Source organism: Lampris incognitus, chromosome 14 (genome assembly GCF_029633865.1).
Source record: "Lampris incognitus isolate fLamInc1 chromosome 14, fLamInc1.hap2, whole genome shotgun sequence".
NCBI classification, from domain to species: Eukaryota; Metazoa; Chordata; class Actinopteri; order Lampriformes; family Lampridae; genus Lampris; species Lampris incognitus.
Genome location: NC_079224.1, coordinates 10,791,038 through 10,892,106, shown reverse-complemented (window position 1 = coordinate 10,892,106; position 101,069 = coordinate 10,791,038). Strand labels below are relative to the sequence as shown.

General features: G+C 46.6%; 4 protein-coding genes and 2 long non-coding RNA genes across 7 annotated transcripts; all 6 read right to left on the bottom strand.

Annotated features, from left to right (window-relative positions):
- Nucleotides 1-13,671: 13,671 nt before the first annotated feature.
- On the bottom strand, nt 13,672-31,451 carry apold1a (apolipoprotein L domain containing 1a). Its single transcript, XM_056293780.1, has 10 exons — nt 31,416-31,451; nt 30,507-30,581; nt 29,984-30,040; nt 29,736-29,798; nt 27,853-27,927; nt 27,706-27,742; nt 26,957-27,008; nt 25,355-25,769; nt 20,326-21,454; nt 13,672-13,817 (listed from the first exon to the last, which is right to left on the bottom strand). The coding sequence occupies exons 1-10, from the start codon at nt 31,449-31,451 to the stop codon at nt 13,672-13,674; spliced, it is 2,085 nt and encodes a 694-aa protein (XP_056149755.1).
- A 134-nt stretch (nt 31,452-31,585) lies between these two features.
- LOC130123515 (uncharacterized) lies at nt 31,586-37,428 on the bottom strand. The gene is made up of 4 exons (XR_008811330.1): nt 37,380-37,428; nt 37,227-37,298; nt 35,660-35,728; nt 31,586-31,658 (listed from the first exon to the last, which is right to left on the bottom strand). It is a non-coding gene; the product is annotated as an uncharacterized LOC130123515 (long non-coding RNA).
- A 15,131-nt stretch (nt 37,429-52,559) lies between these two features.
- Nucleotides 52,560-67,254, bottom strand: LOC130124320 (uncharacterized). The gene is made up of 14 exons (XM_056293779.1): nt 67,031-67,254; nt 63,225-63,280; nt 62,393-62,422; nt 62,139-62,207; nt 61,621-61,677; nt 60,828-60,908; nt 57,346-57,405; nt 55,457-55,531; nt 54,066-54,170; nt 53,661-53,726; nt 53,488-53,544; nt 53,040-53,108; nt 52,789-52,860; nt 52,560-52,706 (listed from the first exon to the last, which is right to left on the bottom strand). The coding sequence occupies exons 2-14, from the start codon at nt 63,273-63,275 to the stop codon at nt 52,560-52,562; spliced, it is 939 nt and encodes a 312-aa protein (XP_056149754.1). The 5' UTR covers nt 63,276-63,280; nt 67,031-67,254.
- A 1,551-nt stretch (nt 67,255-68,805) lies between these two features.
- Nucleotides 68,806-77,750, bottom strand: apol1 (apolipoprotein L, 1). 2 transcript variants are annotated; one of them, XM_056293493.1, is made up of 9 exons: nt 77,663-77,750; nt 76,314-76,370; nt 75,079-75,171; nt 73,722-73,772; nt 73,449-73,502; nt 71,985-72,062; nt 71,838-71,877; nt 71,275-71,326; nt 68,806-70,892 (listed from the first exon to the last, which is right to left on the bottom strand). In XM_056293493.1, the coding sequence occupies exons 2-9, from the start codon at nt 76,332-76,334 to the stop codon at nt 69,944-69,946; spliced, it is 1,338 nt and encodes a 445-aa protein (XP_056149468.1). In that variant the 5' UTR covers nt 76,335-76,370; nt 77,663-77,750; the 3' UTR covers nt 68,806-69,943. The 2 variants fall into 2 exon arrangements, with proteins under 2 accessions (XP_056149468.1, XP_056149469.1); XM_056293494.1 differs by lacking the exon at nt 76,314-76,370 and having other exon boundaries at nt 77,663-77,678.
- LOC130124319 (hepatoma-derived growth factor-related protein 2-like) lies at nt 77,648-86,324 on the bottom strand. Its single transcript, XM_056293778.1, has 16 exons — nt 86,319-86,324; nt 86,036-86,107; nt 85,842-85,910; nt 84,707-84,775; nt 83,217-83,282; nt 81,719-81,790; nt 80,991-81,059; nt 80,811-80,864; nt 80,597-80,668; nt 79,319-79,372; nt 78,900-78,965; nt 78,531-78,608; nt 78,371-78,430; nt 78,083-78,163; nt 77,902-77,955; nt 77,648-77,752 (listed from the first exon to the last, which is right to left on the bottom strand). The coding sequence occupies exons 1-16, from the start codon at nt 86,322-86,324 to the stop codon at nt 77,648-77,650; spliced, it is 1,047 nt and encodes a 348-aa protein (XP_056149753.1).
- Nucleotides 86,325-86,581: 257 nt separating this feature from the next.
- Nucleotides 86,582-87,692, bottom strand: LOC130123418 (uncharacterized). Its single transcript, XR_008811321.1, has 3 exons — nt 87,634-87,692; nt 87,454-87,525; nt 86,582-86,645 (listed from the first exon to the last, which is right to left on the bottom strand). It is a non-coding gene; the product is annotated as an uncharacterized LOC130123418 (long non-coding RNA).
- Between the last annotated feature and the right edge of the window lie 13,377 nt (nt 87,693-101,069).

Here is a 101,069-nt window from a genome sequence, read left to right as displayed (position 1 = left end):
GCAGGCCATCAGACAGGGCCAACACATTCACACCTATGGGGCAATTTAGTACGGCCGATTCACCTGACCTACATGTCTTTGGACTGTGGGAGGAAACCGGAGCCCCCGGAGGAAACCCACGCAGACACGGGGAGAACATGCAAACTCCACACAGAGGACGACCCAAGATGATCCCCAAGGTTGGACTACCCCGGGACTCGAACCCAGGACACTTCTTGCTGTGAGGCGACTGCAATAACCACTCCGCTATCGCACCACCGTGCCGCCCCTAAAGACATATATGAACATTAATTCAACAGTAATCTCCACGTGGACGCCCTACGTACGCAGACCCTCTGCCGCGGCTTGGTGGTTGTCAAAACTTGATTTTTCCGTCCTTCTCAAAATACGATGTGTTTTTCCTAAATCCGCCATTTGTTTTGAGTTCGATTGTGAATAAGTGTGCGAAATCCCTCCCAACATCAGTGCTTCAGCGACCATCGCTAAGACGGGAGATCTATACTTGATTTTTACCCACCGCATTCGCGTACACAGCCATCTGCGTTATGAACGGAACTGTTCACATACTCGACTATGTGCTTTGTGTGTTACTGGAGGATTCCACTAGAGAGGACTAAGGCTATAGATCAGGGGTCTCAAACTCCTGAGGGCCACCTGACAGGTGGTCTTATGGAGGAGGTCCGGTGCAACAGGGACGAAGAACAAACTGTTCCGACTATATAACCTTCACATCGTCTTTTATTATTATTTCACTTTTCACATGAATAGGTCACTATGCACAGAGTGTAGCCTGGCCTACGCCTACATGTTTAGCCTACTTCTTTCCAGAAACCTGGTACTTCTACTGACACAGGTGAGGCAAATTTGCTTTCAGGGACAGGGCAGTGAGCCCGGTCTCACCACATTGCGTGCAATGCACACGCCAAAATCCAATTTTGCGTGCAGATGATACGCCAATCCTTTCCATTAACTTCTGTGGAGAGCTGATGCGTCCAAATACCACGCATCACCTTGAACGGTCATGACGTCACCAGCGAGGCCCAGTTCACCCGTGAGGCTCATTTCACCCAGTTCACCTGATGCGCGGACATCCACAAACAGGTAAGCAGGGGAAACAACCTTTTTTTTAATCACATCATGGTATTAGCGGTAGTATTTGTTATCTTATTAACCCTAACCCTGACCCTCACCCTGACCCTAACCCTGGTTGTGGATGCCCGCGCTTCTGGTTGAACTGGGCGAACTGAGCCTTGCTGGTGACGTCATGACTGTTGAAGGTGATGCGTGGTATTTGGACGCACCAGCTCTCCACAGATGTTAATGGAAAGGATTGGCGTATCGTCTGCACACAAAATTGGATTTTGGCGTATGCATTGCGCGCAAAGTGTAATATCGTGTTATTTGTATGCAGATTGGTGAGACCGTGTTGGCAGTGGACACTCTTGAGGACAGCCTAGAGATGTTCATTGGTCAGTCTGGACCTATGCTTTGACTTATTAAAGTTCATAGCTGAGAACAGCTTTTCACGCAGATAAGTGCTGCCGAAAAGATACATGACCTGCCTGAAGAGTTTGGACAACTGTGGGAATGTTTTGGAAAGCATCTCCTGCTCTCCTTGTCTCTCTCTCTGAACTTTGCCATGAGCTCAGTGTTGCACTGCAGGTCTATGAGCTCCATTTGAAATGTGCTTGGAGCACTGTCCACAAAGGAGAAGGGGTCTGCAAATAGTTGTTAAGTGGTGCTGTGAGTCTTAAAATCAGAAAAGCAATGCCCCAACTCCTGCTGCAGATTGTCAATGGCAGTCACATACTCATCACCATGACTGAAATTTGACCATAATACACAAATTCTTGCCTCCCTTCATTGGCTTCCTACCCATGTTAGATCAGAATACAAGGTGCTTCTGCTGACTTATAAAATCCTAAATGGGCTTCCCCCATCTTACTTGTCTGATCTCCTTAAACCTTACATGCCATCTCGAGCTCTTCACTCTCAAGATACAGGGCTCCTGTGTGTACCCAAAGTTAAAAAGAAGTCAGCTGGTGGCAGCAGGGCCTTTTCCTATCAGGCCCCGTTCTTGTGGAATAACCTGCCTGCTGCCGTCAGACAATCAGAGTCTGTTGAGTCTTTTAAATCCAAACTTAAAACTCATCTTTTTGCCTTAGCTGACATTTAGTTACCTTTAAGTTGAGTGCTTCACAACCTGTACCACATGGCGGGGCGGTTTCTGTCTCAATGAATTTACCAACCACTGTTCTGCCGACGAGATTAGAGAGTATAGATTATTGACTATTGCAAACTGTTCTCTTCTCTCTCTGAATGTCTTCTCCTTTCTCTTCTTGTATGTGTGTAAATGTTGTGATGTGAGTCTCCCTTGTGGGCACGTGCAGTCTGTCCTCCACCCAGGTCTCCATGGTAATGGTGGTCACCACCTGGACGCTGCTTGCCATCCTCCTCATCACATTTTCTTTTCATATATCTTATAAATCCATGTGGGGCAGTATGATGGCGCAGTGGTTAGCGCAGCTGCCTCACAACAAGAAGGTTCTGGGTTCGAGCCCCGGTGCAGCCCAGCCTTGGGGGTTGTCCCGGGTCGTCCTCTGTGTGGAGTTTGTATGTTCTCCCCGTGTCTGTGTGGGTTTCCTCCGGGTGCTCCGGTTTCCTCCCACAGTCCAAAGACATGTAGGTCAGGTGAATCGGCCGTACTAAGTTGCCCCTAGGTGTGTGTGTGTGTGTGTGTGTGTGTGTGTGTGTGAGTGAGTGGGTGGGCAGGCTCTGTGACGGTCTGGCGGCCTGTCCAGGGTGTCTCCCCACCTGCCGCCCAATGACTGCTGGGATAGGCTCCAGCATCCCCACAACCCTGAGTAAGGATAAGCGGATTGGATAATGAATGAATGACTAAATAGAACAAGGTAGGTAGTGCAACTGGCACAGTTATAACAGCGACACAGCACACATTTTAATAAAGAAACAATTTCTTTCCAAGCATTCAAATAAAATTAAATGAATACAAACTCATCACTTGTAATTTGGTATGGCGAAGGCGTACGCCTACATACTCAGCGAGGTCCAAACGTCCATTGTGAAACTTAAGGCAGTTGAGTTTTCAACAAGAGTTAAAATTTGGTCTCGCACATTACTGTACTTCAGATGGCGCGTCAAACACTGCAGCGTTTGGGTACAGTGTCGTCGGGCTCCATCGTCTTCATTAACTTTCTGAAGCCATCGCCTTCGACTACATTAATGGGTTTCACATCCATAGCGATGAACTCTACTATGGCATATGTTATGTCTCTCTTCCTTTTCTGCGTTATTGGTTTTTGGAACTGTAGGGGGTCTGCTGTGTAGTTTTGGGTGTGGTTGAGGATGTTGATGGCTGCAATGCCTGGGGATGCACCTACGAACAAATTCTTGTTGGGCCTTTTTTATGCCAATAATTGCCTTAGCCCCAGATGCTCCCACATTACTCCTTATGTTTTATTTTAACTATTCGGATCAGTTGCAACTATTTTCCAAGCAAAGTAAGTGCACGTTTTTATCACGTGTAACGTTCCTGTTTAAATGGCGGATAAACGCAGCTTTATAATGGCGACGGGAAAACAGACACGAGCTAAGCCAGGGGTTCCCAAACTTTTCCATGCCAAGGACCCCTTAATAGCCGTAGCCTCTGGCTGCCCCCCCCCCCCTATTACGACACGGCTTAAAAATTAAATTACACTGGCAAATATAAAAACATCAAATATACAGCTTCTTAATATATCCTTGTTTTTATGAATGTAATATTAATTTAATTTACATTTCAAATAATTTCTCAGTTGTATTATATATTCAATATTCTTTCTTTTATTAACCAAACATTCATTGTCATTTGTGCTTTACAATATTCATCAACAGTTCTTTCTTTTAGTATTTTTTCTTATTATTCTTATTATTTCTTGATATATTTAATTTTTATTATTAGTTTTTTTTAAACTGCATTTTTCATTTCCACTCCCGGACCCCCTAGCGCCCCCTAGCGGGGGCCGCGGCCCCCACTTTGACAACCCGGGAGCTGGGCCGTGTTTGCTAGTGTAGCCGCGCACAGAATGACGTCACACAGGCTCAATCTGGCGCTACGCATTTAATTAAAGTCTGCAAAACGCAAGAATATGCATTTAGATTCCCCATCGCCACTCAACGTTTTCTGCTTCCACCTCGGGACACACACACACACACACACACACAGACAATCTCGTTTTCTAAACAATAACAAAATATCACAAAAATAAAATAAGTGCGCCACCTCTCACACTCCGAGAGACCTGAGTCAGTTCTTTCGAGGGTAAGATGTCTCACATCTCTCTGCACATAGTATAACACCATATTTCCCAATAAGCACACTCCTACAAAATACTAATATGAGCAACGGGGGGGGGGAGCCGAGGGGGGGGCTCTCGGGGGGGGGGCTCCCTCACACGAAGGCTCATTGTTCGGACTCCCGCCCCGCCTCGAGCCTCTGCTACCGCAGTGGCAGCCACGAGCCTCGCATTAGCCGCTACCAGAGCGGTTGAAAAACAACGGCTCTAGCTAAGCACACACGGGCAAAACGGTCGCAAATAAACACATGCGGAAGCTAACACAGTGCCACTGAACATTTCCCTAACCCACAACACCTAAATAACTTCGCCGGCTTACCTGCAAAACGCAAGAATACGTGTTTTTATTTTCCCGATCGCCACACAGCGTTTCGCGCCTCCGTCTTGGACAAAGAGAATCTCGTTTTCTGGCGAACTCACGCGAGACTTCCCTCTGACTCGCCCGTTACACACTCAGAGCGGTTCACACGCAGTATGGCAGGGTGTGGACCGCTGTACTGCAACCTACTGGATAGTTACTGGTGTTCCTGCCCATCTGTGTCACTATATAACCCCTTTCACACCGGCCGAACCCCTCCCCCCTCGCTAACCCCTGCTAACATCCACCTTTGGTGGTCAGTGTACTACAGTCGGCATTCACTCGTGGGCCAAATGACTCTGCAATGGTCACGGGTATTTATCGGCTCCGCCTCCGATCGGCATTGACGTAAACGCGACATCCGGGTGGACACGCTAAATTGCGCGATGACGTAGCGTCATTGTCCGCGCGTCATAAAATCGCGCCGGCAACTGAGTCAAGTCAATGGAAAAACGTTTATTGTTTGTGGGTGTCTTCCTTCAAGCAGCGCTCGAACATCGTTCAGTCTGCGTCGAGTTTGTATAGTTTGAAAGAGACACTGACCGGCTCTCTGGCGTCCATGCTGCTTTCTACTGTTTACTTCTGTTTTCCGGCGCGTTCGTGACATCACGAACGTCATGACGTCAAAGATGACGCTACAGAGGGGGGGGGAGGCAAAGTCGTCTGCTTCTAATACCTAAACCGAAAAAAGATTTGCTTATAATTGACAACTGGAGGCCCATTAGATTACTCAATAACGGTTATAAACTGTTTTCTATTGTGTTTGCCACGAGATTTTAAAAGTGTTCTGGACTCAATTACAGATCGGATGATCCGCTGTGGCGACCCCTAACGGGAGCAGCCGAAAATAGCAGTAGTAGTCTGAACTCAATTACAGATGAAAATCAATCTGGATTTATGAGTAACAGACATGTTTCCAATAACACAAGACTGGTTTTTGATCTTATTGATTATTATGAACTGATTACTGATGACAGTTTTTTTCTTGACTTTCAAGCCTTTGACACAGCTGAACACACCTTCATATTTTTTTTTTGTCTTGAAAAATTTGGATTTGGATCACACTTTTGCAATGCAATGAAAACCTTCTATGCAAATGGGAACAGCTCTGTGAAATTAAGTGATGGTACTACTCAAAGAGTTTGTTTAGAAAGAGGCATACGCCAAGGCTGTCCAGTCTCTGTTTACCTCTTCCTTATTGTTGCAGAAGCCTTTTGTCACTATATAAAATCAGATATCTTAGAAGGTGTCTTCTCTATTGCAGGTAGAAATATTGTATTAAGCCAACTGGCAGATAATACAGCTTTGTTCTTGAAAAATGGTAAGGTAAAGCCTGCAATCAAAATTGTTGATGTATTTTCAAAAGCTTCAGGTCTGTGTCTGAATTTAAACAAATGTTGAGTTATTTGCTTTTAAAAGCTGTGACGTAACCTCCATTGATGATATACCTGTCAAGGAAAAGGTTAGTTATTTAGGCATTCTTGTAACCAAGGATCAACAAGACAGATGCACGCTTAATTTTAGTCCAAATTATCAAAAATGCAGAAAATAATTTTAATTGCTGGTTACAAAGAGATCTGTTCTTGAAGGGACGTGTCCTCCTATCAAAAGCTGGAGGTATTTCCAGGCTTGTTTACGTTGCATCCTCTCTTTTCCTTGATAATAAAACTGCCAAAAAATTGACCATTTATTTTTTTGTGGAAAAATTGTATACATTACATCAGAAAATCTGTAGTTATAAATTCTTGCAAAAATGGCGGTCTTGACATTTTGGACTTCTCTACCTTGAACAACGTGTTTAAGATTAACTGGTTAAAGCATTTTTAAAAGGACTCCTTCATGTAAAACTTCATTCCCAAATTGGTTTTTAACCAAATTGGAGGGCACCCCTTTCTATTGGTATTATAGCGAATTCGGGGGGGGGGGGGCAACCACAGAAACTGCCGCGGCCGGGACGCGAACCCGTATTTACAAGCACAGTTTTTCACCACAACATTGTTATATCTGGAATAATGGGGATATCTTATATAAAATAGGAGTATATTTCTGAAGAATTGGTTTGACAGAAACATCTTTTTGGTGAGTCGACTGATTACCCCGGAAGGACATCTTAGGAACTACAATGAATTCATCCCTCATTTCAATTTTCCTATCACAATTAAGGAATTTTATCTGGTAATGGGGGAATTCTGGAGTGAGTTGGATGACGTGGTGGAGAGTGTACCCAAGGAGGAGAGAGTGGTGATTGGAACAGACTTCAATGGGCATGTTGGTGAAGGGAACAGAGGTGATGAGGAGGTGATGGGTAGGTATGGTGTCAAGGAGAGAAATGTGGAAGGATAGATGGTAGTAGATTTTGCGAAAAGGATGGAAATGGCTGTGGCGAATACATATTTCAAGAAGAGGGAGGCACACAGGGTGACATACAAGAGTGGAGGAAAGTGCACACAAGTGGACTATATCTTATGTAGAAGGCGCCATCTAAAAGGGATTGGAGACTGCAAGGTGGTGACAGGGGAGAACGTAGCTAGGCAGCATCGGATGGTGGTCTGTAGGATGACCTTGGAAACGAGGAAGGAAGTGAAGGCAGAGCCGCAGATCAAATGGTGGAAGTTGAAGAAGGAAGACTGTTGTGTGGAGTTCAGGGAGGAGTTAAGGCAGGCGCTGGGTGGTAGTGAAGTGTTGCTGTATGGCTGGGCAGGCACTGCAAAAATAGTGAGGGAGACAGCTAGGAAGGTACTTGATGTGTCATCACCACACACACATCAACAGAAAAGTGGTTCACTCCAAATATCTATTTGCAGAAACGAACATCAATTGTAGTTTTTTTCCACCTTTATCTTCAATAGATGTCTCGTTTCCGTCCTCAGAGCACCTGTGTTTAAATGTCTCTTGTCTTGTATAAGCGTCACATTTTTTTTTTTGCTTTTACTTTTAACAACCCAACAGAGGTGGTCTGTTGTGATCTGACCCGGGCTCATTGAAACAACAACATATTAGTGCTGTTGTAACCTGGCGTCCACGTGCACATCATGTAACGCTGTGGCCTCTGTTTTTGGGCAGACGCTAGGCCTTTTTTACTGACTCTGTGCCATCCTGTTCATTCAGAAACTAGTGGCCACCTTGGGCTTGCATGCCCGTGACCAGGGATGGGATGTCGGGTGCCGTGCGTGTGGCAGCCAGCCTAGAGTCCTGGTGTACATGAAGTCTGGTGCGGGCTTTTACAGGGGCACTGAAGGCCGTCTCAACAGACATGTCGTGCTGAATGGCAGAATGACCCGTGTAACTGCGTGTTAGGCCGGCCTGGGGTCAACAGCGTGTCCTTGGACTATCCAACCCTTTTTGTGTCCGTTCCCCTGGAAATAGTTCTTTGACCCCCGAGTCGGCTTGAAGGTCAGCAAGCTCATCACAGCGGCAGCCCCACCCGCGCAGCACGCGGCAAGGGTCTCGTAGGGCAGATTGCTGGATGAGATACAGGACAGGAATCCACCGCCATAAAAACACCTGCTGTAGCCGTGGTTAGACTGGCAGACGGAAGAATGTCTCGTTTCATCATCCCAAACATAAGCGAAGAGCACGGACTCGTCTGGCACTTGTCGTTTATCCAGCCGAATGGCAAAGGGAACATTCCTCAGCTTGTCGTGCAGCTGGTTCTGACAGTCACCAGCCGTCTTATCAGTTGTGTGTTTGACGTCGTCGTCCGAGCGTGAGACGGCTTTCACTTTATCAGCTGCGTGCTGATAAAGTGAAAGCACAGCCTGTCCGCGGTATTCCGACGGGCGGGTTTGATAAGCTGCTCTCCGACACTGTGTGGCTTGTTCGCCCTGGCAGTTGATAGCCAAGACTCGCATGACGCCTCCGTGGCTCTGCGCAAATCACTGTGCAAATGCTTTTCCCGAGGTCGGCGGATCTTCCTGATAGCGCCACCTGCCGTTTCCCCCCAAAACATTCCCGACTTTCACCAATAGCCCTCCGGATGTTTCGTCTCTTGGTGTGGTTTCATTTTGCCTGGCCTCGTGCTAGTGTAAACTACTAATAAGACACGTTAGCCCCTAGCTAACGAGTCTGACCCTTTAGCCGAGCGGTTAGTGATGTCGCCTTGTGGTGCAGTACACCCCGTATCGAATCCCGCACCGGGCAAGAAAATAATCGGTTACATTAGTTTCTCACCACACATGGCGCATTCTGGCCGAGACTCGTCCCGCCCTTCCGCAAAACCAAAGTTAGGGTGGCTCTGGAAACAAAGCTTTACGTTCTTTCTGGACACTGAGTCATCCGCACTTGTACGTATCTCAGCCGTAGGCGGAAATCCCGGGGGTGGAAGGGACACGACCCCATCCCCCATCCCGGGAAATCCCCCCCCCCAACATTTCGCCCCTGGTTTACAGCACTACTTTTGGTGTCCCCCTCGGGAATTGTGCTTGAGAAAATGTCACGTAACTGTCCCCTCCAAAGTTGATATCCGATTTTCGCCCCTGTTCTCAGCCATGCGGTTTCATTCACAAAGTGCTGCTGCTGCTGACTGCAGGAGCAAGCCGAGACGGGCTAACATGAGCCCACGTGTCGACGCTCACGAGGGGCAGAAGCGAGAGGACCGGCTGCGGAGAAAGTGTGGGGGAGGGTTATGAACCAGAGGGATGTAGGGAGGATATGGAGGAGTGAAGTGGAACAGGGTTGAACGCGAGCATTTGAACTTCTTATTAAGGCACAATAGGGTGTTCAATGTGAAGAGAGGATGAGACGTGGGAGGCGTGGCTGTAGCATTCTTGACCGTAGTGACTCCAGCAGGTCGCTCAGAGCCACGAGAAAGACAAATGACGTTACCCCAGGGTGACATCAGCAGGTGGGGAACAAGACTCTTGCAAAAAACAAAAGTCAATTCTAAGTCGTATAACAAGTACAAACAAGGCTTTATGTTTACAATTCTGTCTTGATTGTTGTGGAGATGTGCAGCACTTCCTGTTTTGACTGCAACTTGGAGGAAGCTGTTCCTGTACAGACCTTATTCGCAAACCCCGGAGGTAGCTGCCCGCGGCCATATTGTTGACGATTCTCTGATCAGAGCAGCCGCGGCTAGCGTGCTAGCTAGCTGCTCACAGTATGGCTTCAAGATACGAACAACAAATAAGTTTGCGTATGTTTGGAGTCAGTGGCGTTTTCAGTCCTCTCTGTAGTAACGTAACATATTTGTTGGGTGCTCTTTGGTCCAAGGTTAGTAGTTTCAGATGAGAAAAAGAGAACAAATCTCTCTGACCAAGGCGCTCCGTGTAATTAAAAATATTGTAACCGGTTATTTTCTTGCCCGGTGCGGGATTCGATACTGGGTGTACTGCACCACAAGGCGACGTCACTAACCGCTCGGCTAAAGGGTCAGACCTGTTAGCTAGGGGGCTAACATGTCTTATCAGTAGTTTACAATGTCTTTATTGGAACTTGGACATATCCAAAAAGGACCTAAAAATGCACACGCGTAGTGGCTCGGGCCTTCTTCAGGGCATAGTGAGCCAAAACAGGAGTGAATGGTTTTTGTGCAGGCACAGAGCACAGGTGTTAGTTGCTTGATTGGATCTGAAGCAACCAATTACTAAGACAGATCCTAGACAGCAATCACATGCCAAACACAGTTCATTGTAAAAAGAAAACAAAAACACAGATTAAGTGTACACACACCTACAACTATATCACAATAAAGGTACATGTTCACAGTGACTCAGAAAAACAGTAGACTATAAATTAGACATTTTTATAAAAAAGGCCTATAGTCTATCTCCTCGTTCAAACCGGGATATTCCATTGCCTTAAAATTCCAGATCCAAAAAGTTTCCTGCTGCAGCAACTTTTTCAATCTATACCCCCTACGTACAGATTTCTTTATCATCTCAATACCCTGGACTCTTAAGGATGAAGGGTCGCTATGGTGCATTTCTCTATAGTGTTTGGCCATTGGATAATCTTCATTGTTGATCCTTATTGCATATTTGTGTTCAGAAAAACGTTCTTTTAATTTCCTCTTTGTCCTACCTACTTAAAAGCACCCACATGGGCACTGTAGGCGATATACAACAAACTCAGAATTACAATTGATAAAGCCATTGGTTTTGTATTCTTTTTAGGATTTCAGGTCAAGGAATGTCTTGCACTGAATGACACCCTCACAGTGTTTACATGACCCGCACTTATAAGTTCCCCAAAGGTCTTTATGCAACCATGTTTTTTCCTTTGAGCCTGGCAGGTAACTCCTGACAAGTTTGTCTTTTATAGAAGGTGTTTTTCTGGACACTGTCATAGGTGGATTTGGGGAAATTTCCTTTAGAAGTGGATCACTATTAATCATTTTCCAATTGGACCTGCTTATTTGTTTCATGAACATATACACGGAGTAATACGGCGGTGAGCCTATACTATAGGTAATACGACGAGAGGCCACTAGGCGCGCTCTCAGGCGGATGTACATATGTAGAACTAAAGTCGGTTAGGACACGCATGCACGAGTGGTGTTTTTTGTTTCTGAGTAAAGTTCATAAAAAGGACTACCTGCCAGTCCCCTCATCAGTATAAACCACAATATAGTAGGTGAAAGTATATGCCGGGCACAAGCCTCAATATCATAGGGGGCGCTATTGAGTCCCTGGGGTGTGATTAGATGTCACAAGCACTGATGTGGGAAATATCATGAGCTCTTGCCCATGGGAACCACCTCAAAAGTTGAAGAAGAAGAAATAACAGAAACAATAGGGCCCTTGCCCTCCAGGGCCTGGGCCCTAATTACAAAGTTTGGCTTTGTTCCATGACTAAGTTAGGCTTTGTCCCATGACTAAGTTGGGCTTTGTCCCATGACTAAGTTGGGCTTTGTTCCATGACTAAGTTAGGCTTTGTTCCAAGTTGGGCCTTGTTCCATGACTAAGTTGGGCTTTGTTCCATGACTAAACACTCACTGCATAAAAATATGAAATGCAGGTGATCAAAATGGAATGACCTGAATTAGGAAGGTAAACTGTTTGACGCTTCAAAGGCTTATGAATTCACAGAGTTTATGCCTTAGATATCAACACGGTTGGTATCATCACTGAGCGTCGATCCTACAGATTGGGACCAGTCTGATAAAAGTGACTCATAAAGGTTGAACTTATAGAATTTGATTGAACTGAGGCCCATTGTTTATCATGAACCCTTATCTCACACTGACACATCATATGGCCTGTATTCAGTCACTGACTGCAGACAGTCTTTCCCACTCAACATGTAATTATTAATGTTACTAGCATAAAAGCCTGCCATAACCAAACTGTAAAGTGATGTTTATGCCCGTTACCTCGAAGAAACACTTCTCACCTCTGATTTAATAAAAGTAGTCGACGTTTCGGCCACAAGGACCCTTCTCAAGACATGTCAGTGACATAGTGATAGAGTATTGAAACACAGCCCATAACGGCACGGCAGTCCATAGCTGTGTTGGAGGTGTGCCCATCATCACATACAGCACCTTATTATTCATTTATGATTTACGATGCCTTCATTTGTTAAAACACACCATATCTATAGTCGTACCCATTCAAAATCCTTTCGATATCAATATAAAGATAAATGTTTTTTTCCAGGTTAGTGGTGTGTATATTTAAATATATATTCTCAGGGTCGTGGGGGTATCCCAGCGGTCATTGGGTGGCAGGTGGGGAGACACCCTGGACAGGCCACCAGACCATCATAGGGGCCCCCCACACACACACACACATACATCTGCCTTGGGACAATTAAGTACGGCTGGTTCACCTGACCTACATGTGTTTGGACTGCGGGAGGAAGCCGGAGCCCCTGGAGGAATACTACAACTATAAGGCACATTAAGACAACTTGGAACAGAAATGATCAATCAATAGGCAACTTTATTAATGAAATGCCATGACACCAAATGCCAGACAGTTACTTCACTTTTATTGGTTACATGTTATCTTGCCCCTATGACCAAGTTAACGGATTACAGAAATGCTGTCGTTTGCTTCAGCGCTGTTGGGTCGGGGTCACCATTTGCTTCAGCGCTGTTGGGTCGGGGTCACCATTTGCTTCAGCGCTGTTGGGTCGGGGTCACCATTTGCTTCAGCGCTGTTGGGTCGGGGTCATCATTTGCTTCAGCGCTGTTGGGTTGGGGTCATCATTTGCTTCAGCGCTGTTGGGTCGGGGTCACCATTTGCTTCAGCGCTGTTGGGTCGGGGTCACCATTTGCTTCAGCGCTGTTGGGTCGGGGTCATCATTTGCTTCAGCGCTGTTGGGTCGGGGTCATCATTTGCTTCAGCGCTGTTGGGTCGGGGTCATCATTTGCTTCAGCGCTGTTGGGTCGGGGTCATCATTTGCTTCAGTGCTGTTGGGTCGGGGTCACCATTTGCTTCAGTGCTGTTGGGTCGGGGTCATCATTTGCTTCAGCGCTGTTGGGTCGGGGTCATCATTTGCTTCAGCGCTGTTGGGTCGGGGTCATCATTTGCTTCAGCGCTGTTGGGTTGGGGTCATCATTTGCTTCAGCGCTGTTGGGTCGGGGTCATCATTTGCTTCAGCGCTGTTGGGTCGGGGTCACCATTTGCTTCAGCGCTGTTGGGTCGGGGTCATCATTTGCTTCAGCGCTGTTGGGTCGGGGTCATCATTTGCTTCAGCGCTGTTGGGTCGGGGTCATCATTTGCTTCAGCGCTGTTGGGTCGGGGTCACCATTTGCTTCAGCGCTGTTGGGTCGGGGTCATCATTTGCTTCAGTGCTGTTGGGTCGGGGTCATCATTTGCTTCAGCGCTGTTGGGTTGGGGTCATCATTTGCTTCAGCGCTGTTGGGTTGGGGTCATCATTTGCTTCAGCGCTGTTGGGTCGGGGTCATAATTTGCTTCAGCGCTGTTGGGTCGGGGTCACCATTTGCTTCAGCGCTGTTGGGTCGGGGTCATCATTTGCTTCAGTGCTGTTGGGTCGGGGTCATCATTTGCTTCAGCGCTGTTGGGTCGGGGTCATCATTTGCTTCAGCGCTGTTGGGTCGGGGTCATTTTCCACACGGATATGCAGCTGAGTTGCCTGGGCGTGGACACGTAATGACGTCATACTTTCCAGAGAAGCTTTGGGTAATCTGTTGCTCACTGTTTTGTGAGCAAGCAAACCGTGCTTAAAGCACAAAGAGACGCTTTGTGGTATCTGAAGAAAGGAACAATTCCTCAGGTGAAATTCCCCCTCGGGGATGAGTGAAGCATTCTGATTCCTGTTCCGATAACAGACGAGACGCTCACGCGTCGACACGGGCAGTCACACACGCGCTTTCACTTCCGACTGGCTGCGCGGGACATAGTATTCATTTTGAAGATGACGTCACACCGCCTCAGGGGAACGTGAATGCGGGTTGTCCGTCATGTGTTGAATTGAAATAGTATGCTAACATCTCATCAGCAGTTTGCCTTTTTTCAAAAAAATATTTAAATAACTTCGTTAAATGAAACACTCAACAGCAGAGAAAGTGCTATATATATATATATATATATATATATATATATATATATATACACATTGCTCACAACACCATTGACGGTTTCAGAAAAAAACACTATATACATATATATATACACACACACACACACACACACACACATAGTATTATTGTAGTATATTATATATTTATTTTATTGTTGTATTATATTAAAATATTTATTATGATACAATATTATATATTACTAGTAAGTGACCCGCAACCAAGTTGCGGTGATCATGACGTTTATTAGCTATCCACCCGTCTAAATCTCCCTCCTCTTCATCCTGCCAGCTAACCGCCTTCCCCCTGCCCCTGCCCCTGCCCCCCCCCCACTCCAACTCCCCCCCCCCCAAATGCTCAGAATCACTTGAAATGCCGAGAAAAGTGGTTTTTAGCCATTATTAGAAAATGCATATTTTGCATAATTATGCATAATTATTATAATTATATTGTAATTTTCTGCTATTTTTTCTGGTCCTCTCTGGAACAACACCTACCACCTCCAAACGAAATTAGGATCATAAATGCTTGAGTTTTCGGTCCCGCTATCAGGTTAGAGCAACAGCCCCTCAAAATGTCTGCGCATGCGCGGCCCTGGCGTGCGGTGTTTAAGGTTTCAGGTTTGGGGTTTCGCGTTGACTCAGATTCGGGGCCGTGGCGCGAGAGAGAGAGAAAGTGAGAGACTCATTCTGACTCATCAAACCTGAACAAATTAGCAGTTTACTCATCAACTGTCATTCAAACCTTATGTAAGTAGCACGTTTGTACATCAGAATGCCAAGCGGTGTGGTCACATTTACCTACACATTACATAAGTGTGTGTGTGAGTTTTGTGCTGCTAAAAGATGCTGGTCTAATCAAAAGGATCTAGTTTGATGATTCGATAGTGGAAGTGGCCCCTAGGAAGTCCGGGTCGTCCTCTGTGTGGAGTCTGCATGTGCTCCCCGTGTCTGCATGGGTTTCCTGTGTGTGTGTGTGTGTGTGTGTGTGTGTGTGTGTGTGTTTTGGCCCTGTGATGGACTGGCGGCCTGTCCAGGGTGTCTCCCTGCCTGCCGCCTGGGGTAGGCTGCTGGGGTAGGCTGCTGGGGTAGGCTCCAGCGTCCCCGCGACTCTGAGAGCAGGATAAGCGGTTTTATATATATATATATATATATATATATATATAGGATCACCCTGAAACAGCCGTGTCCCCTCTCAGAGGCTGTGTCATAACAACCAGGAAGTTCAAATCCAGTTTTGTTACATTCGGTGCGTGTGTGGCTCATCTTGGAATCACAAGAATGATGCTTGGGTCTCACTGCCCTCCCATATCATTTTTCCAAGTGCCGCTTCCTTTTCCTTCCCATAAAAGGAACATTTACTTAACGCCCCTTCGCCGGTTGGAGGAGGGCGGTGGTAAAGGTCTGAAGGGCAGCTGGTGCCTTGCTAAAGGGCTCTAAAAGTGTGACACAACAACAGTAAATAGGAGGTCATCCAGCCAGCCAGTGCACGCCGAGCACCCCCATGTTGACTGTTCAGTAGTGAAGAGTCCTCCAGCCGATTTTCAAGAGGCCGAAGAACCTGAATGACGAGGTGTGAATTTCCGTTCAGGAAGTAGGCCAACAGCTGAGCCTTTCTCATAAAGCCCAAAACACACCAAGTCCTCGAACCGGCAACTAACGTAGTGGAAACACCGCCCCGAAGTTTAGAGTCGACCAGCCAAAGCCAGTAAACACATTTAACTTCCCACGTCCGAAAACCTCGAACGCAAACATAATCATTCAACACTTCGACTTAAAATCTATAATTCAATTAGATTCAACTTTGCTCCAAAAGAGGCCTGTAGAAGGCTAGAGAGGAAGAACAACAATTTATAACAGAGGGACTATGAACTCATACAGGACACAGGCCGCACAAAAGGATACTGACCCAATCAGACAACACACGTTCACATGTGTTTACATGTTTACATGAGCTGTTTACACGTTTACACGAGATGCTTACATGAACTTTTTACATGTTTACACGAACTGTTTACACGTGTTTACATGTTTACACGAGCTGTTTACACGTGTTTACATGTTTACATGAGATGTTTACACGAGCTGTTTACATGCGTTTACATGTTTACATGAGTCGTTTACTACATGTTTACATGAGCTGTTCACATGTTTACATGAGCTGTTTACATGTTTACATGAGCTGTTTACTACATGTTTACATGAGCTGTTTACATGTTTACATGAGCTGTTTACATGTTTACATGAGCTGTTCACAGGAAGGAAGTGGGCTCTACACAGCGAGGAGTCCACATCAGCCGTGTATGAGTAAATAAACAGATCAGCACGCTGACCCAGGCCAACACGGTTTCTGTCCTCCGTTAAGTCATCTGAGATGCAGATGTCCAAGACGTCCAGACTCGCCACACTCTGAGAGCATCACTACTGGAGTAAAACTCAACACACACTACTTCCCTGCCCTCCTTACAGCTCACATTCACGCTGGTGCTCTTTTCGGCGTGGCGTCTAACGTCAAATCTGCATCATCCTGGGAACATGTGGTCAGTAATCCCTGTAACACCAGAACTGCATGGGCAAAAAATAACCAAGAAAAATGACCAACTCATGTGAATATGGTTAATTGTGATACACGATATATACAGTACAAGCAGGTGTACCCCCACCACCCCCATGCTGACATACATCATCCACAGGACCATGGAAGAGGAGCAGGAAGAACCTCCCACCCTGCCTGACTGCATCGCTGACGTAAAAAGGAGCACCTGCAACATGAAGTATGTGCCAAGGTACACCGCGTGACCCAAGTACACAAATGACTAATGTTTTTTTTAAATTATTATTTTTTAATATCCGCAGTTGTTCTCAGCTGTCAGCTGTGCGATGAGGGAGTGGTCTGGTCCTCATTCCTAACCAGCCGCCACCAAGGGTTGGTGATAAGGGTGGGCGGGGTTTCATAGTTTGAGGCTTTGGTCCGATTGGCTGTATGTAAATGATGGCTGATGACGTCACTACCCTCAGAAAACAGGAGCGGCCGATTTGGGGACGATTAAAGTAATAAGTTAGGTTGGAAAATATTAGTGTTTCAATTCCGGTCCGACTTAGTTCAACTGGTAAGATTTTCATCGACGGTGCACGTCCCTGGTCTCTGCTGCCCCCTGGGGGGTGGTGATGTAGTGACACTCCCAGTTTTTGTTCATTGTCACTGACGGGAGTATCTGAACTCTCCTACACTTGTATGGACGCAGCAGGCCTTCTCTGTCTTACGGGTGGTTGGGCCCATAAAGTAAATTTCCAGCACAAATATGGCGTTATTTTTGTGCCTAAATTCTGTGCGCGTGCAGGGATAAATGTTTTGCGAGCGCGCGCAGAGGCACCGTTTTGAGCGCGCCCAGAACAAGGATGTGGAGCGAGCAGGTCAGGCGTTATAGGTACACCATACGGACGTTAGCAGACGTGCAAATTGGGCACAAAATAGATTTTCCTTTGCTCAAAATGAATAATTATTAATAATTACGACACATTTCTCTCCGAAATTGAGTTTATGTGTGTGCAAAACGTTCATTTGTGCGCTCAAAACATCCCTTCACGCGCGCAGAATTTAGGCACAAAAATAACGCCATACACAAAAACTTTACAAGGAAATGCTCCCACGAGCCTTACACAATGCCCAAGAAGCTAAACGATCTTATTATAACTGCTGCTGCATGGTGAACTGAAACACTATCGTCCACGACTGTGTTCCTTCACGACCTACTACTACTACTTTCGGCTGCTCCCGTTAGGGGGCGCCACAGCGGATCATCCGTTTCCATCTCTTCCTGTCTCCTGCATCTTCCTCTGTCACACCAGCCACCTGCATGTCCTCCCTCACCACATCCATAAACCTCCTCTTTGGCCTTCCTCTTCTCCTCTCCCCTGGCAGCTCCATATTCAGCATCCTTCTCCCAGTGTACCCAGCATCTCTCCTCCACACATGTCCAAGCCATCTCAATCTTGCCTCTCTTGCTTTGTCTCCAAACCGTCCAACCTGAGCTGTCCCTCTAATATAATTGCTCCTAATCCTGTCCTTCTTCGTCACTCCCAGTGAAAATCTCATCATCTTCAACTCTGCCACCTCCAGCTCCACCTCCTGTCTTTTCGTCAGTGCCACTGTCTCCAAACCATATAACATAGCTGGTCTCACAACCATCTTGTAAACTTTCCCTTTAACTCTGGCTGATACCCTTCTGTCACAAATCACTCCTGACACTCTTCTCCACCCACTCCACCCTGCCTGCACTGGCTTCTTCAACTCTCTTCTGCACCCCCCGTTACTTTGGACAGTTGACCCCAAGTATTTAAACTCATACGCCTTCGTCACCTCTACTCCTTGCATCCTCACCATTCCACTGTCCTCCCTCTTATTCACGCATAGGTATTCTGTCTTGCTCCTACTGACTTTCACTCCTCTTCTCTCCAGTGCATACCTCCACCTCCCCTCCACCTGCACCCTACTCTCGCTACAGATCACACATCATCGTCCACGGTGACTCCTGCCTGACCTTGTCCATCAACCTGTCCATCATCATTGCAATGGGTTCCTTCACGACCAAACCTCATAAATTAAATGACACGTTTGTCCAGTTTTATGCATAATTATGACCTGACTGGTGATGGTAGATCCCTTTGGCATGGTCAAATAAAAAAATGTAAATATTTATTTATATATTAAAAAGGTGTTTGGTAGGATATTGGTGAATGAAGAATCACGAGATGTCAAAGTACATACAGTAGATTCAGTCGGGCTCATATCAAACAATTTCTGATCCAAAAAAACCCCCCAGAATCAACATTATATGATTTACGTAATCCATCCAAATGTTTATTTGTACAATATGAAACCACCACCATAGAAAATAATATTGTACTACGTTAAAAAAATACATATACGGTGAATTAGTCCCCACATAACAGACTATACAACGTGCCGGTTAAGATGAGCGTCTAACACAACCCACTGGCACAAAATCCAGTTACATCAGAATCTAGATAACTCAAGAGTCCAGTATCGCAAACCCTAAAAGCACATTTTTGGAAGTACATTAGTGTTTTAGTGGTCATGCTCTGGGTTTCATTGCTGAGAGTAAACCTGAGGAGGCAGGCGAGGAGCGGGCAACACCTTGTTAAAGTGCAGTGAGTGTAAAGGTTTTCAGTAACAGACATATTCAGAACAGTATAATTTTAAGATAATATTGCAGCTATAGAAATAGAAAATCCTCTTCTACCAGGTTTCTCCATTCCCCCATGTAAGAGGCTTTGTAGTACGTCCTGACTTTAACTAGCATGCTATGTAGCTGCTGTTTTCCCACCAGCATCTTCCCAACGGATTGCGACGTTCTCACTTAAGTAGGTTTGAGCACACAGAAGATAACCATAGGAAAATGGCACAGGCCACCAGGAGACATTATGGCTCATTTTACCCAGAAACCCCAGAATCATAAAAGCAGCAAGCCCGGTTTAGGAGTTAAATGTAGCTCTACTGTTAAATATCCAGTCCATCTTCCAGGACGGCTTTGGATCGCGGACGAGAGCCGTAGTGGGTGGACTCTCTCTCTCTGTCGCTCCCCCTCCTGTCTCTCTCACTTCGCTGACTCTCTCGATCTTCTCTCGTCACGCCCCTCTCCCCCCCACGGCTCTCCCACTGCATCCTCGTGCTTTCCACCTTACTCCCTCTCCTCTCCTCTCCCCTCTCCCTGTGGCTCCCTCGCTCCCAGACCGAATATTCTCTCTCCGTCCCCGAGCTCCCTTTTCTTGACTCACTCCTTTCATACTCTTCCCTCCTCATCCCCCGCTCCACCTCTCTCTTGGATTCACTGCCGCGCCTCTCTTTTTGACCTCTCTCTGTTTCAACTTGCCTCTTGGCCTCAGCCCTTTTCCTGCTCTCCGTGACATCACTTCCTGTTCGGCCCCATGTCTCGGCATCTCTGTTGCCCTTCTTCTCACGGGCAGCCTCTTTCCTTTCGTCCCTGCTCCCTCTTTCTCTCTCACTCCTGCTGCTGCTGTGTCTGCTTGTGTTCTCCCTCTCCACCTCTCTCTCCTTTCTTTCCCAGCTTTTGTCTCTGTCGCTCGTCCTTCTCTCATTCTCACGGTTGCTCTTCCTCTTTTCCTCTCTTTTGCTTTTCACCCTCTGGGAGTCCACCGCTCCGCTCCAGGCAGCTGTATCTGAACTCCCTGGCATGCTTTTAAGACAGTTTTGTTCCTCTGCCTTCTGGCTCTTTTCATCCCTCTCTTTTCTTTCTTCTTCTGTCTTCTCATTTTTACATGTGATCTCTATTGTCGTCTCTTGCTTAATCTTGTTTTTTTCTCTTTCAGTTGTAAAGCAATTTTCTGTCTCCCTCTCCTTTCTCCCTTTCACTGAAGTTTCTTTCAGAACCTCCTCTTCATCAATCCCACTCCTAATTTTCTCTTCCTCTTGTTTCTCCTCCCCAGTTTGCCTTCCCTCCCCTATGTTCTCCTTGCTCTCCTCCTTTCCCCCATTTTTGCCATCTTTATCTTCTTCCTCCCTCTTTTCTTCATTCTCCCTCGCCTCTTTCTCACCATTTTCTCTGCCTTTCTTCCCCTTGGCTTCTTTTTCTTCCGGCACCAATTTCTCTTTCTTGTTCTCCTTCTCCTTTCCCTCCTTGTTTTCCACATTTCCTTTCTTCTTTGTCTCCTTACTCTTGCTCCCTGTCTGCTCCTCCTGGAACTTCTTGTCCAGTTTCTCCTCCAGGAGGTCCAGTTCCTCCTCCAGCTGAGCCAACTTTACTGGGTCTGACTCTAACTCATCCTCCACTTCCACCTCCACCTCCTCAATCTCCTCATATTCCTCCAGCTCGATGCCATCCATGGTTTTCTGCAGCTGGGTCTTCACCTTGTTGAGCTCCAGGAGGCCGTCTTGGAGGTCTTTGCACACCTCCCGAATCTTGGTGGCAAACTTGGTCTTGGCACCTTTGCGGAGTTCGTGAGAGTCTTTGGCCAAGAAGAAGACATCTAGGGCCAGGAAGAGGGCCGACATGACCCCTGTGGTGACGCTTATAGCCTGGGCGGCCTTAGCGGCTCCGCCCGCTGCACCCAGGACCTGCACGGTGCTGATGAGCTTGTCGGTGTTGATCATAAGGGCCTTGCCGGCGCGTCCTCCCTCCTTCATCACATGCTTGATGTTGTGGTTCAGCGCCTTCTTGGCGGCACTCTCCGAGTACTTCTCAAAGTCCCATTCCTGGAGGGTGTCCATACCTTCCTATAAAAGGGAAAGAGAGAGAGGAATGGGCGAGAGAGAATACTGTCAGAGACCTTATATTAAGTTCAACACATCTGTGAGTCTCGTTTAGGAAAACCAACATTTGTTTTACTTTTAAAAAGATATTATTTGCCATTGTTATGGTGGTTCAGCCAAATACAGAGCAATCCATAGGAGGACACAGTATTTGGTTGAGCCATGCATTTCATGTAGTCCAAGACCATATGACATGCACAGTACCTGGATTCAAAAAGCAACGTTTGAATCCAGCCACTCAAAACAATATTTGTAGTTGTTGTAATATTTGATGGTTACTCGTCACCATAATAAAATGACTCAGTTTATTAATAAACTTACAGTTTATTAATAAGCAACAAGCAATAAGCAACACAAATAAATCTGCTATCCCAAACTAGCCACTTAGATGAGTTTAAAATATCACAGATCATTCAAAATTATCAATAATTATTGATATCGATTGCCCAGCCCTATATGTTCAATAAAGAACAGGAGAAAAAGGGTTGAATTTAACAACTTTATTTTGAATTTAACCACGAACCAAGCCACTGAGGATGTACAAGCCAGTGCATTCTTAGTGCCGGTCCCAAGCCCAGATAAATGGGGAGAGTTGCATCAGGAAGGGCATCCGGCGTAAAACCTTTGCCAAATCAAATATACGGATCATAAATAAGATTTCCATACTGGATCGGTCAAGGCCCAGGTTAGCACCGGTACTGTAGGCCAGCAGTGTGCTGGTGGAAACTATGCTACTGTTGGGCAAAGGAGAAGGAGAGGGGAAGGCATGTACAGAGGCAGCGGGACAGGAGGAAGGGTAGGAATGTGGAGGTGAGAGTCACAACTTTGACTGTTGGCCGTATGACTGGTAGAGGGAGAGAGCTGGCTGATATGATGGAGAGAAGAAAGGTAGATATACTGTGTGTGCAAGAGACCAGGTGGAAGGGGAGTAAGGCCAGGAGCGTCGGAGGTGGGTTCAAACTCTTCTACCACGGTTAAATGGGAGGAGAAATGGGGTAGGGGTAATTCTGAAAGAAGAGTATGTCAAGAGTGTGCTGGAGGTGAAGAGAGTGTCAGACAGAGTGATGAGTATGAAAATGGAAATCGAAGGTGTATTGCTGAATGTTATCAGCGCATATGCCTCGCAAGTTGGGTGTGAGATGGAAGAGAAAGAAGAATTCTGTTGTGAGTTGGACAACGTGGTGCCCAAGGAAGAGAGTGGTGATTGGAGCGGACTTCAGTGGACATGTTGGTGAAGGGAACAGAGGTGATGAGGAGGTGATGGGTAGATATGGTGTCATGGAGAGAAATGTGGAAGGACAGATGGTAGTAGATTTTGCAAAAAGGATGGAAATGGCTGTGGTGAATACATATTTCAAGAAGAGGGAGGAACACAGGGTGACGTACAAGAGTGGAGGAAAGTGCACACAGGTGGACTATATCTTATGTAGAAGGCGCCATCTAAAAGGGATTGGAGACTGCAAGGTGTTGACAGGGGAGAAGGTAGCTAGGCAGCATCGGATGGTGGTCTGTAGGATGAATTTGGAAACCAAGAAGAGGAAGCGAGTGAAGGCAGAGCCGAAGACCAAATGGTGGAAGTTGAAGAAGGAAGACTGTTGTGTGGAGTTCAGGGAGGAGTTAAGGCAGGCACTGGGTGGTAGTGAAGTGTTGCTGTATGGCTGGGCAACCACTGCAGAAATAGTGAGGGAGACATCTAGGAAGGTACTTGTGTCATCAGGACAGAGGAACGTAGGCAAGCAGACTTGATGGTGGAATGAGGAAGTAAAGCAAAGTATACAGAAGAAGAGGTTGGCAAAGAAGAAATGGGATAGTCAGAGATGAAGAAAGTAGACAGGAGTACAAGGAGATGCAGCGTAAAGCGAAGAGAGAGGTGGCAAAGAGATGTATGAGAGGTTAGACACTAAGGAAGGAGAAAAGGACTTGTACCAATTGGCTAGACAGAGGGACTGAGCTGCAAAGGATGTGCAGCAAGTTAGGGTGATCAAGGATAGAGATGACAATGCGCTGACAAGCGAGGAGTGTACTGAGAAGGTGGAAGGAGTACTTTGAGGGGCTGATGAATGAAGAAAATGAGAGAGAGAGAGAGAAGGATGGATGATATGGGGATAGTGAATCAGGAAGTGCGGTGGACTAGCAAGGAGGAAGTGAGGACAGCTATGAAGAAGACGAAGACTGGAAAGGAGGTTTGTCCAGATGACATACCTGTGGAGGCATGGAGATGTTTAGGGGAGATGGCAGTGGGGTTTTTAACTAGATTGTTTAACACAATCCTGGAAAGTGAGAGGATGCCTGAGGAGTGGAGAAGAAACATACTGGTACCGATTTTCAAGAACAAGGGCGATGTGCAGAACTGTAACAACTACAGAGGTATAAAGTTGATCAGCCACAGCATGAAGATTTGGGAAAGAGTAATAGAAGCTAGGTTAAGAGGAGAGGTGATGATCAGCGAGCAGCAGTATGGGTTCATGCCACGAAAGAGCACCACAGATGTGATGTTTGCTTTGAGAATGTTGATGGAGAAGTATAGAGAAGGCCAGACGGAGTTACATTGTGTGTTTGTAGATTTAGAGAAAGCATACGACAGAGTGCCGAGAGAGGAGGTGTGGTATTGTATGAGGAAGTTGCAGAGAAGTATGTAGGAGTGGTGCAGGATATGTATGAGGGCAGTGTGACAGTGGTGAGGGGTGTGATAGGAGTGACAGATGGGTTCAAGGTGGAGGTGGGATTACATCAAGGATCGGCTCTGAGCCCTTTCTTGTTTGCAATGGTGATGGACAGGTTGACGGACAAGATCAGACAGGAGTCTCCGTGGACGATGGTGTTTGCGGATGACATTGTGATCTGTAGCGACAGTAGGGTGCAGGTTGAGGAGAGCCGGGAGAGGTGGAGGTATGCACTGGAGAGAAGAGGAATGATAGTCAGTAGGAGCAAGACGGATGAGTTTAAATACTTGGGGTCAACTGTCCAAAGTAACGGGGAGTGCAGGAGAGAGGTGAAGAAGAGAGTGCAGGCAGGTTGGAGTGGGTGGAGAAGAGTGTCAGGAGTGATTTGCGACAGAAGGGTACCAGCAAGAATTAAAGGAAAGGTTTACAAGATGGTTGCGAGACCAGCTATGTTATATGGTTTGGGGACAGTGGCACTGATGAAAAGACAGGAGGTGGAGCTGGAGGTGGCAGAGTTGAAGATGCTAAGATTTTCGTTGGGCATGACGAAGGACAGGATTAGGAACGAGTATATTAGAGGGACAGCTCAGGTTGGACGGTTTGGAGACAAAGCAAGAGAAACAAGATTGAGATGGTTTGGAAATATGTGGAGGAGAGATGCTGGGTATACTGGGAGAAGGATGCTGAATATGGAGCTGCCAGGGAAGAGGAAAAGAGGAAGGCCAAAGAGGAGGTTTATGGATGTGGTGAGGGAGGACATGCAGGTGGCTGGCGTCACAGAGGAAGATGCAGAGGACAGGAAGAGATGGAAACAGATGGTCGCTGTGGTGACCCCTAATGGGAGCAGCCAAAAGTGGTAAGAGTAGATTTTGAATTTAACCACCGCAGTTTTCTGTTATAGGTCAGACTTAAAACCGCCCAAAAAACTGCAACACTGGTGAGCTGACCTATCTTTTTTATCAACAATTTCTTCAATGTCTGCATTCATTTTCTCACTCCACGCTGTGAAAAAGTGCTCCCCAGCGCCCTGCCAGCACTTCTCTGCCAGAGCAAAATGCTACATGGACACACCCCCTAATGCATTTAAGTGAAACTATCGAACATTCTACTGAACAATTTTCTTATTGCTATTGATGAAGTGTCTACTGCCGCTACATATCGAATCTCGTTTTATCGCCCAATTTATCCTACATTTCCTAACCTGCACAAATTCCAGACACTCTCGGATGTCCTTGATCTCCTCCTGGTAGCCCTGGATCATCTTCTCCACCTTCTTGCGGTCCATGTTGGAGTGAACCGTGTCTGTGATGTTGGCCGTCGCAGAGGTGATGCTGCCCGCCGTCGCCACACCGATGCCCACAGCTGTGACGATGATAGACGCGCCGAAGGTGAAGGGCGCGAGGATGAGCCCCGTGATGGTGGCCACGCTGCCCGCCACACTGGCCACGCCCCCGCCCACGGCAGCTGACACGGTCCTCTTGTGGAACTGGTCGGCCGCATCGGCTTGGGACAGCATTTCAAGGATGCGCTGCTGTAAGGACGCCCCCCGCTGGTTGAAGAGGCGCACAAACAGACGGGCCGCCATGAAGACACGATCGGCAGCCTGTTCGACGGCTCTGGGGGAGGAGAGGGGGACGTATGGGATGTGGCGTAAATGCACGGCAATGGATTACACAATTCCAGGGGTCGTGGGAAAACATATATGTACATTACGTTTTAAAAGTAATATGGAAATTTGAACCTAAAATAATAATAATAATTCCATTTATACTGTACTTTTCTAAAAAGTAAATAAATAAAACCAGACAAGGCAAAAATAAGAGTAAGACAAAACAAGGAAGAGTAAAAATAAAAACAGTATAAATAAAGATAAATATCAAACATTTGTAAAAGCTTTCATAAAAGGAAAAGTTTTAAGACGAGAGTCAAAAGAAGCGAGAGACTTGTTTGTCTGAGTTCAGCAGGAAGAGAGGTCCATAGTGTGGGGGCTCTAACAGCAAAAGCCCCATCGTCCTTTGCAACAAACAAACAACCAGCAGGGGTCCCCCCCCCCCCCCCGTCTCTTTCTTCTTCTGGGGCATCCTGTCTAGTCAGACAGTTACAACGCATACATTAGTGCGGGAAGCCCCCCCTAGTGGTGGGTGAATGCTGTGTATGGGGGCACGGGGGTTGCGACTAAAAAGAGATCTCTACCCCTCGACTCGTTCTTGCACCCCGGCTCGCCACAATACTTTTCTCGTTTTAGTTGGCAGCCCCGCTACTTGAAACGTCTTCTCGTGCGCCTGAACACATATCGGTGGTCTTGCATCTAAAGGCGACTCCCTCGGAGCAAATATGACCACTCTTATTTTTTACTTTATTGTTGTCGGCATTTAAGGGGCCAAGAAAAAAAAAAGATGAGATAATGATAAAGGGCGGCATGGTGGCGCAGTGGTTAGCGCGGTCGCCACACAGCAAGAAGGTCCTGGGTTCGAGCCCCGGGGTAGTCCAACCTTGGGGGTCGTCCCGGGTCGTCCTCTGTGTGGAGTTTGCATGTTCTCCCCAGGTCTGTGTGGGTTTCCTCCGGGGGCTCCGGTTTCCTCCCACAGTCCAGACACGTAGGTCAGGTGACTCGGCCGTACTAAATCGTCCCTAAATGTGAATGTGTGTGGGCCCTGTGGTGGCCTAGCAGTCTGTCCAGGGTGTCTCCCCGCCTGCCGCCCAATGACTGCTGGGATAGGCTCCAGCATCCCCGCCACCCCGAGAGCAGGATAAGCGGTTTGGATAATGGATGGATGGATGGAAGGAAGATAATGGTACGTACATTTCCTCGTCGTCCTCCTGGAAATTGGACGTCTCGTTCCACTCTGTCCACCCTGTGACCCACAGCACAAACAGTCAAATCAGCAGTCAAAACAGCAAAACAGAAAACCATGAACCCACCTTAACTAGTTAGCTGTGGTGCTTGGGGGCCATTCTGGATTTGAATGCATATCTGTCCTCGTTGGCGTTACAGCATCACTACACAGATCTTTTTTTTCCTCTTTTGATATTTTGTTGGTATTAAACCCCCCCCCCACTAACTCTGAACATCAGAACTGCTCTTATTCCTACTAAGAAGTTAAATTAGGCCAAAAAAATAGCTGAAATAATCTCCCATGTTCTTTATCATTCACCATTCAGTGATCCGCTCCGCTGCAGCTGAATCCATACCGTGTTCCCCGGACTACAAGTGGCACTGGGGTACGAGTTGCACTCGGCGAAAAACGCGTCGTTGTGAGGAAAACAACATATAAGTCGCTTCAACGTATAAATCGCATTTATGTGGCGGTACGGCAGTTTCAGTTGAGTCACAAGATCGATCAGCGCCGCCTAGGGGCCCTAGTTGAACTGCAGCGTATTCGTCCGACAACATCAAACCGCACCAGTCGCTTTGGATTGTAAGTCGCCGGACCGGCCGGATGAGTAAAACCACAGCAGCTTATAGGCCGCGAAATACGGTAGGTAGAGAGGACAGGCTGCAGGGAAAAAACACAACACTAAAACATTCCTAGTAAACACTGGCACACCCACCCTCGACTGTATTCCACCACTCCATGAGACCGTCGCTCTCCTGCAGAGAAAGACCTCCGTTAATACACCAGAATTAAAAAAAAAACAAACAAACTGGTACTTACAGAGGCAGACGTAAGTTAAACACACACACACACACACACAAACCTCTTCAGACTCCAGCGGGTTGCCCTCGGTGGGGTAGGCTGCCATCTCCACAGGCTGGATCTCCACTGTGCTCTCCTGGTAAACACACACACACACATACACAATAACTCATGCTTCCCCCCCCTTTTTCTCCCCAACTGTACCCGGCCAATTACCCCACTCTTCCAAGCCATCCCGGTCGCTGCTCCACCCCCTCTGCCGATCCGGGGAGGGCTGCAGACTACCACATGCCTCCTCCCATACATGTGGAGTCGCCAGCCGCTTCTTTTCACCTGACAGTGAGGAGTTTCACCAGGGGGACGTAGCGCGTGGGAGGATCACGCTATTCCCCCCCACACCCCGAACAGGCACCCCCAACCGACCAGAGGAGGCGCCAGTGCAGCGACCAGGACACACACCCACATCCGGCTTCTCACCCGCAGACCAATTGTGCCTGTGGGGACGCTTGACCAAGCCGGAGGTAACACGGGGATTTGAACCGGCGATCCCCATGTTGGTAGGCAACTGAATAGACCGCTATGCTACCCAGACACCCCCCAATAACTCATACTTTTAGTGCAGTATTTAGATGGACCATTGTCAGTGTATACATCGGCCATCCAGGTGCTAGCAGGAACAGCTACAGTTACAGTACCTGCTACCACTACTACCACTAAAACCATTACTACCACTACTACCACTACAACCACTACAACCATTACTGCCACTATAACCACTACTACCACTATTACCACTACTACAATTACTACCACTACTACCACTATTACCACTACAACCATTACTACAACTACTACCACTAAAACCATTACTACCACTAAAACCATTACTATCACTACAACCATCACTACCACTACAACCATTACTACCACTACTACCATTACTACCATTACTACCACTACTACCACTACAACCATTACTACCACTACTACCACTACAGCCATTACTACCACTACTACCATTACTACCACTACTACCATTACTACCACTACTACCACTACCACCATTACTACCACTACTACCACTACTACCATTACTACCATTACTACCACTACAACCATTACTACCATTACTACCACTACTACTACCACTACTACCATTACTACCACTACTACCATTACTACCACTACAACCACTACTACCACCACTACTACCACTACAACCACTACTACCACTACTACCATTACTACCACTACTACCATTACTACCACTACAACCACTACTACCACTACTACCACTACAACCATTACTACCACTACTACCACTATTACCATTACTACCACTATTACCACTACAACCATTACTACCACTACAACCATTACTACCATTACTACCATTACTACCACTACTACCATTATTTCTGATTATTACTGCGAGAAGTTACTCTTGTCTGTTAGAATTACAGTCAGTTTGTAGACTGAGAACTTCAGAGGATTTAATACGTAAAGGACGATGCTAAATTTGATGGATTATAGGTCATGATGCAGTCTTTTACATCTAGATGTGTAGAACATGCAGGCCATCACAGTACTCTGCGGTGTTTTGGATAACTGCATCCACAAACTCATGCAAATGAAACCAGATTTAAAAGAACAAGTGCTTATATTTCCTTCACTGGATCTCAAAAAGTTGTGTTACTAGCAAGAAAAAAAGTTTGCACATACGACAAATTTGACTAAATGGGATGTTCGTCATAACACACAGGACACAAACACATCATTTTAAAGTATGGGATAAAAACATAGCACTTAAGGGATTTTTATAAAAGAGTATCCACTCCCTCAACAACGGGCTAGTTTTCAGGAAAGCACAGGAAGTAAAAACTGTGCAGTCTACTTGAGAAACTCCTTCCCCCCCATGTGTAGCAACACGAGCTCCTCACTAACCTGGAACGGAGTCAAGTCCTGCATCTCCACGGTCTCCTCCAGGACAGGGAGCTTGTCAGAACTCTACAGGATGAAGGGAGAGGGGGAAAAAAAACCCCTCAATGACGTTCAGCCCAGGATGTTAAAACCCATGAAGGTATGCAGGAGGAACCAGCCTCTACATGGCCCATCAAGAGGAAACACAACAGACCCACAAATCCATAATATGGTCACGCACGATAAGTAAGGGGGAGAACGAGCAGAAATACCTGAGCGCTCAGCTTGGGAACTCTGGGTAAAGTTTGTTTGACCCGGAACGACACCACCTTAGGGGAGGAGGAAAAAAATGGCGTCAGCGAACAGAAATAAAGGAACATCTCTGCCCTGCAGCGTCAGCACCGTCACCAAAAATAAAGAAATATCCATAACTCCCAGGTGGATCTCCTCTCCTGTCAGATGTAGTGTAGGCGAGGACTGTTTTATTTTCATCACATGTGTGGACAAACCCTTCAGTCATTACAGAAACCAGAATAATAATGACCTCTTACCTTTTAAAACACCTGAAAAGGTGTTTCCCTGAATCTATTGCAATCAGAGGCGTTGTCATAAGTACAATAACTGCTATAAACTAAGCCAGGTGTCCCTGCTGGGCGATGGGGTTTATCCACAGTGGCTTACTGGTATCTCGGCAACAGTGACAAATACATCAGCAGCCAAGCACTGATACGGTCCTACAACCCTGCGCTGAGTCCTTATCCAGCCCCTGAAACTTCAGAGGGATTCAAGACCCACCCTTCTCTTCTTCTTTATGGTTCGCCTGCGTCTCAGCTGGCTGCCGCCCTCTGGTGGCTCCAGGTCCTCCCCTTCCTGAAAAGATGATTAAGAGCTGACGTACTGTGGCTTACAGCGTTATGGACACAGATGGTCTAATGTATTCAGGTATCTGTGAATTCAGATTTCCACAAATGTATATCATTTTATTATCTATTATTTTTATTATTATTATTTTTATTATTTATATTATATTTATATTTTTATATGTATTTTATATATATAACTTCGTTAAATGAAACACTCCACAGTAGGGAAAGTGCTCAACAAACAAGGAGCAAAAATAATACTTATCATTAATAATAATAACAATAATAATAATAACAATGACTGACAACTGATGATTGCTTATGGCATGAAGCAGGCTGGTGCTGTCAATTAAATAATTACTTGAATCACTGGATTATATATATATATATATATATATATATATAGAGAGAGAGAGAGAGAGAGAGAGAGAGAGAGAGAGAGAGAGAGAGAGAGAGAGACAGAGACAGAGATATATATAGATATATAGATATTACTGCTGGGATAGGCTCCAGCATCCCGTGACCCCAACTGGGAGAAGCGGCTTGGATAATGGATGGATGTATGGATATATCATTTTATAGGGTACTCACCACAGAAACAGCCAGAAAAGTAAAAAATACATCAGGTACAGGGTGGAGAGAACATGTAAACTAAGACATGCAAGGTCCTGAGCTGGACTCATGTAAAGGATACCTGCTAATACATATTTTGCACTGACGTGAATGCGCTGGTGCTTTCTACAGTTATTTCTACCAGTTCCGCTGCCTGTCACCCTCCTCTGTCAGAGAGCTGACGTGGTCTCACACCTGGTCTCACATGTGGTCTCACACGTGGTCTCACCTGTTGCTCCACTGCTTTGGGCATCCTCCTGAACATTGCACCAAACCCTCCTTTTTTTTCCTTTGGTGAAAAGACACAATACGATGACATCATTAAATGCAACAGTGGGGAAAAAAGATAAGTTCACTAAAGAAAACGCAGGTATAAAAACACTAAATGATCTGAACTCACTTTTGTGGTGGTTGTAGCTTCATTCAGACTGTCGTTGCTGGCTGACAAGTCACGCTGCGCAGACAGACTCTCCTCCAAAAGAGAGAAAAACATATCAGACAGACTCTCCTCCAAAAGAGAGAAAAACATATCAGACAGACTCTCCTCCAAAAGAGAGAAAACATATCAGACAGACTCTCCTCCAAAAGAGAGAAAACATATCAGACAGACTCTCCTCCAAAAGAGAGAAAAACATATCAGACAGACTCTCCTCCAAAAGAGAGAAAACATATTAGACAGACTCTCCTCCAAAAGAGAGAAAATAAATCAGACAGACTCTCCTCCAAAAGAGAGAAAACATATCAGTCAGACTCTCCTCCAAAAGAGAGAAAACATATCCGACAGACTCTCCTCCAAAAGAGAGAAAACATATCAGACAGACTCTCCTCCAAAAGAGAGAAAACATATTAGACAGACTCTCCTCCAAAACAGAGAAAACATATCAGACAGACTCTCCTCCAAAAGAGAGAAAACATATCCGACAGACTTTCCTCCAAAAGAGAGAAAACATATCAGACAGACTCTCCTCCAAAACAGAGAAAACATATCTGACAGACTCTCCTCCAAAAGAGAGAAAACATATCAGACAGACTCTCCTCCAAAAGAGAGAAAACATATCAGACAGACTCTCCTCCAAAAGAGAGAAAACATATCAGACAGACTCTCCTCCAAAAGAGAGAAAACATATCAGACAGACTCTCCTCCAAAAGAGAGAAAACATATTAGACAAGACTCTCCTCCAAAAGAGAGAAAATAAATCAGACTCTCCTCCAAAAGAGAGAAAACATATCAGACTGACTCTCCTCCAAAAGAGAGAAAATAAATCAGACTCTCCTCCAAAAGAGAGAAAACATATCAGACTGACTCTCCTCCAAAAGAGAGAAAATAAATCAGACTCTCCTCCAAAAGAGAGAAAACATATCAGACTGACTCTCCTCCAAAAGAGAGAAAATAAATCACTCTCCTCCAAAAGAGAGAAAACATATCAGATAGACTCTCCTCCAAGAGAGAAAACATATCAGACAGACTCTCCTCCAAAAGAGAGAAAACATATCAGACTGACTCTCCTCCAAAAGAGAGAAAACATATCAGACAGACTCTCCTCCAAAAGAGAGAAAACATATCAGACAGACTCTCCTCCAAAAGAGAGGAAACATATCAGACAGACTCTCCTCCAAAAGAGAGAAAACATATTAGACAAGACTCTCCTCCAAAAGAGAGAAAATAAATCAGACTCTCCTCCAAAAGAGAGAAAACATATCAGACTGACTCTCCTCCAAAAGAGAGAAAACATATCAGACAGACTCTCCTCCAAAAGAGAGAAAACATATTAGACAAGACTCTCCTCCAAAAGAGAGAAAATAAATCAGACTCTCCTCCAAAAGAGAGGAAACATATCAGACAGACTCTCCTCCAAAAGAGAGAAAACATATCAGACAGACTCTCCTCCAAAAGAGAGAAAACATATCAGACTGACTCTCCTCCAAGAGAGAAAACATATCAGACAGACTCTCCTCCAAAAGAGAGAAAACATATCAGACAGACTCTCCTCCAAAGAGAGAAAACATATCAGACAGACTCTCCTCCAAAAGAGAGAAAACATATCAGACAGACTCTCCTCCAAAAGAGAGGAAACATATCAGACAGACTCTCCTCCAAAAGAGAGAAAACATATCAGACTGACTCTCCTCCAAAAGAGAGAAAACATATCAGACAGACTCTCCTCCAAAAGAGAGAAAACATATCAGACAGACTCTCCTCCAAAAGAGAGGAAACATATCAGACAGACTCTCCTCCAAAAGAGAGAGAACATATCAGACAGACTCTCCTCCAAAAGAGAGAAAACATATCAGACTGACTCTCCTCCAAAAGAGAGAAAACATATCAGACAGACTCTCCTCCAAAAGAGAGAAAACATATCAGACTGACTCTCCTCCAAAAGAGAGAAAACATATCAGACAGACTCTCCTCCAAAAGAGAGAAAATACATGTGTCAGGTACGGGTTAAAGAAACTGCAGGGGGTATGGGTCCCCGTTCACAACAGCTTTTACAAGTCTTCCTATGAGTCATGTTCTTTGACGGGCAGCGGGTGGTAGACGGCGGACCTCTCAGGAACGGGTAAAAATAAAGGTGCAGCCTGCAGACAAAAACCTGTTCATACGTTTCTTGGTGGAGTGTGGTTGCTTGCTGTCTGAGCAGAGGTTCGAGCTTTGGCAGCCAAAGTGGACGAATGGATCATGGTTAAACAAATCATCTTTTAATTTAATACAAAACGAGTCTCAAATGGGATGTGCTGACTGGTCTGTACCGACTGGTCTGTACTGACTTCACCAGTTGTAGTGCTACACATGGTGTTGCGACAGAACTTGAAAGCTTGTCTGAATCAGGTGGCACAGATGACTGATATGGGACGGTATGAATCAGCCTCGATGAACAAAATTTCTGAAAAACAATTTGTTTTTTTAATCACCTGTTCAAGTGCTGCTGAAATTTTGTCTTAATCAGTTTACAAAATGGCCAAAGTGCAAATAATCTCTTACAAAATTATGGACCAAAAGAAGTGAGTCATTCAAGCTTTTTGACTTTGTAGTAAAATGCACTCTTTAATCTATCTGACATGCAGGCCTTTCAACAGTCCAGTAGAGCTCATGTGCTCTATTAGGGCTATACAATGGAACAGAATAGAATAGAACAGAATAGAATAAAATAGAATAGAATCCACTTTTTTGTCATTTGTACATACACATAATGAAATTCACACACTGCATTTAACCCATCCTAGCTGTGTAGCTAGGAGCAGTGGGCAGCCGCCGTGCAGCACCCGGGGACCAACTCCAGTTATTTCTTCCTATTGCCTTGCTCAGGGGCACAGACAGCAGTATCAACCCTAACATGCATGTCTTTCTGATGGTGGGAGGAAACCGGAGCACCCGGAGGAAACCCACACAGACACGGGGAGAACATGCAAACTCCACACAGAAAGGACCTGGGACGGCCTGGGGTTCGAACCCAGGGCCTTCTCGCTGTGATGCAATAGTGCTAACCACTGGGACACCGTGCCGCTACATTGGTCCAGTGGTTGTTCATCGACAGCTTAAACCCTGTGCAGCAATACTCAGCATTTATAATATCAAAACCTTGAGTTTTATAATACTACGAGGCATCGTTTGTACGATAACCAACTCCGTACTGTGTCAGCTGGAGACAGGAAAAATAAAAGCAGGGTTTTGTAGACAACATTACTGGGCTGAAGGGACTTTTAAACGTGACAGTTAAAATGTGCAGAAAGGAAGACGGTAACATATTTCACCTTTCGCCAAAAACGCACTACTTCCCAAATGCAACCAGACAGGAGTGTGGCTAGCTTGTTCAGGACTCGATGTGCTTTTCAGTACGTGACCTGTTCACCGGTGTTTGATATCTCCGAGTTTTGTAGCGTTGCTATAACGGTAGTACAGCGAGGCTCACCAGGACACTCATTAAGAACGCACCAACCATGAATATGATTCAATTAAACATGACTTTTATGGGGGGGGATTCCCCCCCCCTTTTCTCCCCATCTGTGTGCACTTGGCCAATTACCCCACTTTCCGAGCCGTCCCGGTCACTGCTCCACCCCCTCTGCCGATCCATACATGTGGAGTCGCCAGCCGCTTCTTTTCACCTGACAGTGAGGAGTTAGGCCAGGGGGACGTAGCGCGTGGGAGGATCACGCTATTACCCCCAGCTCCCCCTCCCCCCTGAACAGGCACCCCAGAGGAGGCGCTAGTGCAGCGATCAGGACAACATACCCACATCCGGCTTCCCACCCGCATACACGGCCAATTGTGTCTGTAGGGACGCCCGACTAAGCCGGAGGCAACACGGGGATTTGAACCAGCGATCCCGGTGTTGGCAGGCAACAGAATCGACCGCCACGCCACCCGGACGCCCTAAATCAGTTCAGCATGATTTGATGGAATGTTTTGCCCATCACTTGTGTTATTAGCAGCGAGTCAAGCGGGTCGCCCTGTCTCCTTTATGCGGCGCTTACCTCGGCTGCGGGGTTCTCGGTGAGGCTGTCGCGGCTGGCGGACAGTTCCAGCGCCGCACTGAGAGGGTCCTGGCAGACGAAGAAGAAACACCTTTCACTACTTATTTCATTTATCTGAGCCACCGACTGGCCGTGGTTTGCTAAACAGAATGTGAACAAAATCACAGCCGAGTATTTACAAGAGTCTCGCCGGCTGTGAGACCTATCGGCACCCTGCTACCCCCGGGGCACCCAACGGACACCCTTAGAGAGACTCTCTGCCCTACACAGAACTACCCCATGCCCCCAATGCCCCTCTATACACACTCGCGCACATAAAACCCAACTGCACCACCTATAGTTAATGACTGCACCACCTGATCCTCCTGCCCTGCTGCAGGAGGCTCCGACTCCTCAGTAGTGCAGGAGGACACAGTCCATCTACCCTGCATTTCTGTGCTGCAGCGCATTCGCCCGATCTACTGACACGCCTTCTGCACGACCCATGTCCACGAACACTGTTAGCTTCTCTTTTATACCTGTACTAATTCAACCTAGCACGCTAGAGTTTTTACATTCTCCATTTTTTTTTCTTTCTTTCTTTTCATTTTATAAACTTAAATGTTGAATTTCCTGAAGTTTTAACCCCTGTCCATTGATGCTGCCATTTCACCAAGCCCGCGAAATGCAATTTCAGTTCTTCATAGGCAGCATTGGATGCTGAAAAGTATGAATGTAATTGTGGTGAGATGACAATAAAGGTCCTTGAAACCTTGGAGCCCGATAAGCTTCTGCTGGTAGGGCGTCCGGGTAGTGTGGCGGTCTATTCTGTTGCCTACCAACACAGGGATCGCTGGTTCGAATCCTTGTGTTACCCTCCAGCTTGGTCGGGCGTCCCTACAGACACAATTGGCCGTGTCTGCAGGCGGGATGCTGGATGTGGGTATGTGTCCTGGTTGCTGCACTAGCGCCTCCTCTGGTCATTCGGGGCACCTGTTCGGAGGGGGGAGGGGGAACTGCGTGATCCTCCCACGCGCTACGTCCCCCTGGTGAAACTCCTCACTGTCAGGTGAAAAGAAGGAGAGGGCTGCAGACTACCACATGCCTCCTCCGATACACGTGGAGTCGCCAGCCACTTCTTTTCACCTGACAGTGAGGGATTTCACCAGGGGGGACGTAGCATGTCGGAGGATCACGCTATTCCCCCCAGTTTCCCCTCCCTCCTGAACAGGCGCCCCACCCGACCAGAGGAGGCGCTAGTGCAGCGAGCAGGACACATGCCCACATCCAGCTTCCCACCCACAGACACAGCCAATTGTGTCTGTAGGGACGCCCGACCAAGCTGGAGGTAACATGGGGATTCGAACCGTCGATCCCCGTATTGGCAGGCAACGGAATAGACCGCCACGCTACCCGCACACAACGGGACTGATAGCTTTACACGGAGTATCTTAAGCAGATTTTGACTAAGTTCTCACTAGCATAAAACATACACTAAGATATACGTGAACCCTCACCGACTAACAGCCAAGAAGGAAATGCCCCCCCCCCCAACACCCCCCCCCACACACACACACACACACACTACCTTTTCAGCAGCTGAGCGTGGAGCTGGTTTGGGAGACCTTCTGAACATCCCAGACAGACCTCCTGATTTCTCCTGCAGCAGGAGGTTAGAATGGTTTAACAAACGGAGGAGAAAAGGTAACAACAGGCAGAGAATGAGAGCACGACAACAAACCTTCGCCGTGGTCGTGTTCGACAGATCGTCACAGCTGGCCGAGAGCTTGGCGTCCACGCCCGGCTTCAACTCCTGTACAAATGACCATGATTAAGCGTTAGGGCTAATAAAATCAAAGCTGGCAGTGACATGTGACCTGTTGTGTATTTTTATCCCACACTTTTGTATTTGGACGTAGCCTTTGTGTTAAAAACTCTGGATTCAGCCTTATTTTACACACACACTATTTGATCCACCCATCCATCCATCATCCAAACCGCTTACCCTGCTCTCAGGGTCACGGGGATACTGCAGCCTATCCCGGGAGTCACTGGGCGGCAGGCGGGGAGACACCCTGGACAGGCCGCCAGGCCATCACGGGGCCATTTGATCCATTTACTTCATTTTATTTATTTGATCCATTACTCAAACAGTTACTGAGTACATGTTGTTATTCAGTTACTGAGTACATGTTGTTATTCAGTTACTGAGTACATGTTGTTATTCAGTTACTGAGTACATGTTGTTATTCATTTACTGAGTACATGTTGTTATTCAGTTACTGAGTACATGTTGTTATTCAGTTACTGAGTACATGCTGTTATTAAGTTACTGAGTACATGTTGTTATTCATTTACTGAGTACATGTTGTTATTCATTTACTGAGTACATGTTGTTATTCAGTTACTGAGTACATGTTGTTATTAAGTTACTGAGTACATGCTGTTATTCAGTTACTGAGTACATGTTGTTATTAAGTTACTGAGTACATGCTGTTATTAAGTTACTGAGTACATGCTGTTATTCAAGTCGTAAAACCTCTTCTGCAGTAACCCAAACTGCAGATCAGAAGACAGGACCAGCCCGTGGGGGTGGGTCAGGACCAGCCCGTGGGGGTGGGTCAGGACCAGCCCGTGGGGGTGGGACAGGACCAGCCCGTGGGGGTGGGTGGGTTTCATCCGCAGCGTTTAAACACGTTCCTTTCCTCTTTAGCTCCGTGTGGAATAATCTGATATGCGAGAGCAGTTTGAGGTTTCAGTAAAACTTGTGTAGATGGATATAAATGCACGGTGCACTGTGCATCAGTGTGTGTCTGTGATGCTGCAACCATAAACCATGTCTGCCATGAGAAGTGTCCGCTTCCGTGTGAAAGTGTGACTTGGCGCCGCGTTTGGCTGCATCAGCAGTCATCTCCATCAACACATTTATTTAGCACTGGTTTATTTTACTAAAATTAAAACGTCAACTCACCTGACCTGCATGTCTTTGGACTGTGGGAGGAAACCGGAGCACCTGGAGGAAACCCACACAGACATGGGCAGAACATGCAAACTCCACGCAGAGGACGACCCCCAAGGTTGGACTACCCCGGGGCTCGGACCCAGGACCTTCTTGCTGTGAGGTGACTACGCTAACCACTGTGCCCTCGGTGTGAATGTGCGTGTGTGTGTGTGTGTGTGTGTGTGTGGGCCCTGTGATGGCCTGGCGGCCTGTCCAGGGTGTCCCCCCGCCTGCCGCCCAATGACTGCTGGGATAGGCTCCAGCATCCCCGCGGCCCAGAGAGCAGGATAAGCGGTTTGGATAATGGATGGGTGGATGGATGAAACGTTAACTACGATCTATACTGGACCTCATCGACCGCAGTCCCCTCCACTGGTTTATGGGCCTTTTTAAGCATCCCACCGAAAACACCTTTCTCCTGAAACACCGACAGACAGCATGAGAACCTCAGTGTCAGGTGATGGTATGAGGTCTACGGGTCAAATAGTGCCACTGCCTACTGGATACCTCAGGAGAGGACTAGGCTACGGGAGTAAACCCCTACAGAACACCTACAGTGCTGTCGATTTTGATTTTCTTGCCCTTTTGTATGGGTTTAAGTGGCCCGCGCTTCTCCCTCTCGTAGCCCCCCTTCCCATCCACCCTTGTATGTCTGTGTTGTGTTCATCTGTTGTCTTGTTTCACCCCGTTTATTGTAAAGCGATTTTGAGTGTTAGAAAAGCGCTATATAAGTTCAATTTATTATTATTATTGTAAACCACTAATAAGACACATTAGCCCCTAGCTAACGGGTCTGACCCTTTAGCCGAGCGGTTAGCGATGTCGCCTTGTGGTGCAGTACACCCCGTATCGAATCCCGCACCGGGCAAGAAAATAACCAGTTACATTAGTATTATTATTAAGTGGCCTGAAAAAATGTATTTATCATGATCCCTTTATGAAGAGAAGAACATTAAGATCAGCTCGGTTTAGTTCAAACTCAGGAGCTTCCCCGAATGTAGAGAACAACGTCACATGTCGGATCAGTGTGTATAAAAACACTCCCTCCAGTTCCCCTTAAATCTACTTTCCACTGACGGCCGTGGTTTCGTTTTTAACATGTGCCTGCACATTGTTTTTAATGACAATAAAATTGAACTGAATTGGTTGCAGTTTCAGTTTATCGCCAGTAAGCGGTGCGGCTACAAGCACTGAGGGGATCAGCTGCTCATCTCATTTCTCCGTTTTGGCGAAAGCGGGACTATATTTTTGGATTGTAGTGAGAGCAGGACTATATTTTTGGTCTAGCAGCGGTCCGGCACGGACGTGGAACTGAGTGCTGGAAGAGACTCGCGTGTTCTTGTGCTTGAATGACCTAACTATGGTGGTCCGCTTAAACAGGCGCCCCAAATGTGTCTCTGAAGTTCTTCGGTCATCCGTCCATCTCACAAACACCCCCCCCCCCCCACTCTTTTTCTCCCCAGTTTTACCTGGCCAATTACCCCACTCTTCCGAGCCGCCCCGGTCGCTGCTCCGCCCCCTCTGCTGATCCGGGGAGGACTGCCTCCTCTGATACATGTGGAGTCGCCAGCCGCTTCTTTTCACCTGGCAGCGAGGAGTTTCACAAGGGGGACGTAGCGCGTGGGAGGATCACGCTACTCCCCCCTGTTCCCAATCCCCCCTGAACAGGCGCCCCGACCAACCAGAAGAGGCGCTAGTGCAGCAACCAGGACACATGCCCGACCAGGCCGGAGGTAACACGGGCACCTCAGAATATTTTTGAACACAAACCTTTCATGTGTTACCGCACAACTCACCTTAGTGTTGTTGTTGTTGTTGTTCTCTGACAGACTGTCGGGGCTCGCCAAGGGCTCTGTCTGGGAGTCTTTCTCCTGCAACGGATGTGGACACAGCACAATAAACACGAGAGGGAGCTAGACAAGTGGAACGGAATAACACACAACTGGACCCTCCCTTACTTACCTGTGCAGGTGTCTCATCTCTAGACGCTTTGGGGGCCTTTTTGAGAAGTCCGCTGAACAGCCCCCCTTTCTCCTGTGTAGCACAGATCAATAGGGCCAAAGTTTCTGGTTAAGCACAGACAACAACGTGACGTAACTCCTGACTTTGCGCGTAAATGACTGCACATTCGTTGGACAGACACTGACCTCGTTGTCCAACAGGTCGTCGGTGCTCGACGACCTTTTGAATATGCCACCCAGACCTCCCTTTTTCTCCTAAAAACAGAATTCAGTTATTCCACACGCGAGGCAATGCATTTAGACTCACAATATATGATCGAACATGGAGGATCACCAGAGCACGGTGGGTAGGCAAGCGTGGAAAGACTGAGACGCCACAGTTGTGCATCTTGTTTCAATATGACCCCCCCCCCTTCTCCCCAATTGTATCCGGCCAATTACCTCACTCTTCCGAGCCGTCCCGGTCGCTGCTCCACCTCCTCTGCCGATCCGGGGAGGGCTGCAGACTACCACATGCCTCCTCCCATACATGTGGAGTCGCCAGCTGCTTCTTTTCACCTGACAGTGAGGAGTTTCACCAGGGGGACGTAGCACGTGGAAGGATCACGCTATTCCCCTCCAGTCCCCCCCCCCCCGCACCCCGAACAGGCGCCCCGGCCGACCAGAGGAGGCGCTAGTGCAGCGACCGGGACACATACCCACGTCCGGCTTCCCACCTGCAGACACGGCCAATTATGTCTGTAGGGACGCCCGGCCAAGCCGGAGGTAACATGAGGATTCGAACCGGTGATCCCTGTGTTGCTATGCAACAGAATAGATCGCCACTTTACCTCTTCAATGTGACTTTTAATCATTCCAGGTTACATTGTGTGACCAGTCTGGATACATGCAAAAAAGTGTTCATACTGCTATCAGATATCAAGAATTTTGTAACCTGGGCCCAATCTACCTAAAATCTAACTAAAATGGACTCGTCATGAGCAAGTTCAAGAGCAAGCAGGGAAGGGGTGAGGAAAAGGTAATGAACTTTCATTTGACAGAGTCAATGAAATACAGATTATGGCTGAAGCGTGACAAGAACTTTCAGACCCAAAGGCAATACATAGTAAAATGATGTCATTAAACAGCTCTATGATGTGTTATGATGTCATTGAATAAGTCTATGATGTGTTATGTCATTAAACAGCTCTATGATGTGTTATGATGTCATTAAATAAGTCTATGATGTGAGTTATGTCATTAAACAGCTCTATGATGTGAGTTATGATGTCATTAAATAAGTCTATGATGTGAGTTATGTCATTAAACAGCTCTATGATGTGAGTTATGATGTCATTAAACAGCTCTATGATGTGAGTTATGTCATTAAACAGCTCTATGATGTGAGTTATGATGTCATTAAACAGCTCTATGATGTGAGTTATGATGTCATTAAACAAGTCTATGATGTGAGTTATGTCATTAAACAGCTCTATGATGTGAGTTATGATGTCATTAAACAGCTCTATGATGTGAGTTATGATGTCATTAAACAGCTCTATGATGTGAGTTATGATGTCATTAAACAGCTCTATGATGTGAGTTATGATGTCATTAAATAAGTCTATGATGTGAGTTATGTAATTAAACAGCTCTATGATGTGAGTTATGATGTCATTAAATGAGTCTATGATGTGAGTTATGTCATTAAACAGCTCTATGATGTGAGTTATGATGTCATTAAATAAGTCTATGATGTGAGTTATGTCATTAAACAGCTCTATGATGTGAGTTATGATGTCATTAAATGAGTCTATGATGTGAGTTATGTCATTAAACAGCTCTATGATGTGAGTTATAAGATTGAGGTACCTTGGGGGCAGTGGCGTCCACAAGATTTTCACAGCTGGCAGAAAACCCGGGGTTCGCGTTCAATTCCTGAATTTAATCCAGAAAACAGTCACTAGCGTTATCAGGCCCGTAACCCGTAAAACCAGTTTTGAATAACGGTGTCACATCCTGGATTCGATACAAGTACCTCATCTGCTGGACCCCCTTCAGCTGGTTTCGGAGGCTTCTTAAACATGCCGCCAAAAATACTCTTCTCCTAAAGACAAAACCAAAACTATCATCAGTGCACGCTGCCTGCTAACCAGCCAGCTCTGTCTACCACGCCTTGTCGTGTCCCACAACCCACCTTGGTGGCGCTCCTCTCAGACAAGTTGTCGCTGCTGGAGGACAGGTCTTTCTGGGCCTCGCTCTCCTGTAACCGAAATGGACGTCGGGAGGAACGGGCGACATTTTGTAAAAACCAAAGACGAGCTTGGAGACAGTTTCAGATGGCAAGAGACACTCACTCACCTGCGTGGCCGGCCTGTCTCCCGAGGCCCTGGTCGTCTTTTTGAGGAGCCCGTGGAACAAACCCCCCTTCTCCTGATGGACACAGAAGGCATGGTTTCATTCACTCAGCTCCTGGAAGCGCGTAACAACGAGCGTGTTTTGTTGTCTTTGGTGTGTCTTTGTATAATGGAAAAACAATAAAAAAATAAATAGATAAAAGTAAAATAAGCAAAAAATATTAACAAAATAATTATTAAAACAATTAAAATAATAATTAATAAAAAAATGTAAAAAAATTAATTTTCCTTTAAATAAATTAAATTTTTAGGGACGCAAGGAGAAAAAACAAATGTAAAACTAGTCTTTAGGGTAGTGTAGCGGTCTAGTCTGCTGCCTACCAACAAGGGGCTCGCAAGTTCGAATCCCTGTGTTGCCTCCGGCTTGGTTGGGCATCCCAACAGACACAACTGGCCGTGTCTGCGGGTGGGAAGCCGGATGTGGGTATGTGTCCTGCTTGCTGCACTAGCGCCTCCTCTGGTCGGTCGGGGCGCCTGTTCGGGGGGGGGGGGATAGCGTGATCCTCCCACGCGCTACGTCCCCCTGGCAAAACTCCTCACTGTCAGGTGAAAAGAAGTGGCTGGCGACTCCACATGTATGGGAGGAGGCATGTGGTAGTCTGCAGCCCTCCCCGGATCAGCAGAGGGGGCGGAGCAGCGACCGTCAGAACAGCAGGGTAATTGGCCAAGCACAATCCGGGAGAAAAAGGTGGGGGGGGGGGACTAGTCTTTAACTGTCTTATAGCGGTTATGATAATGGATGGATGGATAGATAACAAGGTAAATGTAAAACTTCAAACCGAGACAGACCTTGTTTTCAGACAAACTCTCGCTGCTGGCTGACAGGTCACTGCTCACAGACTGCTTGTCCTGCAAAACAAGCAGAATAAAGAGTTTAGGTCTCACTACTACTGCCAACACAGGACGAAATCAACCGCATCGCTGAAAACAAGCTGAGCCCCCGCGGTAGAGCGCCCTCTGTGTTCTGTCAGCCATTCTGTAACTGGTACTGTTGACCGAGAATTCATTAGTGTGAACGCCACATGCTTTTATTAGCCGAGTAGTTCGGGGCTCGTTTGTTTCTTAACCCCGGGCTTCAACAAGATCAACCAACAAACAAGGAAAATGCGGTTGGAACAAATTCAAGGTTCCCACAACCAGGGGCGGATCTACAGGGTGGCAAGGGGTGGCAGCTGCCACCCTTGGGACACAGTCTTGCCACCCCTGTTGCCACCCCATTTATAAATCAGATAATATGTTTTTAAAGTATATTTGATGTACATGCATGGTGAAGGTCAATGAGACCCGCACCAAACTCATCTCAAACAGAAGTCGCCGATTTAGAATCCCCCCTCCCCCCTTCACAGGCGCGGATCTACAGGGTGGCAAGGGGGGGCAGCTGCCACCTCTGGGACACAGTCTTGCCACCCCTTTGCCACCCCAGGAAAAAATCTCTAGATCCACCACTGCCCACAGCAGACTGCCTTGCGTGTCTTCATGACGAAGAAGTCTAAAAATACCTTTTCGAAACATGAAAGTGAACGGTTGGGTTGCACTCTGAATCCTGCAGACTCCTTGAAACATCACTGCAACTCTTACCTGCTCAGGCTGAGCGGCTTCTGGAGGTTTGGGAGATATCCTGAACATCCCACCGAACAGTCGTCCCTTTTCCTTGAAACACACATTGAGAGTTAACAGGAAGTGTTTCAAAACCACACAAACAAACAAAAACAAACAAACACTCACTTTGTTTTTTTCAGACAGACTGTCATCGCTGGCGGAGAGCTCACCGTGTAGTGACGTTTTGTCCTTGAAAGAGAAAATACATTAGGAGAAAACAACAACAGAGTACAATTTGTTACTCAAACCAGTGACCTAATGGTCTCGAGCCGGCCTCTCTAGCCTCGAGGAAACCACTAGAATAAAGCTGCGTTAAGAGATAACTCACTTCCTGTGATACGAAAAGATCGCTTGTGCTGTCGACAGCGGGAGGCAGGGCTCGAAATTAAACTTCTTTCCTCGGTGTCCCACAACTGTCCCGAAGTCTACTTTGCATTGTCCCGGATATAACCAACAGTGTCCCAAATTTTAATTCTTGTCGTCGCCCCCCCCCCCCCAATTATGCTACATATAATTTGATCCTTTTTTGTCACTTAATAATCACACCATGGACTCTGGTCCACCATATAAGTTTAAAATACGTATTCTTTTATTAAACTTATGGATATTAGTTTCGGGAGTTTCGGGAGTCGGCAGTATTGGGGCTTGCATCAGGGGGCTGTTTATTCAACCACCTCAGCATTTCTTTCTTCTTCTTCTTTTAACTGTTGTTGATGATGGTCTATCGCTCTGGCTCAATGAATGTTGATGATGGTCTATCGCTCTGGCTCAATGAATGTTGATGATGGTCTATCGCTCTGGCTCTATGAATGTTGATGATGGTCTATCGCTCTGGCTCTATGAATGTTGATGATGGTCTATCGCTCTGGCTCTATGAATGTTGATGATGGTCTATCGCTCTGGCTCTATGAATGTTGATGATGGTCTATCGCTCTGGCGCTATGAATGTTGATGATGGTCTATCGCTCTGGCTCTATGAATGTTGATGATGGTCTATCGCTCTGGCTCTATGAATGTTGATGATGGTCTATCGCTCTGGCTCTATGAATGTTGATGATGGTCTATCGCTCTGGCTCTATGAATGTTGATGATGGTCTATCGCTCTGGCTCAATGAATGTTGATGATGGTCTATCGCTCTGGCTCAATGAATGATGATGATGGTCTATCGCTCTGGCTCAATGAATGTTGATGATGGTCTATCGCTCGGGCGTGATCCTCCCACGCGCTCCTCCCTCCCTGGCGAAACTCCTCACTGTCGGGTGAAAGGAAGCGGCTGGCAACTCCACATGCACCGGAGGAGGCATGTGGTAGTCTGCAGCCCTCCCCGGATCAGCAGAGGGGGGTGGAGCAGCGATCGGGACGGCTCGGAAGAGTGGGGTACTTGGCTGGGTACAATTGGGGAGAAAAAGCGGCGGGGGGGGGGATACGGGGGGGGGTAGAGGTGCCATTCTGCCCGCTGTGTTGATTCTCCATGTGACCGGCAGAACAAGTCATCCTTTCACATCACAGGGGGTCATTTGGTTCACTGCAGATAAAACATATTGCCTAGTACAGCTTTAATACGGGAATTAAGGGTAAACATAACGCAACCATCATGAGAGATCAGAGATGAGAAGATTTGTCCGTCCATTCGAGGCCCGTCTGCATTATTTGAACGACATTTTTAAACATTCCTGTGAACGCACCCCCTTCTCTCCTGAAACAAAGGAGGTCGGTTAGCTCCGGGACGCCCACACGCTGTGCGATAGCAGCCCTGGCTTAATTACAGCCGAATTGTGCAAGTTTGGGCTCTTCTAACACACAAGTCTGAAACTTTATCCCTTCTGTATTTCCCCATCTGCTCTTCCTCAGAGAAGTGTGAGGTTTGCCTCTAATGGGACACGAGTTACAAAGGAGATGTGCAGTCGAAACGGACAGAATCTTAACAATGGCGGCTGTGTTCGCGACAGAACAACTGACCTTGGCGGTGGTGGTCTCGGACACACTGTCAGTGCTGGCTGAGAGCTCTTTCTTGGCGGAGAGACGGTCCTGAGGAAAGACAAACCTCACAGTCAGCAGTAAGGTTGTGACTGGTACAACAAACAATGGGGTATGACCTCCACGAGGAAAATGCAAATGAGTTTCAACATCTGTGCCATTCCCATTTTTGTTTATCACAGACATGAATTTAATCTGCTGGCATGTTTCTTTGATCAATACGATGTCTTCATATGTGAACACATTGTAGCGAATTCAGGGGGCAGCCGGGAACCGAACCTGGGCCTCCCACACCACGGGTGACTACGTTAACCAGTCGACTAAAGGGTCTGACCCGTTAGCCAACGGGCTAGCGAGTCTACTCATTCATGATCGATACACTACCCCCCTCCTCTGGGAAGCGCTTCAGCAGCCCAGCTCCCTCACACCTCTGGGCGCACGCTCTTCCGATGGCCTCACGGTCTCACCATCCCACTTCTGACACCAGCGTAGCGAATTCAGGGGGGCAGCCGGGAATCCGCCGCAGCCGGGACGCGAACCAGAGTCGCCCATACCACAGGCGACTGCGCTAACCAGTCGACTAAAGGGTCCGACCCGTTAGCCAACGGGCTAGCGAGCCTATTCAGTCATGACCATTACGACGTTTAGGGCATTCGCTGCCTTGCACAGTGATGCAACTTTCATCTGGGAATTTCAGATAAAAAGTCAAAACAAAACCACTTCCTCCCGTTCTGCAAACGCTGACCCACCTGCATCTCCCCCTTCGCTTTGGGAGTCTTTCTGAGGAGTCCGCCGGACAATCCCCCTCGCTCCTACAGAGACAGCAGTACAGGCGTTGTTATACTTCACATTTAGCCAACTTTCTTAAACTGTGTGACTTACAAGGAGCACGCAGATACAGGACTGATGTCTTGCTCAAGGACAATTTGACAACACACAGTTGTGGTTGTTGGGAGTAGTACCTATGGTTTCCTTGTTACAAGAAGTTTTTTTTTTTTTGTGTTTTGTTTTTTCCACGAAAGCTAAGCCACACTTTCACTTCCAGCTGAGCCACTGGTGAATCGTCTAGTTTCTGTGGGCGACTCTAGTGGACAGAGGTTTTGGACCCACCTTGTTCTCTGACAGACTGTCACTGCTGGCCGACAGCTCGCCGTGAAGTGACCGCTTGTCCTGAAACACCCACATGCAACAAGGATGTTACCGGACCAGTAACACACACAACACCGTGACGGGACACCGCACACAGCAAACGGTGGTGAAATCCAGTGAAAATGGGAAGCTGGCAGCCATGAAGAAGTGAAAGCTGATATACATAGTAGTTACTTATACTGCTACAAACACTTCTCTTACTGCCACGATGAGAGTGAAACAGACGATGAAGAAGACAAATCTTGATATTATCAACTTCTTTTAAAGCGGTTTAAAACTAGTCCTGGATCCCATCAGATGAAAAAAAAAATGTATTTAAAGAACCTACATGAAAATCAAGACCATTCAACTAAATCAGCTAGATGTGCTTTCAACATATTAATACCTGCTAATGATGCTGCTAAAAGTTTGGGCCCTTATATACACATACATATCTCTCTCTCTCTCTCTCTCTCTCTCTCTCTCTCTCTCTCTCTCTCTCTCTCTCTCTCTCTCTCTCTCTCTCTCTCTCTCTCTCTCTCTCTCTCTCTCTCTCTCTCTCTCTCTCTCTCTCTCTCTCTCTCTCTCTCTCTCTCTATATATATATATATACACACACACACACACACACACATATATATATTGGGATGCTGATATGAATCATGCTGTATGAAATGAAGCACACAAGGAGTGGTCTGCTTCTTGAAACGGGATCAGTCGAGGACGGAAAAGTCGAGGCTATGTAAATAAGCTTGACCAACATTACCTCGTCTGGCTGGGGGTCATCGGAGGGTTTGGGAGTTTTCTTGAATATTCCCCTGAAGACCCCTCCTTTCTCCTGAAACCCACAGAGAGATAGATATCGAGCGGTTTATAAGCCTGTATTTGAATGAACGATTGTGCGTTTGAGGTTAGACTGAGTACAGGACGTTTTGGCCGAGAGTCCTCTCGTCATTATTTTGCAAACGGTTAATTAAACTTTTGGTCATATTTAAGGCAATTTAAGTACTCTGAACTCTATCAAAACAAGCAGAGGAAGGCTCAACACAAACTGCCCCTGAACTTGAGATGCTTTATTGATCCCCTTGGGGAAATGGGGATCAATAAAGTATCACAATTGTAGCGCCGCACGCCGGCGACAAACGGAGAAGGAGACGAAGATTTCAGTCCGGCGGCTAAACAACTGCAACTTTAGGTTTCTACCGACATCTCTCTCTCTCTCTCTTAACTCCCAATCCCCAGCCCACCCTTCGAAAAAGACCAACGCTGATCTTCAAAATATATATATATATATATATATATATATATATATATATGTGTGTGTGTGTGTGTGTGTGTGTGTGTGTATAGCAATGAGTATATCTTAAAAGTAGAAAGAACATTATGGGGTCAATTTGAAATAAATTAAACCTTTTTTTAGGAATTTTCCTTTTTCTCTCCAATTGTACTTGGCCAACTACCCCACTCTTCCGAGCCGTCCCGGTCGCTGCTCCACCCCCCCCCCCCCCCCCGCTGATCTGGGGAGGGCTGCAGACTACCACATGCCTCCTCCGATACACGTGGAGTCGCCAGCCGCTTCTTTTCACCTGACAGTGAGGAGTTTCACCAGGGGGACGTAGCGCATGGGAGGATCACACCATTCCCCCCAGTCCCCCCCCCCGAACAGGCGCCCCGACCGACCAGAGGAGGCGCTAGTGCCGCGACAAGGCCAATTCTGTCTGTAGGGACGCCCCAACCAAGCCGGAGGTAACACGGGGATTCAAACCAGCGATCCCCGTGTTGGCAGGCAACGGAATAGACCGCTACGCAGTCTCTTGACGAAATTATGACCTAAAATCCATCCTGACTTTGCTCTCGACTGTGACCTTCACCGGATTACCTGCAAAATGTAATCAGGTAATCTAGGAACCACTGACAACTTTCTTTCTGAAAATGTTGTCATTTACTGTCGTTTCACAAAAGTGTTGACAGACAGACAAACTAACAAATGACACCAAAAACAATACCCCGGGGGGGGGGGGGACTCCTTTAACGGACAGTCTGAGAGAGTTTGTTTTTCCTGTAGTGACGATGAAGGGGCAAGACAGGTTTTATAAAGTGCTTACCTTGGTTTTGCTGCTCTCAGACAGACTGTCATCGCTGCTTGAAAGCTCGCCCTGTAGTGGCTGTCTGTCCTGCAGCATGTAAGAACAGCCAGCCGAGTGGAATGAAACGAATGTAGTCAAGGGTGGAGCTCAAGGGTAGAAACAAGGCAGTGTGCAGGTATATATATTCTAGGGCAAGCTGCAGTAAACAAAAGCTTATCTTTACCGAGTCCACTGAGAGTGGGTGTAAAAGGTGGATGGGTGGGGCTGGAAAGCTTTTTTTTTTCTCCTCATTTTCTCCCCGATTGTACCCGTCAGATTAGCTCACTCTACTGAGACGTCCTGGTCTCTGCTCCACCTCCCGGCCAAGCCGGGGAGGGCTGCAGACTACCACATGCCTCCTCCGATACATATGGCGTTGCCAGCTGCTTCTTTTCACCTGACAGGAGTTTCGCCAGGGGGACGTAGCGCATGGGAGGATCACGCTATTCCCCCCAGTTCTCCCTCCCCCCTGAACAGGCGCCCCGACCGACGAGAGGAGGCGTTAGTGCAGCGACCAGGACACATACCCACATCCGGCTTCCCACCCCCAGACACGGCCAATTGTGTCTGTAGGGACGCCCGACTAAGTCGGAGGTAACATGGGGATTTGAACCGGCGAGCTTGGTGGGCAATGGAATAGACCGCTATGCTACCTGGACACCCTGGAGATTGTTTTTGAGCACTCTTGAGTTATTTTGGTCCCAACTTAATGAAACACCAGAGAAGGAAAATGCCCACAAAAACCGAAATGACATGCCTGCACTCACACGCCCCATGCTGTAACAGCGGGTTGGGGTAGTTTACTAAGCGATGCAGACTGTGTGGTGGGCTCGTAGATTTATGACGGCATTTTCCAATTGTAACCCCTTAACAGGTTAGTACATTGGGTCGGCACATGAATGAATACATAAGCTTGTTGTTATGGCTGGTCTCTTGTGTGAATGCTAACTTCAGATGAATCAAAACAAATATGAATTGCATCTATAATTACACAAGGAAAGCACATACTATCTGGAATGCACAACATACAGACATTACAGATGCACTCATCAAGCTAGAGACGTCCTAAACCTTCCATTAGCAACTCTCTAACCCACCACTTACTGGAAAACAGCACTGAAACTTTACTCCCCGTGCATTTCAATAATTTCATAACTATTACAGTCGGATGCCATGTCTCCTAAACGTCATTTAAAACATGCTTGTGACCTACTGACTTCACATGCATATTTAACATGGGTTAAATTTCGTATTTCAGTCGCGCTTGACTCATCTAGCTGACATTCACATTACCTGTGCTGGCGTCCCCTCGACAGGCAGCCTGGGAGACTTCCGGAGGATACCGCCAAAAAACCCACCCTTGTCCTAGCAACACCAGGCCTTTTTATTAGATTTTATGTGGATGCTACATAATTACAATAACCATAATGCTGCATTCATAATCCTATCACTTCACAGACGAGCAATTCCAAGCTCACCTTCGAGGTCTCGGACAAATTATAGTTGCTGGCGGATAGATCGCTGCCTAAGGACTGCTGTGAATTAAAAAAGAGAGAGATAAACTGGTTAAGTACAACTATCAGGAAATGGAATGGGTCTAATGATGTGACCTGTTTGACTGTGACTGAATAGCTGCATAATTTGTCTTAACTGATGTCGGGGATAAAAGTGGAAAAACATTTTATGGTAGGAGATCTTCTCATCTCCTGACTGGGCCTGGGTGATCTACCTGACCCTGTCATTCAGATTCATCAGAAACTATGATCACCAGGTGGTGATCAGTTAACAGCTCTGCTCTTCTCTTCACCAGAGTGTCCAAAACATATGGTCGCAGATCTGATGATACGACCACAAAGTCTATCATCGATCTTTGGCCTAAGGTGTTCTGGTACCAAGTACACTTATGAACTACCACAGAAGTCCAATAACAAGGCACTGATATTAAGATTTAATATTAAGATATTACATATATTAAAATGAGCTACATCACCTCTTCTGTTTGAAGAACGTCTGAGGTTTTGGGAGACTTCCTGAACATCCCGCTGAATACACCTCCCTTCTCCTGAGATAGACACAGGCCGAATTTACGCATGCTCAGTATGTCTACAGGAAGTGGATAATCAGTAGATTATGTAAGAAAAACATGACCACTTACCTTACTGTTGCTGTTGTTTTCAGAGAGACTGTCATTGCTGGCTGACAGCTCACTGTGAACACTCAGATTGTCCTGACATGGTAAAATTGATTTATCAGTGAAATGAGAACTTAAAAAAAGGAAAATAAATGTGCCATTTAGCACTTGCTTGTTGCATGCCCCCCTTATAAATTCCTACATAAACACCAAACACCACACTATTTTTTCAGAGGAGGAATGGCACTTTTGGGCCTCCAAACCAAAGTTACTCACCTGGGCAGGTGTCTCATTGGCTGGCTTGTGGGATTTTTTAAGGATGCCAGAGAAGAAACCTCCCTTCTCCTACAGTAAACAGACATGACTCATTATATGTATTTACATCCGCAGAATCAGTAGATTATGTAAGAAAAACATGACCACTTACCTTACTGTTGCTGTTGTTTTCAGAGAGACTGTCATTGCTGGCTGACAGCTCACTGTGAACACTCAGATTGTCCTGACATGGTAAAATTGATTTATCAGTGAAATGAAAATTTAAAAATGGGAAAATAAATGTGCCATTTAGCACTTGCTTGTTGCATGCCCCCCTTATAAATTCCTACATAAACACCAAACACCACACTATTTTTTCAGAGGAGGAATGGCACTTTTGGGCCTCCAAACCAAAGTTACTCACCTGGGCAGGTGTCTCATTGGCTGGCTTGTGGGATTTTTTAAGGATGCCAGAGAAGAAACCTCCCTTCTCCTACAGTAAACAGACATGACTCATTATATGTATTTACATCCGCAGAATCAGTAGATTATGTAAGAAAAACATGACCACTTACCTTACTGTTGCTGTTGTTTTCAGAGAGACTGTCATTGCTGGCTGACAGCTCACTGTGAACACTCAGATTGTCCTGACATGGTAAAATTGATTTATCAGTGAAATGAAAATTTAAAAATAGGACAATAAATGTGCCATTTAGCATTTGCTTGTGGCATGCCCCCCTTATAAGTTCCTACATAAACACCAAACACCACACTATTTCTCAGAGGAGGAATGACATTTTTGGGCCTCCAAACCAAAGTTACTCACCTGGGCAGGTGTCTCATTGGCTGGCTTGTGGGATTTTTTAAGGATGCCAGAGAAGAAACCTCCCTTCTCCTACAGTAAACAGACATGACTCATTATATGTATTTACATCCGCAGTATACAGTACAAAACAAAACAAATGCCAATAGACATTTAACATATATTTATGAGGGCACATTCATTCGAAGTGCTTCCTTTTAATACTAGTGTACACATTTCATAGGCTGACCGTGTGGGAACCAAAACCTGAAACCTGAGCTACACAAGACCTTGTTCATCTGCGCTTCAATCTCCTCAAGTTTTGGCTGTAAATCATTCAGCCAAGTAGTACACAAGATCTAAATCCATACACCACGTGGCTATATTGATAGTAAAAGCTTTTTTTCTGCAATGACATGGAATTTCTTTCAGTACAATAACAAACCCTGTGATGCCCCAAAACAATACCTACATGGGAATGTTCGGACGCATTCCCTGTTTCATCTGTATCACTGCCTGCTGTGCTGACCTGACAAAGACCAAAACAATGACATCAGTCTAACATGTTCTGTCAACAGGGCGTGCAGTGGCACACCTCCAAGAGATGAACGGATGGAGGACGAGTGTCAAAACAGTTGCCCTCACCATCACAGGGGGTACTTTCTCCTTCGGTGTTTTACGGAACATCCCGGATATAAGACTTCCTTTATCCTAGGGGTAAATTGGTAAAAAAAAGAGAAAATTTAGAAGAAAAAAACAAAAACAATAAAAGGGCCCTTAATCCAAGCTATCAATCTTTTTGTAGAATGGGGAAGATACAGTATGTCTCTATGTACAGGTAAGGGCCAATAACAACGTCTTCCCCTGAGTGTTGTCACTGTACGTAAAGTCCCGCTTTACTTGTCCCGTGTGTGATGTAAAAGTCCAGATGGGTGAAATGTCTCTGATCCTTTGTAAGCAGGTTCCTCCCTGCTCATCATGATGCAGGGAAAATGAGCATGCTTGGTTGCTGCATTGCAGCTGTCTGTAATGCTGATGTTCCTTTCTTACTTGTTTGGGTTCTGTGTGCCTGTCCTGTTCTGGGTCGTCAGAGGACTGTTGGTCAGCTGGGCCTGGTTCTTCAACACAGGACTCTGGACTGGGCTCACCGCTAGTCTTTGAATAGGACAAGAGGAAACTTGAGCAAAGTACAATCACTCTTGGCTTGGTATCACTGCAACTATCACAACGAGAGACACGTAATATTTACAGTTGGTATACAAATAATAGAAGCACCATCCTGGTGGAGTTGAATTTCCTTTCTGGAAGTTGTTTTTTTTTTAGGGGGGGGGGTACCTGGAACGTACCGGAGGTTTACATATCTTTTCTAAAGAGATCCCCCATCACAAACTGTACCACAGACATACGTCTCCACCCAACCTTAAAATAGGGGCATTAACAGTGGATCATATTATTTAACTGGGTTTTTTATCAGTGTTCTTTCCATTTTTCCCCTGATAAGGCCTCCCCCCTTTTCTCCCTGATTTACTTGGCAAATTAACCTATTTTCTGAGCTGTCCCGGTCGCTGCTCCACCCCCTCTGCTGATCCGGGGAGGGCTGCAGACTACCGCATGCCTCCCCCGATACAGGTGGAGTCGCCAGCCGCTTCTTTTCACCTGACAGTGAGGAGTTTCGCCACGGGGGACATAGCGCACGGGGGGATCACGCTATTCCCCTCAGTTCCTCGAACAGGCGCCCCAACCGACCAGAGGAGGCGCTAGTGCAGCGACCAGGACACATACCCATATCTGGCTTCCCACCCGCAGACACGGCCAATTGTGTCTGTAGAGACGCCCGACCAAGGGGGATTTGATCCGGTGATCCCCGTGTCGGTAGGTAATGGAACAGACCACCACACTACCCGCACGCCCTATACACATAAACTTGATGAGTATAAAAATGAATACATTAGCAAATAAAACTTTTGAACTGAAAACTACCCGAGTTGCACCGTATCAAAATAAAACCATTTCTGAAACAATGTTCACCGCTATCATGAGCACCATCACCATCCAACCGTTAACAAACTCCATATTTAACCTGGCCATTGTACTTCCAGTTAAAGAGGAGATAAGATATTTCAGAGCTTAAACATCACCAAGAAAGTCACCATCATACAATAAACCCGCCACCAGTAATTCAAAACTCTAAACCAGACACTGTCATACCTTTGGCGAGGGTCTTAACGGTCTACCTTTCATGACCCCCTTCAGAATGCTCTGTCAATTACAGTTGTATGTCATGTTAAAAGATTGGCTGATTAGACAAGCACATATGCAAATGCCGCAGATCCACACTAAGTTAAATACAAACGCCCACATGGTTGCAAACATACACACACACACAAACACACACACACACACACACTCGTGCACGTGCACACACACAAATACACACCTACCTTTTTGCCAGGAATCTGTTTGCCAGACGCATCTTCAGATTTCTTGTCTTGGTCACAATCCTCAGCCATGTAACTCTGGGGACAAAGCAGAGATCAGAGAGGATCAGATGCCATGGCAAAATACCCCCCCCCCCCACAAATAATAACATACTGACCCTCCCACATGCTCCTTTAAACTGGGGCTTATATCCCATCCTTCATCCAACAAGTCCCTCACATGCATAAACTTATCAGCCCCTTACACAAGTCAGGGTATCAGTGTCTTTTGTTTGAAAAGTACAATACAAATAAAGTCATTAGCAGTAGTAGCTGTAGTACTGGTAACTGTAGTAGTGGTAGCAATAGTAATAATGGTAATTGTAGTTGAGGTAGTAATAGTAGTAATGATAATGGCAGGAATTTTAGTAATAGTAGTAATGGTAACCGTAGTAGTGGTAGTAGGAGTAGCACTGAGCCACTTACAGTGAAAGTAGGAGTCTTGTCTGTTTGGCTTCTAGAAAACATTCCACCCAGGATTCCTTGATTACCCTTCAACAAATCAAGCAGAAAGTATGAGAAAATGCAGAGGAATCTACAACTATTACCACTACTACTACTACTACTACTACTACTACTTTCGGCTGCGCCCGTTAGGGGTTGCCACAGCGCATCATCTGTTTCCATCTCTTCCTGTCCTCTGCATCTTCCTCTGTCACACCAACCACCTGCATGTCTTCCCTCACCACATCCATAAACCTCCTCTTTGGCCTTCCTCTTTTCCTCTCCCCTGGCAGCTCCATATTCAGCATCCTTCTCCCAATATACCCAGCATCTCTCCTCCACACATGTCCAAACCATCTCCATCTTGCCTCTCTTGCTTTGTCTCCAAACTGCCCAACCTGAGCGGTCCCTCTAATATACCCGTTCCTAATCCTGTCCTTCTTCGTCACTCCCAATGAAAATCTTATCATCTTCAACTCTGCCACCTCCAGCTCCACCTCCTGTCTTTTCATCAGTGCCACTGTCTCCAAACCATACAACATAGCTGGTCGCACAACCATCTTGTAAACCTTCCCTTTAACTCTTGCTGGTACCCTTCTGTCGCAAACACTCCTGACACTCTTCTCCACCCACTCCACCCTGCCTGCACTCTCTTCTTCACCTCTCTTCTGTACTCCCCATTACTTTGGACAGTTGATCCCAGGCAATACCTCTCATTCACACACAGGTATTCCGTCTTGCTCCTACTGACTTTCATCCCTCTTCTCTCCAGTGCATACCTCCACCTCTCCAGGCTCTCCTCAACCTGCACCCTACTCTCGCTACAGATCACAATGTCATCCGCAAACATCATCGTCCATGGAGACTCCTGCCTGATCTCGTCTGTCAACCTGTCAATCACCATTGCAAACAAGAATCTTCTCTAATGAAAAAGTAGTGAAAATGTTCCCCTGGTGAAAATGCAGAGGAATACAGTGTGCAAAACACAAAAAGTTCATGAAAGATGAAAATCGGTATCACACATTTAATACCTGTTTGAAATCCCTTTCATCTGTGGGGACTTTGGCTACATCTGGCTGGTCAGCATCTCTGAATCCCTGATGACATCGTGAGAGGAAGATGAAAGAAGGTTGAATCAGTTCGTCTGGATACAACGTTTATTTGACAGATAAACGTTGTCGGTAACATTGTAAATAACCGTCAACAAACATTGTATCCAGATGAACTGATTCAAACTTCTTTGATTTTCTTACCTGGATTATTGAGCATGCATGGCGGATTAGTGGAGCTTAATGAGTTAGGCTTTAAGGAATATGATATTTTATGTGTGTGAGAGAGAGTGAGAGAGAGAGAGTGAGAGTGAGAGTGAGAGTTAGAGAGTGAGTGAGAGAGAGAAAATTTAAGTGTACCTCTGTGTTGTCTGTTTGTATCCTCCTGTGCTCGTAGTCTCTGACTGTAGCGTTCGGTTCCTGCTCCCCAAATGTCTAACCCAGGAGGAAATAGAAAACAACATTAGAGCAGAAATGAGACATAACCCACCTTAAATGTTGCACTGTGATTCTTTTTTTTGTTTTGTTGGATTTTTACCCCCTTTTCTCCCCAGTTGTACCTAGCCAATTACCTCACTCTTCCAGGCCGTCCCAGTCACTGCTCCACCCCCTCTGCCGATCTGGGGAGGGCTGCAGACTACCACGTGCCTCCTCCCATACACGTGGAGTCGCCAGCCGCTTCTTTTCACCTGACAGTGAGGAGTTTCCCCAGGGGGATTTGGCACGTGGGAGGATCCCGCTATTCCCCCCAGTTCTCCCTCCCCTCTGAACAGGTGCTCCGACTGACCAGAGGAGGCGCTAGTGCAGCGACCAGGACACGTACCCGCATCCGTCTTCCCACCCGCAGACACGGCCAATTTTGTCTGTAGGGACGCCCGACCAAGCCGGAGGTAACACGGGGATTCGAACTGGCGATCCCCGTGTGGGTAGGTAACGGATTATACTGCTATGCTACTTGGACGCCCTGCACTGTGATTCTTCACAGTAAACTTCTCTCGTAATAAATATCAAGACGGGGGGTCGGCTGGCTGAGGTTGGAGAAGCGAAACATCTAAACACCTGTTGAGTTTGCTGAGTAGGATTGATAAAAATATTATGAACGACTGGTTGGATCCAAGACCCCCACCAATAACAAAGCGGAAAGTAACAATTGAAGAAATACTACAAATGGAAAGAATTAAATATCATGTCGGGAAATCAACATTGAGAAGAAGATGGGGTAAATGGCTTATGTACCAAGATTAAAGCTAACTATATAAACACCAAGAGCCCCAAAACCAGAAACATGAAGCAGAACCAATTATTATTTTATGTTTTTTTCTTCTTTTGCCTCATACACTCATTTTCTCTCACAGAGCAATACTTTCAAACTGCCGATCCCCATGTTGGTAGGCAACCGCCATGAGACTGCCATGCCACCCGGACGCCCTAGGGGTGGATTAAATTTTTGCTTGACCTGCATAACTTGGGTATTGGACAACAGACGATGGACATACTCCTCCTCTATGAGGTGCATTACTTTAGAATCTATGCTGTAAAGCTGGCTTGTGTGGCTGGATTGAGGGGGGGCTGACTTTCCCTGAAGCATTACTAGAATATCTGAAATTAGGCAGAGACAGATATACCGCCCATGCTTTGGGTGAAAATGTGCTTTTGGGTCATGGGGGTGCAGAAACTCTACTTTGATGTCTTGGTCTTCGTCATTAACAGTAATCGCTTTTGCCAGCCACCAGTGCGCATCATACCACAAGCAGCCAGCCAGTCTCCACCTTTAAAGCTGCCAATAGTTATCTCTGTGATTGTGCCCCTGGGACCTCTCATGGGCTCCTGCTCCATTCCTTCCATTAACAATGCCAGAGGACTTATCCTACTGGACTCTGATGCAGTGCACTCATCAGAGCTGACCTCTGTGCTGTTCCTCTTCTGCGCTTCTGTAGAGCCATGGAAATCAAAAGCACTGGGGCTGAAGTACTGGCAAATAAGTGGCTTACTACAAAAACTCGACATCACTCTGAAGCGAATGCTACTCTGACTGGCTGGGACGGCCTGATGTATCTTTCGTATCGATGGAACTTGATTGAGTGGTTGTGTGAGAGGTGTGTCATATCTTGTCATGTCATTTCCATCAATGTAATACAGCTCGACACCATTCAAAGTGCTGGGGACAGTTTCATAGAAGGACTTCCCATCTTCTATATCCTTTCCTCGCTGTACAAGGCTGTCAGCTGTTCTTTTTACCGCTCCCCCAATGCCATCTGGGGCACCTTTGTTATGTGACGTAGGAAGGAAGTTCTTCTGAAGTTTCTTTTGAAACCCAGTGTGGGTGGGACTTCACAAAGAAGAAAGAAGCTCTTGTTTTTATACTGCTTACTAGGACCATCAGACCAAAAATGGCCTGAGGCGTCCTGTCTTTTCCGATCAGATACCATTAAAAATCCACTCTTTCGTCCTTTACATTCCAGCATGCAGAGTTATCTGTGGCAGATTCTGCCCGAAAAGGCAGGCTTGAACTTCAGAGATGTATTTGCATTTCCATGTCTCTGAGAAGTCAACACATCACACATTTGAACCGCACTCCTGTATACCTGGGACGGGTTTCTCACTAAGCACTTGTGTTGTGGTTTCAGTTTTGAGCTTTTCCTCACACAACTGGATGAGCATAGGGAATTTGCGGTTCCCCATTTGTTCCTCGGCACGTTTCCATTGCTTCGATTGAACAGGGTTCTGTCTTGCTCCGGGGTCAGAACTGTGCATTCGTTCACACATCTTGAACAGGTCCAAGGAAGGCATGCCTCACTCGCAGCAGACCAACACACCAGATCAAAGCTCTCTTCCAACGCCGTAGTCTTCATGACGCCACACTCTCGGACACTTCAAGCATCAGAGGAGGACTTTCATGATACTGACACAAACAGGTCTTTCAATCAGAGGCTTTTGGTGGCCAGCATGTGGAATATGGCCGCAGAGCACAGAATGACGAATAACTGAGTCTCACAGCTGGGTTGCTTAGGTTGACCATAGTGTCAGTAAGGATCATTCTCTGCTGTTTGACCTTCTGTCGCGTGATCGTGTTACTTTGGTCTGTTGTCAGACGTGCAGAGCTAACGAAGAACTCCTGGACCGTCCTGGTGACATTATTGAGGAATGTTGATTTCTTCCGGCTTCCCACCCGCAGACATGGCCAATTGTGTGTAGGGACGCCCGACCGAGCCAGAGGTAACTCGGGGATTCGAACCGGCGATCCCCGAGTTGGTCGACAATGGAATAGACCGCCACGCAACCCGGACGCCCTAATAAGCAGATTTTTACCGATTTTTATGTTGAAAATCAAGGTTCTAAAAATCTGATCGGAGGAAATACAATTTTCTCTGAATGCATAAATAGGTTACTCCTCCTGAACAGTCGTGTGGTGGAGTGAGGTGTGGACCGTCTGTCATGAGTTAGTCTGATGACCTCAGGACAGGTCAGATGGCCCGTGGCGTAGACTCGCCACAGTCAGGACTCCCCACCACAGAGAAATGAATAACACCAAACATGATTAAAATGAAGTCCAAGACATTTAAGAGAAGTTTTTTTGGGGGGGGGGGGGTTATGCGAGTCCACGTCCCCAGCTCTCTCCCAAATCTCTTGCGTGCATCTTCGCTTGGGGTGTGGAGCCATTTCGTCTGTCCTGAGTTAATTAGATCAAGTCTGGACGGCTGGTCCACACCCAGCTCCACAACAAACAGGTCTGTAAGATCCATTACACTACCTGAGATGGAAGACCACCTCCTAAATGGGCACTCTGCTGAGTCAAGACCAAACGCACTGTGAAGGCAGTGAAACTGAAAGTAGTGCTGTACCTTTGCGGTGGGTCTGGCTGGTACCAGAGGAGATCTGGCTGGTCTCTCTTTAGTCTCTCCCTGTGTCAAGTTCCCATTGGCCTGTTCAGGATTAGAATGGGGTAGTTATATTACAAGGACGTGCACATACTCATCGCCTCAGACAAATTAATGATTAAATTAAAGTCATGGTGTATTGAAATGTTGGGGTTTGTTTTGGATTTCCCCCCCTTTTTCTCCCCAACTGTACCCATCCAATTACCCCACTCTTCCGAGCCGTCTCGGTCGCTGCTCCACCCCCTCTGCCGATCCGGGATGGACTGCAGACTACCACGTGCCTCCTCCCATACATGTGGAGTCGCTAGCCGCTTCTTTTCCCCTGACAGTGAGGAGTTTCACCAGGGGGACGTAGCACCTGGGAGGATCAAGCTATTCCCCCCCAATTCCCTTTCCTCCCCGAACAGGCGCCCCGACTGACCAGAGGAGGCGTTAGTGCAGCGACCAGGACACATACCCACATCCGGCTTCCCACCCGCAGACACGGCCAATTGTGTCTGTGGGGACGCCCGACCAAGCCGGAGGTAACAAGGGGATTCGAATCAGCAGTCCCCATGTTGGTAGGCAACGGAATAGACCGCCACACTCATCCTGGTATTTTAGCAACCTGAGGCATGTCCCATATACTCATCACAGCGCTATGGCTAACTTAGCACATCACCCCCCCCTCACCATTACTGAAAAAGTAGAACTTTTTCCATAAAAAAAAGGGGGGGGGCAAAAAAAAAGTTCAAACATAAAAGGTAACAAAGGATACCTCCTTCTCAAATGCCATCGCCATCTGCTTGATCCGGTTTTGTGTCCTACTCATTTCCTGGAGACAAAGCAAAATCAGTTCATGTCTCTGTCTTCATTAGCTGGAAAACAAATTACAGATTCATCCATCCATCCATCATCCAAATCGCTTCTCCAACTCAGGGTCGCCGGGATGCTGGAGCCTATCCCAGCAGTCATAGGGTGGCAGGCGGGGAGACACCCTGGACAGGCTGCCGGTCCATCACAGGGCCGACACATTCACACCTAGGGACAATTTAGTATGGCCGATTCACCTGACCTACAGATTACACATTCAATGGTTGCTTTAAAGTTAATCTCAATCATTTAAAAGTAGTCATTTTACATAGAAGACATATTTCTTACATCAATACACAATAGAACTAGAAAGGGATTATGGGAAGGCCCTTTCTATGACCGGTTTTCACCAGTTTTGCGTTACGACCTCCCAGCCCCTGGCTAATAAAATAAGTTTCAATGTCCATTCTGATTCTGACTTACAGCATCAGTGGGCCGTGGAGGCACCACGGGGATGGGCACCTCTCGCCCTTCAGCGGCATTTCCCCTGACCTGCGAGGACAGGTTTAGTTCCAAGTTACACAAGCTCGCAGACTTCGTTAGGATTTTCGACTAGCTGCTTTTTATACACCGATGAAACTCGCCGCACAATGCTGCACTTTTGAAGACAAACTACAGTTCAACGTTTCAACACAAAACGAGCACAAAATTAGGGGCTGCTGGGACTGGTACGGTACCTCATTTGCTGGTGTTGAGCGAGGCTTGGGCTACACAGAAACAAAGGAACATAGGGGGCAAACTTTTATTTTGAAGGGTACAGCACACTACAGCTGAAGACTCGTGTGGTATTGAACCATATTTCAGTGAATATCATTCATTTCATTCTGCTGATCCGTCAGCAAAGAGTTCACATCCATGTGAGTTTATATCAAGAGCAGGTACTCCCAGAAGTTCCTCCCTCGGTATCTCTTATTAATTAATTAATTAATTAATTAATTGATTGATTGATTAATGAATTAAGTTTCCTTTATTAATCCCCTTGGGGAAAACTCAGTTACTGCAAATTAACCCATCCTAGCTGTGATCTGTGTAATTAGGAGCAGCGGGCTGCCGCCTTCATGCAGCACCAGGGGAACCAACTCCAGTTCTTTTCCCATTGCCTTGCTCAGGGGCACAGACAGGAGTATTAACCCTGACATGCATGTTTCTTTTGATGGTGGGGAAAACTAGAGCACCCGGAGAAGACCCACCAGAGACACGGGGAGAACGTGCAAACTCCACACACAGGACGACCTGTGATGACCTCCAAGGTTGGACAACCCCGGGGTTCAAACCCAGGACCTTCATGCTGAGAGGCGACAGTGCTAATAAGCACTGGGCCACCATGCCGCCCAATAATATAATATTGAAACACTGATTTTTATAAATCAAACACTTATCTAAAGTTCACTACGTATGATCCCTTACACATTAAGTACCATTAAAACAGTATCAGCAGACCATGTTGTTGGATGTTGGGAACAATAAAATGTTTTGCTTTGTGATCCATTATATTGTAAATCCCCTTACCTTAGGCTTGGGTTTCTTCTTCACATCCCGCTCCATTAAACATTGCTCCATACTGCCTACATAAACAACACAGGGATAAAAGTGTAAGTAGAATCTAAATTAATGAGTAAATCAAAACTTGTTTGTGCAGCACAACCCATTGATGAAACGCAATACTACTACTACCACTACTTTTGGCTGCTCCCATTGTGGGTCGCAACAGCAGATCATCTGTTTCCATATCTTCCTGTCCTCTGCATCTCCCTCTGTCACACCAGCCACCTGCATGTCCTCCCTCACCCACATCCATAAACCTCCTCTTTGGCCTTCCTCTTTTCCTCCTCCCTGGCAGCTCCATATTCAGCATCCTTCTCCCAATATAACCAGCATCTCTCCTCCACACATGTCCAAGCCATCTCAATCTTGCCTCTCTTGCTTTGTCTCCAAACCATCCAACCTGAGCTGTCCCTCTAATATACTCGTTCCTAATCCTGTCCTTCTTCATCACCCCAGTGAAAATCTTATCATCTTCAACTCTGCAACTTCCAGCTCCACCTCCTGTCTTTTCATCAGTGCCACTGTCTCCAAACCATACAACATAGCTGGTCTCACTACCATCTTGTAAACCTTCCCTTTGACTCTTGCTGGTACCCTTCTGTCACAAATCACTCCTGACACTCTTCTCCACCCACTCTACCCTGCCTGCACTCTCTTCTGCACTCCTCATTACTTTGGACATATGATCCCAAGTATTTAAACTCATCCACCTCCTTGCATCCTGACCATTCCACTGTCCTCCCTCTCATTCACGCATATGTATTCCGTCTTGCTAAACAGGCACTATTTCATCCAGTTCCACCCCCCCCCACCCCAAACAGGCGCCCCAACCGATCAGAGGAGGTGCTAGTGCAGCAACCAAGACACATACCCACATCCGGCTTCCCACCCGCAGACATGGCCAATTGTGTGTAGGGACGCCCGACCGAGCCAGAGGTAACTCGGGGATTCGAACCGGCGATCCCCGAGTTGGTCGACAATGGAATAGACCGCCACGCAACCCGGACGCCCTAATAAGCAGATTTTTACCGATTTTTATGTTGAAAATCAAGGTTCTAAAAATCTGATCGGAGGAAATACAATTTTCTCTGAATGCATAAATAGGTTACTCCTCCTGAACAGTCGTGTGGTGGAGTGAGGTGTGGACCGTCTGTCATGAGTTAGTCTGATGACCTCAGGACAGGTCAGATGGCCCGTGGCGTAGACTCGCCACAGTCAGGACTCCCCACCACAGAGAAATGAATAACACCAAACATGATTAAAATGAAGTCCAAGACATTTAACAGAAGTTTTATTTGGGGGGGGGGGGGGTGAGTTATGCAAATCCACGTCCCCAGCTCTCTCCCAAATCTCTGGCGTGCATCCTCGCTTGGGGTGTGGAGCCATTTCGTCTGTCCTGAATTAATTAGATCAAGTCTGGACGGCTGGTCCACACCCAGCTCCACAACAAACAGGTCTGTAAGATCCATTACACTACCCGAGATGGAAGACCACCTCCTAAATGGGCACTCTGCTGAGTCAAGACCAAACGCACTGTGAAGGCAGTGAAACTGAAAGTAGTGCTGTACCTTTGCGGTGGGTCTGGGTGGTACCAGAGGAGATCTGGCTGGTCTCTCTTTAGCCTCTCCCTGTGTCAAGTTCCCATTGGCCTGTTCAGGATTAGAATGGGGTAGTTATATTACAAGGACGTGCACATACTCATCCCAGTGAAAATCTTATCATCTTCAACTCTGCAACTTCCAGCTCCACCTCCTGTCTTTTCATCAGTGCCACTGTCTCCAAACCATACAACATAGCTGGTCTCACTACCATCTTGTAAACCTTCCCTTTGACTCTTGCTGGTACCCTTCTGTCACAAATCACTCCTGACACTCTTCTCCACCCACTCTACCCTGCCTGCACTCTCTTCTGCACTCCTCATTACTTTGGACATATGATCCCAAGTATTTAAACTCATCCACCTCCTTGCATCCTGACCATTCCACTGTCCTCCCTCTCATTCACGCGTATGTATTCCGTCTTGCTCCTACTGACTTTCATTCGTCTTCTCTCCAGTGCGTACCTCCACCTCTCCAGGCTCTCCTCAACCTGCACCCTATTCTCGCTACAGATCACAATGTCATCTGCAAAAATCATAGTCCATGGAGACTCCTGCCTGATCTCATCTGTCAACCTGTCCATCACAATTGCAAACAAGGAAGGAAACACAATACAATGGGCTTTATATGAAAACAAACGTGTAATAAAGAAGTGCTCTTGTTCAGCAACATTTGTGAAAATCAATTTGAGTTTTCAAACCATTCAGCAGGGACATTTCTGCAAAGTGAGGACATTTTGGCTGGTTCTCACTTCTTCAGTGATCTATTTTAGGGTTCGGACTTGGGTTTAGAGGGGTTAAGTTTAGGATTAGGTGCTAGGGAATGAATGTAGTCGATGAGGGCCCTCGCAAGTATAGAGGAACAAGTGTGTGTGTGTGTGTGTGTGTGTACAGGGTGAATATGTACTCTGGCACATGCATGCTAGTGTGCCGATGGGCAGTTTTAGGGTGGAAACTCCAAAACAAACTTCAGTCAAGACTGTTCCCGAAGCCAAGAAAATCTGTCTTGTGACTGAAACATTGCCAGTTTGAACCCCCAGAGCAGATCAAGGCAGGCCAGTTAACGCTCATTCTTAAACAACTATCGCTGATCTACAACTCATTGAGCAAGGCACTGAGTCCCCAAGTTCCAACAGAGATGCCCAGTTACAAAAAGAAGAAATCAAACTCAAGACAAGACGGTCACCAGTGTGAATAGTGAAAACCCTACATATGCCAGAGTGATGCTGGTAACAGCATACAGGCACCGTAAATCACCCCTTCAACCAAGGCTCAAATAAAGTTGCTTTTCAAACAATGAAGGAACGAGTTAACCTCCTTTGCTGCGGACTTCAGTTACACCAACTCATCTACAACACCACGTGCAGCCCATCGCTGTAGGCTACTTGTCCTCTGCAGCTGGCAGGGTGCACCCAGTGTGCGGACAAATTCCCACTCGGGTTACTTACAAGCGAGGCACTTGATGTAAAGTTTACTCTCAAGGCCATGGAGTCGGGACGCCTCGTCGGCAGCGCGCAGCGCCCCGAGGTTTTGGACAAAATCTTCCAGAAGCCACTTCTGCCTCTCGCCAAAGTGTAGAGAAGCACACTGAGAGCAAAGTCGTTAACTTAGATATGCCATAACGGACTTCTGCTGCAACAAAGGAAGTACTGGCTCAGCAGATCGCACAGATTCAAAGACAACGGTTCTGCATTACAGTCGAAACGCGGCTGACGTTGTTCCGAAGGAGCCGACACACGGACGACAGGCTCGGGCGACGTCTAGTTTCGCAAAATGTCAGCGACACCAAATACCGACGAACCCGCCTCGGCGCTTCGGAAAACATTCACCGACGCGGAACCGTCGCTGAACTTTATTTCCATGTCACGACGGGTCTCTTCTTCCCTTGTCAAAACGCTCCCGGGAGTCGCGCCGTACCCGCACCGCCCGCCCGGCACGCGCCCGGGCACATCTGTATTCGGCTATGAATCGAACCAACCCTATCTCCGCCAAGCCATCCTAAACTAAAGCCCGAACACGCCCTGCGTCCAAGACAACCGGGGAAAAAAAAACAAAACAAAACAACGCGTTTGTTGCTCGACGAGGCGGTTGTCCACCGTACAAATTGTGTCAGACTTCGGTTTCAATCATCCATCGGGATCACGGCAAGTTATCAAAAGTCCCAACATCCTACCTTGGTTTGTGAAGACGGAGAGACGACGATGATGCCTCTTCCTCACCTTCGGGCTTACAGGTTCCCCTGGGGACGGGGCGGGGCTAGAGTTAGGCCTACCTGTGTGGAGGTGTGCTGTGGAAGGGCTGTTTGCTCACCGGAGCCAGTTTCACTGGCTCTGATGAGTCAACAACAACAACAGCGGATGATGTACTTGCCTCAGTGGACTGGGAGGGAAGCCCTCGGAGTGCCCATGTTCCTACCGAAATAGAAAGGGCCGGTTATGACTGTCATGGACTGGGTAGGGATGAGCAGTGGCGGATCTAGAGATTTTTTCCTGGGGTGGCATGAGGTTCAAGGAGGGGGGCAATGGACATTATTCTAAACGTATTATTATTCAAAACTCGGATTTCATTGAATGTATTGTAACGTGCATGGATAAGGAGACACGCTGGCCGCTGGCTCGCGGGCCTGACCCTTTAGTCTAGCGGTTAGCGACGCTTCCTGCGGTGCGGGCGACACGGGTTCGCTTCCCGGCCGCGACAGTTCCTGTGGTTGCGTTGTCCCCCGTATTCGCTACAGTGTTTTGTTCTCTACTGTTTGAGATGAGTTTGGTGCGGGTCTCATTGACCTTCACCATGCATGTACATAAAATATACTTTAAAAACATATTATCTGATTTATAAATGGGGTGGCAACAGGGGTGGCAAGGCTGTGTCCCAGAGGTGGCAGCTGCCACCCCTTGCCACCCCGTAGATCCGCGCCTGGGGATGAGGTATATAAGAATAAAGAAACCACTACCACTTGTTTTGGGCCTGCCCAAAAGGAAATACCTTTTGGTGTAAGATTTACATAGAATTGGTGACTATATTTGGGACAAACTTTACTTTTAATAGGGACGAACTCCTCTTTGGTCATTACACGCAACACCCACAAACATTAATACAAGTTACTTGTTTGGGATATTGAGTGTAGCCGCTAGAAAAGCAATTACAAAGAAATGGCTTAAGCCAGACACCCCGTCTATAGAGGACTGCTGTTCCATCATTTATGACATTTTTTGCGATGTAAAGAATCACCTTCTCCACGAGCCTTAAGGAAACTAAATTTGAGAAAATTTGGGAGAAGTGGGAATTGTATGTTTCCCCAAAACGTCCTTCTTTTGTTTAAATGTTTATGTGAGTATGGTTTTTGTACTTTTTCTTTGATCTCAAATGGAAAAACACCAAATGCTCTATTTTTGTGTTCTACAACTACTCTGTAAAATGCAGAAGAGATGGATCACTTTATAAAAGTATCTAACTGAAGATGATCATAGAGAAATAAATAAATAAGTAAATAAAGAAAGAAACCATATCAGTAAAATGGGCGGTGGCACCTGCCTTGGCATCTTATGTTTTGGCCTCAGCCTTCTTTTATGCTCTCAAAACCACATCAGAGGACACAGAGAAACCCCAAATGACGGTCCAAGGCGGGTCATAAAGGTAAAAGATGGGGTTTATGTAGACATATTGGAAAGGAAACTTCTGCACATGCTACTAGCTGGTACAGAAGTAATGGTACCATTTGGTACTGGTGGCTTCCAGCTACGGCTCACCGCCATAAGTAATTCTACGTTCAAAGGCAAACACTGCTGAAGGACCGTGAGCTTATCTCGCCTAATCATTGTGCAAACAGAATCCGACAGAACTGAGTGAGGGCCCAATTGAAAGTAAATGGACCTACGTGCAACCTTGTGGGCAGTGTTCAAAGAAAGCCCATAAAGCTATACCTGGCACCATGAATAAAACTACAGCTTCTTTGTTGACATTTTATTAGCATTTTTAGACATTAGATGAACATAAAATAAAACGTATACACTGCGCATTGAACGGTATTGCACACAGACGGACACACAGAGTTGTTCCACCAGGCCATGGAGAAAAACAATGATGTCAAGTTCGTTAAGTCAGACATTTGGCTGCTATTAACAGGACATACAGACATAAATCTGGACATTTTTCATGGAACTCAAACCTCTTTGGAAACTGTTATCAAAGGGAGTGCGGGAACAAGTCTTCTATACTCTAGACCTCGTCTTATAAATAAAATAAAATAAACTGTTCTGTTAATTCTTTATTGAACCCAAAACATATTTGATCCATGTCAGTTTTATTGTTTGTCTTATTAGCTTTTATATATATATATATATATATATATATATATATATATATATATATATATATATATATATGAGATGCACAACCTCTACGACAGAGTGAGGGGACTGTGGAAACGGGAAAACTCTTAAGGCGCGTTGCATTTCATAACTCTAAGGCAATATAAATAATGAAGGCACAACTCCCTGATTGGACGCACAACCCCTAATGTCACAGTACAACAAAACCTCATTGTTTTAATGTGAACTAATGGAGCTTTTATGAATCTCTAAGCAGCAAAGTCAAAAATTAAACATGAGCTTAAAACAAATGTTTATTAATATAAATATACTACAAAACTATTTGGCTAAATTTCACAACCCCATCCTGCTGAAAAAGACAAGGCAGTTTCAGGTACTGGCACATAAGCCAGAGATCACAGACTGTACAGTACATACACAGCACTCACTTTCTCCCTGTAGTGTAAATGCTCACAAGATAGCGTAGTCTATCCTCAAAAAGGGAAAACTTGGGAGTTTAAAACGTCCCCTACTGATAAAAAATGACACGTTCAACAACTTTAATGCCAAGTTATTCTTCTATTAGACCCAACTTCCTGTTACGGGTTGTCAGCAATGCTACACAATATTTCTGAGCGACTTTCGAAGGTGCCCAAAGGATTCGATTTCTGGTGGTAATAGTTTTTGGAGGGTGAAACCTAAGGGATAAGACTAAAAACACCTTGAAAGACTGATAATGATATAATTATTATTTTATTAGCTAAGGAACGGCCCCCTCAAACATATTCCTGGTTCTCAATATCCTTTTTAAGGGCTCTTTTAATTCGATCAATTTCATCCTCGTCTGAGCCATCAGGTTTCTCGTCCTCCTCTTTCTCGGTGGTTTTTGCTGCGTCATTATTGACGTTTTCTGGTGGGCTGGTGGACTGCAGCTCCTCTCTGATCCCATTGAGCTCCACCAGACCCTCATGCAACTGGTTCGCCACTTCCCTGATCTTGGCAGCGAACTCTGACTTGGCGCCTTTCTTGAGTTCTTTGGAATCTTTGGCCACAAAGTAGATGTCCATACCGACAAAGAGTCCAGTGAGCACCCCGGTAGCCATGCTGGCAATCTGAACTGCCCTGGCTGCCGTACTGCCTGCCACGTTGGCAATCTGCACCACACGCATGATCTCATTTGCATTGATGAGGATGGCCTTGCCAACCATGGCACCGTCCTCATAGATGTTGTTGAGTGCAGGGAAGTCCCGGTTGTAAGCATGCTTTTTCATCTTGATGAGATCAAACTTGCGCAGGCTCTCAATACCTTGCTTGATGAACATCATGCACTTGTTGAGGTCGGCCATCTTCTCTTGGTAGTCCTCCACAATCTTTTCCACCTTCTTGCGGTCCAGTGAGTTGTTGACCTGGTTGGAGATGCCAGCACCAGCTGAGGTGAGACCACCTGCCGTGGCCACGCCGAGCCCAACGGCCGTAACGATCAAGGAGGTTCCCATGGTGACAGGGGCCAGAGCCAGGCCGGCAATGGTAGCCACTCCCCCGATGGCACTGGTGGAGCCGCCGGTGATTTGAGCGATCTTGGTTTTCTTGTTGAAGCGGTCCAGGCCATCGGCAATGGCGTTCAGGTCGATGACGTGTTGCCACAGGTTCTCAGCACGCTCTGAGAACAGCTTGTTGAAGACCCGAATGCCCTTCTGCACCTTCTCTGCAGTAACAGCAAATGCCCTGAGAAAAAGCAAGTTTACACGAGTAAAATACTCAAGTGATTTAACCTGGAATGGCCAGGTTCCATATCAAGCAAACATTTTATCTTGAAATGTCTCGAAACATGTCCTGAAATGAATTATTAGCGAAGATGTCTCAGTAGCTTCTGTACATAGTTGAGCTTGTTCTTTTTTGTCACATTTTTTACTTGTTCCTGTGTATAATGCATTGTGCTGGTGTAAGAACTATGCTATATATATATAAAATTTTCCCATTTATTTATTTTTTTAAAAACTTTGATTGGTAATACTTCTCACGACATCTCTAAGCCATAGATGAAGGTTAGGAAATAGATACGGACAGGGCAACAAGTGTTTTACACAAACTGTGACTCAACCCTTACTTGGCTTCTTCTTTCTCGGTCATGTCATCTAGTTGAGGAAAGTCTTCCCATTCTGAAACAATACAGAGGAAGTGAACAACAGGATGAATAAATGATCTTTAGATATTTTTTTTTTGTGGTTTTAGCTTTCATTTGACCTTATAATGGAGAGAGGCAGGAAGTACGGGTTGGAGAGAGAAAGAGGGAAAGACATGCAGCTAAAGTCCAGACTCAAGCTGCTGTGATCAGGCCTAGGCCCACATGGTATGGTGGACAGACCCTGTCTCTGGTAGAGACACCATAAAATTCCCAGGGCTCAGCTAGATGCTTTCTCATCATACCTGATTACTGGTCCCATTTCATTAAAAAAGTAAGACATTAAAAATACAAATGTGCATTACAAGTCTCCGACATATACATCCCATTTACATCTCTTTACCTGACCAATGAGGAAACCCCCAAATCCCCAAGCAAAAAGAATAAAACTTGACAAACTCAAAAAAAAAAGAAAAAAAAAAGCTAATATCAATTTGCCAAAACAAAATATGTGTGTGTGTGTGTGTGTGCATTTCTGCACAACTTACGTTCTATGGTGCTCCACCACTCCATCAGCCCTTCCACATCCTAAGAGAGATCAACTGATTGACTTTTTAACTTTAAAGTAATCACTACTGTCGACAACATTATGGATAAGTCTACTGACAAGAACCAAATGTGGCTTAAAAACCGACCTGGTCGTCCTCAGTGTCTGTTCTGTCCAGACGGAATTCCTCCAACTGGTCAAACAAGGACTGATTCGCACCTTGATTCTGAGAGGACAATGAGAGACAGATTATTTTTATTTTATATCGGGACATTACCCCCTGTATTAAGCCAGATACACTCATTGGCACATTTGTAGGTCGAGTATGGGCTACTGAGGGGGTGAGGACGACAGAGAGATGGAGGAACATGAACAAAGAGCAAGAACTCAAATAAAATCTCACTTAACTCAGTTGAACTGGATAAATGAACACATACAGACACGGGAGTAGTCAGTTTTACTTCTCATATGTGGCCATAAGAACATGAAGATGTGGTATTACACACTCTGAAAGCATGGGAACTTTTTTCTTTTGCATTCTTTTATAAGTCTGTTTTTGCAGAAGAGGCCCCAAATCTCCACGGACACAAAGAGAAAAAGGAAGAAGGCAAACAGGTTCGGGCACATTGCAGCCTAGCCGCATTTCATCCTCGACTCTTACGGACAAGCACAAACAACGTAAAGAAGTGCAGAGGGCGAGGGGGCTGATGGGATCTGTGTAGAGGAGACAGACAGGTGATGCAGAAAAAAAACATGTCTTGACCATAATTTTCTCTGTTGGGAGCCAAAAGGATAGCCCGGAGACACACCGTGTAATGGCCATAGAAGAAGAGATAATTTAGGGGTGGAGGAGGGCAGGATTCAGGTGACCCAGACCACGTGACAGACCTTTTATACTCCTGGGCCTTTCTGAGTCATGCAGAAACATTGTGGTGTAGAGGTAGACAAACAAACTCCCTGGGGTTTACGGTGAAGGGAGGGAACGCCGGTCTGTACCGGTAACGGGAGTGAGAGAACGAGACCGACAGGAACTGCTTTATTTATCATTTTTGTGTAAATAGGTTTTTGCCTTTTATGGAGAAGCATCTAAAGTGAATTTCTATGTAATGCAAATAGACCCCCCCCCTTTTCTCCCCAATTGTACCTGGCCGATCTGAGCTGTCCCAGTCACTGCTCCACCCCCTCTGCTGATCCGGGGGGTGGGGGCTGCAGAATACCACATGCCTCCTCCGATACATGTGGAGTCGCCAGCTGCTCCCTATCACCTGACAGTGAGGAGTTTCACCAGGGACACATAGAGTGTGGGAGGATCACGCTATTCCCCCCAGTTCCCCCCCACCCTCACCCCGAACAGGTGCCCCGACCGACCAGAGGAGGCGCTGGTGCAGCGACCAGGACACATACCCACATCCGGCTTCCCACCCGCAGATACGGCCAATTGTGTCCGTAGGGACGCCCGGCCAAGCCGGAGGTAACGCGGGGATTCGAACCGGCGATCCCCGTGTTGGTGGGCAATGGAACAGACCGCCATGCCACCCGGACGCCCTGAAAATAGACTTTTACAACAAAGTTTATAGGGTTTAGATGTGAAAATATGGATTATTTTTTTTACCTCTGCAGTATCATTGCTTGCAGTTTCTTCCTGTGCATTTTTAGCAACTCTTGCCTGAAACACACACACACACACACACACACACACACACACACACACACACACACACACACACACACACACACACACACGCACACACACACGCACACACACACACACACAGTAGCCTACATAAGAATGGCACTTACAGTGTTTTTTTTTGTGTTTTTTTTTTACAGAAACTCCTGCATGTGATGAAATGAAATGTGTCTGAGTCACATGTTTAAACAGTACCTTGACCCGGGGCATGAAGGGATTGTGCTTCTTGGGTTTTTTGACTCGGGTCTAAAAAGAACAATATGTTTAAAACCATTAATTCAAGGAAAAAGTATGCATCTTAAATGTTCCTTCAAGATACAATCCTGAAGACTTAAATGCAAGCACATGTCCTTTTCCATACTTGCTGGTATGGGAATTGCAGGGAAGCAGAGACGGACAATTTCCCTCATTGACTACACAAACACGTGTGTCTTTTATTTCCTTTATACAAAACCAACACCCTGAGCAACATGGCACTGCCCCAACCAGTCTAGTCCTCCTCCGCCCTATCAACCAGGACGCCCTTTCTTAAAGGGCCCGTGTCTACCGATTATGGTGAACCCTGCCCATATAGTCCGCTACACTGGCACATTTGGGACAAACGCTAACCCACAAATCCAAATCATGACCCCGTGTGGAGCTGCGTGTTTTGACGGTTACTGTCCCGTAGGCCTTCCCCTGGCAACATGGCGCAGCTCAGTGTGTTCCACATCTCCCCCGTGGCAGCGAAACGCAGGAAAATGACACAGATAGCTGCGGCTTTGAAGAAGAAGTGAGGTTTCGGACAAAAAGAGGACATGGCAGACTAAATTTGCAGCAGATGTTCTTTAAAAGAAACTGCCAGGCTCAACCAGATGGGGTTTTTTGCGTGGCGGGGAAAGTAACTGAAACAACAGCGCTGGCACGGGTGTCAGTAAGTTAAAATGAAAAACCGCTGTCTTCAGGGTCGTAGCGTTAAGTGGCAGTAAACGTAGAATAAACAAGAAGTCGTGATGAGAATTACCTGGTAACACCTTACAATGAGGGTACATTAATATGAGCTAATGCAGTAATAAGCTTTAACTAACAGTTAATTAACCATGAGCTATCCCTATTAACATTAGTTAATACAGTAATAAGCATTAACTAACAGTCAATTAACCGCTAATTAACCCTATTAACATTAGTTAATGCAGTAATAAGCATTAACTAAGTTAATTAACCGTTAACTAACCCTATTAACATGAGTTAATACAGTAATAAGCATTAACCAACCCTAACAAGCGTTAACTGTAAAGAAATTTCTCTTGTTAACATTTATTAAGCGTTTACAGGTTAATTAAGGTGCTAACTAATATTAGTAAATGATGAACACCATTAGTAAATGATTACTAGACATGGCTGACTGTTAATTAACTGTTAGTTAATGCTTATTACTGGTTAATTATTGTACCTTATTGCAAAGTGTAAACAGTTATCTCAACCAGACAAGCCATCGTGATTTGTTGCCAACACTGTGGTGGAGGAAGCAGGAAGTGAAACCGAGAAGAATGAGTCCTCTGTCCCAACTTACTTCAGCTGCCACTCTGTCTTCCTCCTCCCCCTCGTTCTTCTCGCCTGCCGGTAAAGACTCGTCCTCTTTTAAGCCCTCGTCATCAGATGGAGCCTAGGGTTAAAAACAACACAAACGAAACCTGTGTTTCAGCATCATGAGGGCAAAAAAGTTCGAAATGGGCATCCAGGTGGCGTAGCGGTCTAGTCTGTTGCCTAACAACATGGGGATCGCCGGTTCGAATCCCTGTGTTACCTCCGGCTTGGTTGGGCATCCCTACACAAACAATTGGCCGTGTCTGCGGATGGGAAGTCGGATGTGGGTATGTGTTCTGGTCGCTGCACTAGTGCCTCCTCTGGTCGGTAGGGGCACCTGTTCAGGGGGAGGGGGGACTGGGGGGGAATAGCGTGATCCTCCCACGCTCTGCGTCCCCCTGGTGAAACTCCTCACTGTCAGGTGAAACTCCTCACTGTCAGGTGAAACGAAGCGGCTGGCGACTTCACATGTATCGGAGGAGGCATGTGGTAGTCTGCAGCCCTCCCCGGATCAGCAGAGGGGTCGGAGCAGTGACCGGGACGGCTCGGAAGAGTGGGGTAATTGGCTGAGTATAATTGGGGAGAAAAGGGGGGGGTTTAAAATGATCAACAAGACAGACCATGTCACTAGTGTGACGTTATGTCTAGAGGGTCATCATGAACTGGTTGCATGTGACCACATGTGGCACATTTCTTTTACAACAGAAAATACAAGTCAAGTAATGACAGTATGGATAACACAAACCGCCAGTGAAACAATTAAAACTGATAGTGGGATATGTTATGCATTAAGTAAGTTTAGGAAATAACATAGAATATGATTTAATGCACTGTTTCCCAATCCAGTTCTCAAGGACCCCCTATCCTGCAGATTTTCTTTGCAACCCTGACTAGGTACCTGTTTGTAGTTATTCAACCAATCAGCAATGAATTATACCAGACACTGCACACCTTGCATAATTAAGTGCTGTCAGATGATTGGTTGAGTAAGTATAAGGAGGGCTACCTATTCAGGGTTACAATGAAAATCTGCAGGATAGGGAGTCCTTGAGGACTGGGTTGGAAAATGCTGGTTTAATGAATCCAACATGAAACTCAGGGGTGAATGTTGCAAACACGGCATGAGAAGAATACTCAGTGGCTCAGACAAGAGAGACAGCGGTGTTGAGGGAAACAAGATAGACAGCAGAGCCGAGGAAAAGAGAGCGGGCTGGCGGGTACCTTGGTCATGTTTCGTGGCATAAATGGATTGTGACGGTGGGGTTTTTTCACCTTGGCCTGCAAGAGACAAAGTGACATTGTGGGAGGTGACCTGACAATCAATGTGAGCAGATTTCAGGAGTGCTTCATGGTTGTTTGCAGTAAGTAATCTTGATAGATAAAGAGCTCTTTTTGCCGTCATCTGAGCACACTCACAAGTACAGACACACACTTAAACACAATATTATTCTGTTAATGCCCAAATATAAATCTTTTCTATACTTCTGTTTCAATAGAAAAAAAAGTTGTGTTCTGGTCTCAGATTGGCTTGTAATCTCTTCCTTTAATATTTCCTGTGTAATTATGTATAAACTTTGTACAACACCTGTCTCAGTTTCATTACATGAATAGCTGTGTTGCAGGTAAGATATCTGTGTTGTGATGATGTCATGCATTGGAGCATGCACTGGAGCATGGACTGGAGCATGCACTGGTCATTTGCATGACAATGGGTAGAAGGAACTGACAGGGGGAAGCAGGAACAGCAATAATTACATCCTGGTGAACCAACAGCTGCAAATAACTCTTAGTGTTTCTTTTAAGCTGCAGGAAGTTTGACAAGGGAAGAGTTAAACTTCAAGTCGACAGTTTACTAGGATCTGATAAGTTGTACTTCACAACAACTGCTTATTGTTTGCTTATTATATTTATGACTATGCTGAACCCCCCCCCCTTTCTCCCAACTGTCTCCGCCAATTAATCCGTTTTTCCGAGCAGTCTCAGTCGCTGCTCCACCCCCTCTGCCGATCTGGGGAGGGCTGCAGACTACCACATGCCTCCTCCGATACATGTGGGGTCGCCGGCCGCTTCTTTTCACCTGACAGTGAGGAGTTTCACCACGGGGGACGTAGCACGTGGGAGAATCACGCTATTCCCCTCAGGACCCCCTCCCTCCCAAACAGGCACCCTGGCCGACCAGAGGAGGCGCTAGTGCAGAGACCAGGACACATACCCACATCCGGCTTCCCACCTGCAGACACGGCCAACTGTCTGTAGGGACGCCCAACCAAGCCGGAGATAACACGGGGATTCAAACCGGTGATCCCCGTGTTGGTAGGCAATGGAATAGACCGCTACACTACCCGGACTCCCCATGCTGAAGAAAATTGCCTCACTGAAGACATTAAAGTTTGTTTTATCTGTATCTATCCATCCATCCATCAAGCAACATAGACTTTATGCTAGTCAACCGTTTTTTCTATCTGGCAAACCCTACCCCATCTAGCACCCATCAGGCTAAAAAATACCCCGCCGACAGCCATCCGAAAATATCTTTTAATAAGATTATGGCAAAATTATGGAATCCCTACTTTACTCTCCGTTGGGTTGACCTCCTTGCTCTTTCCGGCTTCAGCAGGGAGAGGTTGTGCCTCCTTCAGACCTTCGTCATCTGACTGGCTCTGGGCCAAATGAAGCAAACAAAATAAAATACATTTAGCATGATTCAATGTATGAAATTAGTTTATCTGTTGTAGAATAGGTATTGATCATATCACACTTCGCAAACATGTGACAGTGTGCAAGTGTCAGTGTGTGTTTGCATCCACACCTGGTTGTCATTCTTCTGCCTTTGTGGGGCAGGCCTCTTTGCTCCTTTCAGTTCCTGAAATCAAGCCAGAACAATGTCCCTCAGTCCCTAGGGCACACGCAGTGCAGCATCTAATGGACACTCTGTCCTACACCGATAAGCCTCCTTCACATGCAGGGCTGCCTAATTAGCAAAGACTCACCTCCTCTGTAGGCCTGGCAGGAACCTGCAGAGGTTCAGCAGCTCTTTCATTCCTACCCCTGGGGATCATGTTCTTGTTCGCCTGCAAAAGACAAATGAAGAGTTTATTGTTGGGAAAAAAGTCATTTAGGACATTACAAAAGGTACCATTTCAGGGAAAGTCTGCATTTTATAACCCGATTGACAAAATAACACTTAAGAGGCTAGATCCTTGATGGTTTCTGACTAACACCATGTACACAAATAATTTACACATCAAATTAGTCAGATAAGAAAACATGAGCCCTACCTGGATGTTCTGAGTTTCTCGTTGTTTCAGTCTGTCGTATGAGGCTGTCCGCTTGAGCTCCTGCAGAGAGACGACAGCCTTAAACCAGAAGCAAACAGGCGAAAATAAGCCAGTCACTACAAGAACTTCACGGCAGTGAGGCGCGGTTTTCCTCGCTTACCTCTTCTGTCGGTCTGGACGGGACTGGTGGAGTTTCACCTTTCGCCTTTCTCTCTCTCTGGATTGGGTTGCTTTTAACCTGACAAGGAGACACACACACACCAACACATAAACACAAACACGCATGCACACAGGAAGTCCCCTGCTTGAGCCAGACAAGGAACACTTGTCAAGGAGTTCTTGTCAATGGACCAATCAGTATTTAAAGGAAGGTCTAAACGGGGGGGGGGGGGGTGAAGTGAGGGTTGTAAGAGGAGGAGCAAAAGGGAGATAGAGGATGAACAGCTGTGTGTGTGTGTGTGTGTGTGTGTGTGTGTGTGTTTTATGTGGTCACTGGTGACGTAGAAGTGGTGCCAAAAAATAGACTAACCGCTTTTGGCCCCTCCTCCTCTTGTTTCTCATTCTCCTTCACCGCCTCTGTCTCTTCAGAATCCTTCTGAATAAACACAAAAGTAATCTCTCAGTAATCACACAATATATCAACCACAGTCACGGTAAGCACCCGCAACATTACTGCTAGCCAAAGCTACATGAAATCCACTGCCACGAAAATCACCAACCAATGTCGAAATTCACTTTGGCCTTGGGGTTATTTGAGTTCCAACGAACAAATAACAAAAGATTATTGCCTTCCCATCATTCTTCACACTGTCACCACCACCACCACCACCACTGAACCTCCTAAGTGATCGTCATCACAGCCGTATTCCTCATCTCATTAACACCACCACCACAAGACTGGCCACCACCAACACCAACTCACACCAAACACACTCAACAAAATCATACTTTGTTAGCGGAGCGGAAGGGATTCAGCTTGGACATGGCTCCAGCCACGGCACTCTGTGAAGGAGGGAGGGACCGCTGTGAGATTTAACTGTAAAGCTTGATATTTTACATTTTTGGATGGTTGTTTTCCAAACGGTCAGGTTGAAAGCAAGAAGTCACGGCTGGTAAGAAACTAGCAGCCAGCTGCACCAGTGAGTTGCAATGATGACTGCAAACAATGCCAGCAAGCTAACTTTGGAATAAAGGGGGCACTACAAGGCCACTGGTAAGCTGTCGGTCTTAACTCAAAGACTAGTTGGGAAAGTGAATGAGTCAAGTCGAGTCAACTGTATGGCCCAATATCACAAATTACAAATATGCCTCAAGAGGCTTTACAGCAACACATCCTGTCCTTAGACCCTCGCATCCGATAAGGAAGAACTCCCTAAAAAAATGCGGAAGGAACCTTAACGAGAGCAACAGAGTGGGACTCTCTCTCCCAAGATGGACAACGTGCAATGGATGCCCCCCCCCCCCCAATTGTACTTGGCCAATTACCCCACTCTTCCGAGCCGTTCCGGTCGCTGCTCCACCCCCTCTGCTGATCTGGGGAAGGCTGCAGAATACCACATGCCTCCTCCGATACGTGTGATTCGCCAGCCTTTCTTTTCACCTGACAGCGAGGAGTTTCACCAGGGGGACGTAGCACGTGGGAGGATCACGCTATTCCCCCCAGTTCCCCCTCCCTCCCACGAACAGGCGCCCCGACCGAACAGAGGAGGCGCTAGTGAAGCGACCAGGACACATACCCACATCCGGCTTCCCACCCACAGACACGGCTAATTGTGTCTGTAGGGACGCCCGACCAAGCCGGAGGTAACGCGGGGATTCGATCCGGCGAGCTCCGTGTTGGTAAGCAACGGAATAGACCGCCATGCTACCCGGACGCAGGGATGTTGTGTTTACACAATTTACAGAATACAACACTGAAAGAGGATAACAATAATAATAATAATAATAATAACAATAATAATGAGGACCACTGAAATAACACCTGTCAGTGGTGCAGCCCAGTCGCACACAGCAGAAGACGGTGGTTGTACTGAACCGCTATAAAAGATGTGAATTAGCATTTCTGATTTACAGTGAAGCTGTGCATTGCCAAAACAGGGCACCTGTGCCAAATCAGCTTTGTTTCTCCCATCGACACGACGGGTGCCTTTTGCGTGACAAAAACAAGCAAAATTAAAATGACATCATCAATCGAAACAGGACCAGCGTCCTGAACGAGAGTCACACCTGTTTGTGGCCTGATGGCTTGTCACCTCTGGCGAGTGGCTCCTCGTCGTCTGAGCCTGTGTGCTTCTCATACTGAGCAGAGATGTGAGTTTAGACATGAAACAAACCCGACTTTCTGAGAAAAATACAGATTTATTGTCTAATCTATCAATTCTTTTATTCATCATTCCAAAATTTTTACATTTCATTTTCATTTTCAACGAGCCATTCTTACTTTGTTTGCAGAGCGAAACGGATTCAGCTTTGTCATGGCCTCAGTCAGCTTATTCTGAAAGGGAACCGAACATTAAGGATTAAAAAAAACGCACCCCCATGAAAGAAAAAAGACAAATATAAAACCAAATACAGTTGTTAAACCAGTGACCGGAAGTGGGACTTCGACAACTCCGCGCACCTGTTTATGAGTGGACTGGCTCTCAGCATTATCTAACATCTCCTCACCGCCACACTCAGAATCCTTCTCCTGCAAACAGAATCAGTGTTTAGTATTCAGAGGAAGACAAGAGTTGGAGGAGGAGCAGAAGCAGAAGCAGTACTCTGTTGGGAGACATTTTTACTTCAGCAGATAGAAAGAGCAGAGAGAGAGAGAGAGAGAGAGAGAGAGAGAGAGAGAGAGAGAGAGAGAGAGAGAGGGTTGGGGTGGGGAAGAGTCATGAGCACGTGAGCTGGTTTCTCTCCCATGACGTCATGAGTACAGGGAATGCACCCCGCCCCTTACCGGTTTGTCAGTGTATAATATGCTCTTCATAATCCCACTCAAGCCATTCTGAAATAACACACAGATACACTCGTTACTCTCCGACTGATCTTCAAAGCAACTTCACCATCCGTTCATCTAAAATTACTGGAGGCATTTTGCCCGACCCGAAGCTCAAAGAAAGCGATCGCTTTATGATCCCTGTTATAACTGCGGCTGCATCTGTTTCTGACTTTGAAGCCTTACAATCAACCAACCAATCAATCAACCAACCAACCACTCAAAAGATATATAAACAAACTAACAGATAAACAAATAAACAAACCACACATTAATGAATTAATTAAAAAAATGAGACAGGCTCATTATTTCGCATCAGTCTGACCATAGAAGAAGAGGTTCAGTTGTCCTGTCACGCTGCTCACCTGCTTGGCTTTGGGCTTCTCTGCAGAGATGAGCTTTTCATTTGAATCCGAGTGTTCAGACTTCTCCTTATCCTGAAAGGATAAGTAGACATACAACAAAACATACAACAGAGTGCACCGTTATTGAAGCTGGTTTTGTTTTTAAGGTTTGGTACATGGCTCTCTGATAAACAACTACTGTACCTGAGCTGAAGAGTGGAACGGGTTCCTAAGAATCTTGTCCATCACGCCACCCTGAGAGAGAATGGATAACCCAAGCTGTTATGATGCCTTCCGTCAGCCCATTTCTAAACCAGCTTTCATCTGTTTTTTTTTTGTTTTTTTTTGTATCCATGTGTTCACTTTTCCCTTCCATTTCCAGAATTTGAAATAAAATAAAATAATACAATACAATGTACAACACTTCATGTTTTTGAAAATTCCCTCCCCAAATTTCTTGTTAAAACATTAAGATAATAGACCAAAGGCCCATTGTCCCATTAACCACCAACCCCCCCCCCCAAAAAAAACCCCTATATATATACATATATATAATATCCAGTGAGTCAAGTAAATTCGTTATGAAACAGTACACGTCTGTTTCATGCCATAAGCAATCATCAGCTGTATGCCACTCTTATTATTATTATTATTATTATTATTATTATTATTATTATTATTATTATTACAACAAAACAACTCAGTCTTCCTTACTCCCATGTTTCCAAATGCAAAAATATGGGGAGTGGGCTGTCGGATGTTCACTTTGTTGCAGTTGGTACAGGAACTGCAACCCTTTGCTGATACTGTACTGATAGTGATACTGTACTGATAGTGATACAGTACTTATAGTGATACTGTACTGATAGTGATACAGTGCTGATACTGATAGTGATACTGTAGTGATAGTGATACAGTACTTATAGTGATACTGTACTGATACTGATACAGTGCTGATACTGATAGTGATACTGTACTGATAGTGATACAGTACTTATAGTGATACTGTACTGATAGTGATACAGTGCTGATACTGATACTGTACTGATAGTGATGCAGTACTGATACTGATAGTGATACAGCACTGATACTGATACAGTACTGATACAGCACTGATAGTGACACAGTACTGATACTGATAGTGATACAGTGCTGATACTGATACTGTACTGATAGTGATGCAGTACTGATACTGATAGTGATACAGCACTGATACTGATACAGTACTGATACTGATACAGCACTGATAGTGACACAGTACTGATACTGATAGTGATACAGCACTGATAGTGACACAGTACTGATACTGATAGTGATACAGCACTGATAGTGACACAGCACTGATACTGATAGTGATACAGCACTGATAGTGACACAGCACTGATACTGATAGTGATACAGTACTGACAGTGATACAGTACTAGTCATTTTGTGCTTTGGGGAAGCTGAAATATTACACACAGCACTTTCACAATTCGCGTACTATTTGGCAACATTGCTAATAGGCTTCAGTTCTCACCCTTGAGGTCTTCTCAGACAGATTATCACAGCTGTCAGACAGTTCACCGTCTACAGACAGGTCATCCTGAAACAGGGGGAAAGCATACACACATGATGTGGACAACGCTACACACAGGCAAAACAAACAGCATCGCGTGTTTCACCTCCAGTGAGTCATGCAGCATTTTAAAGTATGTGTAATTTACCCTTATATAATGGTCGCTGGCATAACAGTGAAGAATGTAATGGGTTACTTTTAAGGAGATGGCTCATATTAAAGCCAATGCTTACAAGCTAGTTATATCATTGTGGAGTGTATTTAATGTATTAACTGACAAATTGAGGCAGCCATGTTTTTCCCCCAAAACTAACATATAGGTTTTTATAACCAAAACTATCAAATAAATATGGGCTCTGTAGTTTTATGTTGATTCTTTTTTTCTTTAAATTTTCCTTCTTTTTCTCCCCAATTGTATCCGGCCAATTACCTCACTCTTCCGAGCCGTCCCGCTCGCTGCTCCACCCCCTCTGCCCACATGCCTCCTCCGATACATGTGGAGTCGCCAGCTGCTTCTTTTCACCTGACAGTGAGGGGTTTCGCCAGGGGGACGTAGCATGTGGGAGGATCACGCTATTCCCCCCAGTTTCCCCTCCCCGCCCCAAACAGGCGCCCCGACCGACCAGAGGAGGCGCTAGTGTAGCGACCAGGACACATAACCACATCTGGCTTCACACCTGCAGACACGGCCAATTGTGTCTGTAGGGACGCTCGACCAAGCCGGAGGTAACACTGGGATTCGAACTGGCGATCCCCGTGTTGGTAGGCAACAGAATAAGATTATTTATCTATTTATTTTTGGCATTTTCCGCCTTTATTAGATAGCAATAGTCGAGAGAGAGGGGATGACATGCGGCAAAGGGCCCGGGCCGGATTCGAACCCGGGCCGCTGCGGTAAGGACTCAGCCTTATGTGGTATGCGCTCTACCAAGTGAGCCACCCCCAAGGTAGGCGACAGAATAGACCGCTACGCTACCCGGATGCCCTTTTTGTTGATTCTTATTGAGAGTCTTGGAGATAAACTACAAAATGACACCACATGAAAACACATTAAAGAAACGTAATTAAGACAGTGAATGAATTCAATTAGTGCAAGGGCAAGATATCATTTGAATGGCGTTACGTCTTAGACTGGATTTGCTTAAGTCATGGATGCGTACATGGGTCAATTTCAGGAATAAGACAAACTCCACAGTAGCGAGTGAAGTTATGAATGAAGAGAGAAGTTGTGTCTTAAGTCTATGAACAGTACAGTATGTTTTAGGTTGGCCTCCCACTCATTCAGAGACTGCTATTCTGATATTATCACGGATGCTTCATCTAATCTGTGACATAGCGACTGCGGCAAAGTCCATTTTCAGTAAAATGATGAAAATGAATGACTGGAAATGTGAGCTGATTGTTTTAAGAATCACGTACACTGTTGTAGGACGACCCATTTCTCCACATACCTGAGACTGAGACCTGGCTCCTAAGGTCTTGGGTTTTCGGAATATTCCACTCAGCATTCCTCCTTTCTCCTTAAAAAAAACAACAACAACAATAATAATAATTTATAAAATCACAGGTTTGGGATTTCATAAAGATATAAGAACAGATTCTCTCAGTCTAGAATTCAGTTGTTGTTTTTATTTCAGAAGAGGTGGTGAACCTTTTATCACATTTCTCTGAGCTGAAAACATGTTGGTGTTTTCCTAAGGAGATAAAACCGATTGCCCCAGTGATAAACCCAACAAATATGGAGACCGGATCACGCCGCTCTGAGGGAGAAAATCCATGCCGGCTCTTCTGGGGTTAAAAGCACATCACAATCACCCATTCACTCCAATTTTCTGACACCTTGTACTGCACTGCCAATACACATGGGGTCCAGAATGTTAGACCAATAAAACGTGAGGCGAGGGGCGTCCGGGTAGCGTAGCAGTCTATACCGTTTCCTACCAACATGGGGATCTCCTGTTCGATTCCCTGTGTTACCTCCGGCTTGGTCGGGCGTCCCTACGGACACAATTGGCCGTGTCTGCAGGTGGGAAGCTGGATGTGGGTATGTGTCCTGGTTGCTGCACTAGTGCCTCCTCTGGTCGGTCGGGGCACCTGTTCGGAGGGGGGAGGGGGGTGGGGGGAATAGCGTGATCCTCCCACACGCTACGTCCCCCTGGTGAAACTCCTCACTGTCAGGTGAAAAGAAGCGGCTGGCGACTCCACATGTATCAGGGGAGGCATGTGGTAGTCTGCAGCCCTTCCCGGATCAGCAGGGGGGGTGGAGCAGCGACCGGGACAGCTTGGAAGAGTGGGGTAATTGGCTGAATACAATTGGGGGGAGAAAAGGGGGGAACTCCCCCCCCCCAAAAAAAACAAAACAAAACAAAATGCGAGTCGAGTAGAAAGGCGGCGCGCTGGTGCTAGTCAACTCTAATCTTTGGGTAGACTTGTGAGAAACTGAGACGCGGTGTTCAACTACAGCACTGCACCTTCAGCGCCATAACTGTCTCCTTCATCTACTACACCCCCTTTTTTTTTTCAAAATATGAGTGAGCAAGCACAACCTAATAACAAGGGCTTATTTACCTTTTTAATAGTCCTCACCTTAGTGTTGTGACTTTCAGAAAGACTGTCACTGCTGGCTGAGAGCTCGATGGGTGCGGAGAGGTCATCCTGAAAGAGAGGAGCACGTGTACCGCCATCATGAACAATATCAGTTAACACGGCATGGCAGAGGCTGGAGAAGTGCTGCACGACAACACAATACCGTAGACACAAATCCACACCACAGCCCTCACCTGAGACTGGGTCCTTGCTCCAAAGGGCTTGGGGGATTTTTTAAAAAGCCCGCCGAACTTCCCTCCTTTGTCCTGAAACAAAGGGATCAATAATAAGAGTGAAGATGCAGTTCAGCTTGAAGAGATGTTAGCGTAAGGTTTTAGTGAAGCGCCGCCCACAACCAGAATGGTATCTTCTCTCGCAAACGATTCCACTGTCAAACAGATAGTCACGGGATTTAGTTCATCACACAATGAGGGCACTCTGTCTGTTCTAATTTGCTGATGCATGCAAGTCTATCACCCCCATACCCTCCCGCAGACCCCCCCCCCCAACACACACCCACATACCATTCAAATCCAGCCACTTGGGATCAGTGCTTGACATTGGTATCAATTCATTATTGATTAATAATGTACCAGTTTTTGAGAACGGATCATTCAAAAAAGGAAACAATATTGCATTTCAGCTTCTTAGGAACGTTAACGGGACACATTTCGCTGTACTTTCAGTATTTTTGGGTTAAAAATGCTTCTCAAAAAATTTTAGCTCATTAATAAAACCCACCTTAGAGTTGTTATTGTCTGGCAGACTGTCATTGCTGGCTGACAGCTCTGTATCCAAATGATCCTGTAACACACAGCATTACAAATCAGTGTCCCTCTGAAATAAAAAGAAACTACAATTCACATTTTAGACAAAGGTCTGGGGCGTCCAGGTGGTGTGGCGGTCTAGTCCGTTGCCTACCAACACGGGGATTGCCGGTTCCAATCCCCATGTTACTTCCGGCTTCGTCGGGCATACCTACAGACACAACTGGCCGTGACTGCGGGTGGGAAGCCGGATTGTGGGTGTGTGTCCTGGTCGCTGCATTAGTGCCTCCTTTGGATGGTCGGGGCACCTGTTCGGGGGGGAGGGGGAACAGCGTGCTCCTTCCATGCGCTCCTTCCCCCCGGTGAAACTCCTCACTGTCAGGTGAAAAGAAGCGGCTGGCGACTCCACATGTATCGGAGGAGGCATGTGGTAGTCTGCAGCCCTCCCTGGATCGGCAGAGGGGGTGCAGCAGCGACCGGCACGGCTCAGAAAATAGGGTAATTGGGCAAGTACAATTGGGAAGAAAAGGAGGGGGAAAGCTGGAGAACGACGAGTACCCGAACACTACACCGATCTACACCCACTATCCCTCGGGTAAGGGTGGCCTAATGAATGCCTTACCCTGTGGACGCTCTGGCCGTGACCGGTTACAGCGAGTCTGGGATACGAACCTCCCAGCCACATGACGAGCGGATTGCAAGAACGGCGGTTTATTCCGCTCGGCCATCAGAGCGGCAACAAGCAGTTTATTGTGCACTGAGCGCGAAGTACTGAAGAACGAACTAAGATCTTACTTGCTAGATGAAATATCACTGTGTGCAGAATATATGAGATTTTATTGTACCTGTGAAGGCCTACGCTCATGACCCGGTTTGGGTGACCGTCTCAATATTCCCCCCAGCATGCTGGTTTTCTCCTGCGGACAGAGGTTCCAGCTAAGTTTTCCTTTTCATGTAGGGTGAAGAACTTGTGAGCGAGACGGGAGAAATTATTTGATAGAGCAGAGCAATGAGACAAAACTCACCTTAGAAGAGCTATTGTTGTCAGATAAACTGTCACTGCTAGCGGATAGGTCTGTATTTTGTACAGACAGGGTTGCCTGTAAAAATGTGAATTGTTAGGTCGGTTCATCAACATTGTCAGAAGAATTTCTTGTGGTGCACAGTCACTCCAAAAACAGAAGTGACAGTTAAAAATATGGCTACGGCAAGTCAACAATATGTCAGTAAAAGAGCCGGCATTAAACCACCGATACAATATTGAAGATATCTGCAGGAATGACAAGGACCTCCGGTTTTTGCAGTGACAACTAAACTTTGTTTCACAGAAAGAGAAATGAAAAGGTCATAAATATTATACAGTCAAAAGCAACAGACAAGGCCACACAGGCTCTCAAAATTCAACACCTGAGTAGCTGTCCCCTCCTTGAAAGGCTTTGCGGTCTTCTTCAGGAATCCTTTAAACATCCCCCCTTTCTCCTGTGACACAGAGCATGTCAGTCCAGATTCAGGGCTAAATTTACCATCACCGATTTATGATGCACTGGCACATTTCCCAGACCCACATTCAACCTCGGCGTTATTAGAGAAGACGGGAACGAAAAGCGGGACAACTGTAATCACCTGTGAAACTCTATGAAATTCCACGTGTTTCATGTCGCTCACCTTGGGGTTACTGTTTTCAGTCAGACTGTTACTGCTGTTTGAAAGCTCAGTGGAGCCAGACGTATCGTCCTGTGAAACAACAGTGGAGCCCATGTGAGCAAATGTCATGGAGATCTGCAGTAATATTTGAAGCGCTTTAAGGTGTCTTCCAGAAAAAAAGGTCACTCATATTTCTTTGCTTTATATTTTTTAAAATATGTAAATCCTCTTAAATGTGACTTTTTAAGCAAAGATATTAACGTGGTTAATAAACTCAAATGAAAAGACTATTAAACACGAATTGTTCATGATTAACATCAAATAGGGGATTGGATAAGACATGACCACAACCTCCAGTAACATTTTGTCAGAATTTGTGTTGGATGATTGTGGCAATGTTATTTTGAGGTAAAGTTCTCTGTTCGACAAAAAGCACCAGGTCACCTGAAGCTGAGCTGAGGGTTCTGCAGGCTTGGAGGGTCTTTTGAACATACCACCGAATATCGCCGCCTTTTGCTGAGGGAAAAGAAAAGAGACAAGTTTATCAAGCAATTAGATTAAAAAAAAAGTTACAAACTAAACTAGTGCTGTAAACCTGTCAGGGAGGATAACACAGTAAGACAAAGATTTATCTGTGTTCCTTGTCATAAACACACTTATAGATGTGTGAGACAAAGAACACGCTCATACTATGAGTTACTACCAGAAGTGTGATGGTGAATAGTCACTGTCTCCTGTCATCACCAGTGAGAGGGCACATCTGAGTGGTGAGACCTTCCTTTAACTAGAGAGGACAAGGTGAGGATGGAGGCATGGTCCAACCTCCTGAAATGTCTGTCCTTATCCTCATCATCTCCAGAGACTTTTCTGCAAATCTAACTCATTATATTGTTTCCATTCCAGTTCACACAAGTTCCCAGTGCAACACTGTAGTTAAAAAGAGAATGGTAATAATAATAATAATAATAATTTTAAAAAAAATCCAAAAGGGTTCAATGAAGTTACACGAAAGATCTCGTGCAAAGTTAATACTTTAGTGACGTTTTACGTCGACATAAAGCTGCATGGTGCTCTTTTGAATCCAAAGCCAGCCTTATTTAATGTCATCTTTGCTTAACTTCCAGTTTCTCGCTTTGGGTAGACAAATTATGTCATTAAGTGATCTCAGCGCCTTTGGACTAATATAAGATGCAGTGTTATGGAGTTTTCCGACTCGCCCGCAGAATCTGACTCCCCTTGGGGCGAATGGCTTACAGTTAAGAGTCAGGGGGTTAGGGTTGGTTGGGGGGGGGTTAGTGTTAGGAGAGGTTAAGGGTTAGGGTTGGGGTGAGGGGGGGGGTCAGAGTTAGCCTAAGCTATCCTCGCGCCAAGCAAGGGGAGTCAGATTCTGCGGGGGGGTCGGAAAACTCTAGAACAACATTGTTTCACATTGCACCTACAGCCTCCCGAAACATAGTGAAACTGGGAGTTCGCGGCTAGTGCTGCTGCCTACCGCCTGGTACCATTTCAACAACAAGGTCCGTTCCAGCCATCGCAACAAGACGAGTCCCAGAAGGCACAGCAACGCAGCCCAATAACAACAACATGGGAGACATGGCCAACTCCTCACCGAAACGCCTCCTCCATCACACTCCAAATCCAAGTCCAGGCTGTCGTAGCGCTCCTGAGAAAGAACAATGTCTCCGTTATTGCGCCGCCGAATCCCACAACACGTCCCGGGCAAAGTCAAAACACGAGCCGGGGGCCACAAGTTTCAGCGCAGCGCACTACTTTCCCCAAGCCGCGCAAGAGTTGCCGACCACCGAAACTCACCATGGGGCCCTCGGTTGACGCCGCAGCGGCGGATGTTTCTGTATCTATGCAAGACGTCCAACCACTGCACAGGAGTTCCCCGTCCCTCGGCTGCTTCGCGTCGGCCCGGCCGCCTCCGAAATCCCGGCTGTGAAACTGGGAGGGAGCCGCTCCCTTTCGGCGGCTCGGATTACGGACCAAACCCTGCCTTCTTAAATGACTCCCTTTCAGCGGCGTTGCCCCCTCTCGCAGGGCAAAACGGCAGACACCCGCCGAACCGGCGGAGCGAGTTGCCTTCCTTCATCTCGCCGGGACGTGCCGCCTAGTTTTTTCCCCCCGCGTGTGGGCGGGGCCGCGGTGCCACCTGGTGGGCGGGGCCACCGTGTCACCTGGTGGGCGGGGCCGCGGTGTCACCTGTCAGTCCGGCATGACGGCGGGCTCGCGAGCCCCAAAGGATCCCACCGCAAACACGCGTACGTCGTCGTGAAATGCGCAACACAACAATAATAACGTTGAGGAAAAAATAACGAATAAAACGGGATGTAAAATATAAGACAGAAGGGGCGTCGCTAAAGAAGGATTAGCGAAACTAAAATGACACCGGCCAGGAACGGGAAGGTCCTTCTAAGAGGTCTTCGTCCACGCCTCTGAGTTTGGGGAAATGGGCAAAAGAGTGAGTAGGCTTCAGTTAAATGGCCAGATAGCTCGAAACTAACCATTAAGAGACTTGTTTGATGGTATTTCTGAATCCCCCCCCCCCAACTGTTTTACAACGTTACACTACTACTACTACTACTACTACTACTACTACTACTACTACTACTACTACTACTTTCGGCTCCTCTCGTTAGGGGGCGCCACAGCGGATCATCCGTTTCCATCTCTTCCTGTCTTCTGCATCTTCCTCTGTCACAGCAGCCACCTGCATGTCCTCCCTCACCACATCCATAAAGCTCCTCTTTGGCCTTCCTCTTCTCCTCTTCCCTGGCAGCTCCATATTCAGCATCCTTCTCCCAATATACCCAGCATCTCTCCTCCACACATGTCCAAGCCATCTCCATCCTGCCTCTCTTGCTTTGTCTCCAAACCGTCCAACCTGAGCTGTCCCTCTAATATAATCGTTTCTAATCCTGTCCTTCTTCGTCACTCCCAGTGAAAATCTTAGCATCTTCAACTCTGCCACCTCCAGCTCCTCCTCCTGTCTTTTCATCAGTGCCACTGTCTCCAAACCATACCACATAGCTGGTCTCACTACCATCTTGTAAACCTTCCCTTTAACTCTTGCTGGTTCCCTTCTGTCGCAAATCACTCCTGACACTCTTCTCCACCCACTCCACCCCGCCTGCACTCTCTTCTTCACCTCTCTTCTGTACTCCCCGTTACTTTGAACTAGTTGATCCCAAATATTTAAACTCCTACACTCTCGTCACCCCTACTCCTCGCATCCTCACCATTCTACTGTCCTCCCTCTCATTCATGCATATGTATTCCATCTTGCTCCTACCAACTTTTATTCCTCTTCTCTCCAGTGCATACCTCCACCTCTCCAGGCTCTCCTCCACCTGCAATGTGTTGTATGTTTTGTGCCTGACTGAATATGCAGGATGCCGACGAGTTCCTCAGCTGTGTGATGGAAGAGCTAAGGTCTCTGTGCCAATGCTGCAGGGTATCGCAGCCAATGTGGGCATAACCTACACCTGCCCTGTTGAGGCTCACTTGGCTGTGCAAATGCAAAGGGTCAGGATCTGCAAGGGGTATGACGACACACTAAAATACATCATGGTCATATTCATACTGAGGTTACGTGATAGAATGTAAAGAAGGTGGCCATTTTTTTTGTACATGTACATGTAATAAGACACTGCAGATACAATTAATGATAATGAAGACATCCGTCAAAACACTAGAGTACAGCTGTAAATATCCTGAATGTACTAGTTATGATTCTTTGAGCCTCATCCCTTGAACTATTTAGAGGTAATAAGATGTATTAAACTGTCTCTTGACTTCAGCACTAAGCGGGTTTATTGTAACACTGTTACACAATTGATTGATGCATGATTGCTCATGTTTGGTTGTGGTGCATAGTCCCTCCAGCAGGTTAACTCCAGGGTTGTTTGTGAACAGATTTTCTCTTTATTCTATAGCTGCAGTATGCAGTCCATGAAACAGGACGACTCCACTAACTTGTCCTTGGACCTGGTACCTGGCTGCACAGTGGACCAGCAATACCTCATGGTTAGTGACCTCTCTGGCTGTTGGCTTAGGTTATTGTCATCTTGTGTGTGTCTGTGTGTACAGATGTGTCAGTCTCAATATGATTTTGCTTCAGATTGTTTTCGCTTATAGCATATGTTAAATATACTGCCTCATCTTTTTCTTGCCCCTATGTTGGGCTGCACGAGACCCAGCTGGAGTACCATTGTGAGGAATCTGGCCAGCGTTTGTTCTTTCCAACCCTGCCTCGGTGAGTGGGATCAAACTGATCACAAATGGCATGACTTTGGCCACAATGCACAGCTATTGCACAGTTGCACCAGGATGCACTATAGGCAGAAGGCAAGCCGGCAGAGGCAGTGTGATGCTCTGGGCAATGTTCTGCTGGGAAACCTTGGGCCCTGGCATCCATGTGGACGTTAATTTGACAGGTACCACGTACCTAAACATCGTTGCAGACCAGGTACACCCTTCATGACAACGGTATGAAGGTAACGAACCCTGCCCCACTGCACACATTGTTCAGGAATGGTTTGAAGAACATGACAAAGAGTTCAAGGCGTTGCCTTGGCCTCCAAATTCCCCAGATCTCAATCTGATCCAGCATCTGTGGGATGTACTGGAAAAACAAGTCCGATCCATGGAGGCCCCACCTTGCAACTTACAAGATCCGCTGCTAACGTCTTGGTACCAGATACCAGAGAACACCCTCACAGGTCTTGTGGAGTCCATGCCTCGACGGGTCACAGCTGTTTTGGTGGCACGAGGGGGACCTACACAATATTAGGCAGTTGGTTTTAATGTTCTGGCTGATAGGTGTAATAGACAAATGATAGAACACAGACAGTCTACCAGCCATCAAATGGTCATGTTCACTCATCACTTATCGAAGAAAGAGTAAAAGGATTTAGTAAATATGGAGTTACAAAGGCACTCGGTGAGTTTTTTTATTGGGTTTCCCCCCATGTAAGTGGTTAATATTTGGTAACTGTGCTCTTCCTCTGGGCAGGCGTGGGGACACGCTGGTCAGTGTATTGTGTCATTTGGGCTCCACAGTTGACTCGGCTGAGATCAGCACACATAGGAGTGAATGGTGCAGTACATGTAGATGCTGGTCACTGCTCCGCCCCCTCTGCTGATCCGGGGAGGGTTCCAGACTACTGCATGCCTCCTCCGATACATGTGGAGTCGCCAGCCGCCTCTTTTCACCTGACAGTGAGGAGTTTCACCAGGGGGATGTAGCGCGTGGGAGGATCACGCTATTCCCCCCCAGCCCCTCCCCCCTGAACAGGTGCCCTAATTGACCAGAGGAGGCGCTAGTGCAGCGACCAGGACACCCACACCCACATCCACATCTGGCTTCCCATCCGCAGACACGGCCAATTGTGCCTGTAGGGACACCCGACCAAGCCGGAGGTAAGACGGGGATTTGAACCGGTGATCTCCGTGTTGGTAGGCGACGAAATAGACCACAACGCCACCCGGATGCCCGATCTAAATTATTTTTGTGACGGCGTAACGGGGGGAGGGGGGGATCAGATCATATTATTCAGTGGTGGCACAGTGGTTAGTGCGGTCGCCTCACAGCAAGAAGGTTCTGGGTTCGAGCCCCGGGGTAGTCCAACGTTGGGGGTCGTCCCGAGTCGTCCTCTGTGTGGAGTTTGCATATTCTCCCCGTGTCTGCGTGGGTTTCCTCCGAGTGCTCCGGTTTCTTCCCACAGTCCAAAGACACGAAGGTCAGGTGAATCAGCCGTACTACACTGCCCCTAGGTATGAATGTGTGTGTGTGTGTGTGTGTGTGGGCCCTGTGTGATGGCCTGGCGGCCTGTCCAGGGTGTCTCCCTGCCTGCCGCCCAATGACTGCTGGGATAGGCTGCAGCATCCCCGTGACCCTGCGAGCAGGATAAGCGGGTTCGGATAATGGATGGATGGATGGATGGATGCTAGAGCAGCAAATAAGCATACATTTACCACAAACCTTCATTAATTACTCTGGATTGGATATCGTCCGTTTCAAACTCATGAACACAGACTCTTCATGGGGCTTCAGCAGCAGAGAGCACCGCCTGATGTGGCAGGCCGAGCACGTTTCTACCAGAGTCATCCATGTTTAATCCGGTCTACAAAACACACCATGCAGGCAGGTCCTTAAAATGCTGGTGTGGTGCCCACAGATGGTCTCTATGAAATAAGATAACAGGCAAGAAACCCGGGTTTTAATACCAAGCATACTGTCTCATCATGGCTCATACTATCACAGTTGGCTATGACCTATTTGTAACCAGTTGTGTAAAATTTCAGGCTAATCACAACACAATGAATGGGGCGGTGTTTTGTCTACAGTGTGTGTTTGATTTATCTGTGTTGGTTAATCATATACTTGGCAGAAGCAATTGGGCACAGGTAGCAAAGCTGTAAAACCATTACACGATAAGCTGTGTTTACACATTTGGGGTTGACATCTAGTCAAAAGCCCTCTATCCTAAGGGGGGGACGCTTAATATGTCTGTAGGCTAAATTTAATTTTATGGCTTTTCCATATTAGGAAAAATCAAACGTAGTCAATAAGAAGCAACACTCCAAGTGTGTCAAACTCACTCAATACATAGGCAGCAGAGCCTTTATAACATTCACATTATTCCCTTCAACTTGATCATACGCCTATAGTTTTGCACCCAAGGTTGCAAATTCTGCCATTGGAAGGGCTGATTTACTATAAGACGTCCCAACAGAATGTTATGCAGCCCTCCTTGTTATCGCGGTCACTTATCTAAGAAGTTTCTGACTTTCTAACTTGCCAAGCAAACTATTACACTGCAGAATACAGGCTTATACAACTGAAGATGTATAGACTACTTGTAGACTAACGTTTAAAGATGTTCTGCTGGCCTTGCACTCTCCAAAATGTGGCGTTTGCAGAAATAAAGCTTTTTAGCAGTTTCCGGAGTTTCAAGACTGTTAATGGGTGGCCCAGTGGTTAGCGCTGTTGCCTCACAGCAAGAAGGTCCTTGGGTTCAAACCGCGGGGTTGTCCAACCTTGGGGGTGATCCCGTGTGGAGTTTGCATGTTCTCCCCGTGTCTGTAGTGCGTTTTCGCCAGGTGCTCCGGTTTCCCCCGCCATCAAAAAGACATGCATGTTAGGGTTAATACTCCTGTCTGTGCCTCTGAGCAAGGCAATAGGAAGAAATAACTGGAGTTGGTCCCTGGATGCTGCACGGCGGCTGCCCGCTGCTCCTAGCTACACAGCTCGGATAGGTTAAATGCAGAGCACGACATTTCCCCACAGGGATTATCAAGTAGCAAAAAACAAAGGGAGCTTTTAAACATAGAGGTTTGGCTCTACACAGATTTGCATGGAGAAATGGTTTGTTGACTGTCTGTGAATATTATTCCTTGTGTATGTGCCTCTACAAAAACACATTTTTCTTGGCCTTTCATAGAAAAAGAGAGAGCATCCTGATGAGGCTGAGGGACCTGAGGCCAGACTAGGCTCCAGCCCACAGGGAAAGTATGGAAATTCTTCCAGACCCTATTTCTGTTCCTTTAATTTACTAGTTTATGTCATTGGTGGAGGATTCTAGGATTCTAATGCTTTTATTTTCAGTATACCAGTGGGAATCAACCAACCAACCAACCAACCAACCAACCAATCAATCAAGTCAATCAATCAATCACTCATTCAAAGGGAATGAAATCTCTGAAGAGAGCTAAGCAACTTTCATACCCCTATCTTGTCTTGCGTTCGGGTCATGTCAAGGAAAACGTTCCCTGACAAGCTTGTCTTTTATATCAAAATGGAATAAAATGTTCAGATGAAGCGGTTTGATTATCATTAAACATTTGTGAAAAGCTGGTTGACTTGATGTGACTTGATGCACGGCGTAGGTTATGTAAATATCCGATCTCTGATCTGAATCTGGTCGCTCTACAAGTAACGTTCGGTGGTCCGCCAAAGCAGTAGCCTAGGTTTGTGCTCCATCTACTGGTTTAACCGTGTAACTGTTAGGACGCCTCTGTTATTCAAAAAACATTCAAATTCACTGCTTTTAGGTGTTCTGATAAAAACCGTGTTGAGGTTTTAGCCTCCCCCTTCACACTTCGAGTGACAAAATGCACCCTCGGTAGAAACCCCCCGTTATGCCTTGTTGTTGTGTTATGGCTTTCGTTATGCCTGTACAGATTTTGTAGTGATAGCTGAAAGAGTTTGAATATTTTTATAGGGATTTATTTAAGAAAGAACAGATTGATGAAGACAGCATAGAACAAGTGTTAGACAAGGTGAAGGCCAGGGTAAGTGACGACGATAGAGAGACGTGTGAGGGAGACATAGGGACAGGAGAAAAGAGGAATAACAGGGTTAGGTAGGGACAAGAGTCCAGGGATAGATGGTGTAATTGGTGAATTTTACATAGAGTTTAGAGAGGAATTGGTGCCCGTGTGAGATAGATTATTTAGGTGGGTAGAAGAAAAGAGCGGGATGCCAGTTAGTAGTGTAACGTGCATGGACAAGTAGACACGGTAGCCCTTGGCTAACGAATCGGACCACTTCGTCGACTGGTTAACGTTTTCTCCCGCGGTGCGGGAAATCCGAGTTCGCGTCCCGGCTGTGGCGGTACCCGGGCTGCCCCCCCCCCTGAATTCGCTACAGTACGTCAACAGTGTTTCAGTAGGCTATCTTATAAAGAATGACACACACACGAGTTGCTCAGTGCAGCCAAGTATAATCAAAGTGATGTAACATGTTCCTGAGCGCGGGTCATGTGTGTCTAAGGTAAACTAGTGGATAGCCGATGGCATCGATCTATCTAGACCCGTAACATCCTCCTTTTCCAAGTATAAACACATACACATGAAGTTAGTGCAAAATAAAATTACTTTCATATACGAACAACCAATAACAGTGCAACAGCAGTAAATCTCTTCATATCCCATACCAGTGTAATAACCACAGTAGCGTATGATAACATTTCTCCTCTTTTCCCCCTCTCTCCCACATAGCAACCATCAACCTTATTCAGATTACTTAGTGAGTTTCAGTGGAGGTTTAGACAGCCGTCCAACCCTTGTGTAAGTGCGTCCATCCGAACGCGGAGCGCCAACAGGAGTAGATGGCGCCTTGGGCGTGGACCTGATGGGGCTCGGCTCGAACACAGCCTGAGGGGTCTCAATGACAGTTTCTGTAGCTGGATCCCCGTCCGGTGTGTGTGCCGCAGCGGGTTCAACAGGATCGTGCGCGGCTCGTGCAGCTGGCTCAGCCACTCTGAGATCGATCCTGTTACGACGGTACAGGGAGCCATCAATGTCCACAAGATAAGACCTCGGCGCAACCCTGCGGAGACAAGTTCCGACTCTCCAGCGGCCGGTGTTATCACCTGGCAGGGGCTTCATCCGTACGACTTCCCCAATTTCAAGTGCCGGCAATTCACGGGCAGATCTGTCATAGAAGGATTTGGCGAGTTGCTTCCTGTGGCGCAGCTTTTCAGTGACGCTCACGACAACAGCTGGTTCCCGGAGCTTGCTTGCCGCCGGGATGGACGTCTTCAACCGGCGGGACATGAGGCGTTGTGCTGGGCTGCTGCCCATGTTTTCCGTAGGTGTATTCCTCCAGTGAAGCACGGCTTTCCAGGGGTCTTCACCATCATGCGCGGCCTTACGCAGAAGATTTTTTACAATCTTCACGGCCGACTCGGCCTTGCCATTCGCTTTCGGGTGTCTGGGAGAGGAGGTCACGTGCTCAAATTCCCACTCAGAAGCGAACCGTGTGAACTGAGCTGTGAACTGAGGGCCGTTGTCTGTAATAACCTTCTCTGGCTGACCATGTCGGGCGAACTGTGCCTTACATCGCTTGATGACTGTCTCTGCAGACATGTCGGGTAGAAGCTCAATCTCCCAAAAATCGGAATAGTGGTCGACTATTAGGAGATAGTCTTTCTGTCTGAAGCTGAATAGGTCCATGCTCAAGACCTGCCATGGCCTGGTTGGTACTTCGTGAGAGAGCATGGTCTCCTTTTGCTGATTGTGGGCGTACACATTGCAGGTCGAGCAGCTGCTTACAAAGTCCTTTATCTCTGACTGCATGTTGGGCCAGTACAATGTCTCTTGAGCGTGTCGGTAGCATGCATCACCCCCTATGTGACTTGAATGTATGCGCGTCAACATTTCTGGGCGGAGTGACTTTGGGATGATGACTTTTTGCCCCCGGAACAGAACTCCGTTCTGCACACTGATTTCATCCCTGAAGGGCCAGTACTCCCTAGCGATGAGGGGCGCTTCCTCCTTTACATCTGGCCAGCCCACGAGAACAGTGTTCTTCAGTGCCTGTAAGCATTCATCTCTGTCGGTGTGTCGTCTGATCTGTTCCAGCCGCTGGTTAGTCACATTCAGGTACTCTGCCTGGTTCACGTGCTGTATGTCTTCCTGCTCTTGTTGCAGAGAGCAGATAGCGTGTCGCTGATATGCAGTCCCTCTGCCGGAGCATCCAGCCGTAGCTCTGCTGAGCGTGTCGCTTATGAACATCTCTGGGCCTGGTTTGTAGATTACCCTCAGGTCGTAGTTCTGCAGAGTCATGAGCATGCTCTGGAGTCTCTTGGGCGCATTGAGAAGTGGCTTGCTGAAAATAGAGATCAGAGGCTTATGGTCCGTCTCTGCTGTGATTGGGTCGCGGCCATACAGGTAATGGTGAAACCTCTGGCAGGCGAAGACGATACTGAGACACTCCTTCTCAATTTGTGCATAGTTTTTTTCGGTGGGGGTAAGAGCCCTCGAGGCAAATGCGATGGGCTGACCTTCCTGCATGAGACAACAACCGAGACCGCTCTGGCTGGCGTCGCTCTGGATTGCGATTGGCTTAGTTACATCATAGTAGCGCAGGACGGGCATGGCTGTCGCCAGCGCCTTAAGCTCATGAACCGCCCCCTCGTGCTTAGGCAGCCAGTGCCAGGGTGTGTCCTTGTCCAACAGGCGTCGCAACGGCTCGCAGACAGTAGATAGATGAGGCATGAACTTGGCTAAATAGTTAGCGAAGCCAATGAGACGCTGCACGCCCTTGGCATCTGTTGGGTTCGGCATGTCAATAATGGCTCTCACCTTCTCTGGATCGGGCTTCAGTCCAGCAGATGAGAGAATGTGGCCATGAAACTGCACCTCAGCCACCTTGAACTGCAACTTCTTCAGGCTGAGGCGAAGCTTGACCTCGCGGCAGCGTTCCATCAACGCCGCAAGCTTGACGTCGTGGTCGTCCCCAGCCTCCTTGTCTGTGTCCCCGCAGCCGACGACCAGGATATCGTCTGCAATGGGCTCAACGCCCTTCAGACCGGCCAGGAGCTCGTGCTGCTTGCGCTGATATACCTCGGGCGCCACCGATACTCCAAATGGTAGCTTGAGCCACCGCTTCCTCCCCCAGGGGGTCCAGAACGTGGTCATGAGGCTACTCTCATAGTCCAGTTTGCATTGCAGGAATGCATCCCGAGCGTCCACTAACGTGAAGACTCTGGCCTTGGGCAATTTATACAAAATGTCCTCCAAGGTAGGCATGATGTAGTGAGAGCGCTTTAGGGCTTTGTTCAATGGTTTAGGGTCAATGCATATTCTCAGCTTCTCCGGTTTTTTAACAATCACCATGTTGCTGATCCAATCTGTAGGATCTGTGACAGGCGCAAGGTGGCCGTCAGCCTCGTACTTGTCCAGCTGGGCTTTGACTGCTGCTTTCATTGCGATTGGGACATTGCGAGGGGCACTCTGTACTGCAGCAACACTAGGATCAAGGTCAAAATGGACCTCCCCAGGCACGGATTCCACAGGGGAGTTGAACACGTCACTGTATCTGTTGATAAGCTGTTCTTTAGTTAGGGCTCCTGGTTGTGTGTGTTCCATTTTGAGCACATCCTCTGGAATTGTGAAATGCATGAGCCCTAAGCGTTCACAGGTGGAGCCTGACAGAAGAGGATGTTGGCTGGTCCTCACTATTTCGAATGAGAGCTTGTGTGTTTGGCCTCTCACAGTACAGTCAGTCTCAAAGGTGCCCATAGAGCTCAGTGTTTCCCCCGAATACAGCTTCAGTCTGGTGTCACTCGGGCGGAGAGGTGTGTTTGGGGCCAGCCTTTTCTTGTCTTGAAAGCCCATTACATTGCAGGTGGCTCCAGAGTCCAGCTGACATTGTTGTGGCTTGTCGTGGAGTTTCAGAGTCACAAACCACTTCTTTCCTTTGGTGTGCACTGCGCCGATTGACTCAAACATGTACAGATCATCTGCATCATTACTATGCTCTGGGGGTTCTTCTGTGTATTCCACACAGTTTACCTTGCCCTCAGCATGCCCCTTTTTGCTCTTTAAGCACACTTTAGAAAAGTGATTAAGTGTCCCACATGACCTACATTGTTTCCCGAAGGCCGGGCAATGCTCTCTGCCCCTTGAATGCGAGCTGCCACAATATTTGCAATTGCCTGCATCTCCTGCTGTTCTGGGTGGATTGCTCTGTTTCCATTGGTTTTGTCTGGGTTGCCTAGCAACGGCATGCACTGCCTCCGGCTGCGGTGTTGTTGCAAACTCCATTGCTCTCATACGGATGTCAGTTTGCTCTGCTGTGCGACACATGTCAATAGCTGTGACCATGTTCAAATCCTTCTCTCTCAACAGCCTGCGCCTAACGGCCTCGCTTGCAACTCCCAGGACTATCTTATCACGGATCATTTCATCTTTCAACTGTCCATACTCACAGGTTGCTGCCCTCTCTCTCAGTCTCGTCACAAAGGTATCAAACGATTCTCCTTCCTCCTGCTTGCAACTCCCGAAAATGTACCTCTCGTATATT

What these genes read in the sequence shown, in the direction of transcription:
- LOC130124319 (XM_056293778.1), bottom strand. An exon ending in CTGAAAGTCACAACACTAAG is followed by an intron (nt 84,776 to 85,841) that starts GTGAGGACTATT and finishes GTTTTTTTTAAG; the next exon opens with GAGAAAGGAGGAATGCTGAG. An exon ending in GCCAGTCCACTCATAAACAG is followed by an intron (nt 80,865 to 80,990) that starts GTGCGCGGAGTT and finishes GTTCCCTTTCAG; the next exon opens with AATAAGCTGACTGAGGCCAT.
- apol1 (XM_056293493.1), bottom strand. Translation starts at nt 76,334, where the DNA reads ATGCCACGAAACATGACCAAG. An exon ending in CCTTCATGCCCCGGGTCAAG is followed by an intron (nt 73,503 to 73,721) that starts GTACTGTTTAAA and finishes TGTGTGTTTCAG; the next exon opens with GCAAGAGTTGCTAAAAATGC. An exon ending in CAAGCAATGATACTGCAGAG is followed by an intron (nt 72,063 to 73,448) that starts GTAAAAAAAATA and finishes TTGTCCTCTCAG; the next exon opens with AATCAAGGTGCGAATCAGTC.
- apold1a (XM_056293780.1), bottom strand. Translation starts at nt 31,451, where the DNA reads ATGTTCAGGAGGATGCCCAAAGCAGTGGAGCAACAG. An exon ending in TTCCCAAGCTGAGCGCTCAG is followed by an intron (nt 29,799 to 29,983) that starts GTATTTCTGCTC and finishes TTCATCCTGTAG; the next exon opens with AGTTCTGACAAGCTCCCTGT. An exon ending in ACCCGCTGGAGTCTGAAGAG is followed by an intron (nt 27,743 to 27,852) that starts GTTTGTGTGTGT and finishes TCTCTGCAGGAG; the next exon opens with AGCGACGGTCTCATGGAGTG.
- LOC130124320 (XM_056293779.1), bottom strand. Translation starts at nt 63,275, where the DNA reads ATGGAGCAATGTTTAATGGAGCGGGATGTGAAGAAGAAACCCAAGCCT. An exon ending in GGCACACAGAACCCAAACAA is followed by an intron (nt 53,727 to 54,065) that starts GTAAGAAAGGAA and finishes ATTTACCCCTAG; the next exon opens with GATAAAGGAAGTCTTATATC. An exon ending in CCAATGAGACACCTGCCCAG is followed by an intron (nt 52,861 to 53,039) that starts GTGAGTAACTTT and finishes TTACCATGTCAG; the next exon opens with GACAATCTGAGTGTTCACAG.